This window comes from Astatotilapia calliptera, chromosome 8 (genome assembly GCF_900246225.1).
Source record: "Astatotilapia calliptera chromosome 8, fAstCal1.2, whole genome shotgun sequence".
Classification (NCBI taxonomy): Eukaryota; Metazoa; Chordata; class Actinopteri; order Cichliformes; family Cichlidae; genus Astatotilapia; species Astatotilapia calliptera.
The window spans coordinates 4,199,166-4,342,285 of NC_039309.1; the positions used below are offsets into that span (position 1 = coordinate 4,199,166).

At 40.9% G+C, this 143,120-nt stretch overlaps 7 protein-coding genes across 35 annotated transcripts in view; 4 read left to right on the forward strand and 3 right to left on the reverse strand.

Moving 5' to 3' along the window:
* The first annotated feature begins 6,895 nt into the window (after positions 1 to 6,895).
* LOC113028027 (KAT8 regulatory NSL complex subunit 1) lies at positions 6,896 to 50,160 on the forward strand. Of its 4 annotated transcripts, XM_026177960.1 has the most exons (16): positions 6,896 to 6,960; positions 8,627 to 8,706; positions 17,326 to 18,793; positions 37,833 to 37,974; positions 38,195 to 38,278; positions 39,987 to 40,096; positions 42,048 to 42,189; positions 43,941 to 44,106; positions 45,736 to 45,891; positions 46,548 to 46,769; positions 46,882 to 47,036; positions 48,560 to 48,684; positions 48,771 to 48,828; positions 49,162 to 49,274; positions 49,366 to 49,618; positions 49,710 to 50,160. In XM_026177960.1, exons 3-16 carry the CDS (start codon positions 17,394 to 17,396, stop codon positions 49,926 to 49,928), a joined length of 3,345 nt encoding a protein of 1,114 aa, XP_026033745.1. In that variant the 5' UTR covers positions 6,896 to 6,960; positions 8,627 to 8,706; positions 17,326 to 17,393; the 3' UTR covers positions 49,929 to 50,160. The 4 variants fall into 4 exon arrangements, with proteins under 4 accessions (XP_026033745.1, XP_026033744.1, XP_026033746.1 ...); XM_026177959.1 differs by lacking the exons at positions 6,896 to 6,960; positions 8,627 to 8,706 and adding an exon at positions 12,479 to 13,580; XM_026177961.1 differs by lacking the exons at positions 6,896 to 6,960; positions 8,627 to 8,706 and adding an exon at positions 12,479 to 13,580 and having other exon boundaries at positions 48,563 to 48,684.
* A 3,132-nt stretch (positions 50,161 to 53,292) lies between these two features.
* Positions 53,293 to 80,888, reverse strand: LOC113028029 (microtubule-associated protein tau-like). 24 transcript variants are annotated; one of them, XM_026177967.1, is made up of 16 exons: positions 80,816 to 80,888; positions 80,569 to 80,701; positions 77,807 to 77,962; positions 75,751 to 75,822; positions 73,913 to 73,933; positions 69,388 to 69,416; positions 68,371 to 68,511; positions 68,043 to 68,103; positions 66,492 to 66,530; positions 66,017 to 66,270; positions 62,414 to 62,506; positions 60,536 to 60,628; positions 59,305 to 59,386; positions 58,696 to 58,802; positions 57,301 to 57,451; positions 56,789 to 56,852 (listed from the first exon to the last, which is right to left on the reverse strand). In XM_026177967.1, exons 2-16 carry the CDS (start codon positions 80,681 to 80,683, stop codon positions 56,848 to 56,850), a joined length of 1,419 nt encoding a protein of 472 aa, XP_026033752.1. In that variant the 5' UTR covers positions 80,684 to 80,701; positions 80,816 to 80,888; the 3' UTR covers positions 56,789 to 56,847. The 24 variants fall into 24 exon arrangements, with proteins under 24 accessions (XP_026033755.1, XP_026033753.1, XP_026033750.1 ...); XM_026177970.1 differs by lacking the exons at positions 57,301 to 57,451; positions 77,807 to 77,962 and adding an exon at positions 76,422 to 76,514 and having other exon boundaries at positions 53,293 to 56,852; positions 75,751 to 75,819; XM_026177968.1 differs by lacking the exons at positions 57,301 to 57,451; positions 77,807 to 77,962 and adding an exon at positions 76,422 to 76,514 and having other exon boundaries at positions 53,293 to 56,852.
* Positions 80,889 to 100,805: 19,917 nt separating this feature from the next.
* Positions 100,806 to 105,577, forward strand: LOC113028367 (uncharacterized). The gene is given in 9 exon segments (XM_075410381.1): positions 100,806 to 100,900; positions 101,817 to 101,985; positions 102,322 to 103,614; positions 103,714 to 103,843; positions 103,978 to 104,192; positions 104,270 to 104,371; positions 104,457 to 104,647; positions 104,729 to 104,870; positions 104,955 to 105,577. Coding segments are annotated over 8 exon segments (2,865 nt in total). The 5' UTR covers positions 100,806 to 100,900.
* Positions 105,578 to 105,595: 18 nt separating this feature from the next.
* Positions 105,596 to 107,294, forward strand: LOC113028032 (uncharacterized). Its single transcript, XM_026177989.1, has 6 exons — positions 105,596 to 105,782; positions 105,991 to 106,154; positions 106,254 to 106,373; positions 106,449 to 106,496; positions 106,587 to 106,670; positions 106,779 to 107,294. The coding sequence occupies exons 1-6, from the start codon at positions 105,614 to 105,616 to the stop codon at positions 106,860 to 106,862; spliced, it is 669 nt and encodes a 222-aa protein (XP_026033774.1). The 5' UTR covers positions 105,596 to 105,613; the 3' UTR covers positions 106,863 to 107,294.
* A 9,042-nt stretch (positions 107,295 to 116,336) lies between these two features.
* Positions 116,337 to 119,062, reverse strand: LOC113027883 (serine/threonine-protein kinase pim-2-like). The gene is made up of 9 exons (XM_026177703.1): positions 118,897 to 119,062; positions 118,623 to 118,793; positions 118,363 to 118,521; positions 118,081 to 118,175; positions 117,937 to 117,984; positions 117,619 to 117,840; positions 117,346 to 117,532; positions 117,098 to 117,247; positions 116,337 to 116,951 (listed from the first exon to the last, which is right to left on the reverse strand). Exons 1-9 carry the CDS (start codon positions 118,958 to 118,960, stop codon positions 116,860 to 116,862), a joined length of 1,188 nt encoding a protein of 395 aa, XP_026033488.1. The 5' UTR covers positions 118,961 to 119,062; the 3' UTR covers positions 116,337 to 116,859.
* A 6,260-nt stretch (positions 119,063 to 125,322) lies between these two features.
* On the forward strand, positions 125,323 to 130,977 carry LOC113028033 (S-adenosylmethionine synthase-like). The gene is made up of 9 exons (XM_026177990.1): positions 125,323 to 125,524; positions 126,666 to 126,743; positions 127,246 to 127,368; positions 127,484 to 127,596; positions 127,700 to 127,843; positions 128,176 to 128,394; positions 128,606 to 128,788; positions 129,236 to 129,369; positions 129,467 to 130,977. Exons 1-9 carry the CDS (start codon positions 125,440 to 125,442, stop codon positions 129,567 to 129,569), a joined length of 1,182 nt encoding a protein of 393 aa, XP_026033775.1. The 5' UTR covers positions 125,323 to 125,439; the 3' UTR covers positions 129,570 to 130,977.
* A 68-nt stretch (positions 130,978 to 131,045) lies between these two features.
* Positions 131,046 to 143,120, reverse strand: part of LOC113028035 (transmembrane protein 150A-like) — a 28,039-nt gene continuing 15,964 nt past the window's right edge. For all 3 annotated transcript variants that reach the window (XM_026177992.1, XM_026177993.1, XM_026177991.1), the window contains 3 exons: positions 140,952 to 141,079; positions 133,605 to 133,782; positions 131,046 to 132,344 (listed from right to left, as the gene is read on the reverse strand). In XM_026177992.1, the coding sequence (XP_026033777.1) occupies positions 132,100 to 132,344; positions 133,605 to 133,782; positions 140,952 to 141,079 (551 nt within the window). In that variant the 3' untranslated portion in view covers positions 131,046 to 132,099. The remainder of the gene's footprint in view (positions 132,345 to 133,604; positions 133,783 to 140,951; positions 141,080 to 143,120) is intronic.

A 143,120-nucleotide genomic window follows, 5' to 3' on the forward strand; every position in this document is an offset into this window, starting at 1 on the left:
CCTAGTGGCAATTTGGATTATCCAATTAACCTATCCCCACAAGCTGCATGTCTTTGGACGGTGGGAGGAAGCCGGAGTACCTGGAGAGAACCCACGCAAACACGGGGAGAACATGCAAACTCCACACAGAAAGACCCCGGCCTGATGGTGGAATTGAACTCAGGACCTTCTTGCTGTGCAGCACCAGTGCTAACCACCGTGCCACCGTGCTGCCCTGAGATTAAAGTTGTTGTATCAAATTGTCTTGGGTAGATGAGGTGGTGAAATCGTACTTCAGAATCAGTAACAAGAAAGGAAATTATTTTTCCTTAAGCACATGAACACAGTGGTAAGTATGAGAACGCTGAAATAAAAACCCTCACAAACTTGAAACAGCTGCCTGGATTGATACAAAATGAAATGGCTGCCAGTGGACAGATGCAAGGATAGAGACGGTTGCACTCTTGTGCAATAAAGAGGGTGTATGTTGTATCACAAGACACGATAAGGCAGCTGATCAGTTTGCTTCACTAACTCATCTACACGGGACATTTTGTAGAGGCAGCCACGGCAGTTGATACACTTGAAACTTGAAGCCTCCTTAAATGTATCGTTCCACAATTTACCCCAAAATTCTTTTATTCTTGTTATTTTTTTCATTTCTCCTGAAACAAAACTATGATTTATACCTTTGCTTATTATAATCTCACATATTCAATTCCTACACTTTCAAATAAGCACAAGTGGGAATCTGTCTCAACCTTTCACAACAAAAGAACTGGAGGACAATCGATAACTCTGCATGTCTGCCACTTTCTGTATTTAAAACCGTGCCAATCACATTGTGGGTCAATAGGTAATTCTGTGCAGCCAGAAATCAATCAGACTTTGAGAAGTTTAATACCAATTGAAATGGAGTCTCGAAAGTCTCCATAGATGTTGGGATTTGTGTGAAATCATATCACATATGGCTCCAGTGAAAGGCTGGATAAATGATGTCAGACACTGTTTGCCGTATTGGAATGTGAAGAGTTTAGTCATCTTGCATCTTAAAGGAAAACAAAAGTGTACATTACCCAGATGACCCTGGGAGCTTTGTCCCATTAGAGCCAGCTGTCATGACAGCTGGCTCTCGGGGGTGCATTTATATGCATGAGAGGTAAGTTCATAACACAGTTAGGAAAAGCACCCGCAGTCCAGATGTAAACAATATAACTTTGTTAAGCTCATTTTCCAGTGAATGACTTCAGCTTAGACCAATATTAAAATGCTTCCTGTTGTGTTTAATCACCTTACTCCTGATGCTTTTGGACTTCGCCTGTTAATAAGTCAAAAATATGGACCACACTTACACCGATGTATAAGTTCATTTCTTTAACCCTCATGTGACCAAGTTGTTTTAGTGACTGAAATTACTGAAGGAGGTCATGTATGAGCTCATTATAATTTAATTAAGAATGGCTTTTGATTGGTTCTGTGTGTGCATTTAAAAACAACTCCAGTGTGATGTAAATTCAACCTTTGAGAGCCTATAAAACCTAAGCCAAGGTACAGGTGCCAAAAACTGCAGTTCCTCTAATGGCCTCTTGAGGCTTGCTATAAAAGTGAGTCAGTCCCCATAGACTCCTGTGTTAAAATGTCCAAATTTACAGCAGAAATAAACATGTTTACAGCCTTGTGCAAAAAGCATTTTTGGCCTCCATGGATAGTTTTCACCCTCATAAATACTTTATAGCTGTAAGGGTTTTTTGTTAACTCACCCACATGGATAATGGTAAGGCTTAAAGTTGGGAATGTGGTTGCTTTCATTAGCAGTTAGCTGTAGCTGATCTGTGCTTTCTAAGCCCAACCTACGCTAACTGTAGCCCCCAAACTGGAACTTTTGACTGTGCTTATGCTGTTGGTGACCATGGTGACCATATCTGAGCATTTTAATTGAATTATCTGATAAAATAATGGAGTCTGGTGTGTTGTAAACACTTCAGTTATTTTAAGTCAAGCAAGCTATCTCCATCTTTTATGTACAGTCGACACTAAACACTGAAGTTGTTCAGCAAACTCATAATTCATATTAAATAAAGTAAAAGAGACCCATCGTCATCAAATATAGTGTTGCATCTCCAAGTAAAGTTTTAGCATTTTTCCTACTCTTTTGTGACTTTTTTAGGAATGGATGTGTTATCGGTATTGAGATGAGCATTTGCATAATGTTCATCTTTGCACAGATGGAGCGGTCTGCTGTCTCATACCTGTATTACCTTCAGACTGAATCCACAGACTCTGACAAATCTAAAAATATCGTTGAGAATAAGAACAAGAAAAACTTTCATATCTTCCCCCAAAGGGAAACGTCTCTGTAACTGCTGGAAAAAATTGTGGAAGCTGTTCTAAAATTAAATTGAAAAGGATCTAATTACAATTTACAAATTAAAATTCAGCAGAAAAAAAGAGTACTGCTGATGAAATTGGACTTTCTGTGAGGAGTCTTTGACTGCTCTTCTGGGTGTGAGATGGATTTTAATGAGCATTTTTCTGTTCATTAGTATTATAGATGAAAATATCCTTTTAATGAAGAATATGCTGCAGAGCGGTCTGAGAAAAGTGATTATACAGAGTTAAATCTACCTAAAGAGGCGTTTAAGGGAGAAAAATGTGGGAATTTAATATATTTTAGCTCAATAAATACTTAGAAACAGATTTAAGTAAAGGATTATATCACACTGTTTTGTAGCTGAATGCACTTATAATTTTTCCTGTGGTTAACTGTAACTGCAAACTGCTGTAAGTAAATGTAGATGCAGTTTTAATGGCATAAAAAGGTAACAGAACTGAATTTCATCCCCCTACACATGTTTAAGACTTGCCATGCATGCAGTAGGGCATTATATGCTTGGATTATAAAAGCAAATTAAAAGTAGCACATTTGTGCATAGTGAATATCTGAGTGACCATTTTACAGGTTCTAGCTTCAGTCCGGTGATGTGTTATGTCTCAGCTCCATCTAGTGTTATTTCCATATAACTACATTTACATGTTGCTATCAGATGAACCACCGATGTTTAAAATGAGGTAAAGAAGGTGAACTTTCCAGAGGATTAAGTGAAACATCCTCCTCAGCATCAGAGCATTATGATGACAGTATCCTGAAGACTAATGGTGTTAATTCTCAGTTAACTCTCCCTAAGCTGGTGTTAAATGCAGATAGACAGAGCCCCAAACCATTTAAATGTCAAAACAAAAAGATTTTGTGACAGCCTCCTATTAGGTTTCCTGTTTCTATCACCGCATGAAGAAAAACTCGATTTCGTCAGCTGTTCTTACTTTGTTGAATTACTGTAACTTGCATTTTATGAAAATTAGGGGGTTTTTTTGGTGGGTGGCTGTAGCTCAGGACATAGAGCTCATGGTTTGATTCCTGTATCCCTGTACTGAAGTATCCTTGAATGTAATACTGATGCAAGTGAACCCCTGAGTGTGAATGTAAATGAGAAAAGCTTGTGTTAATGGGTGAATGTGGTCAGTTGTATAAATCACTTTGAGAACCCGAGTAGAAAATTGCTCTACAAGAACCAGCCCACTTACTAATGCATTATTTTGAGGAACATATTTTTATTAAACTGGTTTATTTATGTGACCCATTTAAATCAAACTGGACTTTATGCACTTGTATGTTTTATTACTTGCTATAGCACTCTGGTAGACCACCACTGTTCTCTGTATGCAGCTAAACGGTCATTCCTGTACGTCTATGTAAACCTTAGACTGATTTAGAATCAGTACAGCACTCACACATACGAGTTTATTTATTGATCTGATCATAAAGTTTCGCTGAAGTTTTTTTTATTTGTTTATCTGTTTTAACCCTGTTGAAATGATGTTAACACTGTATTTATCTGATTGTTTAAGTTTAGAGTTGTTACAATCTCTGCTGCCCTCTTGTTGGCATATCTTTAGAAAAATCTCCTGCACAAATAAAGGATGTGACAAATAATAATAAATAAAACATGAACTTCTTGTGCCACTGTACATAATCTAAATGTGTGTATGTGAGGCTGGGTGGAAGGATGAGCTGAAATGAAGGTGGAAAGGTTGCAGAAAAGACAAAGAAAAGGAAGAATTGAGAAAACTGAAAAGGTGAAAAAGACAAAAACAATGATAATGCAGCTGGAAAATGTGAGCATGTCATATGAATAATAAAGTGTTTCATAGTGCAGTGAAGTCCATGTAAGGTCCTGTTTAAAATTTGGTGGATGATTTCAAGAAATTTGACTGGCCAGTAATGTATCCAGGCTGTCACACATCCAACACGGTCTCAGAACAGGACCTCTTCTTCTTCTTCTTCTTCTTCTTCTTCTTCTTCTTCATCTTCTTCCAGGTACTTCCTTTAGGAATCACCACAGCAGATCCTCTGCTTACATCCCACCCTATCCCTACCATCGTTTTCTGTGACCTTTCTTCATGTCTTCCTTCACAACATCCATTAACTTCCCTTGAGGTCTTGCTCTTCTCCTCCTGCCTGGCAGCTCCATCTTCAACATCCTTTCTCCACTATATCCACTCTCCATCCTCTGCACATGTCCAGCCCTTCTCAGCCTTGGCTCTCTAACGTTGTCTCCAAACTGCTCGACCTGAATCTTGTCCATCCTACTCTCTCCCAAAGAAAATCTTAACATCTGCTCGGCCTCCAGTCTTTTTGCCAGTGCCACCGTCTCCAAACTACGGTATCCATCGCTGCCTGTCTCGCTACCGTGTTGTAAAAATTCCTGGTTAAAATGTCTACTGCCCTCTCTCCTAGACATCCCCATACCCACACAGTTATGTCATCTGGAACAGCCACCTTTCCACTCTTCATCCTTTTCATACCTGCCAAAATTGGACCACTGAATGGCTTTCCACTATTACTTAAGAGTCAAAATGTATGGAAAGTTTCTAGATGTAGAAAGGTTTTTTGAGTCATAAAGACATCAAGTACTGCTGTATTCATTCTAAAGTTTAATATATGTCTCCATGTGATGACAGCAAACTCAGTGAATGCTCAGCTGAAATTGCACCTTTTCATTTGTTACAAGAAGAGAAAAACGTAACAAGAAAAAGATGCCTGGTGATATTATGTCAAATTTTCAAGGGAGAAGGTTAAAGGAGGTCTTGCTCTCTGGCTCAGGATTCCAGCTTCTTTTTTTAAATTAAATTTGCAGGTGCATTTTTTTTATTAAAGGATTTTCTGGGCCAGGCCCATAGTTTTGGTCTTTAGGGAGTTAATTTTCACCCTCATGCAGTAGAAGTATTTGATTTCAGAATAACAGACGCATCTCATAGGTGTGTAGATAAGTGAAACATGTGTGTCCCTGAAGTTTTGACCACATGACCATCAACGAGCACACAATATTCCAAATATTTCTCTTTCACCAACAACAGTGAGGTTGACCACTGATGTTGGCTAAGGTCTGCCTCACATTCGGAGCCAGATTATTAATTTACTGGCTTGAATAGAAATTCATATTTAAATTCAGTGCCATGTAAGAGGCGTAGAAGATATATCAATTCAGCAGCTGAAGAATGAAAAGGCAATGCGAAAAATCTCAAATACCTCCTCAAAAGATGCATTTTTTTTACATGTAAATGGTGACATTTGAATAAAAAAAGAGGGGAAAGGAATGCTTACAAAGTTCATACAGTGCAGTGGTTAAACATGTGGCCCAAGAGCCAGAACCAGCTGCCAAATGATCCCACTGGTCCCACTCTGAATCCATTAACAACTGTAGTTTTTCAGTAAAATGTGGTGATGTTCGCCTGACTACACAGAAATGAAAATGCATGAAAAGGTAAGTTTTTCAAATTGTTTGAACCACAAATATCTAAAATACTGAAGCTGTATACTTACAAAAACTCCAGATGTGAAGGTTTTTTCCAAGGTGATTTGCAAACTGTAACGCACATGTAATTACACTGTACTCAATGACTGTGGAATAACTTGGATATATTTTTATTTTTGCATTTATTTTTTAAATATTACCTTTTGTGGTTGTTTTTAACAGAGTGGGGTATGGAGACCTGCTTAACTCTTATGGTTTCAGCTTTTTAAAATCTTGCGCACAGCCCAGGTGCCCAGCCCAAAATCTGCTTCTTCACACTTAAAGAAAGGGGAAATTTGTCAGTGGTTTTACTGGCCTGGCTCGCCTAAGATCAAACTGGGCTGCATGTGGCTGCTGGGCTAAAATGAGTTTGACACCCCTGCTCTAAATGTTGAAAAGGCTTCACCCTCGGCCAGGCCTCTACTCCTAAGTCATTTTCACTCCCCCTGCACGTACCTGAGAAAGGTCAGACTTAAGCTTTACTGACACAGCCCCACAGTTTGCCCCTCTGCGATGCTAACCGCTGGATATTCATGCAGCCAGCACAATGCTGCCTCACTGACTTATATATCCACCCATCCTGTCTCCGTTGCCTGTAAGTAAGCATCAGCAGCTTCAAGTGAATCTCCATTCTTGTAAGGGGTTTACCCGCTATTGTGCCTTTCACCGGTGAAATATCACCCCGCCAGCTCTTATCTGCTTAGAAATACGATGCAACAGAATATAGTAAACAAACTCACGCGCTGCCATTAGCTTTATGTTTGCGTTTTTTTTTATTGTGCAGTGAAAACCAGTGGCTCATTTCTAAGCAGTAGTGCCCAAAAGCAAAGCATCAAAATGGGAGACAGTGTAGTTACTTTGAGTGAGAACAGTCGCGTAATGGGGCAGTAAAAGGTGTGCTTCATAAATAACGGGTAAGTTGTGAAACATTTTCAAATAAAAACAATATATTTTGGGATAATGAAGTTTCATGCTATGAACTTTCGTCCACATTTCCGCTGTACGGGCATTTGCAAAGATTGACATCTGCAGCAGCCAATAGAAAGCCTCGAACTGGTCTCTCGACCAATAGCAGCGCAGGGGGGGCTGGTGTTATGGAGTCGTAAACGGTTAGTAACAGGACAAGCAGGTAAGTAAGATTTTGTCTTGTTATTTTCTTAAAATAAATGAACGCTCCGCTTGGCAGGAAAAAAACACGCATTACGTTAAGCCCCCGGTTGTTTGGCTTGAGCTGGCGGAGTTTTTAAGCGCACTTTTCTGCTAAACGTGCAGCAGTCATTGAGAAGTCAGAGTGGGATCGGGAAGCAAACAAGCTAGCGAGCGTTAGCATCTCTTGCTAGCTCAGCTGGCTGCTATCTGGCAGCCTGGGAGTTCCAAACATTAGCCTGTTAGCTCCGCAACTGGAGAAACTACTGTTTGATTATAGCATAAATCTCCAGTGGCGCATTCCTTCACACAGCGTTCAGTGAAGGAGCCGCTTTTTGTAAACTTACATTTTAATTTCTACACCGTGGTGCTGACATTAAGCGACATTTAAAACTTTTTCATTATAAAAATTTGCAACGATAACGTTAGTGGATGTTAGCTTTAGCTAGCGTTAGCGTGGCAGCAGGACATTCAGATGAATAAATAAATAATAAATAATAAATAAACAGCTGGGGAGACGATACTCAAGACTGAGTCCTAGAAAAAAATAGTGGGGCGGGCGAAGAGGGTATAATTCAGAAAAAACGCTCAAATTCCGAGATTAAAGTCGCGCATTAACGAGAAAAATAGGAGAAATAGTGTTTATTTGTAGCCAATGAGTGACTTTGCTTCACTTTTGAACATTAAGTTTGAAAGAAAATCAGAAATGTGAACTCCTTGTAATAAAAGACCAACAACACCTCTTTCCAAGTATGTTGTTAAGGCAGACAACAAGCGACAAACTCATTTTCACTACGCTGCAGCGCAGGTCTACGTGCAGCAAGCGGTGGGAGGAGTGCACGGACCCTCAACAGTGTACAGCACTGGAAAAACGTCATGTATACTGACGTCCCGCTTCGCTCTCATACAGTGCCAATTTTATATTTATTTATTTTTTACGTACACTGCGCCTCGTTTTTCATATAACCCTGGCATTGTTTTTATTTTTCAGTTTTGTTTGTTTGTTACATTTTTTAATTGTGCCAGATTTGCAATTAACCCTAATTTTGCGTTTTTTTCCACTTAAATTTGCTATAAATTTTATTTGTATATATTCCTTTTTTCCCTTCTTTAATTTGCATTCGTTTTCTCAGAAATTAGCCCCACGTTTGTCATGTAAATTAGCTGTTCTTTATGTTAAATTGCCCCTAAATTCAAGGGTTGTTCTTTCCATTTTCCACTGGGCAATTTTCCAAAGTTTGCTATTTTTTTCCTCAAAAATTTGCCCCCCCCCCTTTTTTTTTCTTGTAAATTTACAATTTTTTTAGTTAGTGTAATGTGCTGATATCGATTTACTCATGTAATTGTTTTTGCCCGTTCGAATTTTCTTTCTCTATAGCATCAGGATTGGCAATCAGCATAAGAACTGAAGTAAAATAAAAAGTAAAATCTGCCAAATCAACAACATGGTCCAACAAGGGAGCTGATAGTAGCTTATATATCTGTAACTTGCAACATGTACAAACAAAAAATTCCACAAGAGTTACAGGCTTGCGCATCACCTAACCCTCTATCTTTTCCTACTACGCCATCATAGTTAAATGTATTGTCTGAAAATTTTAAATATGATTCAAGTAATCGTATTTTTTATTTTATTTGTTTCATTTTAGGTGTCATATTTTCATGTGTGGAAACTGGGAAAATGATCCCATGGATTATTGATTGGAGTTCACCGACAATGGAGTTAAAGGTATAATTGTTATATGCATTTACCTTTATTTTAAAGCCAGGGGGTGCTGCAGCCACCCAATGGCCTTGGAGAAAAGATCACATCAGGGATATAAGTAGTCTGGATTTTGAGCACCCGTGTGAAGAGCAACTGATTAGCATACTCTGTGGACATGTCCCTGTGGATGTATTTTGGTCAAGTGGGATGGATTACATATCCTTGAAGTCTGAAGGGATCACCTAGGAGGAGCACAAGGAAGTTGAGACATCTTTGCATCAGCTGTAACCTGGAACAAGAGCAAATGGATGGATGGGTATTTGCCAGTTATAACAGTCACAAATCGGTTTGTTTTGTTTCTGTGATGTTTTTCGTTCACGTCCCATGAAGACCTGCGGGGGTCATTTTAGGTTAATACAAAGCAACAACAAAAGGAAAGAAGTAATATTAGGAGGTGAAAATCACACTTTTAAAAGTTACTGTGATAAATCAATAAGAAATGGCAATCAAATTTTCAAGAAAAAAAATGCAGAAATTCTCAGAAATGAAACTAGCGACAAGACTGGTTCACTGAAAAAGTTATGTTTGTAAAAAGTGTAATATTCTTATAATAACAACAAACATTTTTGAAAATGATAGTCTTTAATATAAAAGAAAAGAAAATCCAGAAATGATCAGAGATTGAAGCCAACAACGTTTTTTTCTCTTAAGAAATGACAAGGTATATTTCTTTATTTTATTAAAGTAATTTGCAAGAGTTAAATGGAAGTATACCCCTGCTTCACTGTACAAGAGTTGGGAGTGGCTCAAGAGTTGGGACTTTGCCTTGTAATCGGAAGGTTGCCGGTTCGAGCCCCGGCTTGGACAGTCTCGGTCGTTGTGTCCTTGGGCAAGACACTTCACCCGTTGCCTACTGGTGGTGGTGGTCAGAGGGCAGCTGTCCGGCAGCTGTCCGGCAGCCTCGCCTCTGTCAGTGCGCCCCAGGGTGGCTGTGGCTGCAATGTAGCTGCCATCACCAGTGTGTGGATGACAGGTTGTGTAAAGCGCTTTCTTCCTCCCTTTGATTTCCACACACACAGATAATGAAGTGTTTATAATGCATGTCCTTTCTGGTAGTCTGATTATGCTCAGAGGCCATGCAAGACCTGTTAGAATAGAATTTTTAATACTTAACAAGCATCAGGAGATCAGAGGTACTGAAACAATCTAAAATCACATATTTTTTTCCATTTTCATTTAATAGTGGGCTTAAATGGTAGTGAGACAAGAGAGGATATAATGTAACTTTGTAAACATCTCAGCTCGGGTTTGTACCCGTTTCTAGACGAAAACACTTCTCAGTAGAGAACTACGTTGAATTTCTCTTTTAGTGTGGGAAAATGGCTGTCAGTGTGCAACGAGTCGTTTATAGGATTATCTTCTAGTGCACAGGATGTTATTAAAAGTTGTTTATTTAAATGTCAAAGAAGATAAACCAGACAAGCAAGAGACACTGGAGTAACAGTATGATCATCTAGTGATGGGCGAGTAGCTGCAGAAAAGTAGCCTCCCTTAGCAAAAAATAAAAAATAAAACCCATAAATAGTGTTTGAAAGAGAAACTTGAATCTGATATTACTTTTTAAACAATTTCAACAAAACACAGGGCATATTTTTCAATTAAAGTTGTGCCTAATGTAACTTGAAGTCCATCCAAGAAAATTAGGTTAACATACTCACTGTGCTAGAGCCGTGCTTAAAATACCTTCATATGATAAACAAAAATTCAATTAATTTGAAGCTACATGATGTTCAGGTTTATCATTCAAAAATAGATAAATGATATCTCAGTGTGTAGCCTCAATACAATTTAGACACAATTAAGCCTGGGGAAAAAAATCAAAATGACAATGTAAATGTTTAGAAACAAGCTGTTCAGTGGCAAATATTAATTGTTTATTTTTCCATTGATGTGGATGTCAGTCAGCATCGCTGCAAATAGTAGCCAATAAGCTAGCCTTCAACCCAGCTGCTACTTCATCTCTTAAAAATAAAAATGAAAAGAAATTGTGCAATATGCAAAATTAGGTCAAGAAGAAGGAAGTACAATTTGTTAGATGAGATAAGATAAACTTTTAGTCCCACAGGTGGGGAAATTTGTTTACTTATTTGATCAGGTATATACCTGTTTAAATCTTACCTTAAATTGCAAAAGCTTTTGAAAGCAGAAAACAGTGGCCTGGGTTCGAGTCCAAACTGCTGACACGTCTTTCTTCACTATCCAATTTTTAAAAAAACAATTTTTAAAGGCAAAATAATAAAAAATAAAATACAATAAAAATACTATTTTAAAAAGGGGGGCTTGAGTATCACTAATTAAGGTAATGCAGAGGGTTTTTCCTAGTTCAGAAGGGGCCTCTGTTGGGTTTGACTACACCCGTAAGCATGACTGATGCACATTTAGCTAAGGGAAGTAGTCTTTGTTATGTTATGTATGGCCATTTAAGAAACAAGCTCGAGTTCATTAAACCTCTGCAAAAATCTTCTTTAAGAAACAGAAGCTCTTTGGTGGGTGTCAGTATTTTGTTATTTGTAGGAAAATTCCTACTAAATGTGGGCCAGTCATGCTTGCATGTGAGGTCGCCCTCCAAAGGCCAATTTTGAGGCCTAAAAAAGAACTCATAGCATTTGAACTTAAAGCATTGCATGGATACAAAACACTGATAAGACTGACTTTATCTTACAATAAGATGATAACTCTGTTAGTCCCCACTCCCCTTTACAACTTCCCAGCAACCACATCCCCCCTCATTACTGAGGTCAGGGATTTGCATTTTTCCTTTAATTTGTCACCCATCCACATGATGATCTTTTCATTAAAAATCAGTCAGATGTGAACATTTTTTTTGGTCTGATCCCCTCAGAATCGGTTTTCCATAATACAAAGTAATAAGAGGTTTGTCTATAATAACAAAGACTTCCTGTGATCCAGGCCCTCCCAAATGCTTCATCTGCATCTGGACATCAGTCAAAATAAAATGAAAACGTCACTTTTTATTAAAAACTTTTAATAAAAGGTCTCTTTTTTAAAATCTATTAGGCAACAATTGAAAAATTTCACAGAAACACAGGTAGGAGTCAGAGTATATTATAGCAACTTTTTTAGCCTTAAACATGCTTGTATATATTTTATCCTGCAGTTTTGTTTTGCGGCTAATAAAAAAAGATAGCAGTATAAATGCAACAAAAACATGAGACCGTTCTAAAGAAAATGCTGTAAGTAAGTGTTTTAAAACATGCCATAGAAAGTACGTTTTTATAATGTTGTCAGACTAATTGATACTTAACAGGCTGTGTCGCCTTCATTATAAGGATTAAATATGTATTGTGGCTCAGTACAGAACTTTCTGGTCATAAATTGCTCAAATTAGATGGTGAAAAATAAAATATCTGCCACTAGAATGCATTATAATAAATCATTATAATGCATAGTAATAATAATCTAATTAGCACTGTAGATATTTATAATAAATATATTAATAAATAATAAAATTATAATAAATAGGGTTAAAATACACAAACTTTTTAGAAACTTTATTTCTTGTTGACCTAACATTTTGCTAAGAATGACATATTCATTAACTGAGTTTTGTTTCATTTATGCCTGTTCGGACATAGTTGGCGCTGTTTTTTGCACAATATGAAGGTTCACACGCGGCTCTGTGGGGAAGATCTCCTTCATGCGGCCAGTAACACTTGACACTAAACATAAACATTTAAGACTGATGAGTTAAATTGATTCCCTTATAGTTTTAGCTTAGTTTGTTCTTGTTTGGAGGTAGTTGGCGCTATGTTTGGGCACAGCGTGAGGCTTTTATTATTTTATTACACGCAGCACTGTGGAGAAGAGCTCCTTCATGTGGCCGCTGGCTGCACCTCGTCATGAAGCTTGTTGTGTGTAGTGTAGTGTGGTGTTTGTGGGCGATCCTGTTCCTGTTAAAAAGTGACAAGAGGCGCAGGCTCTGTTTGCACAAATTCTTCCAAAAAATAGCTGCTTAGGGGAGCAGATCCCGGCTGTAGTCCTCGTTCCTGTTAGTTATTGTTGATTTTCCGCGTAAATATTTAGCGCACAGGTGGTCTTTGAAGCATAAGGGGTATTTTCTGTGTGTACCGTTGGAGTAGGAGCATAGATATGGCGTGTTTAACCAGAAACAGCAGCGGTCGCGGAACCAGTACAGCAAGAAAATAAAAGTGTGTGTCCGCTGGTATCTTTTTTGGAAGACAATGCCCTCCTGTGGGATCTTCTTTTGAGCTTTTATGTCGTTTCTTATCTGCCCTTTACTCTAGTGGTGACTATGAGAAACGTCTCCCGCCTACCAGCTCTAGCACATACGCACACACTCACGCGCGCGCGCAGCACTTCTATGTTTGTCAGAGTCAAATCCGAGGGAGAGGAGCTAGCCGCCATTTTCTAAGCGTCTCTCCCTAAAACGAGAGAAAACGGCTCGCGGCAAACTGCCGTCTGGATTACCTCTTCCTCACCGGGAATCGGACTTTTCGGTAAAGGATTGCCGTGAAATCGCCTACGTTTGAAGTAATTTGGAGTAGAAAGGACGGTTTCGCGGCCTTGCCCTTATATTCGGCGAGGCTAGCTGGCGAGTAAGGTGTAGCTCGTTGATTCGCCCATTGCTGTATCCGGAACGAACCCGAGCGGCTCTGCGCTGTGGACCCGGGCCCCTTTTCCTCCGCTCTCTGGTTGCATTTATTATTTTATGGATATTAATTGATGGCTGAGTGATCGAGTCAACGCGCCACATTTTGTGCGTGTGTGTGCGTGTTAGCACCCTTGGATTTTTTTCCACCAGAAACTGCAGGGGATTGTTGCCGAAATTCCCTCGGATAGTGCAACCTCGTCACGTGGTAGGTTCCTCCTTTTTCTTTGTTAGCGAGCTAGCTAGACTTGGCTGGGTCTACCCCCAACTTCTCCGCTTTTGACACATTTGAGCCCCATTTGTTTGGCGAACTGAATGAGGACCGCTGTAGATTTAAATGTAAAAACAACAGGGCTGCCTCGCATGTGTTCCTGTAGGTCTAATTACAATGCAAACCATGTCTGCACCCTGCATTTAGCTCCCAGCGCGTTTTAAAATAAGTTCTGGGGATGGCCAGATGCTAACAAGAGGCCAGGATTCATTCTCACGCTAATTCTCCGTTTCGTTATTTATGCTCTCATAATACATGTCAGTGCTGGGCGTTTATGCGCCTCAAACTATCAGCCCGGGCGGTGCGCACAGGTTACGCAGGCTGGAAATGTTTACGTGCCTAACTGGGTTAGCTCAAAGTTTACGGCCGAGATATTGAAGGGAGAGCTTCAAAATAAAAGATCTAATGTGTCGCGGATGGGCAGCTTTTCACTGCAGCTGGAGGCTAAGCTTGCGGGCAGGTTGTGTTTCTTGCATCAGCAGCGTTAATTTGCACACAGTGTGTCTGAAGTGACAGGCTCCACGGAGGAGATATTTATCTGCCGAGTTTCCCTGCTGCGTGATCTCCTGCTCGCGTGTATGTTTTCTTAAGATATTCAGCCACGTCTCGATGCTACAATCGCTCTGCTCTTCGGTGGCTTCAAGGCTATGAATAGACTATTATAGCCGTGTGCTCTCAAAACGCTTTTGTAAACATCAGGAAGACATTTTGGTGATTGCGTTATGCTTTGCTAAACGTTGGATGTGGATATTATTTTTGTCGCATCTCTACAGAGGCTCACTAATGGTGCAGTCGGTCCGTAGGGTTGGTTATTTAAATTACCCCCCGTTCTATGCTCAGCGTGTTGCATGAACTCGCTCAGTGTGTTTAAAGCGGAATGGGCGTTTTTTTGTTTTTTTTTTTTTTTTTTTAAGGTGGATGAATTGCATTGCATAATCTGCTTCGGAAATACCAACATGGCGTAGTGCGCGCTGACTAGAAACTGCGGTGAAAATACTGAGAGCCGCCTCCATTCATCTCGCCCTGCAGACGCTACAGCGTACATGCAGCTCGCTTTTTATCTGCTGAATTGTGAGAAGGGAGGCTTTTTATCTAAAAGTTTAACATAGATACAAGAGATACTTGGCACGTTTGACGTCCTTAAGGTTTTCTTTAAATTTGAATAATTTACTGACAGATTTAATTGGATAATAATTTAGGGAAAGGTGTAATAGCTGAAAATTAAACAAGAATCCAGTCAGGATGACATCATGTGCTTTGGGCTAATGCTGGGGCCTAAATCCACCTACTTACTGTAAGAAACCCTGCTGCATACTGACTTACCAGGGCACATGTAGGGCAGTGGGGTTTGGGGCAATTTGCATTGGCTTTTCCTGTTCCTCTCTCATAAAAAGATGTCTTCCAAAGCGTATTCTTTAAAGAGCAGCTTTGTTAAGTTAAAGACAATGAGGGCTTGTTCACACAGGCATGGGTGGAGTGGGAATAATAATTTATTAGCCTGGGATTTAGCTCAGTTGTCTGTTTATTCCATCTTTGTCTTTAGCATCACCAGCCCCAAGGTCAGTGTGTGCATTTTAATTTCTTTGTACTTACCAGATGTTGTGGGTCCCTCTGTTGACAAATTATTGTTGATTTCAGTGACAGCCAAAGAATGGTTCTGGAGTGAACGATTGTATTTTAAGAGACTGAAAACACTTTTGCCCGGGATTTTCTTACCCTTCAACTTTGCTTGTGTTTTATTCTTTAGCAGTTCACAGGTCAGCAGCATGTCAAAGAGTCAATGTCATGGAGTTTCCATTAGTATTAGTACATTTATATTGAACATATTTTAATAAACATTTAAGGCAAGAAACTTTCTTTTGGGGTGGTGGTAGTAATTTTCCACTCATTGTACAGTCTTACAGAACCTGTACAGCAAGTATTTCTGTTTAATGTTTTGTTGTATACAGGCACAGTCTGCATTCATGTTTTTCCCATCATGATATACAATTATTATGGAGAATATATTTTAAGTATATGGATGAAACATGGATTTTTCCTGGCTAACAGAGGGGCTGGGTGAGGGGGTGGGATACTACCAACATCAGCAAGATTAGTCGGTGTACAGTAAACACAAGGAGTTCCTGCTTTTTCCTGTTGCCTTGTTTGACAAAAAAACAAACAAATACAAATTCTCCCAGTATTTCTAACTATCTTGTGAAGAAAACCATTGTACATATTAGGGGTGGTTGATATAACCTCAGCATTAAATCTTGATAATCTTGAAAATACTGAATTCTTTATTCATGTTTGATTCTTGAAGCTTGTGGGTACACGTAAATGAAGGGCATGGCTCATCCTCCTTTTCTAATGAGCTAATATCATTGATGAGAAATTGCTAATTTGAAGTGTGAATCTATTGAAATAAAGTGTCAACAGCAGCAATAGTGTAGTAGTGACACAGCATTATATCCAGTGACACAGCAAAAGACAAATGTGGCCTTGTTTGCTTTTTCCCCAGGACATTTTAAGTATAAAATTGCTGTTTAACAATAGCTAAACCAACTTAACCCTGTAACAGTTCAGTAGCTGCACAATATTATCACATAATGAAACTGAAAAATATTTAATAACTTGTAACTTTGGTTGAGCTTTTTTAATCAGTTGCTGAAAGTCCTCCTTCACTACTATGTAACCGGATCAGTAATTTCCATCCACCCTTGTTTACATTTGGGAGCTACTAGTATCCCCTCCTCCATAGCCTTCTTTGTTTTTGTTTTTAAAGTTTATTTATTTTAATTATAATTTTTTCCTGAAGTGGTGACACACGTTTGTTTCCACCTTTAGAGTAGAACAATTTTCTTGTACGTTTTTTTTGTAAGGTACCGCACTTTATTGGAGATTGTTGAAATATTTCCCTTTTAGGCACCAAATCTTCATCACTCTCAGACATGCCTGGGCTTGTTGCACATAAAAGCATATTGTTTTACAGTAATGATATTGTGATGACATTATTATGTCACCATACAAATTTATGCTGGTATGATGATCCCTGGATATATGATGTATCATGGCTGATGTATGACACAGTTGTAGTAATTTTGTAATAAAAAAAAGAATACAAAAGTCTTAGTATTTAAAATATTACTGTTTGTCTTTTTCTCCCTCTTCTTCTTCTTACTGTTGTTTTTATTGTTATATTGTTGCAATAATAATATTATTGTATTCATATCATTATTATAACAATAATAATAATCATAATAGAAGAAGAAGTGTGGACAACAGAAATTTCACTGTGCAAGCAGTGGTTTGAATAAAGCATATTTTTGTGTATACTTGGTTGCTGAACACAGTCACTAAAATACTGCATTTATTGCATCAAATATGGTTTCTCATATTTCAAGAACAGGTCTTATGGTTCCCTCACCTGAGTAATTTTGAATGAATGAATATAAATGACACTTATGGAGCTGCTGGTTTCAGTTTTAAATGAACATAGGTAGTATCTGTATGTTTGTTTACACTTTGTTATGAGGCACATCCCTGTATAAGGTTACTAATGTTATCTCTTAAGCGCTGATGGGAAATTTACCACACAACTCCCTCATGTGAAATAGTATCAGAATTTGATGATGGGTGGTTTTTGGTCATAAGGTGAGTCTTAACTTTTATTTCTTTTCTGTGGTTTTTTTTGTCCCTGCAGGCTGTCCTCAGGTGGGGCAGTAAGCGGGTGGAGTGGAGCAGGCCGCGGTGCCCGTCCCTCTGCACTGCATGGCTGCGATGGCGCCCGCTCTCACCGACGCCCCAGCCGAAGCTCACCACATCCGCTTCAAACTGGCTGCCCCATCCTCGAGTCTCTCACCAGCCAGTGCAGAGAACAACGGTAACGCCAGCAACATCCTCATCCACAGCAGCGGCCCCGCCAAGTGCAAGGCCACCTCCGAAGAGTGTCCCCTCGACTATTGTGGCGGAGGCGGTAACCAGGAACAGCAGCAGCCACAGGCCCAATCTGACTCTGTGTCCCAGGCCTCTGCCCTGGGCAAACTCCAGCCACTTGTGGCTTCTTATCTTTACCCGGATGTGACACCTGTCCCTTCAACTAAGGAGTCAATTAAGCTGCAAGGAGTCCTCATTAAACAGTCTGTGCTGAAAAGCCACAGAATACTGCCCAACTCTCTGCTCAACGGCAGCGGAGACTTCCTCAGGAAGAGGCAGGCGATTGAACTGTCGGGCGGCCAGCTCAAAAGTCTCATGAGTGGCAGCACCAACGGAAGTGGCCAGCCCATGGCACCCGTCAACGGCCTGGCCAAGAAGCTGGCCACCATGTCCAGCTCTGGCTGTGTGGTCGCGGTGAATGGCGACAAGCCTCCCGCCGCCACCGACTCTCAGCCCCAGAACCTGCCCTTTGACTCTGAGACCTTGACGGCGACCTTAACAGGGCACATCCCTTTGAAAGGAGCTCTCAAACGGAGGCATTCCTCTGGGGTTTCTCAAAACACAGATAGACAAAATGTCGAACCACCAGTGCTTCAGTCAGCTGCACTTTCTCCCTTTACCAGCGGCAACCCTAACCCAGTTGAACAGGCGAATTTGGAGGAAGCAGATCCAGATACCCCTACGAGTCAGCCACAGGGTTCTGATGGAGAGCGGCCAGGCAGCAGTCAGCAGGGCTCACCGCCATGTACGCCTGCACCTCCCATACCCTGCAGTTCCTCCTCAGATAGCCTCGACGTTCATGTAAGAGAACGCACTCTCATCAATAGCAGCCGCCAGGCTGAGCTCGAGAGCCGACTGCGACGCCTGCACAAACGTCTTCAGGTGGTACAGGCAAAGCAGGTTGAGCGGCACATTCAGCAGCAGCTGGGTGGCTTCTTGGACACGGCCTTGAATCGGCTACTAGGCAGCAACCGGAAATCAGAGACTGCAACCCCCACAGCTTCATGGAGGACCGGGCGCCACTCGTCAAACAACCGGGACGGTCTGAGTCGTTTCCTGAAAAGTGGCTCGATGCCCTTGGAGCTGGAGAGGTTGTATTTGAGTGGCTCAGCCAACCTTCATTCAGCAGAAAGCGCCTTTGACTCTGATGTAACAGAGAGTAGCTCTGGAGGGGACTCTGACCTGGAGGAGGAGGAGCTGTCCCGAGTGGACATTGAGCAGCGGCATGTCAAAATGTAAGTCACCCTCTGAAACATCAGGCTATTAGGGAGTTTGTACACAAGCACACAGCTGGTTAGAGCCTTCAAAGACTGGAGGTGAACACTGAGGGAAAGAAGTCTTATGTTGGAAAAAGGTTTTATACAGAAGCTCCACAGAAGGATTCATTCAAAATTTGGCTGCACTGTTTGGTAACGCCACAGTACTCTGACATTTCATGGTGCTGGGAGTTGTTCAGTCCCTATATTTCCAGGGAAAGTTTCTTGCTGCAGTTTTTCTGTTATGCCATTCCAGGTGCTAGTGACAATTGTAACCACATAGCCTGCCTCAGTAGTTGTTGGGTAAAACCCCAGGAAGGGGTAAGAGGTACGATTCACCCAGAGAGAGAGCGTGTGTAGTTGTGTGGGTGCTATCCTGTGGAGAACGAACCGGCTCGAATGGACTTGCTGCCTCCTGAGAGGGCCTGAGCTGAAATCAAGCGTTGTATTTATTTGCAGGGCGAAAAAGTGAGCACCCACAGAGCACGTCACTGTTTTGGTTTAAAACTGAAACCTAGTAGGAACGTAGAACTGCAGGGGTGGTGGTGGTTTTTGCAGAAGGTGTGAGTTTTATATTTTAACATGCTGCCTGTTGTGACGTCAGGTTTCCCTCAGCCAGGAGGGTGGCCTGTGCATGTACTTCATGGGAAGTTCACATCAGAGAACGTGTTTCTGTGTCATTAGATTTGGGGAAAGTGTGTGTGTGGGGGGGGGGGTAGAGCAGGTGGTGTTAGCAGCATTAATGGAGTTACTGGCCTGTTGAAGATTGGGTAGATTATTAACAAAGCAGTTAAGATCACTGATTTTTATTATCCTTTCCAGTGTTGACTTTAGACCTTTGACCTAAATAACTCCATAACGTAACAAGAAACTTGTGTCCTTAGCATACATGACTGAGGGGTTCAGTTTTGGAGCAAATGGTTTTTGAATGTTTTCTGTGGAGCTCAATGGGGGCGAGAATATGTTGATTAAGTTATACTTTATACAATTTCTGTCTTGTTCAAACACGAAAAGAAGCAAACCAATTAAGAAAACTAAATAAATATGATACGCAAGATAAATAAAACATAAGTTAAAAAATTAAAGGGGAAAATAAATGTAAATAAAATAATTGATTCAACTATAGAGAGAATAACTAAAAATGTAGATCAAATAAAATAGAATGCCAGAGAAAATAAAACAAGACAAATAAAAGTGTTAAAAAAATAAGGTAGAAAATTGGGGAAAGTAACATTAAGCAAAATTGAAAATTAAATAAGATATGTTAAAACCCAGGATAAGAAGTTCTCTAATGCCTTTTAAAATGCCTGTATACAGTAGTAGTACTAGTAGTAGTCATTTAGGTAATAAGGGTGAATATGGCAGTTCAGAGTTGCATGTTTGTAATGAAAGTGAAAGCTGTCATGTCTGCAGGGGGTTCCCAAAGTTATGTTCTTAAAAATACTACGACAGGGTTTTGTTTTTTTGTTGTTGTTTTTTAATTCAGTCTCCTTTGTTTTCAGTAGTGGATACGGTTTGCCAGGAGGTCATCAGGGTCATGGTGATAGAAATGGGAAGTTGTGACATTTTAGATGGCTGTATTATTTGTGAACTCATAGCTGAGAGTTGCATCTTGTCAGTGAAAATGCCAGGCAGAGGAAACAGTATGGAAAGGTTGGTTTAATTAGAGGCCGTCAAGGCAAATTGGTGGATCAACTTAACCCTTTCTTTTAGCTCTAACTCAGCCCATTATAATGTAGGCATCTCTTGAATTTCCCCAAGTAATGATGATCAAAAGCACTTTTCACCAAGCACCTGAAGTACTTCGAGGTATTATTTGAGTTTACATGTTGGGCTCAGTTAGCTCTTTAGACATGATGTAAATGACTCATACTGAGCTCATTACATTCAGTGATTTCTTTCTCTAAAGGGGACCAATCATCATGTAATAATCAGCTGAAATTCCCAACAGTGGCTTCATCTTTTCTTCATCTGCTTCAGTTAATCTTCTGTTATAGCCAACATGATATGTCTTGTTGCTGCTTTACCATGAAAGCTTTCCAGCCACCAGCCATCACAAGGCTTTTATTGTGAAGCAGCAACGGCTTCTTGGAGCCTTAGTCACTCTTAACAAGCACTAACTCTTCAGTGAATTCAAGCACGTCTCTGTGGAAAACTGTACACGTATTTACAGGTTTTTTTTCCCTCCACTCTGTGAAACGCTGGATTTTAACCTGTATGGTAAATGACGCATCAGAACTTGTGAGTGTATGACCGTTTCTAAATGTTGTTTTGCTCAGAGAAGATCACTAATCAATCATTGGCTAACAATGTTAACCCTACTGAAGCAAGCTTAGGGCCTACAGGTCAGGAGATGTGTTAAGCAAACAAGTGTCGTTTTTCCACTCATGTATGTGACCTTAACCTGAGAGCAACTAGTTAAGCTTTGTGTTTGAGGGCAGCAGAGTGCTCTTAGCCTGAATTACTTGAAATTTTATCAAGTTTCAACTTAACAAAGAATTGGTTTCACCTTGGATTGATTATAGATAAACATTCAAATTTCAGTTCTTTTAGATAAATCATGATTATTTAACAGATTGTGGAAATATAAATAGATTAATTGAACTCAAGAAACGTTAACACCTGTGGTTCCCAAGTAGTGTGCTCTAGGTAAGTATGAGTGTGCTACAGGATTTGTGACAACCATATGTTGCTGTGATATACAACAATTAAGTATTAATTCATTTGTTGCATCAGTACATGAAAGCTACCTGTCTTGCGACTTTAGTGAGAGGGGATATCAACAGGGCTCAACTGACGTGTGGCATCTGTAGTGAGGTGTTGGTTAATGCCACCATGATGTCAAGCTAGCTGACGAGGCATTTAGAAACGAAATATCTGCCAGTTAAAGAGTGTTGAATTTGAACCAGAAGGCACAAGACAGTTGGGTTGGGTTAAAGTATCAGAAGCAGGGATGGAGTTGAGGTACAGGTTGGGCTGTCAGAAGCCGCATTACAATATCAAAAAAGAATGAACAGCAGATAAGAGTACAGGTGTGCCTTGAAGTTTTGGTTTTGCCATTTGTGCGTGCACAAACCAGTGGACTACATGACTAAGGGTTGCTGCTCTCACTATTCAAAATGCTAGTTGGTTAAACTATTTGTTTTAATTGATAGTAGTTAGCTTCTTCCCTGACAGACAGAAGTGCCTCTCTTGAATGCAGATGAGTGGCTGTAACTTCACAGTAAACAGGTGTTTAAATACTGTTATATATTTGTAGTCAGCAATGCACATAATAGTGGGTTTACACTGAATATTAGTGTTTTATTAATGTCCAACACCAGTTAGCTGCTGGCTCTAAGGTGCTATGCAGCCACCCACCATTAGCCAGACAGGCAAACAACCGAAGTAAGAGGAATTACACCCCCACAAAGTAGTGTGGGTCTGCACTAGTTTGGTGTAAAATGTGAGAGTAGACTGATATCACTTAGCTGGAGCAATCGTTAGGCCTAGTGTGGACTCTAAACATGCTTATGCTCACCGGCCAAAGACAAATTTTGATCTTGGAAAAGCCCCTAAAATATACAGCTGGTAATTTGAAGACATTACACATGACAAGTTTTTCATTTTCAAAGCAGAGGAAAATTCTGTATTTTTTTGTTCATGGTGATACCTGCTAAGAAAAAATGCAATATAAAACTTTTAATTTATCTGGCTCAAAATTGGCCTCTGGAGGGCGACTACAGGTGTATGCAATGTAATTGGTTTGCAGTAAGTCGGTGTTTTCCTAAGTCATCTGTGCATTTTCCTGTTTTTTGTTTTGTTTTGTTTTTTTGTCACATTGATTGTGAGTAAAATAAAACCACATAAAGTCAAACTTCTTTTTTAAAAAAAAAATATATATATATATATATATATATAACATGCCTGGTGATTTTCCTTGGGATAGAAGGCCAAAACCTCTTCTGTAATCAAGGAAGAACACGGACATTGTGTAGCTGTTCATTCAGTATATTTAAAAAATAAAAAACCCCAAAAAACTGGTTTCTTAGCTCCCAGCCCTGCGGCTCTGAAACCTTAGCTCCCTTTGTGAACATGTTCGTCTTCCTGGAAATAAGGTGTGTGTGTTTATGTACATATAACCATGAAGCCACATTTTCACAACTGGCACTTTGTCTCAGTTACCAATTACTGGCTTACAGCTTGGTACCACTCAACACTACACTCACAATGTAATGTTGTCTTCTTCAGGCCAGCAGCACCTCAATTATTTAATGTCAGCCGAGTTGACAGCGTTGTGTAAAATAACCTATTTGGATGCGTTGCATTACTTACAGCTAATCCCATCATCGCTGTCTTTACTGTAGACGTGGTTTCTCGTATCTCAGAGGATTGGGGGGCCAGCCAACTGGCCAGCATCTGGTGCAGGCTGTCAATGTGACGTCTGTCCATGCCGCTTTCCTTTATAAACTATTTGCAGAATCACTTGGATGCATTAGATTAGGCCTGTTACACTGCATTGAGAAATGAGTGGGTACTTTTTTTTTCTTTTAGTTTCTGAGGCAACAATAAACGCTCATCAGGAAATCTCAGATGTTACATAATGCCTCGTAGACAGAACAATGAAAACGTCTGCGTATTTGCACTCAGGTTTGGGGGCTTTGCATGTTTTAGTTGATCAAACTGTGCTTCAGTGATGGAGTACATGTTGCTCATATGATACTAATGCATCGGGACAGTTAAATGACTGTCTGCCCACCTTGCTTCTGCTTGTGAATCAGGGTGACTAGTTTGGCCGGGACCACAGCGTGCCCTTCATGCTTATGGCTCAGCATTACTCTGCAGTCTCAGCTGCTCAGCTACCTTGTCCCCATACTCATTCCTCCATGTCTGTGTATTTACGGATGTATGCGAGCCCCTGTGTACGTTCCTGTCCTGCTCTGACACATCTGGATGCGTTTAGCTCGAGCTGAGTTCCTGAACACGAACCCACAGTCGTTACATAACCCTCCTCTTTTATGTAATGACTTGCTGCTGCTGCTGCTGCAGCTCTCTGGTTGAATTTGCCCTCTCTAGTTTCTCCTGCCCCACACCCTGCCTCGGCCTGCCTTGTTCAGTTTTCTTCCTATGAAAAGATGAGCCTGACCAGCTGCTAGCTCACCCCTGGCACATCAATTATATCTGAAGAAAATAATGTCAATGTTAGGATAGTTTTCAGCTCTTTTTATTATTTAATGTGTTTGAAAACCCTTCGCACAGGAGGACAAAGAACTAAAATGACAGCTGCTAACTTTAATTTCTCTGTTCTTGTTACATAGTATGAATGATGGCTTGCTGGTTGTGAAGCATAATTGAAAAAAGCGATTCAGAGGTCACACTTCAAAGTATCAATATAAGTATGGTAGAGAGTGGAAGTTATGGGAGTTTTAGTAGTGTAGTTTGGTTGGTTGGATTCATTTTCCCTCATAGTTTGCATACTTACACAAATACTGCAAGTCTTAAAAATGCTAAGCGGTGAATAATTGGATTTTATGATTAAAACAAAATAATAATTCACCATCCCTTTAATTCCAAAGAGAGTTAAAAAGATTGAGTAGCAGAGTCTTAAATCTTTCCTGCTTTGAGCTGTAGGATGCCTGAACTGGTCTGTTCACATTTAGATGATAGCTAACCTAAACTGCATTTGACACAGGGCTGGTACTGCAGCTTTAACCACCTTGTATAGTCCTGCAGAGATGTTTTGGAGGGTCCAACCTAAATCTGAGCTTTTGAAGTACAAATGAAGCTTTGTACTGGCTTTCTTTGTAGTAGTTACCTGTCTTGACAAAACTAAAAACCCCAGTCCCCATGGGCATTGCGATGGTGGTTCGCAGCTTTCAGTGTTAACTTGGGGTTACTGCTTCAGGCTGTAAGTGCACGGTGTGTTTGATGTGTTGTTTCACTTCTGTTTCGCACAAAATAAATAATTTGACTTCCATCTACATCAGTTATTATCAGAGGAATGTGTGATAATGATCTAGAAAGGATATAAACAGAGAAATGTAATTGTGGAGTATTTCTGCAGGAAGGTATTTATTTTTGTGCTTTCACAAATTAAATATTAATTTATTTTACCTCTCAGCAATGTAGTTTATTTGTAATTTGTACATTAGAGCTCTGAAACTTGAAACATGTGTCATTTAAACTGTCTTTTTATTAAGAGTTTTTCCTTTATACATATAAACAAAAAGAGAAGAAAAGGATTACAGATTATCTGTACATTCGGGGTAATTAGCCTGTACACTTAAGGCTGTGAAATATAAAAGGAAAAGAAAGCTAAATAAAGAAATATAAACATAAGTATTATAATAGTAATATTTCCCCAGATAACATAATCCCTGCAAAATAATCCGATTCATTCCCACCCAGGTCACTGCCCTAGACCTGTACACTGTATTTCCACTCCTGACATGAGGGAGTTGCACATAGACAAAAGTGAATGTACCTGAAAATCTGTGTCATTTAAATAGTTCCTGTGTTCAGGACTGACTCTGTCCCTTAGATCAATGACAGATGTGGAAATCACTTACATTTGTGGATGGATCAAAGTGAAATGAATTTGACTGATTTAAACCTCTTGGTTTTAAATACTTATCAATTTTATAATCCCTGTTCTGTCAGCTGCAGTTCCTGCAGTGTAAAACATACTTGGCAACAGATGAGTCCCAGCGTGAAAACATATTCATGCAAATTCTTTTGACAGTGCAACTCGTACTTGTACTACACAGCTTCCTTCTGCATTGCTAGTTGGGTTGCATATATAAAATGTATTTCTTCAGACACTAGAGCACACTCACGTTAAAGAGTTTTTAGTGTTAAGCTCAGCCTTGCTCTACTTGAACATAGGTCACTAAAGTTAAAGTAATCTCACTTATCCAAAAATCTGTGTATTTTCCTGTCATTTTAGACTTTGGAAGTAAGTGTTTTACTTTTGCATAAATTAACCAGTGAATTCTATTTAAAGTTTAAAATAATCCTCTTAATTAAAAACAAATTTTTCTCTTTTTTTAATTATAACAAACTCTGACATTTCCAGTTATTAAGTACTTGTTTTTAATCAGTGGTGCCAAACAGTTTAACTGCAGTGAAGTTAGAGCTGGGCGATATGAGATTTTTTCATATCACGATATGTTTTTTTCATTTCAGGCGATAACGATATCTATCACGATATAAGCCAAATAACTATATTTGTAAGATTTAAATGTGCCGTTGCTCACAAGTAAAATGTGAAATAATCAGCAGCTTGTTTTTATTTAAATATTTATTTCCCATAATAAGTTCAACAGGGTAGATGTACTTAAGGAACATGAGACTTTTTCAGATAAATAAAGGCAAATATTGCAAACTACACAAAAGGCAGCCGCTAAAGCGTTTAAGTTTCAAAATAGAACAAACGAAACAGACTAAATTGTCAATTCCACTTAGAAACAAAATATTAATTCTAAAAATAAATCTTAGTTTGTTTTACAGAATAACAGACAAAACTGACTAACTTTTGTCAATATCAAATAAACTGAGAACTAAAAGGAAATTCTCAATCTCTCCTTGTTGTATAGCTGAGCTTTTCAAACAGTTTTAACAGTTACTTTAGTCTGACAAAAGCCGAATGACGAATTAGCGCTTCCAGTCAGAGACTGAGGCTACGTCCACACGTACACGGGTATTTTTGAAAACGGAGATTTTCAGTTTTCGTTTTAAAAAATAATCCCGTCCACACATAAAGGCAGAAATGAAGGAAAACGCTGCTATGAACATGCCAAAGCAGCAGGTGGCGCTAGATTCCTAACCGTGCAGAAATGTTGGCCAATCAGAAGTCTAGAAGCCTCGGTGGGAAAAAGTAAACAAAGCTGCGGCATAGAAGCAGAACCGAGTCGTATGTGTGGACGGACAGTAACTGTGTGTATATGTAAGCATTTAAACACTGCAGAGAGTAGAATTAACAGTAACAGTATTGTAGAAATTCATTTCACCGAAACAATAACGTGGCGCACAGTGTGACGCATGCACCAGTTTATTGTATTTCCAGACTTGCTTTCGGCACAATTTACAGTGCACGCTACTCTGTTTTTTGTCAGACTTGAAATAGCCGAAATACCTTCACACTACGGAACTTCTATGGCTCTTCCGTTCGACAATCTCTCCGGCATTGGAACCATCATCTGTTTTCTCTTCGGTCACGCTCGGTTGATTTTTCTAGTCGGCACACTCATTTCCTCCATTACCCGCTGGCTGCTTCCCAAACAAACACACGTGCGGCTTGGCACTTGTGCTGTACGTAACAAGTCACGCGACGTGACGCTGCGGCTGTGATTGGTTCGGCTCTGCGCTACTTAGTTTGGATTGGCTGACCTTTTTTTTATTTTTTTATTTTTATTTTAAGAGGACAAGAGCGGCGAGGTCTATCGCGATAGCTTAATTTCTCTATCGAGTAAAAGTTATATCGCGATACATATCGTTATCGTTCTATCGCCCAGCTCTAAGTGAAGTTAATAATTAGATTTTTAAAAATAAGGTTAGGTTAGGGATTTCAGTGTTACTCCACTGGATTTAGAAGTATATGGAAAGTTAAAAGTATTTGTACCTCCTACATAGATTCTTTCACACAAAGAAGTTACTATTATTGTTTAGTTACAACAACAATTACATGGGAAGTTTTTGTAACCTTTCAGCCTGATCTTTAGACTCAAGGAATGACAGAAATGTTTAAAATTGCACTTTCCTGTCATGCCTTCAGTTGCCTGGCACATTTTATTTTAATTTTTTAAGGAAGTGAATTGAGGCAGATCTTTCAGTTGGTCTTATGGACCTGGTAAATGTTCTCCATAATGTACTTATTTAATGATAGAGAAACATTTGCAGAGGTATTTTTTGGGTTAAGGTTAAATAATAGTGATCCAAGTATAACAGCAGTACATTTAATGAATTTTTTGACCCGCTGGGTCAGATTTGACACTCCTGACCTGAACTGGAAGAAGTCTTCTTCCAGTTCAGCTCTAACTTGCCCACTCTCTTTATTGCCAGCCTGAGTAAAATATGAACATTCAATGACTGCTCTTTGGATTTGTGGCACATCTGTTGAGTATCAAATGTGTGCATTTGCTGAAGACTGCTTGAGAGGAAGGTGGAGGTAAAAAACGAGCCATCACTGCAAGTTGGAATGGGTGTGGGTGCACATTTTTAAACTGTCTCTCTCCTGGAAGATATTGATAGTGCTACATTTAGCTGTTCGCATGAAAGAGAGAGAAAAGTACAATGACCCAGCTCCTCTCTGACCTCCACACACAGCTTGCCAATCAGGCTGCGAGCCAGGAGCACATGTCAGATCATAAGTTTACGGAAAGTTACAGATTATGGGAGGCGCTCTGTCAAGGGTGTGTGTGACGCTGATGCTGTTAAATAATATGGCAATATGCAGTTTGGACCCGGATCATAAATATGGGTTAAGAGGAGGGAGAAAGTTAAGATAAAACCTACACTTTTAAACTAGCACTCACTGTATTTGTGCATCAGTGCCACAGAAAGCAGCTGATCACAGGTGACGTGGGTGGACATGACTTTTATTTACATGCACAATAGTTCTGTCTGTGCTTTGGCTGTGCAGTTAATCAAATTTTATATTAAACAAGATGATTAAGATAATCATCTGCCTTTTTTCTTTACTAATAGTCCAAAATGACACTTAGCCAGGCTTGTGGCAGTTTTACTTCAGTTCATATTTCTTTATGTAATTCAATTATATTTAAAGTGCATGGAAATCCACTTAATTCTTCTAAGTTGAAGCTGCTGTTTTTCCTGCGTGTAATCATATTAATCTTGCTGTAATCACAAATCCCTAGTCTGTGTTAATGTCTGTCCTATACTAATTTTAAGTATTGTTGTGTAAGAGTGATAAAGTGAAAAAACAAACCTAACAATGCGTACTACAGTTGTATTAAGACTGTCGAGTTTCACTTATCCCCACAAAAAACAAACACAAATTGATATTTTCTATTAACTTTTCAAAGAAGTAAATGTGTTTCTAGTTTTGAAACCTCTCTATTTGTGTTCCCTTCAGCATGCTTCAGGTGGGATGACTGCTGTCAGTTTTCAGCTTAGCATAAATACAGACAGCTTTTATTTTTAAATGCTTGTGTAACTTTTAAAACATAGTGGTGATAAAAAGAAGCATAAGAAAGGACAATTTTCATCACCTTTTACATTTCCTGATCAGGTGCTTCTCGAAGTACAGCATGAATGACAGCAGCGTCATCTTCACTGCTTTTCTGTTTTCAACCTTTTTGAGGAAAAATGAGGCTATTTGGGATGAATCTTGTAAAACATTCATTCAGTACCCTCTCATACTGCTTTTAATTTGCTGTTATGCTTCACAGGTGAATTCATGGCTGTGGTTGGTGGAAACACATTTTTGCTGTCCTTTGTGGTACCTTTTTCCCCCCTGTGGGTTTAAAAAGAGAATTAATTAGTGAGCTTCATTTCTAAAAAAAAAAAAATGCCCAGCAGTCCAGTGTGATACAGTCGAAGCCCCTCTCATACTGCAGACATGCCTGTACACACTAGGGCTGCTCGATTATGGCAAAAATGATAATCACGATTATTTTCACTGAAATTGAGATCACGATTATTTGACGATATTTATTTAACCCTTTAAGACCTACTATAGAACCAAGTCCACCAGAGCTTTTTTTTTTTTTTTTTACATGCTGTAGTGCCATTTGTGGGAGCATTTCAAGTTGCTATACATCAATACAACTGTTATAGCCCATATTTTAATAATATGTATGCATTAAGTCCATAGTAATTACATAAATTGCAAAAAAGTGCAATAAACTACAAAAAAATTTGAAAATCGCTTTTGTTTTGTTTACATATATTTCTACTTGGAGAAATTTAAGAGGTTTATCCCTCAAAACTTTAAATACAATAAAGTTGCAAAAAATAGTTTCCCACCACAGGAAATTTATTTTGAGTGTCTTCATAGTTTTATTTTGGAGATACAGCAATTTTTATATACTGCAGGAAAAACAAAAACAATCCTATGATGCAAATTTGCAAAGAAAACAGCATGTGCATCATTTCACTGTGGGAAGTGTTACGAACAGCTGATAGGAACGGCAAAGCGTGTTTCTGGAATATTATGTTTTTGTTCCTGCAAGCGCTTTTTATGCAATTTTTGCAAAGCTATATTTGGAACGAAACCGTGACCGAGGACAAGCTGATGGCATAAGATGTAAGTACAACTCCTCCGGTTTCATATGCAAAACAAATTATTGCGCTAGCTTACACGGTTCAGGTTCTACAGGGATTTAAAAATAGTTACGCAAAACGGAGCGTGCTGCTCTGACCGGCTTTAAAGGGTTAACAATGACTTTAAAAAAATAATATAAAATAGTGTGCAACACCACTGAAGTTTTTTTTTTTTTTTAAACTCTCTTTTCAACCAACGGCAGTCACTCTCCAAATAACTTCTGCTTAGCTTTCCGAGCTTCCCTCGGGTCCTCTTAATCAGCGGTCTCCAACCTTTTTTGCGCCACGGACCGGTTTATGCCCGACAATATTTTCACGGACCGGCCTTTAAGGTGTCGCGGATAAATGAGGGAGGGGCTAATAATCGGCTCAGTCATTTTTAATGATCGTTGAAAGCCCAGATCGTAATCGTGATTAAAATTCGATTAATTGAGCAGCCCTAGTACACACTGTAATCAACATGTGCTTTTAATGACGAAATGCTAAACCAAAACATGGTGGCTCGGATTACATGTTATTAGAATTGCCAACTGTTACACAACCACATGCAGTTAATTCACCAAATTGTGTTTCTATTTGGAATGGAAGTAAACGGTCTCTGTGGCGCTAGTGGTCAGAAAGATGATTATAGTTGTTGAGGATGCACTCATATATATTTTTTAAACCTTTGGCTTCAGGTGTCTTCTGTTCTAATCCACCACCAGCGTTTCTGTATTCCTCACTGTGGGGTTATGGCACAAGTAACGGGTCAGTAGTGAGAGCATAAGAATTTTTTATTTTCCCTTAGTCACAATTATAAAAACAATCAGATGAACTGTGATTACCATCTTATTGAATAAACTAACAAAGTTAATGTGTATTGAACTAAACCCACCACAGCCTGGTGGGGAGTTTCTTGAGAGGCAAAAGTAAAGGACAAAAACAGAACACGCTTTTATCCTGATAATCGTGTTTTAAATGATTATGAAATCAGATTAACTGCAGAGCCCTATTCTGAGGAGGACACTGGGAATCATTACTTATACGTAAGACAATATTGAGTTCAGCTTAGGGCTGCTCGATTATGGCAAAAATGATAATCACGATTATTTTCACTGAAATTGAGATCACGATTATTTGACGATATTTATTTAACCCTTTAAGACCTACTATAGAACCAAGTCCACCAGAGCTTTTTTTTTTTTTTTTTTTTTACATGCTGTAGTGCCATTTGTGGGAGCATTTCAAGTTGCTATACATCAATACAACTGTTATAGCCCATATTTTAATAATATGTATGCATTAAGTCCATAGTAATTACATAAATTGCAAAAAAGTGCAATAAACTACAAAAAAATTTGAAAATCGCTTTTGTTTTGTTTACATATATTTCTACTTGGAGAAATTTAAGAGGCTTATCCCTCAAAACTTTAAATACAATAAAGTTGCAAAAAATAGTTTACAACAACAGGAAATTTATTTTGAGTGTCTTCATAGTTTTATTTTGGAGATACAGCAATTTTTATATACTGCAGGAAAAACAAAAAACAATCCTATGATGCAAATTTGCAAAGAAAACAGCATGTGCATCATTTCACTGTGGGAAGTGTTACGAACAGCTGATAGGAACGGCAAAGCGTGTTTCTGGAATATTATGTTTTTGTTCCTGCAAGCGCTTTTTATGCAATTTTTGCAAAGCTATATGTGGAACGCAACCGTGACCGAGGACAAGCTGATGGCATCAGATGTAAGTACAACTCCTCCGGTTTCATATGCAAAACAAATTATTGCGCTAGCTTACACGGTTCAGGTTCTACAGGGATTTAAAAATAGTTACGCAAAACGGAGCGTGCTGCTCTGACTGGCTTTAAAGGGTTAACAATGACTTTAAAAAAATAATATAAAATAGTGTGCAACACCACTGAAGTTTTTTTTTTTTTTTTTTTTTAAACTCTCTTTTCAACCAACGGCAGTCACTCTCCAAATAACTTCTGCTTAGCTTTCCGAGCTTCCCTCGGGTCCTCTTAATCAGCGGTCTCCAACCTTTTTTGCGCCACGGACCGGTTTATGCCCGACAATATTTTCACGGAACGGCCTTTAAGGTGTCGCGGATAAATTAGGGAGGGGCTAATAATCGGCTCAGTCATTTTTAATGATCGTTGAAAGCCCAGATCGTAATCGTGATTAAAATTCGATTAATTGAGCAGCCCTAGTTCAGCTTAAAGATTGCTTTACTTACTCTGCGCATAAAATGTAATTCATTATATTGGCATATTATTGCAATAATAGCTTCCCAGCAATTGCTCCACCAAATTGTCTTTCTACCTCCTGCCTTGTGTACAGGCCTGAAAGTAAACAAGTGAGCCGCAGACAAAAATGTCTCGCTCATAGTGTGAGATTTTCAGCAAAGAATTTGCTTCATTCTGCATCGCAAAAACCCTTCGCTGCTGTACAGGGAAAGCACTTCATGGCAGTATGTTGCATTAACTAGATTTCATCCATCAGTTGTACTCTTCCTCATCTGGTGGCTTTTGAGTGGTAGACTGTGTGATGCAGGACAAAAGTTTATTCATGTTCGGTGAGAACACATCATTATCTTTGGGTTACTTCATTTGTACGTCTGGGTAGATTTGGTCTGTAGCAGATGAGTCATCTGTGTTCTCACACACAAGGCTGTGCGATATGACCAAAATCTCATATCCCGATATTAAGACATCTATCGTCCGATAACGATATAAATCACAAAAATGTAACATTTTCTGTAAATTCTGTGAATCTCGGGCAGCTCGACTTGCGTGAAGTGTTTCCAGCTGGGCGTCATGGACCTAGAGTCGAGTGTTTTAACTGATGCATGAAACTATACATTTTTAGACAGGTTGTAACGGCCACCGTTTTCTTTGTGAGTATTTATTACACGGCGTGCTGCGGGGAAAAGCCTGTTCTAACGTTTGAGTCTAAGGTTTATTTTTTTAGCACCTGGCGGCTCTTTTTTGCTTCTTATCCGTAAATACTCTGCATCTTTCACGTGATTCAGTTTATTTTGAAAAGTCTCAACAGGATCTTGAGCTTTATTGTGAAAGGTTTATGTGGAAAATAAACTAGCGGAAACGTTGTGGTTTAACCGTCGTTGTTGCTAACAACAACGCATAAAAACAAGCGCTTGCCTGTCTGTAGTGTGGTTATATTAAATATAAGAGAAAGGGAGAACTTTAAGAAATTAATATAGCCACTACAGTGACCATCAAAACGATGAAAAAATATTGCTGTAAATAGTTTATTTTGCGACACCACGAAACAAACGATAGCGTAAAATGAAACAATAGACGTTTTTATATCGTTATTCGATATATATCGTTATATCGAACAGCCCTACACACACACACACACACACACACACACACACACTGAGCAGTTAAGCATAATGCAATATAGTCAAGAAATAAATTGGTGACTTAAGCAATTTATACCACATCATGTATGATAAGCATTTTTTTCCTCTCCCATTTGTTGGCATCCTCTATGCAACGCTTGTGCTAGCTGCTCTTACCTCATGATGAGATAAAAGTGCATTGTGGAAAGGAATTAAACAGATCAGCCATTAGGTCAGTATGTTGAGTTCACCAATATCTGATCAGGATACTAACATCTGATTAAGATATCAGGTTGGTTCATCCTTACTAGCAGGTGAGAAATCCCTATGCACTGCTCATCGTTTTGTTACCAAACTACTGCACACCAAATCTGAATATCAGGTCTAGCCTTTTTGAGTAAAGATTGGACCATTGTCTGGTCCACATGTCGGGTTGTTGCACCCCTGATTAACATCCATAGGAAAACTGGTTGTTTTCACATGAGGCAGCGTCATGTGTCCAGCGGATGGGATATCAGGACCTGCTGGTTTTTGAGAGAGAGCTTTACTGAGAGGCAGCGTTACTGAGCGATTATGGTGGTTTTTGAAGGGGTCACTATGTTATAGACGACATATGTGCTGCATCCAGAGAAGCACCACAATGGAGAATCTGCTGACAGCCAGAAAACGGCCACCGAACCGGCTGCTGCTGGCACTTTGTGTGTGTATGTGGGAGTTGAGGGGGGAGGAAAATTTGTCCTGATTAGAGAGGAGGGGAGGAGCTCCTCGTTGGGAGAAAGAATGGGTGATAGTAGTGGGTTCTTTCTAACTGACCCCTCCTCTTTCTCAACCTCCTCAGTCACCCTGGTGATTGAGGTCATTGGACTTGTAATGATCGCTCTGTTTGTGCTTTTGTAAACTGCAGCTGAAGCTCTTGCTGCTTCTCTTCTGTTATCTGATTTTAGGTTGTTCTGCACTTTCAGAGTGGATTATTTTAACTTACCTGGGATATTGTCTGTCAGTGCTGATGAGGTGTCCTAAGGACTGAAGCTCTTCATTCCCGTTCAGCCTTTCCTTATCATGTCTGTGATGTTTTGCTTCTGCTTTTAAGGAGCTGATGTATCCTCACTCGCCTTGGTGGTTTGGCTGTCTTTATGTGACTGCTGATCTTTGTATAATAACCATATTTAATGAACACATACCAAATTTTACTTTCATGCTATCAATATTTTCAAAGTTACAGACACTAGAAGAATAAAGGGTTGGATAAGTCACCCATCATTATTATTATTATTATTATTATTATTATTATATTTAACAGCGCTTGTGTGCCCTCTTGAATTCTTGAGTACAGAAAATATCTGGAGGAAATGTTCTTTTATTAGGGCTGTTTAAAAACTGTATGTGAGAGGCCTCTCTTTTACATACATTACGTATCAGGCTCATCTACTAGCTGTGATGTCCTTTGCTCAGAGCTTAAAAACAAGATTTTGACTTTAGATTGTCACAGTTGAAGAATGTTTAAAATTTATTTGGTTGCAGTTTCTAACAGATTTTTATGTTGTGTAATAGTTGCTGAACTTTCACGTGGCTCAGAAATACCGTAGGAAATGACGTGGCAGTTTGACACACCCCTCTTTACCTTAAGTGCATATAACTTGATGCTTGTGCTAAGTAAAGCAAGACAGACAAATTATTTTAATGATTATAAGAGGACCAATTGTACTTGCGTGCAAGACTCTCCAGAATGTCAGTCAGTACCTTTACTGCAGTTGGACATCAAGTAGGCTGAATTTGGACCCTTTGGTGAGCTGGCTTTAGGTCCTGGGTCTCATGTTTGATACTTCTAATTCAAAGGGACTAAATGGAACTGATCGTGTGTGTGTGTGTGTGTGTGTGTGTGTGTGTGTGTGTGTGTGTGTGTGTGTGTGTGTGTGTGTGTGTGTGTGTGTGTGTGTGTAACAGCAACAGGAAGTAGTGCCAGCAGGAAACACTGCAGCTGTATTTACAGCATTGTCCTCCATACTATGTCGTAGTGAACGGGGACATAAGACTAGCAGATGTGTCAAGGAAGAAATCGGAATGTCTCTGATTGCACTGATCGGCTCCGTGATGGACGTCATCTGCCAGAGGAGCTCTGTTTCTGCTCAGCACCTCAGTAAGGCGGGATTCTTGGTTGGATTATTGGTTATTCCAGCGTCTGCACCCAGCCCCACCCCCCTCCTGCACCCTGTGCCCTGTAGATTTGCTTTTAAGGCCTGTCTGTTCCTCTCCAGACTGCCAGAGCGACCCTTCCCATCTCCCTTGTCTTTCTCTCCCATCTACCTCTGCCCTGGTGGAGGCTCTGGAAATTGAAAACAGGTTAGGGTGTGTGGGGAAGAGAGGAAAAAGAGGGAGTGCAAGGTCTATCTTTGTCTGCTATCTGAGTCATTACCTTCATTGTTCATCCACAGCCTCTGCGGCCCTGTCTTTGGAAGAAATGGCGCCCTCTGTGGTTGCTTCCGCACTGTGCAGGAGCAGACATTTTCCTCTCATGTCTGCCTTTGAAATGGCCATTCTGTGTGTCATACTGGTAAAATGGAGTACCCTGCTCTCAGCTGGCACTCGTTCCTTTCTCACAGAGCATACCCCTGCAGTGGAAACCCCCAGTTCTTTTTTTCTTTAATTTTTAATTTCTCCACATATTTATAATGCATGCCTAATCATGTTATTTTTTGACTCTAATGCTTTTCCAGGCTGCCTGCAGCTGCCACTGCTGGGAGCTCTGCTATAACGCTGATTCACTGACCTCTGCAGTCTGACAGCGGAAATGCTCCAAATAATCAATTTTAGTGTTTAATAATAGTTCAGTAAAACACCGGAAAGTACTTATATAAACTGGGAACAGACTAATAACTGTAGTTGAAGACCAGTTGCATAAATAAGTGGAGCTTCACTAAAGTCCACACTGGGTCCCAGCGAGATGAGGGCTGATGCCGACTGGTCGTTTTTTCTTATGAAGGTTGCTGATTGAAATGACCTGGAGGTGTCTGTGTGGCAGACACAATAAAAGCTGTTTGAATTCCTTAAATGCTAAGGAAGGGTGCTTCAGTGCTTCCTTTATTACCTCCTTTAGTAGCAGAGTGTACACTGAAACATCCTTTATAAAAGAAAATAATACTGTCCCACAGTTTCAGTAAATTAGGTGTGTTTTCTTTTTCACACAATAGTCTGTTGATATGTTTTGAGCCTTCATCAGCTGGCTGTGTTAAAACCTACATGTGACCTATGAACATCAAACTGCAATAATAAAACATGCTGCTTATCAAGTTGTTTCCTGGTGTGAGGTTGGGGGATTTTTACATGAGAAAGCTCAATAAATAAAGATTATGTGAGTTTGAAGTTCACCACAATTCAGTTGAGTGGACAGGATGAGTAATTAATCTCAGTGAGATAAATATGTTGTTTCACTTCATAGGCTGTTTAGTCCTTTTTATTTAAAATTACAGCCTTGGATATAAAGTTGTTTTTCATTGGTGTTTCTATTTAATTTGACCTTTGTGAAAAGAAATTAGTTTGTTTTTGTCCCCCACCCCAGTCCAACCTAAGGACAATTGAACAAGATAAGACCATGAAAGCAACTCGCTTGTTTCACAAGCCTGAATTAGACCTTGCAATCAAAGCACAATGATTAATCTTTAACTTTGATCTTGCACATATGTTTGTAAGGCTTAACAAGGTGTGTAGAAAGTTTCATTAAAAACAAAGTACTTAAAAAAAACAAAAAAAAAACTACTTGTACATTGCAGCCTTTTGAAACCCCCCTCAGCTCCTCCGTACTTTGATTTGACTCTTTTCAGTGCATCAGCTTCGAGACTCTTCCTTGCTATTGGTTGTTCCTTATCTTTGTGCATATGTGTGAATTTAAACACCAAAATAACAGCACATTTAAGACACATGGCTAACACAGGGCATTTACTCGCAGTAAAGATGTAGTAGTAAATAAGAACTTTATTTATATGATAGAGTCCTAAAAGGGAGATGAAAAAATGGTGAGAGATACAGCATCACATAAAAGGAAGCTTATAAGAACGTGGTTTTAGATTTCACTGGGGTTTTTTTTTGCCTGGCTCATCTCCTCAGACTGGTGGATCGAAATCCATCAGAGGTCCTGATGCCTCAGTTCAGATTGTCTGCCTGCAGCATAAACCTTCCTTTTTGTTGTATTCTGTATTAGCCCGTTGGCTTTTTTTTTTTTAGGTGTGCCTGTCTGTCTAGTTCAATGTGTCTGTGGAATTCAAACCATTGCTACAGCTGGTTTGGCTCAAATAAATAGAACCTAAAGTAGTGAAGAGTAGATTTGATCTGGACACACGTGACATAAATCACTATCACCCAGAGTATCTTCTGTTGACCATAACTTAAACACTCGTGTCATCCCCCCTGCAGATGGAAGCGAGCAGAGAGCCGCTACACCGTGGAGAGAGCTGCCATCATCAGCCACTGGAACTGGCTCCAGGCCCACATCTCGGACTTGGAGTACCGCATCCGACAGCAGACGGACATTTACAGACAGATCCGCGCCAGCAAGGTCAGTCCTTCCATTTATTAGACACGTCTGTGCATTTTAGGTTTTTTTTCTCTGATGTGCAGAAAAATCTTCCATCAAGTGTAATAAAATCAGAAAAGAGTCCTTTTATGTGTATTTCCACTGACACTGTAGGATGAAGAAGCTCTGTGATGCATTTTAACTTGTATTAATTTCTTTATCTTTGAATTGAAAGTATAACTCTCATCTCTCGATTTCTCAGGGCTCAGTAGAGCTGGGAGGTGTTTCGCCAAGTGGGGTGCTTGCAGGTGGGACAGAAGTAAAAGCAGAGCCTGTAAACACTCAGGTAAACAGATTTGTTTCTTTAAAAATTGTCTTTTTAATAGAACAGTAGCTGCTAGTGGCTTAAAACCATTGTTTTTATTCTTTTTGTTGACCTTTTTATTGTTTTTACATAATTTCTGTCACATGTATTATTGCATTTGTACATGGTCACATGAAATAGGACAAACATTTAAAAAAATGAGGTCACTGTATGCACGAGTAATCCCTGTGAGTCAGTCGATAAAGCAGTAAACAGTTCAAGACAGAGGTTGTCTTTAATCAACCCAGCCGCTATCTTGGATAGATTAGACAGACTGTTTTCAGTTAAAATGGCAATTTTTACTATTTTTATATTCTTTTGATTTAGAAAAACATTTTGCCTGCATTAAAATACAACCGCTGACACGGTTTTCATAGCCCCCCTTTTCTTACTTAGCAAGGCTGATCCCATCATCTCAGGTACACAGCTCTGGCTGCAAGTTGCACAAGCTCCACCCACCAACTGTCCAAACCTTATTTTTGAGATGCACAACTAATCAGAATAAGTTGAAACTGTTTAAGACGGAGGATGAACCGAGATGAACTGAAAGCTTAACAAAGGGATTATTTTTGAATGAAGATGAGTTTAAAGATTTATGTAAGAGGCGAGCCTCAGATCAGTTTTTGTGAATACAAAGGGAAGAATACAAAAACAAAATTAGACAGCAGTAAGGTTACAAAATTTTCTTCTTGTTCTTCCAACAAATAGAAAATGGTGCAAGATAAAATCTTTAGCCTTCATCAATTCTTATAAATAACCCCATTCATTCTTGGCTCAAGTGTATAATGTAAAGATAAATAAATATTAATGAATGAATATTAGTTGTAGCCTTTATTCAGCACTTTGATCTTCGGATGCTGTGTTAGTGGGTAAATATAAGCAGCTCTGCTTTAGTCTATCCCTGAGAATGACTGAAATATTGAGCTTGTTTGTTTTCACACAGGTGGAAATGAAATGGTAAGTGTTCACGGGAAATTGTGTTCTTATCTGTTCCTCAGGTCTGACCGAATCAAAGCAGTTTAGAAAGGAAAAAAAGCTCCCTAACCCTCAGATCCAAATAATTTCTCTTGATGAGTCGGCCTGTCTGGGTGTTTAAATTGTTTGTCTGTTCAGCTGCAGCTGTGCAGCCTCCCATTGCAGCGGTGTACATTTGCTCTACTGCATGTTGAACCTCATTAAATTAAATGTTTTTCTGTCTTTAAGGTAATCCGATTTGATAGCAAAGCTGCTATATAAATGGCAGTTGTTTATAGTAGCACGTTTCATTATACTTGACATATTTAACACAAGCTTTTAAAAAACTGTTTAAAATAAAAATATCAAAATGTTGCAAAGACGTAAAGTACAAATAACACACGCTCAGCTATTGAGTTGAAATGATAGAGAAATGTGGAGCAGATGTTTGTGAAATGAGACAAGGTTGACTGGAATCATGAAACTGTTCACTTGTGTAAAAGCTTGCGGAAAAAGTGCTTCAGGTTTTTTATCTTGATGGTTTAAGCCTTGGGAGAGTGAAGGCCTTAGCCCAAATCTGGACTGAATAATTCAAGGCCACAGGACCAAGATGATTTAGTTTGTCTCTAATGCAGTTTCCTGAAATACCGCCGGCTGCCTGAGTGTTCAGCGTGGTCAGCCTGCCAGTTAACACGAGGTGTAGTCTAACTGGTTTTGGTCTTATCTGTCGATGCAGGACGCCGGTTCAGAACGTCTGGAGCACACGGGCACCGCCCATATCAGCAGCACAGAGCCGGGCCCTTGGAAAGGTCAAAACGGGCAGCCAGTCAACGGCGTCCTCAGCAGGTACAGCTGCTAATGATTACCTCATTTTGAGTTCTCGGAAAGGCTCGCTGCCTTTCCAGGAAACGCGAGAGGGGAGTCCTTCGTTTGGATTTGCAGTTAGAGAGATGCTGATTTTAGCTGGAGTGATTAGTAGAAAAGTAATTAACCTTTTTCACAGCAGACATTTCAGCTGGAAAAACATCCACGTTAGTCATCTTTGCATAGTGGTGTTTTGCTGTGGTAATAAATGGACCCAACTATAATATTTGTCTCATGTGCTTTTCACGCAATCACAATATCCACTATGGACAAAGCTTTGTCTGTGACTTTTGTTTTTTGTAGTCTTAATACTGCATTTTTTATAAAAAAAACTGGCACATCTTCTAAACATCAGCTTCCCTGAACTCATTTTTTTCTTAGCAAATGTGAAAGTGTAGCTGCTAGATGCCGCCTGATGAGACATGAACATGAAACATGAAACTTTAACCTCCAGCTCAATAGTGCAAAGTTTGTTGAACTGCACCCGTGTTTGAATCAGGGATTTTTATTTAGTTTATTTTTGTTTCTGTTGTGTTTAGTTTTCAGGATGATTTTCTCCGTTTCGGTTTTGTTTTGATTATTAGTTTCAGTTATTTTTTTTCATTTCACGCAGTCAGTGGACACAGTCCTGTAGATATGTGTCAGTGAACTTCTGTACAAAAATCTACATAACATTTGTTTTTGTAAGTGTGCATAGGTTGTTTTTCACCTGGTTTTGGTTTTAGTTTCATTTTAATTAACTGTAATGACCTCTGTGAGAATGAAGTAAGTAATAATCGTGTGAGCTCAGCCTCCTACACGCTGTGCTCAGGCAGCTTCCTCATTGCTGATGAAGGTTTCTAAAGCAGGCCATCTCCTGTTGTTAGTGCCATATGAGAATAAGTCATTCTTTTTAAAATTACGGTAACCAAATAGGAAGCCACCTGACAGAATCGGCTTTACTTTCAGTAATGACTTCAGTGGATTTTAATGAAGCAGTACAGAATTTTACCTTCATGCTGTGAATAATTTGCTAAATACAGGCTCTTTAAACGTCGATGGGTGAATCGGAGTTTCCTCTTTTTCAAGTAAATGTGATATTTACAAGAAATTGTCAGCCCTGAAAATTACATTTAAGCTCTGTTAACACAAAAGAAATCTCCTATCACATACTGACCTGTGAAAAGTGTATTTTGGATAAAGTTTTCTGTAGCGAACGCTTGTTTATGTGCCTCTACATCATAGACATTAAAATTGGTGCAGTTTTGCTCCTGAACCTGTGGGTTAGAGTCACTTGGAGTGGGTGTAGAATTGATTTGCTCTGAAAATGCACCAAATTTCAACCCACTCGTATGGTGCTACAACCGCATCCCAAGGTAAATTTTTATTGTGTAGGTTCATGCTAAGGTTTCTGAAGGGGCACCAGTTGACTTTAATTAATTATAATAAAAAGGTGTCATAGGACAATGTATTGAATTGTGTGTCCAATGTTTGTGTGTGGAAACTGTTGAAGTTACATCCTGAAATATTCAGACTCTATAATACATTCGATTAAGTATTGTTCCAAACACAAGAAAGAGTGTGAAAATGTCCTCACAGATGGTTATTTGTAATCCTGTCACATAGGGTCAGCTCACATGTCTTGTTATTATCTTGAAGCCTGAATCCAGAGTTTAGGATGCTTGATGTGCTCAGTGATTTCGATTTTTTTTTAAAAATTTTTTTCAGTAATTTTTTTTTTAAAATATTTGCAGTTTTTTGTTTTGCAAAGTTTATAATACTTTGGGCACTGTATCATACAGACTGTACAGCTGCTAGTACAGTCTGCTATCTCTGAGGTGTAGCACATCTGGCAGCTAAAGTCACATTGATGAGTTTTAAGCTAATGAGATGCACTCACAGCTACGAGCACGCCAGCTTTTAACAGGTGCTAAATCTTCTCTCCGTGTTGTAGGATGGCAGAGAGCACAGACGCCAAGCATCAGCAGCCGTCGGCCTACGACAGCACATGCGTGGCTGCACGTACGCGGCCGCTAATCAGCTGCCGCCGGCGGCGACTCATTCAGCCCAACACTGTGCCCAACCTTAACGGCAAGGTGAGTTTTCTGCTCTGTGTGATTATTCTTGAGTTTCACTTGAAAGAAGCTGCAAGGGCACACGCGTGTGAAGGAGTCTTTGTGGAAACGGCGCGAACATGCTGAATGTTCAGTTTCGCACATTTAAGAGCAGTGAAAGGGCTTTTTGTTAGACAGCGCCTAGTGTTTTAGGCTTCACTCTTCGGCTGGTGCGTGACCTAATAACTGAGTAAACGAGAGATGGGGAAAGTAGGGCATCTTTATTCAGAGTCGAACAACAAAGGGTAGTAATGGCCCCATGTGACGACTCACAAGTTTTAGTTGAGGGGGGAATAGAAACGTTTCTCTAATTGTTTACACCCCTTCCCACTCTCTGGGAGACTGAGTGTGACTTTAAGTCTCTAAATGTGTTGAGGCTTTTAACTTAAAAAATTCTACTACTACTACAATTATGCAGTCATATTTCTCCTGCTTGTTTTTATAAACAATATTTTTAAAAAGGAAAAAAAACAGACTTTCAAAGAAACAACAAAAAGGTCCTTCAAATCAAAGCATGGTGAACCACATGATTCAGAAAGAGAGAAAATCCTATCAGTTCAGCAGGACATAAGAAGCTTAATGCATCTTTTACATTAAACAACTATTTACATTATAAAATCCAAATCGTTCACAGCTGTCGTTTTAAAATGCTGTGCCTCTAAAACAGCTTCTCTTTTTTAACATGTTTTTATGATGTAGTGAAAAATAATCTTAATCATTTCATGATTAGTTATAAATAACCCCACTTTTATGTTTACAGAGTGTCAGTATTTACAGTGTTGACCTGATTGGTTTATGTTCCCTCCTTATCGAAGCCCCAGGTTGATCACTTTGTGGACTCATCGTCTTCCACTGATTCAGGATAGTTTGGTGATGATCTGTTCATCATGGAGCACATCACAAGGCAAAAGTGAAACCAAGTGGCTCAGAGACCACCTGATTTTACACCAGGAAACTCCCTAAATCATAGCATAGAAACTTGAGGCACTACCACAGCTTCTTTAAAGAGTGTGCTGAAAGAGATTTAAATGTACTATATTAGTGTGTAATAATATGGTTGGTTTCAGTAGTGAGGAGGAAACACTGATTATTTCTGTGGGACGAAGTACAGCGAACTAAACCGGTGTCAGATACGTCCACGCGCGTTCATCTAGCAAAACATAATCAAAATAGGAGCTGATATCTCAGATGAGATGGAGGACATTTTCTGCAGAGGAACTTTTGAACACCAGTGATTTACAAATTCTAATAGGTATTGTCTGATTATATGGGGGGGGGTTCTAGTAGGAGGACCAAACTCATTAAACACAACATGGCTTAAATAGAGTGGAACACAAACTGAAATGGCTCAGTATGAAAAAAAAATGGCACAGCTAAATAGGAAAAAAATAGAATAAAATACAAAAGGTCAATGGAAAAGAAGAAAATCTAGATAAAATTCAACAAGGAGCTTAAGGAGCGGGTGCAGTCTGTTCTGTTTTTGTATCTATTAAAAGAGAAAGTTTCAGTAAAGTACCAGCAGAACTAATAATAGAGTAATTTTAAAAATGGGGGGAATAGACATAAAGCAGGCACACGGAGCATGACGTCAGCGGCTCTAAAGAGCAGAACATTTTCTGGCATGACTCACTCAATAAGTGTTTAACGGCCGTGTCAGTGAAGCCGCTGAATTATTAATAATCACAGCTTGGCTGTGAATGATTTGCAACCGCTCTCGTTTGTCCTCCTGGCAGGCCCCGAGGAGCAGCTGCATCCAGTGTAACTGCAGGGTTAACCCCACCTGTGTGATGTGCGGTGGCTGGCCCACCCCCAGAGAGGACCCTCAGTACGAGCTGCCCACCCTGGAGCGCCTGTCAAGGCTGGATCTTGGCGTCCACCCCATCCTCTCCTTCCCCGACGGTCAGTGCTGGTCTCAGAGCGGAGCTTGAGTTTACGCAGCCATTTCCTCCTTTACATTCAGAGGGGAAGACAAACAAGGCGTGGCTGTGAGCTCAGCAGGAAGTTCTGCTGAACATATTTAGTCATTTAGAGTCTTCTCTCTCTCTGCGCAGCAAGGAACTCACATAAATGAAGACAGGAATTTCTGACTTTACTGCAAATCAAAACATGAACAGTTTTACACGACACGGACAAATGAAGCAGTAGGTTTGGCTGAAGCTCACAGAATAGATTATCTAAGGTTGCAGTGTAAAGCACACAGCCTGGTGCCAGATTCAGCCTATCAGGACGTCTGATTTGCTCCCAGAGGGAGGGCAAAACTTTTCAGGCAGTTTAGTGTTCTATTTTTGCTCTTAACGATAAATAAAATGTGTAACCAACAAACCAATAAATGACAGGAAATAAGTTTTATTTTTTAATTATACAGGGGGGAAAAGTGTAATTGTCTTAAGTCTGGGTTGTGGGCTGCTCGTCTGTTTTCCTGTAATTTAACTGGGTTATTTCTGAAACTCTGAGCCCAGAGGAGATGTGATGTCGTGTTTTCTTTTCACTGTTTAATCATTTTGTTTTTTCTTAAGCTATTTCAGGGTGTCTCATGGATGTAATTTTCACTGGGCACCTAAATTTGTTTACACTAAAACAAAGGGGGAACATTTTGGAGGTGACTTTAAAGGTTATTAGTGAACATTTGGACCGCTGCTCTGAGGCTTGTTTCATGTGAATCACTAAACTGCAGAAAACTCTTCAAGAGTTTATAGCACTAATTTTAGGAATATGTCTTTTGTATTCTTGGACTTGGCATGATTCATATTAAGGATGATAATTTCACCCACCCTCCACCCCAGACTACTTGAAATGCTAGATTTGTGGCAGATATTTGTGTTTTTTCTCCTGCGAGTACAGCAGCATGCAATGTCACAGCTCCATACAGACCTTACCAGTCTGATCCCTGGTAGCTACAGCGCTTTCTTCTCCTGTTCTTGTTGCTTAATGGTGTCTGGCAGCCTGTATGTGCGTTACTGCTGCGTTCTTGTTCTAGTAGTAGTGCTTCAGTAGTGGATATTCCCTCTGGGGTTAAAAAAACAAACAAAAAAAACCCTGAGGGAATATATTTATTAGCTGAAGTTGGGCTGCACTGTGATGTAATATCAGTTTATGCTACTATCTGCTCATCTGAACCTCAATTTGCCTAAAAACGCTCAACACTTAACCCTCATTACATTTGAGTTTTAACACATCCACGGAAAACTTTGCCCCCTGGTGGGGGTAATGTGAGTGTAGTTACAGAAGTGCCCTCAGTTTGTCCTCCTGTGTGAAAAAAGTAAGCTCCTGATTGGCTGCCCCTTGGAAACATCTGGAAGGTCGAGATGTGTGCCTGAGAAGAGCCAAGTGTAGAAAAAAACTGCCCGAGACTGAGTCAGCATTTATCTCATATGCTGACCTCGTTAATTTGAAAGTTTCACCGTGTTTAACGTGAACCTCCGTCACCATAACAAGAACGTATTTGACAGAATATGAGGGAAAGCATAAAATTTTCTTCAGGAAGTTGATTTTTCTGAGTCTCGTTTCCTCTGCCGCTGTCTTCCTCAGACGTTTGTATAGGTCTGCGCCTGCAGCAGGTGATGAAGAGCCAGTGGCAGACCAAGTCACTGGAGAGGAGCAAACCACTGAAGAAGCTCTCCCTCAAACACAAGCTCTCCTCATCCAAAGAGAAGCACAAGTTCACCAACTCGCTCATGGCAGTCAGTAAGTATGGGAGCTGTCCGAGCGGCAGCTTTCTGCCATTTGACGGCAGCACACGAGCACAGCGACGCCTCTGAGATCACATCACCCAGACTTAAATACGACCTCTCACATTCAAAATAAATATAAGACGTGAAGAAACAGACAAATGTGTACAAATGTACGATGTTACGAAATGTCATTTTTAAAGTCAGCACATTATTGGGACACAGTGTGATTGTTGTTCAGGTCAGGTTTCTGCTTAATTCCAGCTGTGTAGGTTTCACAGTTCACTCTGTCCTAGTAGCTGCCGTATTTCCTAATTTCACGCAATGAGACGCTTCTCAGAAAAGAATCTGCCTTCTGAGAAGGCCCGATCTCGATGTCATATCCACTCAGCTGAGAACAGAGCAGCTGTTGATTGGTTGTTATCCTAGAGGAGAAAATACGCATTTACTAATTCCACCATCTCACACGTGAAGATTTAATATCTGACATATGAACATAAGCCAACTAAAAACTTCAGGCAGTGGATTTTTAAACTCAACAAAAGTCTTGGAGTAAATTTTTATTATCTGAACATGTTTGTTTTAATGTGTAATGTAAACGTCCATGACTGTGGAAGCGCCGTCAGTTGTCCTAACCTGTGACATATATGACAGTAACCTGATGTACTCCTGGTGTTGCAGGATTGAGCCACAAGAGAAGCGCTGAGAAGTCGAGGACAGTTGACAGCAGCGTTGGCGGCGGCGGCAGCAGCGGCGTGATGAACGCGGCCAGGCTGGAGGGCCAGGCTGTGTGCAAGACAGAGCGGCTGCAGGCCATCTCGACCCCGTTAGGGCCGTACGACAAGAACTACAGCCGCAAGAGAATAAGGGAGCACTCGCTGGAGAGAGCGGACTGTGAGTTACACGTCTGCAGCAGGGACTGCTTTAATCTGAGGTCCCATCAGTGAACCCGCCTGACTTTTCCTTTGTTTCTTTGTTTGTTTCTTTCTTTCTTTCTTTCTTCCAGCCTCCCCCAAGCTCTTCATGGACTCGAGCACCCCCTGCACGACTCTAGCCAACATGCACTCGTCCCTGCACAGCCCCCTAACACGCCAGCTGTCCACATCTTCAGAGAACTCTGTGCCGCTGGGCCTGAGCAGCCAGAGTGTCCCGAGCACGCCTGTAAGGACGCCACCCCAGATCTCACACCTTATTTGGATGATTCAAATCATCAGTCCGGGGTTTTTAAAAATGCTTGCTGTGTTTTTTTTAAAGCAGGCTTTACTGCAGTCATATATTTTATTAATGACATTCATTTATTTCAGTAGCTGCGTGGAAATCTGATGGTTTCACATGACACAAGATGACAAGCACAGCATTAAAAAAATGTGTTCCAGGGAAAGTCTTAGACGGGGTGTGTGTGGGAAAGCTGTGCTGTAGTGAGGAAGACGGGAAACAAACAGACTTCTGCGGCGGCAGCATGCAAACAAGCTGCGAGCGTCACTGTCTGATGCGTTTTTGGCGCCATTAATGCGAACAAAAGTAAAAGTTGAGGCTCGGTGTGAGAAGAACACTCCCTCGATAAACACTCATCACACAGTGTTTGTCGCTGGGCGGAGGTTCAGACGTTAAACTCGAGCTGAAACTTTTTTGTGGTTGCTGGAGCAGAAAAAGCAGCAGGAAACAAAAACACTCGGCAGACTCGTTGCGCCAGCTGCTGCTGTATCCGCTCTGTAACTCGTGATCTGTGACCCCGTTCGTGGTCGGAGCGCTTTAACGTGCTGCGCTGTCTGGGCTTGTTTTTGTTTTTGCTTTTTTCTCTCATTTTCATCATTATTATTTTAATAATTTTACTTTATTTTAATTCATTATTTTCACACTTCAGAATCAGGCTGTCTGTGTGGATGCTTAGCTTAGCTTCAGGACTTCTTAGCGAGTAATCTGAAACCATGAAGCAGCATTTTACTGATTAACCTGCTGCTGTGGATGGGCTCACTCCAGAGGTTCTCACGGCTGAAGTTCAGTCTGCTTTCAGCGTCTTCTTCCTGCCGTGTGAACTTTTGGAAGCAATTTAACTCGTCCTACGTCTTTTTTGTGCTTGTATTGAATTGCATGTACTCATCTTCACAAACTTGTTACAAGTCAATGATGTTTTGTCTTCATTTACATCCAAAGTTGAGTCTCTAAACCTCGTAAAGCCTCTTTTTCACGGATATTAAAGTTCATCTGGTGATTTTCTTGGAGCTGGATAAATCTGGAGCGCTCGGTTTTGCCTCGGTTTGTTTTTCGGGAGCTGAAGGAGTATTTGGACCTAGAAATGGTTAAATGCTGCAGACTCGACCAACTGATTGTGACCTGCAGGGCATCTTCAGCTCATTTGCACACTCACCCTAAAACATGAGCGTGTAATTGTTGCCTGCTGGTCTTTTACACCAACATGGACAACATTTATTAAACAAAGTCTCCTTGGATTAAGGAGGAAACCTGTAAATTGTAAATATCCAAATGTGTTTGTGAAGTGAGCTCATGATGACCTCAGTTTCTATTAACCTTCATCTTTTGGATTAACATGATGACACGTGTCATCCTCCCTGCAGGCTGTGAGAGCGTTTGAGCTGAAAGTGTGTCGGAGCCGGTCGAGTCGTTATTGTTTGCAGACTTCTGTGTAAAGTCTCGCTTGTTTACACTCCTCCTTTGTTCTCCAGCAGCAGCCAATCAAGAGGAGGCGAGGTGAAAGCTCCTTCGACATCAACAACATAGTAATCCCCATGTCTGTGGCTGCCACCACCCGCGTGGAGAAGCTTCAGTACAAAGAGATTCTCACGCCCAGGTAAACCGATACCTGCATGGAAAAATACCACTCTGCTGTGGCTGCTGGTTCCCTGCACTCACACGTTTTTGTCTTGTTTTCTAAAGCTGGCGGTGTGTGGACGCCTTCTCGCAGCCCATAACCGAGGAGGAGAACGAACGCGAGGTGAGAGAACCACCTCATCTGTGGTATTTATCAGATTTCACGTGTTAAGCTGGGATGTTAGGATCCGTTCAGGAGATCCTGAGCTGCTGAGCGAACAGTGACACCTGGTGGTCAGATCTGACTCGTACATTTTAACCTGTGAAGCAATCATGAAGGCTTTGAAAACCTAAAAACTCTTCTTTCAAATTCTTAGCGTGACATTAAAAGTTATAAAAACATCTCAGCGTCGTTGTTCGAGCTCAGATGGTCAAACTGCTTTCTCTCAGAGTGTTTGATGATTAAACTGAAGCAAACGAGTTTTGGGGGTCCTGATGACATGCGATGTTTCTGCAGGTGGAGGACCTGTCAGACGCAGCTTTCATTCAGCTCCATCAGGCCTATGAGGACCAGGAGCGCACTCGCTGGACTTGGAGGGCCCTGGCTCCTGCTAAGAGGCGGGGCAGCAGGTAAGAGCAGCATCATACGCCTCAGTAAGCGCCTCGCGATTGTTGTCACGCGGCAGCCGTGACATTGACAACTCCTCCGTTTCTTCCTCAGGTCGTACAAGTCCGTGGACGGGCGCACCACACCTCTGCTGTGCGGGACCAACCCGCCCACCCCTCAGCCCGCGTCCCCCGACCCGGGCCACTGCCCAATGCTGCATGACTACAGCTACGTGCCGTCGCCCATGAGTCCCGCCAGCCCCGACACCGCCTCCAACCCCCACACGCCCTGCTCGAGGGACTCCCACCGGCTCCTGTCCAGTGAGGACACGCGGTGCTCCACGCCAGACTTCACCTTCGAAGAGCGGGTACGTAGCTCCACCCCTGAGGATCAGTCAGCCTGTGAAGCGTCTGAAACTTTCATTCGTTTTTAACACCCGCATTTTTTTCCCCCCCCAGACGGTGGCGCCGTGGGAACGCCGGTGCTTCCCCCTGCCCGAAGACCCGACCCCAGAGCCCGAGTCTGAGAGTGACCACCAAGTCAGGCCCAGGATGCGCAGCATCTCAGGTTGCCGAGCGATGGCCTACGGACGCCTCGATTCGGATGACGCAGAGCCGCCCCTTGACGACGAGAACAGTGGCGCCGCCCTAAAACACAAGTCCTCCACCCACCGATGAATGAGGGCCCCCCCCACACACCCACACACACACAGCTCCTCTCTGGCATTAACAAGCAGAACCTCAGCGCAGAATAACATTAAATGGGTTCCTGTTGTTTGATATTCAAACATCAGTCTAATACTTTCACAGTTTTTAGTGAACATTACGGAGATAGAAGCCTTTCCCGACACTTGTTTTTTGTCACACGAAAGAAAAAAGAAAAAAAGATAAATGTTTAAAAAAAAAAAAAGTATAAAAACAACACGTTACAAAAAAATTTCTGTAGTAGGCTAAACAATGTACATGGGGGCTTAGTGGTGTTTCATACGTCGCGTGTACACTCGTAGCGCACTATGTAGCGGACTCCTCAAAAATATGGCCAAAGGGTTTTTTTTGTTTTTGTTTTTATTGACTAGTTTGCTTGTAATTCCCATGTACATTTTTAGTGGAGTGACAAATAAAACAATAAAAAAAAGGAGAAAAAAAATCAGCCCTTCCTCTTCCTCCGCCCCCTCAGACCTTCCTCATCCAAATAAAACTGAAACATTTGAGATGTGGTGCCCCCTCCTTCCACTAGAGGTCGCCTGAACTCACCAGAGCACTTCTTTAAACTGCCAAGTCTGGTTTGCTTCATTATGTTTGTTTTTTCATTCCTGACGTGTTTTTTGTTAGTTTTTCTCTCGTTCTGTTCTGACTCATCCTCTTCTTTTTTGTGCGTTCCTTTTAATAGTAAATCATTCCTTTTTTGATCTCCCGCCGCTGCCTCTGTTTTCAGTTCAGCTTCACAGAGGGCAGCACAAACAGACGCGGCGTTAAGTTTGTTTTTTTATTAGTGTTTTTTTTCTTTTTCTTTTTAAAGCACTTACCCCTCAAAGCGCCGCCGCTGCATGTCAGCAAACACGCTTGCGTCCGATCCCGACGGCACAAAGGCGTCCACTTAATTTAAAAAAAGAAAAGAGGAAATGGAAACGTCAAATCGCAGCGCGGCAAACAAACCCCGCCCTCCCTCCTCTCACATTTCACATGTAGCAGCTCTCAGCTGAAGCCGCCCTGAGCTCAGGTTCTCCAAGGGAAAAAATCTTCTGCTGCCCCCTCCGACCGATCGATCGATCGAACGTCACACTCAGACCGGATTTTATTTTCACCACATCCTCCATATAACCTCACACACTCCTCCTCCCTCCACCTTAAAGTAACTAATTGCTATGCAAAAAAAATCTATGGTTTTTCATTTTACACCTTTTTATCCCGCAGCCATTCAGTCACTGTTTGTTTTTTTTCTTTTTTTGTAGTTAAGCGAGATGTCGATGTACCTGTTTGATTGTTGCAGCAGTTATAACCTAATCAAAAAGCTGAATTGTTTTTTCTTTTTTTGTAAATAGTACCATTAAAACATTTATGTTTAACTTGGTGCCGTGGTCCTGCTCTCAGCTCATTTTAACCTGTGTGATGTCACCGCTCGCCTCTCGCAGGTGTAGCGCTGCGTTTGTCCTCTGGCTCCGGGTGTTTGAATGCAGACTTTTCATAGGTGGTCCTGAACGAGCCAGAAATCTACATTTTTACTGTCAGATTTGATGAAGTGAAACAACTGTGATCAGCGTCCTGATTACACCACCACCTCCACCTGCTGCGTCTGGAAGTGTCATCCTCACTGAAGTGTCCTGTTTTAAATCCATAACCGACCAATCAGAACGCAGTAAAATGAATGGTTTATGTAGAAAGTAAGATTTTCTTACTATGAAGCGAGGAGTTTTAATTCTGACTTACTTTGTCAGAGGTGTGAAAGGTTCACAGCTGGGGTTGAACGTACGCCCGGGCTCACGGGCACCCAGGCAGTGATTAAATGGGGAGTTGAGGCATCTGCTGGAAAAATCAGCAGCACTTTGAGCAGGTTAACAGGAAATGGAGCGACTCTTCTTTCAGGGTGTGAAACTCTAGATTAAACAGCTGAAAGGAGTTTCAATGCCACAACTTCTTTCAGTGGAGAGGTGACTGGTTTAAACAGTTTACTGGTTAATGTGTCTGCCTCACCAGAGAAAGCTCCAGTTGACTCCCAGAAGAAGACCCAGTTATCCTCTGGGATTATGTCAGGAAGAGAATAAAACATGACTGACCTGCTGTCAGCAGCCTGAGGAGAAAGCTGCTGCTTTAAAAGTACAACTAGAAGTCTTGTTTGTACACACACCTACAATCTGCAGTTAGACCTGGATTGTGGGACGAAACTGAAACGCCACCTGGCGGCTCTGAGACGAGAGCGACCTTCCTGTTGTGACCGCTGCACCAATCCTCAGACTGCCGGCTCAGAAAGCTTCATCTCAGCTGAATGATGTCCATAAGTGTGCTAACCTGGCACTAAGTAACATTGTTTTGACATGGGTGACCTTTGACCTGTTACTACAGTTTAAAACTGAGTGTGAAAACTTTTTGGTTGGCTAAAACATTTATAAAATTATTTTGGGCTTTAAAAACAAAACCTTACTTGATGAAATTGTTAACAGAACTTGTGGCTGTTTATTCAAACTTGGCTGTTTTTATGATGCCTGCTGTGAACTTTGAACTGAAAGAAATTAAAAATAAAGCGAACACTAAAGAAAAAAGCATAAACCTATAGCTATAGCACTGCTATTTTCTTATCGCTGACAACTTAAAGGTGCTTTTTGTTTCAACGTGTGAATGAAAACATTCACCACCAGAGGGCAGCATTTCACCAGTAGGTGCATTTTAATGTTTCCAGATGTTTGCTGCTGCTCGCGTCCTCTAAAGTCTAATCGTTCACCAGGCTGACATTTTAAAGTAGATCACTTACCTTATTTAAAAAAACGTAAGCCTGCAATTTTAAAAACAATTAATCATAATTTAAAAAAAAAACCTCCACCTTCTAGAGCCTGAGAAAGTTCACACACAGTGCTCCATCTTGTGGTGCAAAGTGGTATTACATCAAAGTATACAGCTGCTTCAGAAATAAAATCAAAGCAGGTTTTACCTTTATTCACTGTTTAAGTGCCAGTGTTGGCCTCCAGTGACTGCTGAGGGCTCCCTGCTGCTTTGCTGATAATATTAAAGAACAGAATAATTTGGACAGATTGTGACTTTTACGTTTATTAGTGAATATCGATATAATTGTTGTCTGCAGGTCCCAGGGTTGATTGTTGTGCAGCTGCACTAAGAGGACGACCTCATACTGAACTCTGGATAAAATAAGACTGAAACAGGCCTTTTAAAAGTAATTTCTAAATTATTAGCTTAATCATTTTTATTCTTTAAATTAAAAGTGATTTTTTTTTTTTATTACAGTGACCGTTTCAGCTTTTACACACTAATAAATTTTCCCCCTCTTTTTCACAGCTGTTGCATTTTGCTCGTATAAATAAAAAGGAAAAAGTTTCTCTTATGTTTTATATTTCATAAATGCAGTAAAACACATCGTTACTGTAAAGAAAATGTAAAACACCAAATAACATAAATATTTGAATTCCGCTGGAAACAGATGAATGAGTCCCGTCTGATCTGGGAGTGATTTTTTTGCACTCCTTCACCACCACGGTGACTTCATAGCATTTATTTTCAAATACACATATACAGCAACAAGAATCATCATAAACCAGTTATTGAGAAAATGCACAATAACGAGAACAATCACATTTCCACAACTGTACAGCGTCAGAAGTAACCCCGAAGAGAGGAAAACAAAAACGAAAGAAGGTGACGAGTTTTGTTACTGTGGAAACCTCTCGGAGATCGGCTCCCGTCCCTGGGTGCTCGCGTCCGTCCTGCACGCAGAGACGAGCGTGGAACTGGAACTAAAGAGGGTTTAGCATGCAGATAATGTTGCAAGCTTTTCGTGTGCTTGCTCGTTTAGGAAACCTTACAGCAAAGTCGGTGACCTTTTGACCCTTAATTGCACATTTTTTTATACAAAAAAAAAAAGAATTGGTACATCCGTCCAGTTCCAGAGCAAATATAAACAGGATATACAGAGAGATCGCTTTGTGAAAGGGGGGCAACAAGCAGACGGCTGTCTCTTACATGAGCTGCATGCAAGAAGCTGTTTCACTCATTTTAATGCGAGTAATGAATCAGCGGGGGGGCCACATCGGGACGTCTCTGAGCACATGAACTGGGTTTGTTTGCAGGGGAACGTCTTAACCTGGCTCCAGCTGGAGAACACAACAAAAACGTGACCACATATGCACCGCGTGGACAAAAGTAAGTGGACGCACCTGTCTGGCTCAACCATTTAAAAGGGATCATATTTTAATCTGATACTCGGGCACTTTTGCTGCTTAAAGGAAGGTCTATCTATCCTTTAACTTTGACGGGTTTTTTCCCAGTGCCAAAAACTGCAGTTCCTCTGATGGCCACTTGAGGCTGCCTCCATGTTCAAACAACAACCTCACAGTGGAAATAAGTGTTGGTTGTTAGGGCCAAATGATGCACCTGTGGCTAAAGCACCATGAAGGCAGTGAAATAATCACCTCCTCTAAATATTCCTGTTCTGGCCTTTGGTCAGAATTTACTGAGAATTTAGACACATTTTCTAAAAGTTAATTAAACACTGAGTCATAGTTAAATGTAACGGCTCATCAAATGAATCCGAGAAAGTACCAAAACCCAAATGGCAAGTAATATCCGGCCCAAGTGTGAGGTTTCTTTTTGTTATCTGGGACCACTGTGTGCTGTGGCGTTCAGGTCTCCTCTGGCCCACCAAACACTTCCTGTGACGCTCATCAAGCCTCACTCGTGACTTTTGGACTACTGCTAAAAATCTGCAGCAGATAAGCTCTCATGCGTCCACAAACTTTTGCCACGAAGTGCACTTTTACTACTTTGCAGGGAGCGAGAAACACGGCCATCTGATCAGTCCTGTGTTTCAGGTGCATGTGTGTTGGATACAGACTGCCTAAGGAGGTCTTCACCGTCCGCCTGCCGTGCAACACTCACAATCTTCTCCGTGCAAACGATCCATTAACAGTAAAACAGCCGTTTTCAGTGTTTGTGTCACCGCTGTGAAAACTTTAGTCTACCTACCTGTAAGTGCATAAATACTGTTCTCAGCCTCCTCCTCGCAGTTTAGCTATGAAAATGTCACTTTAAGGTTAATTTTCCCTCCTCAAGCTGTAGCGCATTTACACAAAGCAGTAAAAAAAAAGAACACTGACAGTAGCAGGCACGATACAAATGTTTCTTCATATCAAATACATGTCATATATCCACAGAGTACGATTATAAAACTGTGCCCAACACAAAGTCTCTACTCTAGCTCTTCACTTCGTCTTTTTTCTGTATTTTTTAAATCCAGGTAACGCTCCCCTGCCCCTCCCTCACCTACGACGCAGGGAGAGCGTCAGAAATGAGACCGCGGAGAGGCAGCAGCCCCTCGCTTCGTCACCGAGCTCAGATAATTGATCATTCTGAGCCGAACGACTCACACAGAGAACAGGAAACAGCGGGGAACAAAAACCAGCTTAAATAAGTCAAATAAAACCGAAGAAGAAATGTTGACATTTTGTTTTTTAAATTTTTCCTTATTTAGCTTTAGTGTTCTTACAACACGTGACCGGGCCCTTTAACTTCCATATTTAAGGTGAAATATTCCCCCAGCGTGCTGCTCACGTCTGCAGTGGAAGTTTGAACCCGTGAAAGTGCCACCAGGCTGTAACGAGGTCTCAGCAGCTGCGGGTCGCAGCAGACAGCACAGCTTTACCGTATCGTCGCCACAACAACGAGCCAGCTACTTTATAAGAAACTACAAAATCCTGATGCTTCAGTGTATTTATCGGTTAACAAATGTTTCAATGGCCGTTAGAACAAGATCACCCTCACTCGGCCATGTTTCTCCTATTAAGCAGGGAAGAGTTAAACAGCACAGCTGCCGTTGGTAAAGGCCTCTCTCAACCCTCCGTTAAGTGTAATTTCTCTCTTTCTTCTCGATCTCGCGGCTCTGAACGAACATCTGAGCTCGGCGCGTCCCGTAAAAAGTCGCGTGAAGGCGACGCGATCAGTCGCTGTTGTCTCTGCGGTCTCACTTCTGCCCCCTCCCACCCCGCAGTCTCCTGCAGTAGCTCGAGGTGCAGCACATGTCAGGACTACACAAAGCAAAGACAGCAGTGAGGTCTGAAAGCTTTTTCTTTTCTGCCTTGACGAGAAATATTTGCTACTTTTTCCTTCTAACTGTTCCTCCGCCCACTTCACCGGACCCTGTATCTGATCCCTCTGCTTTAGCGCAAACGGACCCCCACCCCCGTCCCACAAACAGTCTGCATTAACCTCCATCTTCAAGGTTCTGTTTTTTTTATCAAAAAATAAATAAATAAAAAAAAGAATCAGGGGACACCCGTCAAAGGTGACGCTGATAAGATACACTTCTAAAAGGGTTCACAGTCAATGTGACGGGAAACCGAGTCTTAGACGATTTAGCGGGATATGTACGGAGATCCTCAGAGGGAGGATTTCGCTCTGCTGGGGTGCTTTAACTCTTAAAGGGACACTTACAAAAGGTTCAAATTAAGTGTAGAGATCAAAGACCACAGAGAGATATTCAATACATGTTGGCCTACTGGTTAATCTGTTTTCTTTTTTAAGACCTCTAATAGCAACGCCTCGACGAGATTCAAAGGTTAGTGGAGGATAAACAGTGACGGGCAGCTAAAAAAATCAAATAAAAGTCCTGTGAAAGTAACGAGGAAGGCATCACAACTCCTCTACGTGGTCGTGCGGTCGAGGCGGGGAGTGCGGCGAGCGCGTTCACAAGCCTTGTTTGGCCAGGGAGGCGGACACCTGGTCAGCCAGCGTGGAGAGCTGTGGAGAGTCGGTCATGTTGATGCTGCCAGAGGAGGACACGGTGCTGAGCTGGTGAGGGGAGTCTTCCAAGGAGACGATCTCGGCGCCGTGGTCAGTGCGGGCCTTGGCTGTCTCGCGGAAGTTCAGTTTGTGGCTCTCAATCTGTGGCGAGATCGGAGGTGAAGGTCAGACATCAGATCAGCCATGGCCTGGATTTTTCTGATTTTTAAGGACTAATGATAGTCCTGCACTACGTAATCTTTTAATTTCCTGCGTTATGATTCGCCCTCAGCTGTTTACTCAAAAGTGTGTGCACATGAGGTACTGTTTGCATGCATGCAACAGAAATAAAGACGTTTACAGCTTCCATGTGCATAACATTTCTTTAAATGTTAAAGGAAACCGGTCAGCAACCAGCGAGCCACCTCCGGTTGATGGTTGCAGAGCGGTTGCAGGAGGTTTCTGGCTGTGTGAATGACCTCTTGGCCTGACTGATATGTTAGGTTAGCTTCACAGCACAGGCCTCAGATCCTGAAAACTCATAATCAGCACTATCCACGTCATGTCTCATGTCTGAGAGTCTGAGATGAAGCAGCTTGTAGGTACTTACAAGAGTCCTCAATCTTTATGAGAGGGTTCGTCAGGATGGGTGTGATGGGTGCTGAAGGGACAGTCGGAGGTGACTGAGGGGGGGTGACAGCGGGGGAGAGGACCGAGGGGCTGTCTGAGGTGCTCCCCTCTCCGTCTTTCCCCTTCTCCCTCTACAGAGGAGCCCCAGCAAGGAAATAAAAAGGCATGCAACAAAAATACACGTGATGGTTTCAACAGAAATGAAAAATAAATAAAATAAAGCAAAACAATTGATGAGAAAATGCAGCACAGCGTCTCAGGGCCGCTGAAGGTAAAAAAAAAAAATACAAATAAAAAAATGTGAGGAGCTTGGGGGAGGAGTCAAATTCAGAGAATATAATCAGAATTTTAAAGTTTGAAGAATTTAAAATTATTTTACAAGGAAAAGACAAAATTTCTGAGATTAAAAAAGACATTTTAAAGGAGAAAATTGGTAAAATTAGAAAAACTGAAATTTATTAGAAAAATCTGATGAATATATGAGAAAATTGTGATAAAATTACAAGAAAGAAACAAACAAATTTATTATTATTAAATTATTCACTGTTTTTCTCATACATTGCCAGTTTTTTCACATAAATTTTGCTAACTTTATCTCTTTAAATTGCCTTTTTTCCCCTGTAAACTTTTAGTTCCAGTGACCCCGAAACGCTGTCACAACAGTGAAATTTGACAAGAACGACAGTGAAAACTTTAAAATGAAGGGAAAATCAGCAGGATGAAGTAAATGGAAGCTTGAACAAAGGAGGGAAAAAGCAGAAAAACCAAGAAAAAAAAAGCTCTAAAAGCTGCTGTGTGTGTGACACCCTCACGAACGTCAGCGTGGCTGTTAGAGATCAGCTGAAATGTTCTCGCTGGTTTTAGTTTTGCTATTTCTGTGTTGCTGAGTGTGTTTCACCCACAGAGACGCAGAAGAGCTGAAAGCTGGTTTTCCGAAGAAGAGAGCCGAGCACTGAAACATGCTTGAGGCCAAATGGTGCCAAACTTTAGTTAATTTAAATTGAATTTTAATTATATGTGTATATTGTCTATGTACTTTCAGTTCTAGAATTTTTATTTATTTATTTTTTCATTAGTAAATATGATGCTTTTGAAGTTTTTAGCTGCAAATTTTGTCTCGTTTTTTTTTTTTATCTTACTCTTAAACTGCATTAGCAGTAAACAAATAAATACAAAAAATCTGATGTTTAACTTTTAAGAGGAATAAGAGGAAAAGCTTGTAGAAATTTGAATGTAGTGAAGATCAAAATGTTTGTTTTCCGATTTTTTTCTTGGCACGGATTGGTCTCCATACAGAACTGTGACGAAGCGCCACGGTGCCCTGAGCGTTTTGCTTTTAGCCTGCAGAGAGCGCGTCGGTGGATTTTTACTTCACCTTCTTCTGCCCGCCTCCAGGAATGTGGCTGATGTTGCCCAGAGAGCCCACTTTGGACTGAACTTTAAACTCCAGCTTCTCGTTTTTGATCTCAATGTTTCCACCACCTAAAAAAAAAATTATAATCTGAGTGCAGCACCATTATTACAGAAGTGGAAGAACTTGTACTGGTACTTAGTGTAAGAACCAGCATCAGTACATTTCCTGCTTTTAAAATCAAACAATCAGAGCTACACAAGTTTAACCAGTTTTTGTTAATATTAAGAAAACCATCATTAAAAAATGTTTTACTGAAATAATCACAGCTGCCTGAGACCTTCAAGCAGGGACCAGCTGACTGTTCCCACCCATCCGAAAATAAAAAAGGCAGACTGAGTGTTTGCCGTTCGGCTCTCCAAGCCGCTTTGCAACCCACCTCCACCCCAGCTTCTTAGGTTAATGCTTTTCATGGTATTCAGAGCAGAGGCATGGACATAAATTACTACGTGTGGTATTGCATTTACACTGAAGGTGGAGGAGACTTCTGCTACTAATTATATTGTCGTTATGTACTCTGTTCACAAAAGCTCGTCACCTAAAATTAAGCAGAAAGTTGGAATAATGTTTTACCCGGCTTGTGACGAATGTTGTCCTTCGAGCCACACTTAGATGTAACGTTGCTCAGATCGATCTTTTTGTGCACGATTTGAATCTGAGAGGAAAAAAACAGCACAAACAGAGTTTGAATGCAGACCAGCAGAGTCAGCAGCTCTGAAGTCGCCCTGCATGCAGCCACAGAGGAACTGATCCTATAAAACCGGCCTGTTAGTGAAACTGTTCCTGAAAGCAGGTTTAACGGTCTCTGAGTCGTACTTTAAAGTCGCGTTGGAGCTGTCTCTAAACGTGGGAGCTTTTAGTGAATCAACACCTTTGTTTTTAGATAAGAGCGACTCAGTCAGTCAATGAAATCAGATGATGATTTATGGGGGATTGTGTGGAGTCTTTAAATTTAAGGTTTCACTTGTTGCACGATGACCAATCATTTTTTAAATATGTATTAATAATAAATCTGTGATTTCCATCTTTCTCCTTACATTTACGACAGACTTGACTATAAAAACCTGCTTTCTGGAACCGGGTTATGGAAGGAAACACAGATTAACAGCACCGACTAACACACTGGATTAACACTTAAAGTTTTAATCTGAGCGGTGCGACCTTACCCCAGTGCAGAAAAACAAGTGACCATCTTCTGCACTAACTGATAAAAGCCAGATTTCAGCAGCCATGCATCACCATGCATGGATAGATGATGTCACTCTTGGCTGTTTGTCTGCAAACACAGAGCGCTCAGTCTCTCTGCGAGCTGAAGTCACCTCAGCGTGGATGACAACAGGCACTGTTTGGTGGAGAAGCCGAGGACAGCGGGGCTCTTTGTTACCCGATCGGGACACTTTGAGGGGACAATTAGTTCACTTCACATCAAGGTTTTAGGAAATAAAAATGTCCACAAACAGGATTCATGCGTGTGGCTTCAGGGACAGATTTGAGGGCAAAGACTCAACAGAGTTATCGGGCTTACGTGAGACGCAGAGCATTGCATAACACGGTAGATCCACTAAACTAAGAAGACTCTGATTTAGAAACTACAGAACATCTAAACCAGTGAAAGAAAAGCACTGGGAGGGCGGTTTAGTGCTGTTCTAGTATGAAATGCTCAGATCTGTTCACGAGTTCAGTAAAACTGTTAATGGGAGAAGTTGACAGGTCAGCGTTTGGGAGGTCAGAAGGGCTGGACACAGACGGGAGGATCTGTGCTCCTTTCTGAGGATGCGGTCAGTGGAAGCACACCTCTACTCACATTGCCACCACCAGGTACATGTTTTATATTATCTTTGGAGCCACACCGGGACTGCACACTGCTCAAGTCCAACTTCTTATCGAGAATTTGCACCTGGAAAGTTGATACATGGGGGTGAAAAAACACAGTTATGGCGGCGAAAGCAAAGAGCTGCGAATGAAGACGATTACTGGAGAGGAAGATTAGATGTTGGAGGGACGAGTTTGAGGCTCGGGGGAGTGAGAGCTGACCGAAACACTCGTGAGGAGATGTCCCCACATCGCCGCACTGGTGCTTTGAAGCCATTACAATCAGGTGAAGCATTTCAGAGGTTTTCAAACTGTACAGGGGCAACCATCAAGTTAGACCTCTGAGGGCCAAGTCATCATCGGAGATGACTCCAACTCTAACCTGCAGTAAAACTGGTTTTAATTTTATTTTCACTTAACTGTTTTCCACATTTTTGACAATCGGGGAAAAAATGAAACAATCAGAAAAAAGTTGAAGGTAATCCTGTGATGACTTTGACCGTACAGGGTTGAGACTTTTCATTAGAGATCGATAAATACACAGAGAGATGACAGCACCAGTTATAAATGCAAGAATATGACATTAAACACTCATCAGATACTTTTTTAGATAAATCTTCTTCAACTGCTCCTCACTGCAGGTATCCGTCATGGTTTGATGCTGAGTGGCAGGCTCGGTTAGAACCAAACGACTCTCAGACGGAAAACCGGACTCAAAGCAGCAGCTTTATTTTCTGGGAAAAATAATCCATAAAATAAATGGAAAACAAACTCAAACTTGAAGATAGAAACTGGAAACTAAGACATCAACATTGGGAGGCTAGAAAACCAGGAGCACGGAGGAAACACACAGCAAAGAGAGGACAACACAGGGCTTAAATACACAAGGGAGTAACAAGGGAATGGGAAACAGGAGGGAAACACAGCTGGGACTAATCCGACATAACGAGACAGGGAGGAAGTAAAACCAATCACATGACAGCAACCTGATGCATTGAGGCATGTAGACATGGTGAAAGACCCGCTAAAGGCCATCAGACTGGGGGGAATAAAGGTGATTTAAGGGACTTTGAACATGGTGTGGTTGTTGGTGCTAGCGGAGTATTTGAGAATCTGTTCATCTTTTCCCCACACATCCATCTGTGGGTTCACAGAGAACTCTAAATGCACAACACGTCGAACCTTGAGGCAGATGCACAGTAATTAGACAAGAGAAGACCGAAGTCTCTGCTGCGACATTCAGATGGTGGGGTCAGAATGTGGCATAAACCCCACGAAAGCACGGATCCATCCTGCCTCTCATGAACGGTTGAGGATGGACGAGGTGGTGTAACGCTGTGGAGGATGTTGCTCACCATCTCTGGCATCATAATCACAGGTACTTTGGAAAAGATCGAGATTATTTACCACGACAGCTCTTTTTACAGAATTTGTAAAAATGGATTCAACATTTCCTCTTTTTATTGAGAGGATGTGCTTGAATTTGAACTTGAACTGATAAAGTTGTAGATTTAGTCACGTCAGACTCTGAAAACCTCTGAAATCCTTCAGTCTGGATGGAGAAGTGCACAGGTGAGGGGGAGACTGTTAACCCTTTGAGTCACAGAGCAGCGAGGCTGCAGGGGGAGCCTGGCGTATTTGGGTCCATGTGACATTTTCAGTGCATAATCAGTTGATTCTGATGAGGTCAGGTGTGAGGTACCTGCTGATTTTCATAGAATGGCGCTACTGTAATGACAGGAAGTTGCTTTTTTTTTTAAAACAAGCTGAACTGCACTTGTAAATGATGCAACAGGCTTTGTGAATAATCCCTTTGCTTGTGCCTTTGTGGAATTAGTGGGACTTCTTTTAAAGCTACAGTCTCTCTCACCTTGCCTCCACCAGGCGTGTGCTTTAGGTTGTCTTTAGAACCGCAGCGAGATTGGACGTTACTTAAGTCCAGCTTCTTCTCGAGGATTTTGACCTGCAACAAGACAGAAAACAAGTAAATTCTTCAGGAAATAAAAGGAGAACAGCTGGGGGGAGAGAATCAGCCCGAAAGGAGGAAGTGAGATGGTGAAAGAGATCTCGGCGTTAAAGCTGCCATCTGTAACTCTGCATAATTGTCACGTTTCGAGGAAGTCGTCAGTTTTCTGACGACTTTAGTGGAGCAGATTGCAAAAATAGCAATGTTTTAATGCAGCTGCAGAGTTTCAAACAGATGTTTTAGCAAGGATATTAAAGTTAATTAAAACTTAATTAAGTGTAAAAAAAAATCTCTTTAGAAACAGAAACATGAATAAAAAACAAAAAGCAACTAAGGAAATACGCTGCACTCACAAAATTACTTAAATGAAAAAGAAATACTAAAAATTGTATTAATTTTTTTTTTTTAAATTGCTCAAATTTGTCAACATAACCAACTCGAGGAGGCTGTGTTAATGTTAACTGGGACAGACAGAGCTATTTGTTAAATATCAGAACTATATAACAGTGTTTTTTTTTCTGTGTTAAAAGCAAATCAATAATCAGTTTAATGTTAAAGATGCCAGCTTTAGCTCAGTACATCACCAGTTTTCAGTGAAAGAATTAAAATCATATAAAAACTTCAGTCTTATGTGCATAGACTGCATATAAATGATGGACGTAGCTTCTGGGTCTGAACAGTGAGCTGAATTAAACCTGCATTCTTTCTGTGTCCAGCAGAGGGCGACTCCTGTAGTAGCCAAAAGCAGTTTTTGTTAGGTACACCTGTCCTTCTGCTCATAATGCAATAACTAATTAGCCAATCACGTGGTAGCAACTCAATTCTTACGACTGAATGGACTCAACAGCTATTTTTCGTTTTTTGTTTTTTTTATTTATTTGTTTTCTTAGATTTGAGCTTATTTTGCCATAAAGCATCGTCAGTCTGCTAATACAGTCTGATTGGTCTGTTAGGTCTGTCTTACAGGCGTAGAGACTAGTTGGCAACCACCCGGCAACCACCTGGTTGTTACAGAAAACTGTGTATTCACCAACTGGTTCCTGGCTGATGCAAAAAAGGTTCTGCACCCACAACCTCCTTGTTATTGCTTTAGTTGCTAGCAGACCGCCGTAGTCACCCACAGTTTGCACAGTAGAAGCCGACTTGTCTGTTTGTGGAGCCGTCGCTAAACTTGAAAAATTGCATCACAAACCGTTTCAAAATAAAAGTTGTGCCTTTTGAAACACGCTGGTTGCAGCAGCAGGACAACTTTTACTCTGAAGGTAAAACATTTCTGGTTGGTGCAGACAAGTTGCCGTCTTTCGTGCTAACTATGGGTGACAATCTGTTAATGGCCGAAGCAATAAAAAGGTGGTTTCCAGTGCAGCACCATATACCTCTGGGACTGTCAACCAAGTCCAGTAGCGGTTACTGGAAGAGAAAGCTCGTGATTATACTGGTGGCTACGTCTAGGGCTGTCCTTCCCTGTGATCTGGAAGACGCTGCTGCGTTGCATACCTCAGTTTCTCAGCCAAAACTAAGGCGTCAAAGACCAAAACAAACAGCTGGAAGCTGTTAAACGGGACTCAGCCTACCAGGGTGAGTGATGCCACAGTGGCTACATCCATCTTTTATATGCAGTCCATGCCAATTACGGATTATTGAGCAGATTGTGTTTCCACATCCAGTCCACCTTCTGATCGGATCATTAGAGGAGAGCACTTTGCTTTTACCAGGAGTTAGTTTCTGATGGTCATAACTGCAGAGATACTCAAGAGTCTGGAGTTGAGTTCATCCCCCAGTTACTCACATTGCCGCCACCGGGTACATGTTTGATATTGTCTTTGGAGCCACACTTAGACAGCACATTACTAAAGTCCAACTTCTGATCAAGGATTTGTACCTGGAAAAGTGAAAATGTCAGCTTTTAGATTTAGAGTTTAGACGATGGCTTGATTTGATTAAAGAAGTGGGAAGAAACTCGTGCGGGAGTGTGACCGCATGCGGGGTTGGTGAGAGTCGATAATTCAAAGTGTGCATTGGTCTTCACTTCTTCTCATTTCTTTACTTGTCCAACACTGGCAGGAACCAAAGACTGATTTTTCAGCTCTTCTATCATCTACCAGAATAAAAACTTTCTAGTTTGAACTCTGAATGGAGCTGAATTATTTATTTTGGTCCATAAATATCACAACACGTGATACTTTTGAGTTTCATCAGTAAAACATCGGACACGTGACTGCACCCTGAATAAAATTAGACCAACGACCTGCATGGCTTTAGCTAAAATAAACCTCTAGCGTCTCACACACACACACACACACACACCGACATCACACTGCAGACTACACTCGACACACTGAGCTGCAGACTGGAGTTTTACTTCCACAAACATTTCTTAGAGACACGGCTGCCCCGGGAAGATTAGAGCTAAATAATATTGAAATAAAAAAATAACAATAATAATAAAATATCTTTTTTTTAAAAAAGTTACATTGTGTCCTTATCAAAACTAACTTGATTAAAATAATCTTTAGTGTATTTGTCTGTTGAGACCTGAGGTGTGCAGATTATTGTGAGTCAGCTGCCTGACTTGTGTTTGTATAGTAACACCTGAACTTCTGAAATCTCACCCTGACAAATCGTCATCATCTAGTCTTCTTCTTTCGGTTCCTCTTTTTAGGGTCACCACACATCCCAGCATCCTCTTTTCCCACTTACCTTCACTACATCCTCCTTACATCTTCACTGTTACACCTGTCTCCCTCACCTGTCTGTGCTCTTCTCTTCAAGTTAAACTAACTAGTTAATCTGTGTGCTCTTCATTCTCTTCATAGCTGCTGGCCCCTGAAATAATGCCCTATATGTAATAATAAAAGTAACAATGGAGCAAGTAAAAAACTAAATGAGCAAATCCACTCTGGAAACAGACATGACAGGGAAATGGTAGGTGGAAGGAACAACAAAGGGTTCAGGGCCTTCTGTGTTGGTATTAAAACTCAAGCATGTAAAATGACCGAGTGGGGTCATCAGATTTTACACAAAACTGATTTGCAGTTTTTAAGAGGTGCTTCTCAGACCTGAAACCTGGACAAAACCTGAACTTCCTGCCTGGTCTCATCACGTTATTGTGCAGAAATATCAGCTGATTCTGAGGAACTTTGTCTCAGATTTGATCGTTTTTATAACTGGAACGACTCTCGAGGCTCTCGGTCTGTTAGCCACGGTTCACTGCAAAACATCACGTTTAATCACAATGCAGCGATTAAAAGAGGAAGAAATGATGTTAAAAACAGCTTTGAGGCTATCCATGATACACCAATAGGCCAAAATGAAACGCTGCAGAAACAGAGGGACACATTTGTGGCAGGAAAAGGTTTTATGATTAAAAACCCACAATGGCACATAGAAATATACGCCTGGATCATAGACGACTCCACTCGGTCACGTGAATGTTAAAACTCTGATCTGCAAACTCAGTGGGCAGTGTTCTGTGAGGGGGTGTATTCAGAGTATTTCCTGGGTTACCTTTCCCCCTCCGGGCTGATGCTTGATGTTTTCTGTGGAGCCGATCTTGGACCTCACGTTCTTCAGGTCTGGCAGCGGCGCCGCGGCAGCCAGAGGAGCCGGTGGACGGCTCTTCAGCGAGCCCGGGGATTTGGGGGTGGAGCGAACCACAGCCACCTTCTTCACTTTGTTGGCATCGGCCCCTGACTTTGCAGAATTTGATTGGCTACCGGGGGATTTGGGAGTGCCGGGGCTGCTCTGTCCACTCCTGGCATCTAGAGGATCCAGAGAAATTATAAGTTAGGAGGAGTGTGATGAGTCATGCATGTAGAAGAAATCATTAAAAAATAATAAAAAATAAAGCATACTAGGAGCTCTACTGGCTAAAAGCTGACCGAGTTTGATCCAGAAACAGCAGATCAGACCGTGTTATTGTGGCCATGCAAGGCTGGAAGCGATTTCTAATCATTTCCTTTATTTGATTTGATTTTTTTACCTTTTTCATTTTTTGGAGTGAGGGATTTGTTGGCACGAGCTAGATCACAGAAAATATAACACATCATTACCGCGTACTCCAAAAATACTTAAGCCTATATTAAAAATAATAATAGATTGGATTTATATAGCGCTTTTCAAGGCACCCAAAGCGCTTTACAATGCCACTATTCATTCACTCTCACATTCATACACTGGTGGAGGCAGCTACGGTTGTAGCCACAGCTGCCCTGGGGCAGACTGACAGAAGCGAGGCTGCCATATCGCGCCATCGGCCCCTCTGGCCAACACCAGTAGGCGGTATGGAAAAGTGTCTTGCCCAAGGACACAACGACAAGGACAGAGAGCACGGGAATCGAACCGGCGACCTTCCAGTTACAGATACGCTTCCCAACCCCCTGAGCCACGATCGAGCTTTAAGAGCAGATTAAATAATTATTTTACCCGTTAGGTGCCATTTTTTCTTTGAAGAGTTTCTCTGCACAGCTGTTTAGCCACCGACACAATTTCTGTTTTTCATTCACTTTGTTGCTTTTGGATTTTGGGGGGAGATTATTTCATGCCTGTTTCTGTGATTTAGTAAAGAATAATGACATTTCTACTGGTACATAAATCACATTTATGCAAAGAGTCCACTGATTCTTGGTTAGATGTGGGCAGTTTCCTAACCACAGATCCAGTCACACAGAGACTGGTCAGCGACCTCTACCAGCTGGTTTGCATGTGGTTGCTGGAGGTTGCAGGGAGTTGTGAGGTACTTACAACCTGCTTGTACCTTCTTTTTTTTTTTTTTTTTCTCCGCCTGTCCCATTTGGTTCTTTAGCCATCAGAATTGTTGTCTGAAGACCAACAAGGATACCCAATGGATTTACTTTGCCAAATGGATCATCGTGGCATTGCCGTATTGGTCCATTTGGTCGATCTTTGTTTTTATTATTTATTATATTTTATTTTCAGATGTTACAGACGGGACAGACATGAGTGAGAGATAGGAAAGGGAGAAAGAAAGAGGAAGGAAAGGAAAAACAGAAGGGGAGAGGGACAGTGAGAAAGGGGGGGAGAAAAAAAATTGCTTGTACCTTCTGAGATGGTGAGGCACAAGCACTACAGCACGGCCTGCGTTGCAGACAGCTCGGTGTCTATCAGGGACTACAAGTGACTGCAGCAACCTGCAAGCAACCAAAGCAACTACCACTAGGAACCTCTAACAACCACTCCCAGCCGGCGAACACATATTTTCCAGATGGATGGATCTCGATCAATCAGGATTTGGCCCAGAAGCTGATATCCAGCAGAGAATTACAGAAGGTGTGAATAAGAAGGGTCAACACTGTGAATATTGACTCTCTGCATAAAGAAATTACCGAAATATTTAACTGAAAAGGGCAATCACAGTCTGCAAACTAAAAGTAAATTTACAGCAAAACCCATTTGCTGTAAAAATGAGCGTGTTTCAGGTTTAAATGATATGGCTAATACAGTCCGCTTTAGGCTTCCATACTAAAATCAGTAAAATAAAAGTTGAGTTTAGCACAAAGTCCTCGGCTCGTACCTGGTTGAGCTGCAGTTCTGGCAGAAGTTTTGGCCCCTGGAGTCTGAGACTTTGCACCGCTCTGAAAGTCACCACAACACTATTTTAGTTTCCAGCAAAGAGACGTCTTGGAGATGGTTGAATGCAGTAACATTGCACACTAATCAGTGGGGAATTGATGAGTTGTTTCTTCATATAATGTTTGGTGATAATAGAGGGAGGAATCAGGTTCCAGTCCATGTTTTTCTTTGACCGTTTCAAACAAGATTCAGTCAGCGAGTGTGAAGAAAACTGAGCGAGTCAGTCGGCTCACGTCTGAGCTCTAAGCTGCATTCAGACCTGTACTTACTCCAGGCTGCCTGGGCCCTGTGCTGCTGACTTTAATGGGGATCGAGCTGTGGCCATTTCGGGAGGATGCAGGTGATTTGGCGCCCTTGGCGGTTATGGACGGTCTTTGAGGGGAAGAGGTCGGTGTGGTGGCAGTTTGAGTCTTTTTCATGAAGAGGAAGAAATGAATGAAAAACAAAAGGTCCAATGACAATGACCACAAAACAAAAGAATGATTAAAAATAACTGAAAGATGATAAAAATAAAGGATTTTTTTATGACATGAATAAAATGTTCTGGTTTATTATAACTTGGATCTTGTTTTTACACAAACAAATGTAGTGCCAAGAGAGGGGATAGTCCTAATATGGTCATCTCAGGCACAGAAGCCCCACCTCCCTGCTGTTTAGATAGGGCGTCCAATCCAATTTATTCTTATTATTATACTTGGAAGTTCAAGGGGGTGTGCTATTGGGCAAATCAGGCAGGTGCATGAACCAGCTTTTATAGAGTCGTTGGTTCAAGTCGAGAGGCATCATCCTGGGAAATGAGGCCAGTGCCTAAAAACTGCAATTCCTCCTGTGGCCACTTGAGACTTGCTCCAAATGTGAGTGAATCTCCGTAGACTTGCATGTTAAAATGTCCAACACAGGCAGGTGTAGCTGCTAGCTGCTTATTATGAATCACCTCCACTAATTGGAGTCCAGCAGGTTTTTGATATTGGTGCTTTTGCAGCATTTTGATGGGATTATATAATATATAAATATTATAGTTTGCAGTGTTTGTGCTCCAGTTTGAGCTAAACTGCAGTATTTTCTTAGTCTGATAATAAAACAGTAATTACTGAGAGCTCAACACTGTCGCTGGAAGGAGTTCAGTTAAATGTTGAATATATGTGATAGACATGGGTAATAATACGTCGTGTTTGTTAACTAAAGAAAATAAAACCAAAGGTTTTAATAAACCAGAATATTTCACAACAACTAAAAGGCATAAAGAAATGAGCGACTGAACCTAAAAAATGCCGTTGGTGACGTACCTTATCTCCGTTATCCATCACTCCTTGAGCTATAGAAAAGAAATAGAAGCAAACTTTAGCTTTTGGCACCTTTTTTTAAAAGCTTAATATCTATATTATTTTTTCATATCCACCCAAGTGCAATAAGTTAAGACTTTTGCTTCCATGAGCGTGCGAGAATGCATTCTCATGGAAAGTGAAATGAGTGATGTTGGGTATGCAGCATGCAAGAAAACACATAAAACAAAAAGGTGGCTTTTTTTAGGGCTGCATAACCAGCAAAGTGAGCAGAGATGGAGAGATGAAAGAAAAAAGCTAAAGTGGGGGGAGGGAGGACGACAAGCTTCTCCTCGGGTCAAAGTTAACGTCCATAGAAACACTTCGGAGGGAGAGTGCTGCATAACACAGAGCAGAAGCTGCGTTGGAAATCAAAGGAGTGGAAGGAGTGAACTGAAGAGGACTGGTTCTGAACTGGTGAACATGACAGCACACAGACCTTTGAAAACAGCGACCGGCACCAAAGACTTTCTGGCTCGGGTGCTTTGGGGGGGCGTTTTCTGGAGCTCGGCGGTGCCGGTGGTCTGAGCCACACCGCTCCTCATCTCTGAGTCATTAGAAATGTCAGGCTTTGAATAGCTGGCTGTATGTAACGATGAGTCACCGCTGTTTTCAGCTGCCATGTCAGATGGCAATTTGTTAAAAAGGCGCTGCTTCTTGGAAAGGTCTTCACAATGAGAATCGGAGCTAGACTGGAGCGCACTTTGCGTATGAGGAGCCCGGGGTGTTTCTGACGTGATATTTTTGCTTCCGGAGTCACCGAGGGGCTTCGGAGCTGCTCCTTCAGCAGTCAGTCCATCGTTTGTTTCTTCAGAAATGAGCTCCTCACCCTGAGGAACACACAAGTTTCTGTCCCCAATGGATGTCAAGTCCTCCAAAGCCGTGCTGCGGACTAAAGACATTCCAGAGAGGTTGCTCATTTCACTGAGGCACTCGGAGGCGTCGAGACTGATGGCCCTCTGAGGATCTGCAGCTCCTGCCCACTCAGGGCTCCCCCTGCTGGCCTGCATGTCCCGTTTAATCTCTGCCCCGCAGCTGAGGTCTTCAGAGACCCACGAAGACTCACTTAGCCTCTTCCCACACTCTCCCACTGCTTTGCTTCCTGGGTCCAGAGAGCAGGAAGCTCCCATGAAGTCAACGCCCTTCCCAGCGTCTCCGTGCAGATCGGACTCTGCAAATCCAAACTCACCACGGACTCCAGAACCAGGCCTCGCTAATTTGTTTGGAAAGCAGATTAATGGTGACATTCACAGCAGCACTTGTTATCCATCTCCCCAATGAAACAAAAAAAAAAAAAGAAAGTGGAGAAGTGATGAAGGAAAATAAAAGACCGTTTGATTACCCAGAACAAACACCAGACACTCAGAGAGCTGTGAGCGGTGATGATGCAACACAACAAACCCAGAAGTGATTAAAGGTGGAAAAGTGTGAGTTCACATGAAAACAAAATAAAAAATAATGCATCACAGTTGGGTGTCAGACGGAGAGATGATGCATTCCAGTGAACACAACACACAGACCAGTGATTTATGCTGTTACAGAATACGTGATTAAAATGTGATGTAAAGCCTTTCTGAGCCGACTCTAGCAGTGCAAAAATAACGTATCCCACCCCACAACGGACCTCTAAGTACACACACGAGTCTGGAGTGTTTCACAAGAATGAATTTGGACATTAATATCGTACAGTTATGCAAAAACGAATAATTAAATGATCACACAAAGAAGCAAATTTCCACATTCTGACATTAAATGATAAAAACCTTAAACAGTTATGTAGTTAAATACATGTATTATTAATCAATAAATTTATTTTTCCTTAAACATATAGAATTATCCATTAACTTATTTGATTTGTATTTAATTGTTATTTTAAGTAGTAGTATGAGCCACTGGATTCAGGGATGCCAGGTCATGATGCAGAGCGGACCACAGAGTCTTTATTATCAGGGACCGTTGTTAAAGCAGGTTTAGCCCAGTGCAGAGCTGTTTCTATTCAGTTTCATTTACAGGATCATGTTTAAGTTGAAGATTTGTCATTTTTCTTTTTCCAGTTTGATTTTTCTTTAGTTGGCTGCACTGCATCCAACACACTGAGCCACGGTTGTGAAGAAAGGAATAAATATTTATTTCTGCCTCCACCAGTCGGTCAACCTTCACAGTGACCTTGAGCCCGAGGACAGTTTGAGGGAAGACGCACTAGGCGATCACTGTGTGCAAGTTTCGTGATGAATACTCTGAGCCTAGAAGAAACATTTGCAAATTTGGACACCTTGCCGTGGCACGAGGTCATCAGTTCTTCAGCTGAATTAGCCAAAAACGTCATAAATTCCTTCGACTTTGATACAATACGGAGGCTATCCATGTACACCGACGTGTCAGGACTACGTTTACAGTATCTGGTCAAACGGTCAATATCAGAAAAACTATTCATTATAACACATTTTCCCTTTAAACTGAAAATAATGTTCAATTCCAGGAATCTCGAATTGAAAACTGCAGATGCTCAAATCTAAAAAAAAAACAAAATAGAAAATATAAAAAAATGTAAAGACTGAATAATAATTATAAAAAAGTGCTTTATTGTTTCTTATTGTTACCGTAATGGGTGAGGGTTAGTGCCGTTTTAAAACTATAGAAATACTCTAAAAATAAAATAATGAAAAAATAATAACTTGTGCTAAATTATTATATTTACATATTGCGCAAGTTTGTTGTTTTGAACTTTTAAATGATGCTTGGTGTAATGTTTAGATGGAGGCGGATGATCTGCCGACCCTTACAGGAATCAGCCGAGAGGAGAAGGTGGTGTTTTTAACCTTTAATCCATAAACGCATCATTAAAGGAAACTGATGCAGAAATTTTAAAGATGTGCGTGTTTTACCATTTAAATAAACTGAAGTGACTGATTACATCTGAATTCAGGTGGAACACTCCAGACTCTTTAATATAGTAGCAGGAAAATCAGAAACTGTGGTCAGAGGTTTACATATGCAGACATGGATGCTGTGGTGATTTCAGCCTTATAATTATTTCCTTGAACTGTTTTTTTTCCAGAGGTGGAATGATTGTACAACATACATGTTTAAGGACTTGGGTAACACGAGTTTGAATATATTAAAAATATGAAATTGTAGACACAGGCTCAGATATATACATACATCCACTTAAATCTTTGAATTAATGGTGTTGAAGGTTCTAACTTGACAAAGCAGAGGTCTATTAACTTCTCATTAGTGACTGTGATTGATTAGAGCTGGTAGTTCTTCTTTGCAGCATTTGGAAGTTAGAAAGGTTCTTGGAGCCATTTCTAAAAAAACTGCAGTTTTAAGATCAGCAGTTTGAACAACTGCATGAAAGTAAAAGTTATTCTGTCACTGCTTTGCTGAGGAAGACCCAAACTGTCATCGTCAGATGAGAGTAAACTGGTTAGGATGTTCAGGAACAACCACCAAGGCTCAAGCCTAGCATGAAACTGCCTGAACACCAGCATGGCTGATCACAGTGAAGCAAGGTTTACATCTTCAGGGATTGAGAAGATGCCAAAACAAGAAAGCCCTCCAAAAATCCAAAATCCAATGCTCCAACACCAACACCTTCAAGCTTGACTGAAATTTGAGACTTCCCCTTTACGGACAAGCCAAATGCCTTCTGGAGAAAAGCCTGATTGTTTGGTCACCATGATGTTTGGAGCACAGGTGAGTGATGTGGGTCAGGTCTGTCATGGTGGTGGTGCCATCAAACAAAGTGGATGGAATAATGAAGAAGAAGGACTATTCAATTCAATTGTATTTATATAGCACCAAATCACAAACAAGGCTGTCTCAAGGTGATTTATACTGTAAGGTAAAAACCCTACAATAAAGACTATACATGTATAAACTAATGGCCTCCCCAAAGCACCGACCTCTACGCTTTGATTTGAAAATTTGTGGATTACGATTAAAAGTCGAGTATGTGCCAGGAAACCAACCACTTTAAATTAATTCCACTGATTCTGCCATGAACAGCGGGCAAATGTCCAGACAGAATTATGCCAACAGGCTTGTTGATGGATACAAAAAACATCCGGCCGAGTTGCAACTTGCTAAGGGACATTTAAACTGATATTAGTGGGAGTGAACCTATCATTTTGACCATGTGTGGCTTAGAGAAAATCAAAAAAACTTTATTTGTTTTTGTTTTTTAAAGTCAACAAAGATGTATGTTGCACAATCATTGAACCCTGGAGAAAAAACAGTTTGAAGAAATCATTAAAAGCCCAAAATTACCACAATATTCATGCGTGTCTGTAAACTTCTGACAACAACTGTAGAGAATAGAGGATCCATTTAATTTAACACTATATGGAACATACTAAAACACAACAGAGTGATCAGCTGCTTCCTCTCTGAGGTTGCTTTCATTGCACCTAGGCTCATTCATATCTATCTCCTGCAGTAAATAAATACTGCCTACGTGCAATCAATAAAACATACAACAGCCTACCTGTTGAAGACGCTCCTGCTGCTGATGGAACATAATGAGACAGATGGAAAAGATAGAGAGCTCAGTCAGTAATGGCTCTCTGTCACTCGTGTGTGATTAATACACCCACCCGGTGCAAACGAATCAATAAAAGCTTGCATACAGCATGTCTTCAGTCAAAGCAGAAAGCCCACAGCAAATACAGGTTAGATAAAGACATCATTCAAAATCATAAAGATGGATAAGCAGGCTTTTATTTTCTTGCCTCGTGCAGCAGTACCACACTGAACGCTGCTCTGTGTGGTACTTGAGCTGTTTTAAACATTACCCTGGCTTTCCCCGCAACCGTGCATCTGTTTAACAGATCACAGGACTCTTAAATCTGCCTGTGGTCTGGACGTTCCTTTCATTCTGAAATAGCCAGGATGTAACCATCTTTTTGTTTAAAAAAAGGGGGACATGTTTGCCTCTCGAGCCTTCTTACGATCATGTTGCAGTTCTGGAAGGGGCCGCATATATAACCGTCTGAAAGTAAGCATTGGAAGAAAAAAGCAAAGCCAAAACAGAAACCCAGAAACTCTGTTTTCCAGTGAAGATACTGAAAGAAACGCACAAACATACAGAGCAGCAGCAGGAAGCTTTGGTCACTTTGAAAAATACACTTATCAACTTTCTTCTGTGAGAGTTATCTAAGAATAAGAAGTCATAAAGGTTCCTCTGGCATCAGTGACGACTCACCATCAGCTTTTATGTCATTTTACAGCGTGCAAGGTTGAGCAGGGCGACTTTTAACCAAAATCATTACCCTTCTCTAAACCTCACCAAGTAGTTTTTGTGCCTAAAACTAACCAACTAACCAAACAATGTGTGAAAGCGAAAGAAAATGGATATGAACAACAAAATCCACAGAAAAAAGTGAAGCTTGCAACAATCTTAACAACATTGGAGGAATTTCTGAGAATAACCAGAGTGTTTAATGGTCTGGGAAGAACGTGCTGAAACACTAACACTGTTCTCACGTCTGTACATGCAAAATAAAGACAATATTAGCTACAGTCAACCAGCTTAGCATATAATGAGCTATGTTATAATGGGTAACAGAGACAACTAGCTGACATGATAGTTATAGGTGCAAAATCATATAATTTTAACTTTGCTTTACTGCCGTGTCTCTTAATGCATATCTGTGGAGACAGAAGGTCAGTCCACTAATAAATTCATTAGAACTCCCCGAATTTTCAATTTGGTATCTATTTCCGATGGAATTTTCCTTTTTCTTCCTCTTCCCAAAATGGGATACCAACTTTGGTCTCCTGCATGCACTCAACCTCAAATTTTGTGAGCATTTCAAATGTGAATGAAGTCGACCTCTTCTGTAGTCTCAACCGGCAGATGGCCCCACCCCTCCCTGAGCCTGGTTCAGCCGGAGGTTTCTTCCTGTTAAAAGGGAGTTTTTCCTTCCCACTGTCACCAAAGTGCTTGTCATAGGGGGTCTCTGTATGTATTATTTTTAGGGTCTACCTTACAATATAAAGCACCTTGAGGCAACTGTTGTTGTGATTTGGTGCTATATAAATAAAACTGAATTGAATTGTAGTTCACATGAGAAAACCTTCTTTTAATAAATAACTGAGTGTTACAGGACTTGTCAGGGGGCCTCCTGCTTCCACTACATACATAACCCACGTAAACAAGTGGAGTCTCATGCTAAGCTAAGCTAAACTAACAGCTGTAGCTGCACATCTCATCGAGTAAGTGTATTTCTCAAAATGTCCTGCTATTCTTTTAACGATGCTGGGGAAACAAAAGGAAGCACGAGCAGCAGAAAAGAGGCAGCAGCTCAGCGTCTGGAGGCGTACCGAGTTGCCCCTCGTCTTTGCTCACGGTGCTCTCTGTATCTTCAGCTCCTGCTTTCTCTGCAGGCGCCTCTGCTGTTGGATAAATGGATCTCAGTCAAACATCAACAGGAATTGTTAAAGTCTAATCTGACACTTCATCAGGTTCACACAGCTCAGGCTAATGTTGTGTTTACTACCACACGTCAGCAGCTTCAGAAGCTGTTAAAGAGATCAAGGAGGTTTTTCAGCCCGATGACTTCCCACCTCGCTTCGCTTTGAAAAAGCTGTCAGTCTCAGTATTTATGATCAAAGCCTGCTCGACCCGGGCTGGAGTGACGCTACTGTGGCCACATCGTACAGGCACAGAGGGGCATTGTTTTCCATGTTAGTCACTGATCTGTTCATGTTCGCTGGCTCTTATTGCACTCTGTGTGGTAACAACACAACTCGCTGTAGAATCAGGCAAATCAAAAGGTTTTAGCAAGAAAACTCAAACTTGAATCATAAAAGTTTAGAGTTAGGGAGCAAAAGAAAACCAGCAAACCAAGACGAGCGTTTCTCTCAATAGAGCTCTAAATGAAGAAGATAAATCAAGTGATGATTTGCACACAAACTGAACCATGCTAAATAAGAGCTAAAACACGGGTTAAGCTGCAGCTCAGGCTTCATGTCAGAAGTGCAGGCGGGCGTACCGGGCTGCGCCTCGTCATCACAGTGGCTGCTGTCTGGCTGAGAGAGCTCAGACACAGAATTCACCCCATTCTCACTGAGTGCTGCTTCATCCTCTGCAAATCAAAGGTAAACTGGAGGTCAAAGCCGAGGTAATCGTGACAGAAACTTGGAAAAAACCAACCACACACGCTGCTTAGAGGTCAACTGTGAAGCAGAATTCAAAATGGTTAAAAGGCATCAGTGGCAGTCTGACATTTAAACCCAGAACCATGAAAAGTCTTCAGTCGGCTCTGTTTAAGGAGGTAACACATTTATTCACAGTCTACTCACCTTAAAACAATAAATACTGAACTACAGCAGAGCTACTGCCTCGATTTTCCAAAAAGGAAGACTATTTCTGGAACGATGCATTCAGACAGCATCGCCAGCCTCAGCTTGACTGAGGGCTACATGGCAGATTTGGATTATGTTAAGGTCCGGTTTAGAAAACTAGACATATATTTCCTGGATTATACTGTTGTGTGTTCATCAGGTCATCCTCACATACAATCTGCTTCATGTAAAGACTTCAGCAAATCACCAAAAATCCAGACAGCCTAGACGTTTACCCCATTTTGTTAGTCACAAGTATCAGCAGTGTTGGGAGAGTAGATAAAAACAATAGCCTAAAATGTTTGTGTTTTATTAATGAATTATTTATAATAAATAAAAGTCTGGCAGTCAGTTTAGGTCGTATTTGGTGCCCTTGTTTTGCTGTACACCACTTACAGGATATCAGACTATCTTAAATTAATTAGATAATTTAATTAGATAATTATGTTTTTCAGATTTTGACACTAACAAATTTTAACGGGAAGGTTGTTTCATGTCTGCAGCATCCAGACACAGTGGGGATGTGTCACCAAGGCAACCAAAAAACGCCTGGAGGCGTACCACGTCTTTGATGACACCGCCAAAATGTTAAAATCTGTCCCGTTATGGACTCGGACGGTGTAATTCTGTAATTCTGTAATAAATCAACATTATGGGATTAATTATGAAACTCTGTTTATAATCTCTTAATTATCTAATTTTAGAATTGTTATTACAATAATATTTATGAGGCATTAGATCAGGAAAGTCTCTAACTCTCTTAATTATGACATTTTAAACCCATAACTATGAGATTACAGTTGAAAACAAAATTAAAACACTAAATTATCTCTTGTTTGTATCGCACTTCCTTGCAGATCAATAGATACAGTTTTGAAAGCTCCAATTTTGTATGCATCACTCCAAAGAACTAAGCAAAGCACCTCTAAAGCATCAGATGGCTAAAAGCTCTAAATATCCTAAACGAACTAATCTCACTTTACAAATACGTCACTTTCCACACACCACATCTGCTGCTTAAAGGGATACTCACTTTGTGTTTCACTGCTGATACATGTGTTGTTTACCCCTGCAGATGGACCTGACTCTGTGCGCTGCTTCCTGTTAGCACATAAGATGATGGGAAATGGAAACGGGGAGAACGAATGCACTAGTGAGGGCTGTAAACTGGGGAAAGCTAGGCTACGTACTAATTAGCCATGTGGTTGATTTGGGTAGATTAGAAAAAAAGGGGAGAACACATTGCTGAGAGGTCTGACACTGATTATTCGCTCTGTGACGAATAAATCTGTCCAAACACAGTGAAGCAAACACGATGCATCTTTAGCCATTTATCTGCTCTTCGTTTACGTTTCAGGCATCAAATGGAGCTTTCTGAAAATGCTTTCTGTGCTGCGTTAAAGGCCCGATTGTTTATGGACTGAATTGCGAGCGAACAGTGGAGCTGGATGGAGACGGGGCTCTTTCTCAGGGGTCTGACCCAGATGCCCGGATTACAGAGCACAGTGCAGCTGCAGTCGAGCATGTCTTCTATCCATTATGTAAGAGATTAAAACAAAGCTCTGTAGAAACTCAGGAGCTCGGCCTCCACCCAGACGACAGTGAAATTTGGTTTAACTCTACTTTTAAATTCTTCTCTTTGACATTCTTTGATGTCTATTCTAGGATTAAAGCTTTAATTAGAAACCCTTTACCTGTGAGCCCCACACACAGCTAATACATGCATTTCATACGTTGTTAAAACACATTAAATTGTAGTTTAATGTAATAATTAATATAAAGCATTTAAATCCTCTAATGAAGACAAACTGGATTTTACAATTTGGCAACTGTGTTTAATTAAGATGTCATAATCTGTTTACATAACAGCCTCTTTCCATCAGTGCTACAAAGGAAAACGACAAATCATTTACTCCAGGCTTTTATATGCTTATAAATGCTAAATAGGTAAGAAACTTAATAATAAAAGTGTTTATTGCACAAAAGAGCAAAGCTGTTTATTCTTTAGCACAAAGTTTCATTTATATTTAAATATTAAAACATTTTACATAACTTCCACTCAAACATGCTGTAATTTCAGAGACATTTTTACAGTTCGCTATAATTAGCAGCTAGCTCAGTCTATGTGATGTGATCATAGAGTTTGATTACAGCCTGCTAACGGCTCTCCTCCTATTTATCCACATGTAACATTTAGCCTCAGTGTTAGCAGTGACGCAGTGATCAATCAGTCAGTTTTATTACCGGGTGGGATCATGGTGGCTACGTCCATCGTTGATCCCTTTTCAGGAAGCTGTTATTAACACAAGGAAGATAATACCTCAGAGGTTTTATTGTTGTGGGCACCTCACAAACCTTTAGAGCTTAACTGCAGATGAAGAGCGGTTGACAACAAGTACGAATTTAGCATTTTTCACATTTCATAATCAGACGGATTTTTGTTGCTGGTGTACAAAATGAGTTTGTACTTCTGTAGGTCAGTTTTCATCAGACTAATAATATATAAGTCTTCGGGTATATTCAGAGACAACACGTTCTCACTCCAAAAGCGTAACATTTTACGCTAGGTGACAAATCGTCAACATATTACGTTTTCGGCTACCCACCACGTTCCTAAATATGAGAACCGTATGGACTCAATCTACACATGTTCGCTCTTTTTCTTCAAATCGCTTAGAAACACGCTATTTAACATCATTAAAGTTCTGGTTAAGGTCAGGAAAAAGGTTAGGTTTAGGGCTGGAATACAGGGCTGGAACGTCTATTACTGTGGGAGCGTCATTGCACTGGATTTCGGCCATAACCTGCCGCGTACCATAAGAACGCCGAAGGTCAAAACGTCGTGACAAAACGTCGGCATGTTACGCCTCGGGAGTGAGAACGGGCTGTCAGAGAACGTGTGGTACACACCAGCACTGGACACTCGACTGTGAGCCTCAGTGTAGGTGGACAACGGAGGGAAAATATGGAATGATATTAAAATGATTCATATTACACTGATTTTTACTTAAAGTTCAACTTAGCTAAGTTTTTACAGTTAATTATTTGTGGTAATAAAAGTAAGTGATAAAAAGGAGGTGATAGATCATCGATAGGCCTCTCCTGTTCCTACAGTCTGAGCTGAACATATAAAGCCCTCACACGAGCTGATCCCGGATATTAAACCAAAACCAACGCGATGGCTCACTTGCAGTTTTTCCTCATACTACAAAAACCACATTTATACAAAAAAGTTGCCGTTGTCTCAATTTTTTCCTTAAAAATAATATTTTCCAAGAGTTTCCAGAGGTGTTGTATCACGTTGGATCCCCCTGATTGCATAAACCCACTCTATGCTTTTATACTGATGAAGAGTGGGGTCATGTAATTTCCTGTCTTCCCTCTACTAGAGGGGCGGCTAGCTACGATCAATGAGAAGCGTGGAATTGACAGATTCTTTGGACGTGCACCATCAGATAATCTTTTGTATCCTTGGAAACTGAACATGCGTAGGTCTAACAGCACAAAAATAGCATCATCTCTACTCGTGCTGTGAGAAATAATGGTTTGCAGACAGAAGAAAAGAAAGCTGCTCATTGTTTAATCCAAATCATCTGCCAACCAAAGTGCAGCAACATCTCACAGCTCTCTGTCATCAGACTGATTTCAGACCCACCAGTGGAGCTCAGAGGATTCACAAGTTGAGCTGAAGCTGGAAAAAGATCTCATTAAAGACACTTTCTTGTCATTTTTAGTGAGTTTGCATTTGTGTGTTGGGTCCTATTTTGCTTCCAGACTGTATTTCTAATGTCTGACCTTTCATTTTGACTCCGTTCTCCTGGTGGTGCTGATCCTTGATGGTCATGTTGGCTAAGGAGCTGCTCATGGTGTCTCCAGAACTGTAGCTGTTCGCGTTGTTCACGTACTCCATTGCCAGTCGCGGGTCGGGCTGCAGGAAGAAAAAAGCAAATTAATGAAGTACTGAAGGTCCAGGGTGTGTCACGTTACACATGTCAGCTGAAAGTAGCTGACAAGCAAGAAAATGGCTGTAATGATGGCGCACTTAACAGACACTTTGTCTTCCGGCCTGCAGAACAAGCCCGTCACCACAGAATGTAAACAGACACTGTGCCTGTGAAAACCTTGTTATTTATACATCCTGACGTGGGGTCAGCGCTTCAGGTTACAGCCTCACAGACAAAAATAGTGCCCTCTGCCCATGTGCACGCTGTCCTCGCTGTGACAGGGCTGCACTTCCTAAACACCCACTGACTAACTGCAACAACAAGTGCAGCCACGTCTCAGCCGTGGCAGGCAGGTCATCAGGATGCAAACGCTCCCCACTGTACAACACAACACTGACGCTCCTTCAACCGCCGAGATGTGAATTGCGTCCAATCTCATAAAAAGAGGATTACATGTCAGATTAAACCCGAGCCTCTGGTTACATCAGCGCTTTTCAGCTTGAATCATATTTTTTCCCTCTCCTCTGACACAAACACACACACGCGGACAGTGTGGACAGCTTATGCCGTAATCAGTCTGTGCATCCAAACTGCATGCCCCGAGTTTGTTTGGTGATGCAGATTTGGCAGCTTCTGGCCTTCGGTTTCGCCCTCATGTCTACTTTGGCACATAAACATGACACTTTAATCTCTGAGATGTACAATACAGCTTAAAGCGGCTATTATAGTAGCACATAAAATTGTCAAAGTAGTCACGGAAATAAAACAGCAAGTGCAAAAACTGCTTGCTTCTAACTCAGCGAGGGAAAGTGGATTTCCTCAAGAATGAAAGTGAAAGTTTGGCCCATTTAATGCTTTATCCTTCTGGGCTTTTCTCTGTTACTGCATTTATTCAGCCGATACAGTTACTCGTTACTTTACAGATTAAGATTTATACATGAAAATACTATGAGCAGCTTATAAAATCGTAATAACCTCATGAACGCTTATTAAAAAAGAAAAACCTGCTCCATCTTCTGCTGCCCTTACTTTAGCTCGATGCTACCGAAATGTCCAGACCTCGCTCACACTAACCACCTCCCCCACTTCTTTCTGGGAGGTTCTGAGACCAAACTGGATTTTACAATTTGGCAACTGTGTTTAATTAAGATGTCATAATCTGTTTACATAACAGCCTCTTTCCATCAGTGCTACAAAGGAAAACGACAAATCATTTACTCCAGGCTTTTATATGCTTATAAATGCTAAATAGGTAAAAACTTAATATAAAAAGTGTTTATTGCACAAAAGAGCAAAGCTGTTTATTCTTTAGCACAAAGTTTCATTTATATTTAAATATTAAAACATTTTACATAACTTCCACTCAACATGCTGTAATTTCAGAGACATTTTTACAGTTCGCTAAATTAGCAGCTAGCTCAGTCTATGTGATGTGATCATAGAGTTTGATTACAGCCTGCTAACGGCTCTCCTCCTATTTATCCACATGTAACATTTAGCCTCAGTGTTAGCAGTGACGCAGTGATCAATCAGTCAGTTTATTACCGGGTGGGATCATGGTGGCTACGTCCATCGTTGATCCCTTTTCAGGAAGCTGTTATTAACACAAGGAAGATAATACCTCAGAGGTTTTATTGTTGTGGGCACCTCACAAACCTTTAGAGCTTAACTGCAGATGAAGAGCGTTGACAACAAGTACGAATTTAGCATTTTTCACATTTCATAATCAGACGGATTTTTGTTGCTGGTGTACAAAATGAGTTTGTACTTCTGTAGGTCAGTTTTCATCAGACTAATAATATATAAGTCTTCGGGTATATTCAGAGACAACACGTTCTCATCCAAAAGCGCTTAACATCGTACAGGCACAGAGGGGCATTGTTTTCCATGTTAGTCACTGATCTGTTCATGTTCGCTGGCTCTTATTGCACTCTGTGTGGTAACAACACAACTCGCTGTAGAATCAGGCAAATCAAAAGGTTTTAGCAAGAAAACTCAAACTTGAATCATAAAAGTTTAGAGTTAGGGAGCAAAAGAAAACCAGCAAACCAAGACGAGCGTTTCTCTCAATAGAGCTCTAAATGAAGAAGATAAATCAAGTGATGATTTGCACACAAACTGAACCATGCTAAATAAGAGCTAAAACACGGGTTAAGCTGCAGCTCAGGCTTCATGTCAGAAGTGCAGGCGGGCGTACCGGGCTGCGCCTCGTCATCACAGTGGCTGCTGTCTGGCTGAGAGAGCTCAGACACAGAATTCACCCCATTCTCACTGAGTGCTGCTTCATCCTCTGCAAATCAAAGGTAAACTGGAGGTCAAAGCCGAGGTAATCGTGACAGAAACTTGGAAAAAACCAACCACACACGCTGCTTAGAGGTCAACTGTGAAGCAGAATTCAAAATGGTTAAAAGGCATCAGCGGCAGTCTGACATTTAAACCCAGAACCATGAAAAGTCTTCAGTCGGCTCTGTTTAAGGAGGTAACACATTTATTCACAGTCTACTCACCTTAAAACAATAAATACTGAACTACAGCAGAGCTACTGCCTCGATTTTCCAAAAAGGAAGACTATTTCTGGAACGATGCATTCAGACAGCATCGCCAGCCTCAGCTTGACTGAGGGCTACATGGCAGATTTGGATTATGTTAAGGTCCGGTTTAGAAAACTAGACATATATTTCCTGGATTATACTGTTGTGTGTTCATCAGGTCATCCTCACATACAATCTGCTTCATGTAAAGACTTCAGCAAATCACCAAAAATCCAGACAGCCTAGACGTTTACCCCATTTTGTTAGTCACAAGTATCAGCAGTGTTGGGAGAGTAGATAAAAACAATAGCCTAAAATGTTTGTGTTTTATTAATGAATTATTATAATAAATAAAAGTCTGGCAGTCAGTTTAGGTCGTATTTGGTGCCCTTGTTTTGCTGTACACCACTTACAGGATATCAGACTATCTTAAATTAATTAGATAATTTAATTAGATAATTATGTTTTTCAGATTTTGACACTAACAAATTTTAACGGGAAGGTTGTTTCATGTCTGCAGCATCCAGACACAGTGGGGATGTGTCACCAAGGCAACCAAAAAACGCCTGGAGGCGTACCACGTCTTTGATGACACCGCCAAAATGTTAAAATCTGTCCCGTTATGGACTCGGACGGTGTAATTCTGTAATTCTGTAATAAATCAACATTATGGGATTAATTATGAAACTCTGTTTATAATCTCTTAATTATCTAATTTTAGAATTGTTATTACAATAATATTTATGAGGCATTAGATCAGGAAAGTCTCTAACTCTCTTAATTATGACATTTTAAACCCATAACTATGAGATTACAGTTGAAAACAAAATTAAAACACTAAATTATCTCTTGTTTGTATCGCACTTCCTTGCAGATCAATAGATACAGTTTTGAAAGCTCCAATTTTGTATGCATCACTCCAAAGAACTAAGCAAAGCACCTCTAAAGCATCAGATGGCTAAAAGCTCTAAATATCCTAAACGAACTAATCTCACTTTACAAATACGTCACTTTCCACACACCACATCTGCTGCTTAAAGGGATACTCACTTTGTGTTTCACTGCTGATACATGTGTTGTTTACCCCTGCAGATGGACCTGACTCTGTGCGCTGCTTCCTGTTAGCACATAAGATGATGGGAAATGGAAACGGGGAGAACGAATGCACTAGTGAGGGCTGTAAACTGGGGAAAGCTAGGCTACGTACTAATTAGCCATGTGGTTGATTTGGGTAGATTAGAAAAAAAGGGGAGAACACATTGCTGAGAGGTCTGACACTGATTATTCGCTCTGTGACGAATAAATCTGTCCAAACACAGTGAAGCAAACACGATGCATCTTTAGCCATTTATCTGCTCTTCGTTTACGTTTCAGGCATCAAATGGAGCTTTCTGAAAATGCTTTCTGTGCTGCGTTAAAGGCCCGATTGTTTATGGACTGAATTGCGAGCGAACAGTGGAGCTGGATGGAGACGGGGCTCTTTCTCAGGGGTCTGACCCAGATGCCCGGATTACAGAGCACAGTGCAGCTGCAGTCGAGCATGTCTTCTATCCATTATGTAAGAGATTAAAACAAAGCTCTGTAGAAACTCAGGAGCTCGGCCTCCACCCAGACGACAGTGAAATTTGGTTTAACTCTACTTTTAAATTCTTCTCTTTGACATTCTTTGATGTCTATTCTAGGATTAAAGCTTTAATTAGAAACCCTTTACCTGTGAGCCCCACACACAGCTAATACATGCATTTCATACGTTGTTAAAACACATTAAATTGTAGTTTAATGTAATAATTAATATAAAGCATTTAAATCCTCTAATGAAGACAAACTGGATTTTACAATTTGGCAACTGTGTTTAATTAAGATGTCATAATCTGTTTACATAACAGCCTCTTTCCATCAGTGCTACAAAGGAAAACGACAAATCATTTACTCCAGGCTTTTATATGCTTATAAATGCTAAATAGGTAAGAAACTTAATAATAAAAGTGTTTATTGCACAAAAGAGCAAAGCTGTTTATTCTTTAGCACAAAGTTTCATTTATATTTAAATATTAAAACATTTTACATAACTTCCACTCAAACATGCTGTAATTTCAGAGACATTTTTACAGTTCGCTATAATTAGCAGCTAGCTCAGTCTATGTGATGTGATCATAGAGTTTGATTACAGCCTGCTAACGGCTCTCCTCCTATTTATCCACATGTAACATTTAGCCTCAGTGTTAGCAGTGACGCAGTGATCAATCAGTCAGTTTTATTACCGGGTGGGATCATGGTGGCTACGTCCATCGTTGATCCCTTTTCAGGAAGCTGTTATTAACACAAGGAAGATAATACCTCAGAGGTTTTATTGTTGTGGGCACCTCACAAACCTTTAGAGCTTAACTGCAGATGAAGAGCGGTTGACAACAAGTACGAATTTAGCATTTTTCACATTTCATAATCAGACGGATTTTTGTTGCTGGTGTACAAAATGAGTTTGTACTTCTGTAGGTCAGTTTTCATCAGACTAATAATATATAAGTCTTCGGGTATATTCAGAGACAACACGTTCTCACTCCAAAAGCGTAACATTTTACGCTAGGTGACAAATCGTCAACATATTACGTTTTCGGCTACCCACCACGTTCCTAAATATGAGAACCGTATGGACTCAATCTACACATGTTCGCTCTTTTTCTTCAAATCGCTTAGAAACACGCTATTTAACATCATTAAAGTTCTGGTTAAGGTCAGGAAAAAGGTTAGGTTTAGGGCTGGAATACAGGGCTGGAACGTCTATTACTGTGGGAGCGTCATTGCACTGGATTTCGGCCATAACCTGCCGCGTACCATAAGAACGCCGAAGGTCAAAACGTCGTGACAAAACGTCGGCATGTTACGCCTCGGGAGTGAGAACGGGCTGTCAGAGAACGTGTGGTACACACCAGCACTGGACACTCGACTGTGAGCCTCAGTGTAGGTGGACAACGGAGGGAAAATATGGAATGATATTAAAATGATTCATATTACACTGATTTTTACTTAAAGTTCAACTTAGCTAAGTTTTTACAGTTAATTATTTGTGGTAATAAAAGTAAGTGATAAAAAGGAGGTGATAGATCATCGATAGGCCTCTCCTGTTCCTACAGTCTGAGCTGAACATATAAAGCCCTCACACGAGCTGATCCCGGATATTAAACCAAAACCAACGCGATGGCTCACTTGCACAGTTTTTCCTCATACTACAAAAACCACATTTATACAAAAAAGTTGCCGTTGTCTCAATTTTTTCCTTAAAAATAATATTTTTCCAAGAGTTTCCAGAGGTGTTGTATCACGTTGGATCCCCCTGATTGCATAAACCCACTCTATGCTTTTATACTGATGAAGAGTGGGGTCATGTAATTTCCTGTCTTCCCTCTACTAGAGGGGCGGCTAGCTACGATCAATGAGAAGCGTGGAATTGACAGATTCTTTGGACGTGCACCATCAGATAATCTTTTGTATCCTTGGAAACTGAACATGCGTAGGTCTAACAGCACAAAAATAGCATCATCTCTACTCGTGCTGTGAGAAATAATGGTTTGCAGACAGAAGAAAAGAAAGCTGCTCATTGTTTAATCCAAATCATCTGCCAACCAAAGTGCAGCAACATCTCACAGCTCTCTGTCATCAGACTGATTTCAGACCCACCAGTGGAGCTCAGAGGATTCACAAGTTGAGCTGAAGCTGGAAAAAGATCTCATTAAAGACACTTTCTTGTCATTTTTAGTGAGTTTGCATTTGTGTGTTGGGTCCTATTTTGCTTCCAGACTGTATTTCTAATGTCTGACCTTTCATTTTGACTCCGTTCTCCTGGTGGTGCTGATCCTTGATGGTCATGTTGGCTAAGGAGCTGCTCATGGTGTCTCCAGAACTGTAGCTGTTCGCGTTGTTCACGTACTCCATTGCCAGTCGCGGGTCGGGCTGCAGGAAGAAAAAAGCAAATTAATGAAGTACTGAAGGTCCAGGGTGTGTCACGTTACACATGTCAGCTGAAAGTAGCTGACAAGCAAGAAAATGGCTGTAATGATGGCGCACTTAACAGACACTTTGTCTTCCGGCCTGCAGAACAAGCCCGTCACCACAGAATGTAAACAGACACTGTGCCTGTGAAAACCTTGTTATTTATACATCCTGACGTGGGGTCAGCGCTTCAGGTTACAGCCTCACAGACAAAAATAGTGCCCTCTGCCCATGTGCACGCTGTCCTCGCTGTGACAGGGCTGCACTTCCTAAACACCCACTGACTAACTGCAACAACAAGTGCAGCCACGTCTCAGCCGTGGCAGGCAGGTCATCAGGATGCAAACGCTCCCCACTGTACAACACAACACTGACGCTCCTTCAACCGCCGAGATGTGAATTGCGTCCAATCTCATAAAAAGAGGATTACATGTCAGATTAAACCCGAGCCTCTGGTTACATCAGCGCTTTTCAGCTTGAATCATATTTTTTCCCTCTCCTCTGACACAAACACACACACGCGGACAGTGTGGACAGCTTATGCCGTAATCAGTCTGTGCATCCAAACTGCATGCCCCGAGTTTGTTTGGTGATGCAGATTTGGCAGCTTCTGGCCTTCGGTTTCGCCCTCATGTCTACTTTGGCACATAAACATGACACTTTAATCTCTGAGATGTACAATACAGCTTAAAGCGGCTATTATAGTAGCACATAAAATTGTCAAAGTAGTCACGGAAATAAAACAGCAAGTGCAAAAACTGCTGCTTCTAACTCAGCGAGGGAAAGTGGATTTCCTCAAGAATGAAAGTGAAAGTTTGGCCCATTTAATGCTTTATCCTTCTGGGCTTTTCTCTGTTACTGCATTTATTCAGCCGATACAGTTACTCGTTACTTTACAGATTAAGATTTATACATGAAAATACTATGAGCAGCTTATAAAATCGTAATAACCTCATGAACGCTTATTAAAAAAGAAAAACCTGCTCCATCTTCTGCTGCCCTTACTTTAGCTCGATGCTACCGAAATGTCCAGACCTCGCTCACACTAACCACCTCCCCCACTTCTTTCTGGGAGGTTCTGCCCACAGATGTAAGTTAGCTGAGAGACAGAGTGTCTCTATGTCCTGGATCTGCTGCTGGGCCTCCTCCTCATCTAAACACATCACCCAAGAGTTGTTCAGGAGCATGCCAGCCGCATACGGAAACACCTGAACTCTCTGCTTTTACTGAAAACAAATCTCACGAATTCCTGTGACGCCACCTGATGCAAACGTCGTCTTAAGAGCAGCAGCGCCTGAACTGTTGCTATAGTTACCCACCCTATAAAACCCACCCTAAAGGCACGCTCAGCCCAGCTATGCGACCTTCCCTCTGTGTACCTTCATGTCTCCTGACCTTGGGTGTTTAAACAGCGCTCCACATTCAGCACAGATGACAGAAAAGGGACAAGGTGGAAACAAGATCAGGCTTAAGCACCACAGAGAGCCTCGTTTTCACAAAGAAGCTCGATTCTCCTCATAGTTCAATTACACAGAGAATTCATCCAATCACCTGCTGTGAGTTCGTCAAAGCCTGATAGATATTGTCTGTAAAGGTTCTCAGTCATCCAGGTCATCGTAGTTACTTGTGAATAGTGAGTATTTCCAGCAGAAGAAGTGAGGCAAAATAAAGTGTGGCACTCACTTCTATAGAGGAATAAGATCTATCAGGTCTAAGGAGCTTGGAAAGAAAAGCATCTGAACTTCTTTAAGTTTCTTGTAGACGTTTCACCTCTCAACCGGGAAGCTTCTTCAATTCTAAGAGTCCCCAATTTTAAGCCCAAGGTGTAAAAACAGGCACGGGTCACAATTTACTGAGGTCAATCCTGGGCCATTTGACCTTAGTAAATCACATGATAGAGTGGGGCTAGGTTTCACACAGGTTCACCCACACCAGTTTTCACTCCTTGGCTCATGTGATTAGACAGAGGATCAATACGGGGTCCATGACCCTCTTGGGGACACTCCCATAGGGCTTAAAATCTGGGACTCTCCACATTTGCTCTTAGAACTGAAGAAGCTTGGGCTTTCTTTAAGTTATTAAAAACTCGGCCATGTGGAGCTGAGATACCCAGATAAGTCATTTATACACCCACGACGTAGCTGTTATGTTCATTACCGAATGACTAGGATAAACCTTGTTATAGGACAAAAACAGGAGAGATGGTTCAACAAAAAGAGTCACTAATGTGTGTGATGTACACACAGTATGCTTGGTGTTTACAGTTTAACAGTGAAGGGCTACTTAAACTGTTGTAGCTCACTGCCAGGAGCGAGAAAAGGTGGATGTCAGCTGGAGCCATCCAAAGGCCCAATCCAAAGAGGGCAAACTCTAATGGGCCAATCACAGGACTCCACCTGTCTCAGCATTAAACACAGACTCGCACACTGTCTGGAGAAGCACACCTTAATTTTTCATGTCAACATTAGCCAAGTTGTTGCCATTTCACTCAGCTGTACAGTGGATAAGCTGGTTTCTCAGCTACAGCTACTTTGAGTAGTCAAATTGAATAGAAAAGCGCCAGCCTGTTTATTTGTACTTTAATGATAACAACAACTACATGGATTAAACAACAACTACATGGATTAAAAGCAGTTTTATTCTGACAAAAAAACTCATTAACATAGGAGGAGGTCCTAATACATTATATAAGTGTGTATCCCATAGGAGCTCTAATGAATAGTGCACTCTCCCGGTCCTCACACACAGTTCCCCAACAAAACCCTTCATTGTAGCGTTACACATGACAGAATCCAAACAACAAGGAGAAGGCAGCACTCGTGCCAGCAAAGACAATCCCTCCGAGAGGTCGTTCACTCTGCATCCGGGAACTCAGACGGTTGGAGAGCAAACAAACTCGAGTCTGATAAGGAGCAGATCCTTCAGATAATCATGTGTACACGAGCACTGTACGTTAGTGTGAATCATATCCTCTGCCTGAGACAGTAAGGCCAAAATAAAGAATCTATAGCTCAAATACATAACAGATTCACCACATCTAATTTTAAAAATAGAGGCGATCTTAAACCCGTTATCAGAAATGCTCGGGCGGAAGCAGTCCTGTAAACTCTCCTTCCCAAGAGCATTTCACTAATTTCGGTCCTCTGCAAACTTTACAACAGAAACACTTTAGACGGGACCAGCACCTCCTTAATGATTTGAACTGGGACAAAAACACACACACACATTTCACCTGCTGCAGAAAGGGAACGTGACAGCAGTCTTTGTCGCAGCTTCATGAGGGGGAAAAGCCTCAGAGGGCTGCTGATGCAGCTTGTTCCTCTCAGGGGCGTGTGAAAATGTGATCTTGGCACAGACCGTGCCTCTGCAAGGAGCTCGGTCAACAGGGATGTTGACACAGCTCCAAGAGCTCTGAGCACTCAGTGAGACAAGCAGTCTGAAATTAGGTGTGTGTGTGTGTGTGTGTGTGTGTGTGTGTGTGTGTGTGTGTGTGTGTGTGTGTGTGTGTGTGTGTGTGTGTGTGTGTGTGTGTGTGTGCATTTAGCTCAAATTTAGAGCAAGATGCACTTTATTTCCTGTGTTTCTGCTGTTTCCCCTAGTGCGACAATTAAGATAAGTTTGAATCCCTGCAGAATTCCTGATATGTTGCTCATAAAGATTAACCATAAATTGTATATAAAGCTGCAGCCGCACTTTGGCCACTGTCATGTTGGCTTTTAGGGCCAAGAAGGGACCATATTTAAATGTTAATGGAGTGCTAAGTCAGCAGCTAGCAGTAGACACAGGTATCTGTTAAGTGCTTCCAACTAACCAAACAGTAAAACTGAAGAATTTCATTAATCAAAAGTGAAACACAAACTACTTAGATGTGCTGTGCCATGTATTATTTCCCATTAAACACTTTAGCAGCACCAACAGCTTAAACACAATCGAGTGGTGAGGACACCTGCCAATCAAAGAAACCACGCCCATAACTGCAGAATCCAGAGAGACGAGTTATAAAAAGGTTACCCTGTCAGCTGTTATATCTGTAACAGGCTGCAAATGTTTATTTCTGATATAAAGTTGGCTACTAGAAGAACTCCAAACCTGCAAGTCATAATGATCCAGAGTTAAGTGGACTCAGATTTGACTTTACAAACAGTTTGTGCAGCTTCCTTTATAATCTGAACATGTAGAATTACAAATATGCAGCAATCTGGGGACACTTGAATAATGAAAATTATGAAATTGCATTATTCTTAAAGCCGGCCCAAAAAACAAAAAAATATAAAAGGTTTTAGTTGCTAATTATCCTTTATTGACAAATAATAATGAGGGTTACTGTCTGTATAAGTGGATGAGTGCCAGCACGGGTCCTTAGCTGCCCGTTACGGATCATCTCTGCTAATTTGAGTAACTGAGCTGTGCCTCTTAACTGTGTTTGTGCTTTCTGGAGCATTTTAGTGCAGCGGTCCCCAACCTTTTTTGCGCCACGGACCGGTTTATGCCCGACAATATTTTCACAGACCGGCCTTTAAGGTGTCGCGGATAAATACAACAAAATAAAACTAGTACCGGTACCGAAAAAAAGAAGATTTATTCATAACACACGTGAAAAGACCCAGGAAAACCGAGTAAACGATAAAAACGATGACAAAATAACGCTGAAAACCGATAAAAACCCTGAAATCCATACATTTCACACCTGAGCCTCAACTCTCGCGGCCCGGTACCAAACGACTCACGGACCGGGACCGGTCCGAGGCCCGGGGGTTGGGGACCACTGTTTTAGTGGACTTATCAGAAGTCTTTGCTCCAGTTTTAATGACTTTCTTCTCTTTTTGTATGTTACTTTGCACTAATTAACACTATCTCTTTCAGTATGATGCACAGATACAGCTTTTGAGCAGCGTTTGCCAGCGTTAGCTTTTATATTAGCACTCCATCTTCTTGTCCAAATATGGTCTTCATAACAGAACTTCACAAACCAGGCTATGTCCATCTTTTATATACAGTCTAAGGCTTATTTTGAAACCATAATAAGACAAATCCAGTTCAGTCCTTAGCATTTTTACAGATTAATTAAGTTTTATCTACGGATTGATCGAGTCATGGTCTCAGCTGCTATGTATTACAGAAGAAACCTGGGCAGATTTTCTGTTTTTAGTGTGCAAAAACAAAGATATTTCATTTACACTGACATAAAAGTAAAAACAAGCAGCAACTTCACATCTGAGAAGCTGAAACCAGATTATATTTAGCATTTATACTCGACAAATCCCAACAACTCTCAACCAATCTAATGTTATTGACCAATTCATTGAGTGTGTGACAGTTTTAGAGGTAAAATGGCTCACACTGAGAAACAAAGGCATTCGTCTGATGCCGTGTACGGGCCTGCCGCCTCACCAGCCCTGCGTGTAGCTCAGCTGAGAGACGAGGATGCTGCTCTCATGCTTGATTGCCTCTGTATCTCTGACCTACTTTGCTCACCACTCGCTCTCTCCCTCTCTCTGTGCTCTGGCCCAGCCTCCGGCAGCCAGCACACTCTGACTCTACCTTCCTAATGTGGGCCCGGCCCTGCAGCGGAGAAGCTGAAGGTGGAGCCCGTTTCCATTTTCCCCTCCATCTAAGCGCTGGAGGGGAAACATCTTGCAGGGCCGGTCTGCACACGGCACCACCCCGACGTCCCGCATCTACAAGCAGCTAATGTTTGCAATATTTCACCTTCAGGATTTCAGCCACGCCCTGCTCTGCTATCTTCACACGCATCCTCCTTTCAGTTCACATTCAAATAACTGGCACATAATCAATGCCAGACTTGTACTTCTAGGTTCCAAAGAAGTAAAAGACAAACCGCGACATTTCTGAGGCCACAATGTTGCATTATGGAATTCAAGATATGAGGAATTCTTCTCATGTTTGCACGGCGCAGACTGTTAAATAATCAGGGACTCCAGCTGCTGCTGTATGTTCACAATGAACACACACACACAGGTTTCCCAATGCAATGAGCCAGTCCTCAGTCAGCATGGTGCCAATTAAGTGTGTACAAGAATGCAGCTGAAATCCCGCTGTGGCATTTCTTCTTCTATTTAATGAGGCAACGCATCCAGAAAAAGGCTTGTTTTGTGAAACTGTGAGGTTTATCTTGTCCTTTATGTGTTCAGTAAACTAGAATCAATGCATAAAGTGATATCAAAAAGATATCTTTTAAATCAAGAGTGGTATATAAATGTGGGTTACAACTTTCAAACTCTCTTGATGACATGCTCAAACTTCTTGCAATGTTCAAATAATTTAAAACAGGGAAAGAGCAGCACACGGACATTTTTGAGGAGTTTGAGCCTTTTTAAAAATAATAAAGTAACTTAAAAGAATATTTCCTTAAATCAGTAGCTCAGCTGCCTGTTTGAGCTCTGAAGCCAAATAAATCTGAGTAACTTTTAGAAAAGCTCCACTCTGGAGACTTAATTGCTGTGGTGCTGTTTATTCTGCCAGCCTAAGCTCTGCAGGCGGGTCCGTCCAAACTGAAGCCGGCCGGCTGGATGCGGTCGCCTTTGGACTCGAGCCGACAGGGGCCAACAGGCTGTCAGTCTTTGCTAAATGGAGCACTTCAGTGCGGACTCATTTCATAATGCCCGACGCTTGAGGCCATGATGGAGTCAGCAGTCACATTAAGGAGAGTGATTGATTTATTTCAAAAGAGCTGCACTGCTCACATCAGCCTGCATCTTTAACTACATTACACACGTCTGCGTTTTCAGTTCTTTAGGTTTTCTTTCAGCTTCGTCGCCAGTTCTTTTGGATTTGCTCCGTTTGTACAGCATACACACCCGCATACCAGAACAAGTGTCGTGTGTAGAAGGAAAAGGCTTTAAAAGTAAACGTGCCATCATAAAGTTCTGGACTCAAACCGCATTTAGCCAATCTCCCCTTCGGGATCTTCTCCTTATGCACTGCTGCTACTGTTTTAGGTGGACATCCAATTCTGACTTGACAGTTCAGGCTTGATGTTTTCTAGCCAAGTGATGACGTGTCTAATGCTTGGGACTGTAATAATCCTGTACGACCTCATTCTTTGTTAAATGATAGGACTGCTCCTAGCTACACTCCTGACCTGATGCATCGCTTTCAGGCTTAGACGCTGTTTGGTCTCATCGCCGCTGATGATTCCCAAAAAGGAGGTTGGGTCAGTTTGAGACCTTTGGCTTTTTAACCACACCTTTTTTCACTTATAAACTGCTAATAGAGCAATGTAAAAATACATCATAACAGGTAAAAATACAGTCAAAATCAGAATGTAAAGGATCACAGAATAAGTCTCAGGGGTGGTCGGATGATTGATGAGTGAGTGCTTCTGAACAAATCTGCATATAGTTCCCTGTCTTTCGAAGCCTCGGATGATTTTACTTCTTTGTTCCTCAAACAGCTACTTAAATGAAAACATCTGAGTGGTCTGGAGCAGAAATGTCTCTTTGGTGAAAACAAGAAACCACAACTATGGTGAGACACAGGCTGGGCAAGCTGGTCTTTTTTGTGGAAAAATGTCAGAGTAATACATGTTCCAGAGTAAAAAGCTTGACATGTTAAGCGACTAAAAGTAGGGATGTCTCGACTTCTTCTATGTTGATTTTGATGCTCACAAACTTTGTGTGCTGTGCTCCAGAAACCCAAAATACAGCCAGTGTACATGCGTCAGTATGTAAAAATAACCTTCCCAAAAATATATCATGTAGAATTATCAAGCTTATAATCACATATCTCAAAGCTAAAATCTGGACCCAACATATTTCTGGTCCCTGACAAACCAGGTGGCAACTTAACTGATATCAAACATTATTTCATCTACATGCATAAAAGCAATCGTACCAAATATGCTGCACAGTGATTTTTCAAATATAACAACACACTGACAATGTCTTTTAAGTTCTGCTATAATGGAAATATGAAACTTTCCTATTTTTATTGACAGTTTTCAACAACTCTGCACCGTCGTCTGGCTTGTCTGCAGTTGAAATTGTGCTTCATATTGCCAGCATTCAATTAATTATGCATACAGTAAGAAGTGGACCTGGGACCCCTGGCTGGAGATGTGTGCACTCAGTTGCCAGCTTTGTTGTGCTGCTAATCCAACTAGACAGGTTTGGATGCCCAAATCGAAAGCAGAGAATCAGCTACAGTCTAAAGGTTTTAGAGGATAGATGCCTCAAGGCTGATCTGAACATGTCCAGCAGTGTTTTTTGGGGGGAGGAGCCCCTCTCAGACCTCCCTGTGCACATACCAGCGTGTCTCTCCAGTCGTGCCCAAGTGCTGCAGAAACTTGCAGAAGGATGTCTGAGTTTATCAAAAAAACAAAAAGATGGCACTGAGATGTGTTTCACTGCTTTCTGCGCATCAGTTGGAATGGCTCCCAGCTGCGGTTACTGACTACAACATGCCCGCTCCTCTTCACTGTAATTGTTACAGAAATCGATGCAATGAGTGAGAACCAGTGAGGGTGGGAGAGAGGTGTGTCCGTGGAATGAGACGAGAGATTCTCACTCCAACATCCCTCCACCAAACCAAAGAGGAAAAAATGACATATTGTTCATGTGGCGGGCATAAAGGGTTCGCGTTAAAAGGCTTTCATGCACCTACTGTGGGTCAGATCGCGTCCGCTGACCCTGGGAGGATTACCCAAGAGCCCATATGTGTCAGATAAGCAGCCTGGTTCACTGCACTGGCCGTGTGACAGCACACGGAGACATGGGCGCTCTCCTCTGTTTATAATATGAAAAAAAGGCGAAAAAAAATGGGCTTGGCATTTGCGCACAAGCACTGCTTCATCCCGATTTCCAACACTATCCGCTCTCGAAACAATACAGAGACGCAGGGAAATCAATTAAATACACCAGGGGCTCCTCGTTTTTGCGTCTATTTACATGTCAGAATCTCACATATTAAAATCAAAGGAGCTGGTTTGTGAGGCAGCTGGTCTGGAAAGCATTTAGGCCTCAGATGCAAGAAAGAAGCGAAAGATCCAGAATAACGGGAGGGGAGGGGGGTGCATACAGCCATAAATTCACACTCAAAGCCGACGACACAAAGAACACAAGTGTTATTAAATTACAGTAAATCTTAGAGAAATAACACCGCTTTGTTGCCCCCATGGGATTCTTTATTAATGAGATTATAAATACTCTGGAGGATTAGTCTCGTTACTGCGCGCCAGCAGCAGAGTGGCAGTAACGAAAACAGGACCTGCTCCGGAGGATGATGGAGACATTTTTTTTCCTCTTGAGGAGGAAGAAAAACGCTGAATGTATCGTGTTTGTAGGGAGGTGACTGCACCTCTAGGGCTGGTGCGATGATGGCTGCAACAAAAACACGTTTCTCTGTTTATTGTAGGTCGATGGAGGAGCAGATCGCGCACAATGAAAAGCGTGAGCCCCGAAAACACGCAAAATGAAGCTGCTGCAGGAGAATCTGTGCTGTCATGAGATATAAGAGAAAAAAATACGCCTCGTGTTCAAGTGCACGAAATTTCTATACGTAAAACGCGCACAGGCCCAACCTCTCCCACCTCATGCAAATAAAATATCAAGTGACAGGCCGAATGCCGACGCAGAATTACGACGCGGGGTTTGAGCCGCACGTCGCCCGCTCTCCTGATGTTTCGGTGTGATTGCAGCCACACCGGATCGGTTAAATAAAACAAATATGTCTGGGTTTTCTTACCTGAGTGCAGACAGCGGTCTCGTCTCTTCAGCGGCAGTCGCTCACCGGGCGCGCACGGCTTCTCGTCGCAGTGCAGGCGCATGCCGGAGCGGGGCGCTGTGGAGCGGCGATGACTGCATGTCATGAAATGCAACCTGTCTGCGCGCAGCAGCCTCCAGCCCATTTGCTTTCATCTAGGGTGTAAACAAAGAGGTGCAAAGACGGATGTTTTGCTCTCAGTTCTTCTGTTTATGCAGAAACAGCCCTGCACAGTTATATAGACAGCTATCTACACACACAAATAAGGACATTTTAAAAGGAATTTGAAGGTTTTAAAATGTCTCAGTCAAACTAACTGACTGGTAAATAGTAACTGTAACTGCAAAAAAAATCATAGGATCCTTTTTTTTTAATCTTTGGCAATTCAACTGTCAAACAGTTGCCTCAAGGTGCTTTATATTTTAACCTCCTAAGACCCGAACTCTTCCACGGCATGCATTTTTAATTCCTCTTTGATATTTGGACATATTGGGGCCCGATGAATGTAAAAACAAAGAATTACCAGATTTTATTTTATTTTTTTACCTTATTTTTGTTTTTAAGAAACATGAGAGCCACATATGAGCATATTTGTTTAAAATTTTGAACAGTAGCAGTAGCCTATAATGTCCTCGTAAGTGGATATCAGGCCCTTGTAGAGCAAAATTGAGTATTTTGGTGTAAATAACCCAAAATGTGATGTCCACATATGTGGACACCAGGTCCTAGGAGGTTAAGGTAATGATCCTACAATAATACAGAAAAACTCCAACAATCAAAAAACTCCCTTTCATCAAGCATGGAGGACCAGGCTCGTGGAAGGGCAGTTGCCAGTTGTGCGTCCACGTGTGACCACTTCCAGGCCAGTAACATCTGCACAGTATCCAATCACTACTGAGGACATCATTTGATCTTTTGCAGCCTCATAGAAAGAAGGTCCTGAGTTTGAATCTACCAGCTGGGGTCTTTCTGTCTTTCTTCCCCCCACAGTCCAAAGACAAGAATTGGTGATTCTAAACTCACCCTATTAATGCGAGCCTAGATAAACCACCTCCTGTGTGTTAGCCATGACAGATGGATAGACCCCATGGATATGACCCCAAACTGGATAAGCAGTTTAAAAAATTATAGATATTTTCAAGACAATTTCAGAAAAAAGAAGAATTTTAAACACCATCTGACATACCCCTGGACCTTACTGTTGTTAAATCAGAGCAAATAGTCGCAGGAGGTTCAACACCTGTTAAAAAGGCTGAAACCAGAAAAACAGAAGCTGTTACACAAATATCTCTTTAAATCCTCAACTAAGAAATTTTAAAAAGCCATTTTTAAGATGAAGATTTTACTGAACCATCTGACAAATGTGCTTAAAAAAATAATTGCATTACATTTCATATTTGCTACATCTGGGATAAAAAAAAAATGCTTAAAAATGTATTGTGTAATATATTTCGATTTTTTCAGGAGTCAAAAAAACACACAGATGATGTTGAAGGCTCAAAAACTCCAAAAAACCTCATGTATCACATATGGTACACTAGGCGTTGAAGGGATATGGGCAAAATGCTTAGCTGTCCACATACTTGTGGACATATGTTATGACATATGATACATGTTATGTTAGTACAATACTATATTATTAGTATATTTGCCGAAATATCAAATATATCGAGTCAGTCTGTAACATTAAACATTATTATTTTCCATATTATCAACAGCAGCATACTTTTGTTCATATAAGTTCAAATGTGCGTGGATCATTGTTTTCTTTGTAAGCCTTTGTACAGTTTTCAGTATAACCTCCCTAAATACTTTGTTATTCTGTGAATATGTTATTTTTACAATATATAGTTGTTTAAATTAGGATTTATGCATTTGTGTATTTTACGTGTATAAAAAGGTCTTTGATCATTTTATTAACATAGATCAGTTTTGTGTGAATTGATTAGGTCCTTTAAGAAGCAGCAGGCTGATATACGGACTGTGGGTCATGGGGACAGGTCAAATTAGAACTTGAAGTTGTTTTAAATGGCTTAAAGTTAATTAAATTACCCTCTGCCAATCAGGCTCAGACAGTCAATAGTCTTTACAGTCACTATATCTAGCTTTGTTGTAGATGTTTTGCCAATATTATATAAAGGAGTGAGCACATATACGTTAGTTAAGTCAAATATTTCTAAAAATCCTCCCCTTTCACTGCTTTTTATTTTGCTTACATATTTCAAACTCAATTAAATTCTGAAGAATCAATAATTTTCTATGAGTTGTAAAAATAAAAAATATATTTCAATCCAAATATAGTTACAATAAATTCTCATCTGATGCTCTTTAAATAACCTTTCTCCATTCATTTTTAGCACTTTTTATATCAGCCTCCTAATAAAAGTGAGATGCAGGAGCGGCAAGATCTTCAGTAACACATCAGTAACTGTGAACTTGTATTCAAGCTACACCACTCAGTCCAGAACAACGTGCTACTGGTATCTTACACAAAGCAAACAGGCTCCTGATAGCACTGCTGCACTTAACTCCATTATCATTCTCTGGATTTTCATTTTCATTGGAAGTTGCAGTAGAGCTTAAGCATGCGTTTCGTAACTGGATATATCTGGATAACAACTGTGGTCAGAGTAAATTAAGTAAAAAAAACTTGACAGAATAGCGCAGCAATAAGGACACATTTTCAGGTTTGAATATGTTACTGACTGTAACTATAATAAAGTTTTAATGAAGGTAGAAAGGTGGAATTTTACGAGTCTACAAAAGGAAAGTTATAAATTGATTTTTTTGTTTTTATCCATTTGTGAGAGGGGCTTCCAGACTGGACAGTAGCTACAGTAACAGATGGATGCGGTGGGCTCACAAAGGTCGAGTGTTGGCTCATAAAGCAGCTGAGACCTGCCAGACTAAACAGTGCACCCTTGTGTCACTCCTCTTTCACTGCCCTCCCTGTGGCCCCTCGGTATCACACACTGAGTGCCAACTTTTACACTGAGTCGAAAAACCAGCAGTGGAATTATTGACGTTCGAATTCATGCTGGGGCCATGATGTGTTGGCAAGACAAGTGCTTTCTTTCTTTTTCCTCTCCGCCTCTCTGTTTTGCCTTTCTGGAATTGTGCCCAGTGCAACAGCTGGCACTAGCTGTGTGGGTTAAGATGATTTGGTTATTATCCTGTGGTAGGAGTTCTCTGTGAGCCAGGTGCTGCCACAAGACCCTTCCCTACCATGTGGGCACCGGCCTGAAGGAGCTGCTTCACAGGCTCAGGGACTTTCCCTTTTCTTTCCAAGCATTCCAAATAAATACAGTTCAAATAAAGAAATGGTGTAAGACAAATATTTGAAGTTACAGGTTTTTATCTCAGATAAAAGATGATTTTAATATTAAGCTGGGGGATAACTTTTACTGATTGGCCGTATAATCATTCTTTCCATACTTTAAAAAACATGATGCTAACTTCAGGCATCCAGATTAATCAGGTATTCCGACTAAAGCTTATAACTTTCTCCGGTACTCTGGGAAAAAAAGTAAGATTTCTCCTTTTGCATCAACTTACTAGCAACAATCATCAGTAAGCTAGCAGCTCTTAATAACTAGCATCCCTGGAGTATTTACAAGCGTTCCTATGAAAGGGATTCATTATCCTCAGCTGGGAACTAGCATTAATTAGTTAATATGTTAACAAGTTAATATAATCGTTTCTAGCATTAGCATTAACTAGCATACCCAGCCTACAAACTTGCCTTCCTAGGCTAGCAACTAGCATTCCTAAGATAGCGAGAAGGGTCTGGCTGCAGCCACTGTGGAGCTCCACAGTAACCGGATACACGTGACCTCCACACTAACCGGAAACACGTGACCTACACAGTAGCCGGAAACACGTGACCTCCACAGTAGCCGTAAACACGCATGGAAACCGTGGAAGTTTTGCAAGTTGATCGCAAAGGTTGGTTAAGTCTTTCTTAAATAAGTTTGCCGTTAGTGATTTCATAATTCTAGGAATCGTCTAGTTTTCTTACAATGATCATGTTGCCACTTTTTTTGCGTTACAACAACATTCCTCCTTATTTTAATGTTTTTTCATCGTGCTCCATGGCAGAGAAACGCACAGATATGCTTTTTCCTGGGCCTGGTTTCAGTAAGAGAGCTGGATTAACTTCTTCTGTGGGCGAGAAGAAGCAAAAACCACATTTTGCATTAGAGTATGATTTATTGTTGGCGTCAGAGATGCGAAATAATGAATACTTCAATACTGTACTTAAGTAGAATTTTCTGGTATCTTTACTTTACTGCTGTACTTTTTTGTGCCTACTGTATACTTCTTTATACTTCTACTTCTCACATTTTAGCACGCGTATCTGTACTTTGTAATGCGTACATTTGTAAATCAGCCCCCTGCACGCGTGCTTTGGACGCAAGATTACTTCAAAATTTTGTACATAAATTATATTTTAGACCCTGTACTTCTTACTTCGACTTAACTAAAAAGTTGAGTCAGTGCTTTTTAAACAGAGGTATCTAAACTGTAGTAAGGAACGTGTGTACTTGTGACACCTTTGGTTAGCGTCAACACTGTAAATTTCGTTACAAACAGATTTATATATTTATCAATACTTCTATTTGTCATTCTTTTCTGTACAGCTTTTTTATTGGCCAGATTTTAGTTAGCCCCTGTTCAATTGACTGTTACATGTCAATAGAAACATGTCTCACAAGTTAAAGTGTCTTGTAATATATTTGTGGGGTTTTTTTCAAGGATTTTCTTCCCAAATCTATTACATGCCAACTGTAAATTGTTATTTCTGCTAAAACCTTAACTTAAATGTGTATATGGTGTTTATCTGTTTCTCTCTCTGTTTTAGATGCACTTATCAATCTGGAATTCGGGCTTGAAGCCGGAATTGCAGGAATGCAACACGTGTTGCAGAGGACTTTTTCACTGCCCTCTGTGCCCCACTTTCAGCCCTGCTGTCAGGGCAAAGATTGAGGAGCATCTCAGTGTGCATATAAAAAATGCTTTGCCTTTCAAAGGTATGTTTGTATTAAATATACTTTATAGTTATAAATATGCACTTTTTTAAGCACTTCTGCAGTATCTTTGTTGACTTAAAAGTTGCTGTTGATATTGTACAGTTCAGTGCATTCATCTGCAACAAAAATAGTGTTTTTATAAAATATATTTTTATTTACTTTTCACCACTTTTCTTGACATAACATTTGTGATCCATACCATTTAACTTTCATTATTGAGGTTGGCTTGGATGTTTTTGTTAACATGTACAATCTGATTGTTAGACAAATTGATTGCATTCTATACAACTACATTTAAATTACATCTGTTTGTTTGTTTGTTTTTTTCTCTTACAGATAAAATGATATGCCGGTGCAGGCTGCCTTGTAGGACAACAGGACACTTTCACTGCCCTGTCTGTAATCTTACAATCATACGGCGTGGGGATATGGCAAGGCATTTATTGTCTTGTCAGCATTCTTCAATACCAAGTCAGCCACCACTATCAGGACTGCTCCCCGCTGAACTCTCCGAGGAGCCCCGTATTCCTCCGGCAGTACTCTTCGAGGAGCCCCGTCTCCCCCCCAAGGTTTTGTCTTTGGGATCGGAACCATTTTCTGACTCTTTGTTAGAACATTCATATGCTCTACCCTCTGCGTTCAATAAAACTGCAGCTGATGGAAAGTCCATGAATTTGACATGCCCTCACTGTGGCCTTACTCTTCGTACCAAAAACTACAAGGCTCACATGATGAGGAAGCACTCCAACCAATCAATAGATGTTTGCCTGGCCAGTCATCTGCAGTGTGTTTGTGTAGATGAAACTACAGGGTTATTTGCTGTGCAGAGAACTGGCCATGGGTTTTCTGTGCCAGTTCACGTTCAGAGGAAAACATGGGGGGTGTCTCACAATATCAGATGTGAGCTGGAGGAATGTCAGCAATACCAGTTGCTGGCCCAGCGGAGCGGACTAGGCTTCAGTTTATGTGAGCACCTTCGCTCACTAGATTACTGCCGAGAAACTGTAAAGGAGGTTTTTCTTCAAGAGCACATCGTGATGGAAATGGTGGACCTTAAATTTTTTGGAGAGGCCAAAGCTGCTACATGCATAAAGAGACAGAAAGCTGCCCAGATGGCACATGCTCCACTTTGTGTGAGGGTGGATTTTGGTGGATCCTCAACACAGATCTGTTTGTCTGTATTTGAGCCGGAAATACACAGTTTCTGCCGTCTTGGCAGAATATTTGTGACTTACAATGCTCTGAGGAACACCTGGCATTGTGCTTGTGCAAAGCCTCGAATATCATGTCCTCATAAAAACATAGCTAAATGGCATCTCTTCCAGACACAGAGAGACATCTTCAAATCAACTGTACCACTATCATCAGGCACCCCATCACAGATGACTCAGGAGAGTTCTTCCTTTGAGGACAATGCTGCCGTCGAAAGGAGTATACGCTATATTTTTAAAGAGAAAAAAATACCTGGATCTCTTCCAGAAAATGTCATCTCACAGAAAATGGATCATCAGAAACAGCTCTTTCCATGTGAAACGTTGTGCCAGGTGTGCCCAGAGCACCCAAAACTTGATGAGGCTGTTCTAGTTACCAATAAAGCGAGGATTGTCAGCATGATGGGAGTGATTGAGAGTAAGTTTTAATGAATAAGATTAAACATCAGTGTGAAATAATTAGTTATAATTGTTCCTATACTAATGTTTTGACATTAATGTGATTTGTCTTTAACAGATGTTTCAACACACCATAGATCGTGTCCTCGGTGCCACATGGTCTACAGGTACCAGGAGTGGACAGATGGGCTTCACAACTTTGACAACCATGTTGTTTTGTCTCTTGAACTTTGCCTTTTTTGAGAGAAAATCTGCAGGTGAGGATCACAAAAATAAAATATACTCATCTGAAGATTGCTTTAAAAATGTGTTTGTGTCATTATGATATTTTGGTGACCAAATTTAAATATCTGTGTAATCATAGTCTTCTTCACCCTTTTGTCATATTACAGAACCATGTATCTGCTTCAAGGGTCATTGACTCATTGGAGGGCTTAAGAAGAGTGAAGTTTCCTTCTCGGGATACCATTTTTCATGCTTATTGCCATTTTGAGGCTTTGACTGACGCAGAATACATGTACTCCTGCATAAACTGTGGGTTTCACCCCCCTGTGGTAGTTATGGACTTACACAGAAAAGGGGTGTTCAAGTTAGCAGGTAAGTTTAATGTACATTTGTGTATATATTTCATTGTGTACATTATGTGCATGTTTTCATGAGTCAATTTATTATAGTGAGTGACCTCAAAGCCCCGGAAGACTTCAATGGTGAACATGACATTGAAGGTTTTTGGAACTCTATTCACCTGGAAATGATAAGCCGTGGTTTTTTTCCAAGTGAGTGATGGCAAAAACTTTTTGAAAGTCATTCAGTGTTTTAAAGTAATTTAGATTGTAATTAAAAACATGCCATTTTCTGTAGGCGGTGTGAAGAATCCATTTTCCGTTCCACCAAGTTACACGCACTGGGCACCATGGATCGGGAGTGAAACTCGAACAAGTGACATTGTGCTTAACACAGAGTTTAAAAAAGTAGGAACAAGCTCTTCACATGAAGCAAAGCTTAGCAGTGTCACAGAAGACCGTCTGTTGGATGAACTTGCCAAACAAAAGGTAACATTGCTTTGAAGTTTTCAGAATATGACATAAAGTTCTGGGGTTGTTCCATTTACAGTTTTCCCTAATTGCTGTCAGGTTGGAGTGGTAAGAAAATTGTGTAAAGCATGCAACATCGACTCCAAAGGCTCCCGCTTTGATCTCATCACCAGACTGAGGGAGAAGATGAAGAGCAGGCAGACATATGATAAGGTCTTTCAAAGCATATGGGGTGCCTCTGGTAAGCATCACTTAGCGATTATTAGAAGTAGCATTAAAAAATGTAATTACAATTACAAACAACTTTTTAAATCTTTGCTTGCAGGAGGATGGTCTGTAATACTATGTCCACATGGCATTGTATACAGTGTTAAATTTAATCTTCGTGCTGAAAGTCCCCGGGATTTTGCTGACCTTCTCCTGTCCTGGAAGCACATGCCAAACGTCTGTGTTTACGATTTTGCGAGGGGTTTGGCAGCACACACCAATTTGCGGGTTCCTGATAAACTGCCATTTCATCCACATGAAGGTCGACTTGCTGAGCCCACTGAGGAAAATGTCAAGGCTGCACAGGATGGAAGCCTGAAAGTGAATCTTCCATGGCTACATGAAAGGATGGATAGTGTAAATGAAAATCCTCATCCTGTCACTGGATCATCTGACCATTATGTCCTGTATGACAGATTTCATGAGGGAAATACAAAAGATCCCAAGGACATATTACGCAGAATTCAACTTGTCCCGGAGCTGAAAGGCTGGCTGAACAGTCAAGATGTTGAACAGTTCTTTGCAAACATGAGGAAAAGCAATTACTTTTTAAGTAATATGAGTCCATCCACACATGTGTTTCTGATGAGAAATATAAATCATCATTATAACACTGTCACCAACAAGAAACTTCTGGAGAGGCAGCTAAGACATGGTCGACTTGGAAAGATCAATATCTAATTGTCGGCACTGGGTCAAGCTGTCGTAGGTAAGTACATGCATTGTGTCATGACCAGAACGCTACCATTGTTTACATGTTATATTTGTTCCTATCTGTGTGTGTATATTCTTTTCTTTGTGTACCTAGCCCCACAGGTGTGCAATAAACCCAGAGAAATCCCAGAAACGGTGTTGAACCCAGCACCTTCAACGTCTGGTGACACTGGTAAAATTTCTTATTTTGAATAGTGATTGACATATGTACGTGAAATAATAATCTTGCATTCATTATCTTGTTGTAGTTGATGGCTCATAAAAGAATTTCTTACATGCTGTTTCAAATGAATTTCCTTCTATAGATAGTGCTTATTTTTCTTGCATTTAATATGCATTCTATGTAGTGTTTTGTCTGAAACCTGTTAAAATCCCTATAGAACCTCAGAAAAGAGTTGACAACAAGAAAGCCAATCGAAGGTCAACAGATGCAACTTTTCCTGACCCGTGTGGACCACCGTGCGAAGCTCTGACAAAGCCTGAGAACATTTTGGCCAGCCGTTCATCATGGTGTTTTGTACCGCACCCTGGCCAACAACAGCTTGTATGTTAAAGTTTTCAGATGTCGCAAAGTGCAACTTTTAGTGCTTATCTGATTTTGTCATCCACAGTCTATGACACCTATCTGTTTGTTTTTTTTTAGCTCAACTATGTTCTGGACATCAGCAGACCCAAAGATGAGCTGATTGTTGAAACGTCTTCTGGATGCCTCACGCGGTCAGATTTTTGGACACTGGGTTTAAACAAAGAAATGGAATCGACTGTAAGTATTTTTTTTCTACGAATATGAAAAAATAAAGTGTACATTCATTGTTATCATGATTTTTTTCTGTTTCAGATTGGAAATGGCTGTTTTGAGCTTATCACTAAAATTGTTCAGTCAAAGGTACTGTATGTTGTATATGATGATTGTCAAGCTTTAATTTAAAGAGCTGTTGTTTTAAATGTTTTTTTGTTTTTTTTTTTTACATTCTAGGGGATAAGCATTTACATCGAAAATCTGTATGTCACCCGGACTTGGCTTGCACCCTATGGCTGTGATCCATTGCGGTCCTTTCCTGTAAGTGTACCGTCCTTTAAAGAAACAAGCAAGTAATCCAAATGATTTTTTTTATAACTTTGGTGCGAGTTCATATACAGGATACTTAAAAATACAATTCTGTTTCAGACTGATGCTCAGAGGATGGACATCATAGTTCTCCCTCTCTGGACACCTGGTCATTTCCAGTTGTGTGTAAGTCTTGTTTTTTGACACGTACAAACTGTTAGAATTTTGCTATGTGTCTGAGATGTATTCAAGCTTTTATGACGCAGTTTCAAAAGTCTTTGACTGTGATCGCTTGCAATGACATTGTTTTCAGGTTTGAAGTCATGGCTAACTGTCTTTTAGGTACTGAAGCCACCTAAAAGAGAAATCCTCTTTCTTGACCCATTATACACCAAGGCAGGATTTGGTGGCCAACAATATGTTTCACTTTTGAGGTCACATTTTTATAAGCATTTTTGGTTTGTTCCGGAGTTTTCAGGAACCTGTTCAGTGTTCCAGGTTAAGTGCATCCCAGATCATGTTCTGCTGATCTTGAGTGTTCACACATACAGTACACTCACATGCTTTTTCTATAAACTATATCAGCAAGTTTCTGTGTGGAGTTTGCATGTTCTCCCCATGTTTGCGTGAGTTCCCTCCGGGTACTCCGGCTTCCTCCCACCGTCTAAAGACATGCAGCTTGTGGGGATAGGTTAATTGGATAATCCAAATTGCCACTAGGTGTGAATGTGGGAGTGAATGTGAGTGTGAATGGTTGTCTGTCCCTGTGTGTTAGCCCTGCGACAGACTGGCGACCTGTCCAGTCTGTCGCCCTATGACAGCTGGGATAGGCTCCAGCGCCCCCCGTGACCCTGAAAAGGATAAGCGGAAGCGAATGGATGGATGGATGGATGGATGGATGGATATATCAGCATGATGCTTCAACATTTTATTCTCATCTTCAAATTATGATCAAGTCAGTGATACTGTCTGTAGATGAGTTTCAGACATAAATTGGGTCTTCCAGTGTTCTATTTTAACATAAAACACCATTAAAAATTATTTTATAAAATATGCCAACATTAACTTAAAGCTGTAAATGCTTTATTTTGACCAACTGTGAGCATGTGACTGTACTTTTTCATTTTGTTATGCTGTTTTTTTGAGGTCGTGTTCCTAAGGCCTGTAGTTACAGTTGGTGCTATTAGCAATAAACATTTCACACCCATCATGATCATCATCTGTTAACTTGTGAATGTAACTGTTTTTTTTAAAAAAAAAAGGAATCTTGCAGTGAAGATCATTCCCGGGCAGTGGTCAGAAAAAAAGAGCTGTGACTTGAAGGTATGTGCTAGTTTAAGTGTATGGTGAATAATATGAATTACACTAGTCTTCTTTTAAGGGATTTTATTAAAGAGCCTTTATTTTCAATGTAATACAGGGTTTTCCAAGCCAAGACTATGGAGTTGACTGTGGGATCTTCATGCTGATGGTAATTTGTCTCTTCTCTTCTTGAGATTCATACAGAAGCTAATTTAAGCTTCTAAAGAAAAATGACATTTTTATTTTTTCTTACAAATAGTCTGCTCTGTACGTGGCACTGGATGCTTCATTTGACTATACTATAGTAAGTATTCTATTTACTTTCACAGCAATGGAGTCTTGAATCTTTTGAAAGTTGTTAAATATGTTTCATATTAATATTTTACAGTCAGACATGCCCTACTTGCGTAAATGGTGGTGCTTGCTGTTGATGGAGAACTTTGATCTCAGGAGGTATTTATACTTTGACTTCTGTTCTATGTTGTGTCAAAGTTTACACACCTTAACAATATCAACATTTTCTGTTAAGCTCTGGCAAGCTATTTGCACACTGGAGAGAGGAAGCCAAAGCTGTGCTTGAAGGACAACACGTGCCCATTTTCAGAGTGAAAAAGCGCAAGTTACAGGAAGTCAGTCAGGTCAGTAATCACTTTAAACAGTAGTGTAATTACATGTTTAGTGACATTTGAATAACTGTTAAAAAACTGTTCTGCAGCAGAGAAATAACTATGTTTTTATCCCCATTTGCCTGACACAGGAGCCAGCAGTTGTTGCAGATCTGCGTCCTGCTGTGCAGTGGGTTGTCCAAAATAAGGCACTTTTCCGTGGACACGTAACAATGCCCAAATATGTGTCCTTAAATCAAGGAGACCAGCAGAGGGTCTTAAGAGACATGTCAGAGGAAGAAGACACTGGAGCAAGGGACTTGTTCCTCTTTGTTTTTCAGTTTGCAGAGGACATGGAGCTCTTTTTGAATGCATGTGCTGATGAGCAGGGGCTAAGGGTCAGTGCTATGTTTGACATGTGATGGACAAATGAAGGCACTGGCTGTGTTTGTTTGTTTGTTTAATATGTTGTTGTTGTTGTTGTTTTTGCGTAGTACAAAATTCCTATTAAACTTATTTCAAAATGTTGTTCACTTGATTCTGTGTCCATACTTATAATAAAGGATTACAGTGTAACAGCATTAAATGTAAAAGCATTTTTTTTAAACTTGTAATTTCAAAATAAAAAGCTTATTGTTGATATTAACAGTAAATAATTGTAAACAATAATATTTTCATACATTTTAAAAATTAACACTCTGGGCTCTATCCTGGCCATTTGTGGACACTTCACTTATTCTTTTTTTTGACTACTGCACTGCAGTGGAATGACACGGGTTTGATCTTAAGGATCTAATAGTTGTGTGTGTTGTGCATGACATTGCCACACAAATATCTATTTGCAAGATAGAGTAGAATAAATTATGACGCATGAAATATTACATAGGCTGCAGTGAATTTCTGTTGATACAGACTATTGAGCTTTGAGTTTCCCAGTCAAACTTAGCTTTGAAGCACCTGCTAACAACACTTTTACTCTTTTACATTTCATAACAAGACACCATAGCCAAAATATTAACAAAATATATATTATTAAAAAATTCAAAGCTGCAGCACATACAGCAACAAACATCGTTAGTAAATGTGTCCTGGAGTTTATGCAGGTGCAGAAAGTGCTGCTGCTGTAAGTCAGCCTAACAGCTTCCAGATCACTTATTTTTCTGGAAAGATGGTAGGAAGGGCATCACTGCTCATTTCTACAGAATCACAGATCTTGGAATGCAATCCCTTTGTACCATGAAACCACTTCGCAGTACTAGGAGTCCACTAAAACCTATAACGAGAGTGATCCTGGAAGAAATGGGGCACACACTAGTGACCTCAACAATTGCAAGACAGCCTTTTCCCCGATGCTCAGATGGGGAAAAAAAGGAAGTTTCATGAAAACATTAGGACTTTATCACCGTTTTATCTGAAAAGTTAATGGTAATATATAACCTAACTGGCTATAAAGAGTAAAAAATTTAGATACAATTTTGATTTTGATGAAAAGGACTGGTGCTATTTTAAAGAGTCACGTCGGTAAAAGTAGATAAATGTTTTAAGAAATCTACATTTTATAGCATTTTGTGAACATACACAAAAAGTGGCCATTTTTGGCAACAAACAAGCTGAAAGAGTTTTATATTTTTGGTTCTCCTTGAACAAAAATAATAGTGAATAATAATCAATGTTGATATTAATCAATTAGATGTCCCAGACTCTACTATTAATAATACAGCAGCCCCTCGTTTATCGCTGGTGTTACGTTCTAAAAATAACCCGCGGTAGGTGAAATCCATAGCCAAATTTATTTTTTACAATTATTACAGATGTTAAGACTGTAAAACCACTCACTACATGCTTTATACACTTTTCTCAGACAGGCATGAACATTTTCACACTTTTCTCTTTTGTTTAAACACTGTTAGAGTTCAAACCTTCGTAGAAACACAAGTCCAGTATTATGGAATGAAAACAAAAGGTGCATTTGAGGGTGCAAAACGTTTCGTCGGCATTGTTGTGTTTGTTTGGGAGAAAACTTCCAAACATACAGTACAGCACTTCAGAGTTACACTGCTAGCGATCGAAGATTTATGTAAATTCGACAAGCTAAACGCATTCTGTACTGTACAGCAGGAGTCCCCAACCTTTTTGCACCACAGACCACTTTAATGTCAGACAATATTTTCAGGGAACGACCTTTAAGGTGTCGCGGAGAAATACAACAAAAGAATTAAAAAAAGAAACTGTGGTATTTTGTAAATATAATGATAAACGTGACTTGAGCTGTGCGCCAACAACAATGACAGAGACATCCTCCTCTCTGCTTCTTAGCGCTCTCTGGTCGCTATGGTAACGCGTAAATAGTTCTTTCAAAATAAGACACACAACTACAACCATACATTTCACACCGGAGGATCAACTCTCGCGGAACGGTACCAAAAGACTCACGGACCTGGACCGGTCCGTGGGCCTATTAGGGACCGCTCCTGTACAGGAGACACTGGACTAGATTGATTGACAATGGTCTACAGCAATCAGAACGCACAACGCGATGTACTGTAAAAAAAATAAATAAATCAGCGAAACAGCAAGTGTCACTTTTGGCCACGAACAATTTAGGGGATGGTGAATTTTTTTGAACAAACCCAGAGTGTTAAAACCCCCCACTTAAAACCATTTTTATTTCTCAGCAGCATCAATAGTGACAAAAACGCAATTTAGTTTTCGCTGTCAAAGTAGATTTAACCGAAGTTACGTGTTTACGGCTAGTGTGGAGGTCACGTGTTTCCGGTTAATGTGGAGGTCACGTGTTTCCGGTTAGTGTGGAGGTCACGTGTTTCCGGTTAGTGTGGAGGTCACGTGTTTCCGGTTACTGTGGAGCTCCACAGTGGCTGCAGCCAGGTGCTCTTGAAGATAGCTACTATTAACAACCAACCTACACTACTGACTAGAATTTCTAGGCCAGCAACTAGCATGTTTAAGCTAGTAATTATTATTACCTCACATCCTTATAATACTGACTAACATTCCTAGAATGATAAATAGGATCCCTAAGTTGGTGACTATTATTAACTAGCATCCCTGCACTAGTAACTAGCATTGCTAGGTTACTACCTAGCATCACTAAGTTATCATCCCTTAAGCTCCCAATTAACACTCCTAGGCAAATGAGTGACAATATTAAACTAAAAGCGAGCATTAATTAATAGAACCAGGCCTATATTTCTAAGCGAGTATGTCTAAGCTAGAAACTAGCAGAACTAAGATAAGCTGCCCATAGGGTTTTCAACTTTTTAACTATAAAATAAGGGGCACTCTGGTGTACCAGAAGCGCAGTGCACAGCCAGCTGGGCATAGTGTAATAAGAAAAAAAATATTCAAATAAAATACTGTAAATAGGGACTTCAATCACCCAGTTTATTATGCTACACAGACAAAACATCACCTTATTTTTACAAATCACGTATTACTCTTCACATCTAATGTGCATAATGGGCCGTCACTGAATGTTGTGACTGGGCAGAAACAATCATCTGATACAACTGCAGTCAAATCAGATTTAAGTGGCATTACAGGTAATGGTCAATATATACAGGACATCTGAGGTAGAATAAGAGACGAACCATTTTTGCTCATTATACAGGATGTCCCAGCTAAAACGGGCAGTTGGCAACCCTACCTACACAACAATGGTCAAAGAGAAGTACAAGTTCTCTTTAATTAAGAAATATTTCCATAATAAATTAAGATAATTCCAAGAAACCTTGGAATTATATTTTCTGTATTTTCTATACAGAAAATACACAATTTCCAATTTTTTTCTTCCAAAACACTTTGATTTACATCAGTTTCACAAGTTGCTTATCCGCCAATAATAAGGTATAGATTTTTGTCAGCATGCAAAGCTTAAAAAGGAAGTAAAAGCACATTTTTACACATATATTCTGTAGATAAAAGTAATGTGGAAAGACACTATGAATTTGATTCTGTAAAAATAGTAGAGGTATACAGTTTCTTGCATATTACACTAATTTCTTTATGTTTCAGTTCTGGGACTCCACAGTAGCTTTGCATGACCTTTTGTATATTTATCTTATACGATCCATTTTTGTAGTCTTTTAGCTCATCATCCTTCTTAAACCAGACCTTTCAGCTCTTGTCTCTTTAAGACCCCCCTCTTAAAAGTCCTCTGTTTTATGATTAGCAGACTTCTGGAAGTTTACTGAGGGGCAGCACTGAGCGTTTTTGAACTGTACTGATCATTCAGAAAAGTAAATATTAGACCATTGTGAAGCCTGAACATTTGGTCCACATATGTTCATTTTAATATATGTAACAAAAAATAAGAAAAAAGGTAACATCCATATGACGAGTAGAACTGAAAACAGAAAGAATGTTTGTTTGTTTTTTCTAGATAGAAATTAAATTTTAAAATAAAATAAAGACAATGATTAAGAAAAATAACACTGCGCTTAATGCTTTGCCTAAATATGAAAAATGACGTATGTGGTCCTTAAATCAACTATAGCTGCAGCCACTATTTTCCAGCCACTGTCCTCACTTTCTATACGTGAAGTGAACACATGTTATTCACCACATTATTTGTAACTGACTGGCGTATTTACTGGCCTGTTTTGGCATCACAATTGAATTTTGTCAGAGTTCCTCCATATTTGTTTATGTTTAGACTCTTGCAGGAAAACATTTTGTACCTTATGTAATCACGTCTTTGACCATGGCAGTCACAGCAGACGCCAACAGAGGCTGTGGTCTGCTTTTCAAAGCAGAGGAAAAATAATGGAACAACATTAGATTGCTGAAATATTTCAGCGCTGACTGTGTCAGTGCATTTAGACCAGAGTTTACCCTTCAAAGAGTGTTTGGGTTGTCCTCAGGACTGTCTGGAAAAATCTTAAATCCATGAAGACCATCTGCCTCCATCACTCTGAGGGAAAAAGGTTGTGTAACGGGTTTACCCAAATCAGACCCGCAAGCTGTGATAATTCCTTTAGATTACTTTCCAGTAACTTACATTACCCATTCAGTCAGCCATGTAATTCACTACAACTAACTAGAAGGTGTTATAGCTGCATGAAGAGAAATGTGTCTCAATACTCAAAAGTGTTTCAAATGCATACAATATGATCCAAAAGCGTAAACTAAGATTTAGAAACGTGTACATTTACTTGTGCGTCATTTTTGAGGACTCACAAAAGCATGGTCCAATCCACACAAACACAAAGCAGTCTGACCACATGTAAAACTATTTAACAAATAGGTATATCCAAACCCAAAAAACTATAGACCCCCTATGCTAAGCAAGCCTACCGCAGACATGAGCGAGACAGATAAATATGAAGGCATGCCGGTGTTGTGCCAAAAAGTGATTGTCTGCCAAAAACTGATTTCCGGTATTTGCCAAAAACTGATTGCTCGTATTTAAACTGCTATAAGTAACTTGTTGGGCTATAATATGTGAAACATATGTCAAATGCATCCCTCATGGATGACATAAAGTCATCTTGAGCCACAAACAACATTCGTGTAACAAGGTAGAAGCCGCAATCAGTTTTTGGCAGTGACTTTTATATAACCTTTATTTATGCAGTTAAAAAAATCTCATTAACATTAAAAATGTCTTTTGTAAGAGGTAAGTTGGCCAAGAGGACAGCAGACATGGCAGCAAATATTACAATATTTCTGTAAAAATATTTTAAGTGGGGATAAAGGACCGGATTGGTTATACTGTAAGTACAATAGCAGAGAGTTGTAAAGATACTTGAAAAACAGATATTGTTTTAATTCTCTATATAACCCCTTTGTAAACCCTGTTCACCGAAGTCTATTTACAAACATACGTAAAGATATTACACATAAAAAATACACAGAAACATTGGAAATCAGTTTTTGGCAGACAATCACTTTTTGGCACAACACCGACTCGGTCAACAAGGTCCGCATCAGGTGTTGAGGAACCAGGGCACCCTGACGAGAAGTGGGCTACTGGAACAAGAAGGCATCGGTGGGCAAGAGACGAAAACAGGGCGTTGTTGGAATGCTACTACGCAAGTAACCCTGGCGGAAGGGGCTACATGAATAGGATGAGAGACCTATGGATTCTTCGATATCCAACATCCACAATGACGGCGAAACAACTAGTAGCTCAGTGTTCCAACATTTTTCATCTGCAGTCTGGAGGTATTATAAAGTTGATGATAACAACATTGCCATAGCAAACTGTGAGATATGTAAACTTGGGAAAGCGACCCACTTCAGTACTGGAAAGAACATGCTAACCAGTTTCCCTCTATGGCTGCAACCCAATATCTCAGTGCCCCCTGTAGCTCTGTGGACAGTGAGAGACTTTAGTGCCGTTGCAAACGTCCTTGATGAGAACAGAAACAGGCTCAAACCTGACAAGGTAGAGATGTTAGTTTTCATTAAGAGAAAACACACATTTCCTTCTGTGAAACTTACTGCTATGATGACAGTAAGAGTTAGGAGTGCAGTTTCTAAAACCACATTACTAGCTTTGCAAACACTGTGGCACTTTTATTTTTTTATTTGTTTACATGCCTGCCGGATATTTAAGTTGAGGTGCTATTTGTTGTTATATTAGTCTTTTTTTATATTTACTGTTGCACTAAAGTCCATAAGTGAAGAATTTATGTTATTTATTACTTGATTGTTCAAGCTACCTCACAAAAGTGCTTTGTTTGTTAACAGAGTTGTTGAACGTTAAAATAAAGTGAATTAAATAAAAAAATGAGGAACATCCAGGATCTGTTTCTTCGTTCTGCTTCATTCTTTTTTTATGTATTATTGAAGTATTGGATCGGGACTCGGTATCGGTAGATACTCAAAATCAAATGACTCAGACTCGAGGGCAAAAAAACATGATCAGCACATCCCTAATTGACACCTTGCTCGGACACTGAGTGGCAAATAGCAAAGATTGCAGATGAGTGCATTTAATGTTTTTGTCTTGTGTAGCCATTCTAAAGCTAAACAAAGGACAGGCTTTGTGTATAACCTGTGGTATGTAGCATACACATGTAATATAATAGAATTTTACACATCAGCTGAAACAAAACCTTCTTGGATGGTCTCGTCGATTAAACATAAATCCATTTCATTTGTTAGATAATTGCACTAAAATGCTGTAAAGAGCAAAAAACGCACAAACATTGTCAAGTGAACCAGTTCGCAGACTTCAGAAGGCACTCACAGCAGTTGTTGCTGTCACGATTGAACTTGAGCTAATGCAGTAAAATGAGACACTCCAAGACCTGATGGTAGAGAGATGAACCAGAGCATGACCTTCAATGCAGACTGCAGAGTTCACAAGTTGCTTAGCGGTCACATTAGGGTCAACTTTTGAGATAAGGACGGTGAGGTACGTTGTCCTCCCATCATGGTGAATTGTATGTGTGGATTACATAGATTTATGTTTTATAAGACATTAAACCTGCAGTGTTCCGGTCAGAAACAGCACTGGACCATTTTTGTGTTTGGGCGTTTCGTCCAAGTGAAGCAATGAAAACTCACAACTGCATTTCTTAGCATGACAGGACAGGATGATCACACTGACGTGTTTAAGACGGGAAATTCACACACTTTAACTTTCAAAGAAATTGTGATGCATTAGTACAAACAAATAATTATTATAATTATAACAAATTAAATCAATTTCAGTGAAAGGTTTATGTGATATAAGCAGACAGGCGATGCAGGATGAATTATTCAGATTTATTTATTAATTAACTGATAAATTTAGATTGTCCAATTACTGTTGCTGCTAATTCCCTGATTAATACATTTCTTTAGATTTGTCAAATTTTTTGGTTAAATTGATTCATGAATAATTAATTGATCACTGATCAATTAATTATTGATCAGTGCAGCAATACAGGTTGCTACTATGCACCTGTATTTATAACTCAGGTTCATAGTAGCAACTCTTTTTAACCCAGCACAAGCTCTCTAAGAAGACGAGGAAAAACTCCTCAAAAACTTGAGAAGAAACCTCGGGAAAGGCAATTCAAAGAGAGATCCCCTTTCCACGGATTGCTGGGGGTGGGTGGGGTATTTTCCATTTATGGACAGAAACCATGTATGGAAAAGACAATACATGGAAGTTCCACTTCGATCTCGTGGTTTTTGTGGGGTGCCTCTACAGGGGCAGGACTGTAAAAATGACATAATTGTTAAAAACATACACAGATATGTGACATGGCTTCAGAATTTGACCAAATACTTCTCTGTTAGAGCTTATGCTCTGTAACCCTGTTGTGCTTGGAGTCGATAAGTCATTTGAACCAGGGATGATTTCGAAGTTCCTCTAGGGTGAGGCGGTCTTCATTTTTGGCTGCCAGGCAACCTAACAGAAAACTCTCGCAGTCTGTTTGGAAATATAATAGAGGGTGGGGTTCACGTTTGTCATACAAAAATCGATATGTGCGTTACCGATACAGATAACACATTAAACAGAATTTTCTGTTTTGTAACGCAAATCACGACAGGTTAACGAATTAACATCTGGCTTACTTTCTGAAATATCAGTACGCTTCGAATACATGTTCTTGGAAGAGGTGATGTTGTGTAACAGCCTATCCATCACTCTGCCCAGCTGCAAAACTGTGATGCAATCGGCTTTGGTGGCGTTAAACAGCAAGTTTAGAGCCGGTGATTTTCTCCCTAAAATCCAAAGAGAAATTATTAATGGTAAGAAATGAATGTGGACACAAGGCGTGTGGGCAGGCAAGAACATGTAAACAATGAGGCTGATGACCTACCATTTCTTCGAGTGACTGCTTCTGGTGTAAAAAAGACTCCACAGCCAAAATCAATGTATTTGACACGCGGACGTGCTAAACGTTCAGCTGAGTTTTCAATTATAATATTGTCTGTCTTAATGTCTTGATGGAAAACACCCTTGGAGTGCATTTCAGTGGCTGCATCTACCAACTGTCTCATTATGACCTGACAGACAAACGAAAGATACATTAAAACCATAAGATCTAAATTATTCATAAAAGACAAATATTTTATTCTTGCTACTCACTGACCTTAATGTCGCTCTCACAAATCCTTTCTCTTCTGTTTGACAGGTAAACGTCCAAGTCTATGTTGTTTTTGCCCCCTTCAAAGACCATAATAAGTTCTTTTTCTAAGTCATACCAGTCGAGTAAAACTGGGGTCACATTGCTGCTTGTAGCCTCTGGTCCTGCCCCCACTTTTATCAGCAATGCCACCTCCAGAGGAATCTTGGTCATTCTACCATTAAGAAGCTTTAGAAACAGAACATCCGGGTCAGTTGTCAAACATTAGGCTGTTTGAGGTACATGCTGCCCGAAAAACAACCGAAAAAGACAAACATCTCATACCATTGGCTGGCGGTAGAGCGACTTCTGAGGAACATGTTTTATTACCACCTGCATTAAAGAGAAAATGTGTTTGAGAAAAAGCACGTAGAGAACAGGATGAACTACAAGAAAACATGCGTAAAGTGCACACATAAGAAGCCATACTGGGAAGTTGTCTTCTCTACGTTTTCCAAAGAACACTTCCCCATACTGTCCTTCACCCAGCATATCCTGCTCGTCATATTTTTCTTCAAAGTCCTCTACAGAGAGACAAAACAAACACGGGGTTGTGATTAGTTGCATGTAGGAAAGCTGACATCGTCTCATTTTACACATTCGTACAGGCTCTGTTGGAAGCTTCCTAGTGATTACCAGATGGATGCCAGCTAAATTCTGAGAGCTTGGGAAGGGGCTCTCGTTTAAGGTGTGATTTGAACTTTTTCTTACCTGTAGTGTGACCGTTGTATGTGCTAGGTAAAGGATCATCTGTCTCATAGATGGAGTTGTTAGACTCCTCCTGTGAGCTTGATGTCCTCCTCTTTTTACTGCGTGGTTCTTTTGTTCCATCGCTGCTCTTTTGTTTGCTGCTCTTCTTTCTGGAAGCAGCTGCATAAACAAAAATCAATTAGACCTCTGAACTCCACACAGGCCTACAGATGATCAGAAACTATAAAACAAAAAATAATCTCTGTGAATGTCTCACTTACACTTCTCAAAGAAAACATGGCTGGGGCCTGGGGTTGGACTTTCGCTGTCCTTTCGTGTTTTGGAAGCTTTTTCCAATCTCTCTGTGGAACCATCTTTTCTTTTGGAGCTCTTGATTCGCCCATCTGACGTCCTGTCCTCTATCCTGAAGGACCAGGGCTCAGTGTGGCGTTCTGCAGTTTGTAAAAAAATCTGTTTGTTACTGCTGAATCAAAGCACCTGAAGTAAAAGCCTGTAATTTAAGATGAATTGACAGGTAAAGGAGACTTCACTCACCTAGATATTTACTTACACCCACAGCACGTGGCGTAGCAAAGGTCGGCCAAGATTTTGACGACATATCGGAAACTGGTTCAAAATTGTTCTCCCTGGACTAAACTCACTTTTAACTATTTGATTTTGTATGTAGTTGGAACTTTGAAAGGTCCCTTTTTAAAACTGTTTTGATGACATCACGGAACTTAACATTCTAATATATGCAAACTGTCTCTGCGTGGCTACACAACATCAAATTAAATCACAACAAAGGAGTAACAAGCAGGAGCAGTCTTACAGTATAGGTCACATGTTTGTCAGCATACAGAAGTGAAGTGAGCTATTCTGTTCATTTAGAAAAATTAACGCCTGCTTTATTAAAAGAAAACCAATAAATATAAAAATAAAAGAATGCAGGAATAGAGACAAAGCCCAGATGTCCAAGTTTTGCAATGGGACATGAAAGCAGCTCAGGGAAGTTGACAGTGAGAAATTTGTCTCAAAAGCTCACCATGCTATCTGTGTGTATGAGGTGAAGCACATACATGTAAGGTTCTTCAAACCAGCGAGAGAGATGTTACATGAAGTTTTAGACATTTCTACGCACAGAAAGGTTTTTGAACGAGAAGCTTATCCAATTCGTGGAGCTGAGCTTAATAAATAGTGATTATTTATGCACAATTTATTTAGGTTTGGATATATGCATTTGTAAAATTGTTATACATGTGGTTAAATTGCTTCGTATTTGTGCGTGGACTGAAGCACGCGTTTTTGGGTCCTCCAAGATTACACACAAATCACTGCACACATTTTTAAATTTGGTCATTCAGTGTCCCACTTGTCATTCTGGATAGCCCTGACCAACACCCAACGCACAATAATGTCACGAAAGCATATTTTTGGTGATTAGTATCCCATAGCTACTAACTGTTATCCTTAAGCTAGTAATTAGCATTAACTAACGTCCCGATGCTAGTAACAATCATCCTTTTTGTGCCAATCACCAATAATTAGCATTTCTAGGGTAAACCTTTTCCCAAACTATTAAAACTACCCATATGGCAAAGAAATAGAAAAAACTTCTAAAAGACTTGCGTCAGCTTTAGCTTGCTAGTGAATCATATAAGGCTTAATATGATTTACTCATGGGGCAGCACGGTGGCATGGTGGTTAGCACTGTTGCCGCACAGCAAGAAGGTCCTGAGTTCAATTCCAACATCAGGCCGGGGTCTTTCTGTGTGGAGTTTGCATGTTCTCCCCGTGTTTGCGTGGGTTCTCTCCGGGTACTCTGGCTTCCTCCCACCGTCCAAAGACATGCAGCTTGTGGGGATAGGTTAATTGGATAACCCAAATTGTCACTAGGTATGAATGTGAGTGCGAATGGTTGTTTGTCCCTGTGTGTTAGCCTTGCGACAGACTGGCGACCTGTCCAGGGTGTACCCCGCCTCTTGCCCCATGACAGCTGGGCTAGGCTCCAGCGCCCCCCGCGACCCTGAAAAGGATAAGCGGAAGTGAATGGATGGATGATTTACTCATGAAAGTGGCCACTTTCTCATTACTTTCATATATTGTTTTAGTAAGTATCCAAAACATACAAGTTTCATTTATATAAATGTTCAAGGGATCTTACATCTGTTTTCACTCTTGTATGCTTTTCATACAAGTTTCACACAAGACAGATACAAACCTTAGAAGATTTATATATATCTTTTCCATACTGACTGCATTTTTTTTTAATCCTGCCACCAGGGGAATGTTGGTCATTTTTCCCATTAAGAACATTCTGGTCAGTGTTCAAACATTACATGTACATGTTACAGGAAAAACAACAGGAAAAGACAAATCTCATCATTGGTAGGCAGTCGACTGCTGAGTAACATGTTTAACAACCTCCTGCATTATAGAGAAAATGTATTTTAGAAAAATCATGTACAAAATCGATGAACTAGAAGAACTGTAAAGTGAACAAATAAGAAGCCATACTTGCGTTTTCTAAAGATAGGCCAAAACCTTGCTGCATCCACCCCTTCATATTTTTATTCAAAGTCTTCTGCAGAGAGACAAAACAAACACGGGGTCGTGATTAGTAAAGCTGACATTGTCTTAGCTTAGAAGGGGCTCTCTCGTTGCAGATTTTAACAATCTCTTACCAATCCTGTGATAAAATGGAAAAATCCACGCCGGGCATCGGTCTCATAGATGGAGTTGTTGGAGTCCTCCTGTGAGCTTGATGCCCTGCTCTTTTTATTGTGTAGTTCTTGTGTTCCATCACTGCTTGATTTTTATTTACTGGTCTTCTTTCTGAAAGCAGCTGCAAAAAAAAATATACATGTCTACAGATGATTATTTACTATAAATCAAAAAATAGTCACTTCAGTGTTGTCTGTCTGCCTTACCACTACATATTTCAAATACAACAAGGGTTTCTAGACAAAAACATGGCTGTGCCATGGGCTCCCCGGTGTCACCTATTGTAGCCAACCTTTACATGGAAGAAGTGGAAAGGAAGGCTCTTGGCTAAAGGGAGAGTACCCAGCCACTGGTACAGATATGTAGACGACATCTGGGTCAAAATCAAAACACAAGAAGTGGAATCCTTCACTGCGCACATTAACGCTGTGGATAAAAACATCAAGTTCACCAGGGAAGACACAAAGGACGACTGCTTGCCTTTCCTGGACTGCGCTGTGCACATTGAAGAGAACGGCAACCTCAACATTGAAGTTTACCGGAAGCCCACACACACGGACTAGTACCTCCTCTTTGACTCCCATCATCCTCTGGAACACAAACTTGGAGTCATTAGGACCCTACACCACCGGGCAGAACATGTTTCCTCTAAGCCTGAAGGGAAAAAGAAGGAACACACACGTGTAAAGGAAGCACTAAAAACATGTGGTTATCCTAACTGGGCGTTTATAAAGTCAGCAAAGATGCACAGAAAAGAAGACCAGACACCAGCGAGGGAGGATAAGAAGGACAGACGCAACAACATTGTCATCCCCTATGTAGCCGGTGTATCAGAAAAACTCAGGAGAGTTTTCTCCAAGCATGACATCCCGGTGCATTTCAGACCCAGCAACACGCTCAGACAGAAACTGGTTCACCCGAAAGACAAAACTCCTAAACACAAACTTAACAATGTGGTGTATGCTGTACAGTACAGCGAGGAATGCTCAGACCTCTACATTGGAGAGACCAAACAGCCACTTCACAAGCGCATGGCACAACACAGAAGAGCCACCTCCACAGGACAAGACTCAGAAGTCCATCTGCATCTTAAGGATAAAGGACACTCTTTGAGGATGCCAGTGTTCACATTTTGGACAGAGAGGACAGATGGTTTGAAAGAGGAGTGAAAGAAGCATCTATGTGCACTGTGAGCGACCATCTTTGAACAGAGGCAGTGGTTTACGACACCAACTCTCTGCCATCTATAATCCAGTTCTGAGATCCTGTCACTACCCGATCTGTACCGGAAACCCGATCGGTACCCTGCATGCGCTAAAAGGTGTCTACTTCTGGTCGAAGCGTTTTACGATAGAACAGAGTATCTGTTAAGATGTTAAGAATAATAAGTATCTCGTAAAATGTTTCCAATAATGAAACATTTCAATATAATGTAGACAAAAACTAAAACTAAAAAGATAGTTACGGATCAGGACTCCCTGATCCTTACTGCGCATGTGAAAATTCTGACCATACAAATCAGGTCTACCCGATCCTTGCCACCTCCAGAGGAATCTTGGTCATTTCACCATTAACCCTAGAATACTATCGCTAAAAGTAGTAACACCATCACTAATGCCAGGTGATTTTATACCCAACAAAAAGTACTTCTCATCAAAATATGACAACACATGACAAATTAGAGTGGTCTTCTTTTTTTCTTCAACTGTGCCATGTCTAACAAAATGATGAGAATAAAAGAAAGAAAAATCTGTGTTGCTCTGGACTCCTCTGCAGAGCTGCAGTTTAAAAACTTTAAGCTGTGTTTAAAGTGTTTAAAAAACACTTTCTCCATAGCTTTCATCACTGGTAGATCTACAGTCTGAGGCTGGAGCCAAACAAACCTGCAATATTACAAAACCTGTTTTGATCAAGCTCACGAGCAGGATGAAGATTTGGGGAAGGAGGTACGGCTGCATGCAGGTTTACTGTAGCGGCTCAGTTCCATCAAAGGGTTTCCACTAATTTAAATATATTTAGCCAGCAGGGAGAAGCAGACTTACTTCTTTGTGCCTGCGTGTGATAAATCTTTCATGCCTTGCTCCAGAAAAACTACTTTGATACTCTGAGGTTGATGTGGAGTGTTGGATATGGAGCATCTCTTACTGCTCTCCTCATTGCTGTTGTGGTTTTCTGCTGTTTCAGGTTGGTTTTGACACCAGAAACCTTTTCATTAAAGGCTGAAAACGACCACATTGAAATGTCAGAATAAAACATTAAATATGCTTGTGAGAGTTTCCATGTTAGTGTAATTGTAATATATATATATTTACTTTATTTCTGCTGTAAATTTGGAGTTTTAAACAGAGCTGTATGAGAATTGACTCACTTTTGGAGGCAGCTTCAAGTGGCAACTAGAGGAACTGCAGTTTTTTGGCATTTGCGTTAGCTATTAAAAAACAAACAAACAAAAACACTTAAGCTAATGCTTGTTGATAATTGACTTTGGTTAATTGACTCATGTTGTTTGGATGAGCAGAGGTTCATAATAATAATAATAATAATGGATACTTTATTGATCCCCATGGGGAAATTACTTGTTTTTCTCTGCATTTGACCCATTCACTCAGTGAAGCAGTGGGCAGCCCACTAAGCAGGCGCCCGGGGAGCAGTGTGTAGGGACGGTACCTTGCTCAGGGGTACCTCAGGGTAGCCGTTAAGTGGATTTGAACCGCCGACCTTCCGATCATGGGGCGACCACTTTACCTACTGAGCTATCCCTGCCCATAGCAAAGGCTGCAACCCACATCCTGCTCATTATGGGCAAAAATAGTCTGAGCATGCTCAAAATGTGCCCTTATAGCGGCCCTCTTCTCAAAACAATAACGTTATAGCTGTCTATAAAATCCTTCCTGGGTTACACTGTCTCCCAGGTGTTTCAGCTGCAGTACAAAGCAGCAGTGACCTGCTTCACTTCTTCACTTCTGTTGTCTAACTTTTCCTGGTTGCTGGTGAGGGGCCTGTATCTGCACACTGTGCTGCTCTTCAACTTCATTCAAACCAGGAAGCTGCTGTGGATGTTGGCTGGGGTCATTTTGGTCATTTTAAATAATTTCTTTGTCAGACACAAGATTAAAGAGTAAACAACCACAAATATTATTAATCATACTATGATCAGCATTAAAGCATTAAAGTGCTGATTATGTTCAAGCTTAAAATGAAGTTCCTGAATCTCGTGACCAAAATCACGAGTGTTCAGATTATCTTTCTTTTGTTTTATGGACCACAGATAAACTTTGTGATCTTCCTGAACATCAGCAGCATCAGTTTTCAGAAGATGAAGAGCACCCACGTGAACCAAAGTGAGATATGTGTGTACATGTTACATGGGGTTATTGATTATCTTAACATCTGTTTTGTAGCCCCCCCCCCAACATGAGTGTTTTATATCTGTCTCCTGCTGATCTGCTGCCCTCTGTAGGAGACTCGTCCACTCTACTCGCCTCCTTATCCCTGTTTGGCTTCACCATGTTGTGTTCAGCACGTCGCCATGGGTCCTTGACTCTACCTGGAGTTAGTTTTAAGCTCCTTCCAGGTAACGACCCAAAAAGTCCTAAAATATGTTGTCAGCTATTTACATTTTTCATGTTGTCTCAGGGTTTTACTGGAGTGTTGTACTGATTTCTACATTGAGAGGTAACTTTGTTTTTTGCAAAAATGCATCTTCACAACATCAAGATTTGTCAAATGATCAGCAATAAAAAACATGACACTCTATTGATTGCATAAACGCAAAGAAAGACTAATGAGTATCGTGTGTTTTATAGCAACTTTGTATATTTTTATTCTTGGGGGGGCTAGCAGTCTAGTTCATTCATATTTTCATTCTTTTCATCATCTCTGTTTGTCTGAACTCGGAGTCGGCGAAGTGAAAAGGTCTCATTAGCAACTGCTTCATGTGTACACAGGCACGGACGCCCCATCAGAGACCTCAGGGGCCCCCAGGTACAAAGAAACAAAGGGCAGGCATGAATGGATAGGTGGAGGAGCCACACAGTAACCCTCTGATGAAATGAATTCCTCCTCTGCTCTCTGAGCCCGAGTTTGATGAGTGTGATAAAGTGAGACCATTCAGCACAGGGAGGGTTTTAAAAAAGGTCTCCATGTTGAAAAAAGCATTCCCACCCTCCCCGTCTTCCTGTCTGAATGGCCTAACCCACATGGTTCACAGAGTGCCCTCCCCCCATGTGTATGTTGTCTTTTCCTATTATAGCGCAGAGTTATCCGGCTGCACGGCCGTAGGACTCTGGTGTTGGATGGCACCCGGCCTGTGCGTGTTTCTGGAACAGCTTTCATCAGAAAGACTTCACTCCTTCAGTCTGCACAGCCCTCAGAATGAATTCCACAGTGAATGTGAGCGATGAGCATACTGCTCATGACTTCATGTTTACGTCCGAATCTGTGGGAGAGGGACATCCTGGTGAGTAGAGGAGTGCTGCTCATCATGTGAGAAACTGCTTTGAGTGCTTCAGTGATCATTGATGGTTTTGAGGAATGCGCAGAAGCCTGATCGGTGCTGCATAAAGTCTACTTTCGTGGAGCCACACGGTGCTGATTTGCAGAGGAGGAATCCTGGACTGAGAAAACTTCCACTTTAGTTCCAATATAAGCAGAACTTGTGTTTTAAGCTGAACATCTGATGAGTCACTTTTTTGTCATGAATAATTTTTACATCTGCAGCTGCTGCTGGAGCCATTTTTGTGGTGCAGACATGTGACGTATGTTCTGTTAGGAAAAATGTGTCTTCGGCATAATATAAATTATGTCATTTATAAAGTAAATAGTGCAGCTTTGCATCTTTTCTTTAATTTTCTAACAAGTGCATGTTTAATGCACTGCAGATGTTTAGCTTAATCCCACCAGGAAGTGGTTGAAGAGCAGATTTAACCTCATCACACTTTGCATTTTTACAATTCTGCAGAACGCAACATGTGAGCATCATGTAAAATAATCAGGATAACAGCTAGATTTTATAACATCTTTGCTGATGTGTAAAAATGGTGCTGGTTCACAGATAATCCCTTATATCAGGTGAGTTTTGAAGACGTGTGCAGCGAAAGTGTCAGCAAATATAATTCATTTAAAATTACACATAAACATGTGCTTTAAATGTAAATGTGTAGTTAAAACAGCAGCAAACCAAACTTTACAGATGGGGAAAATCCATGTTTGTAATTTAAAAAAAACAAACAAACATGAAAGTTTCACCAACAATAAGCCGATAATATAATATTTCTACATTTTTAAGGGTGGTGTAAAAAATGTTCATCATAAAGCAGGAGAGTAAATTGAAGTTACAGAAGCTTCAGTGCCGTAGTGCTGATACAGTTTGGGAGTGCTTTGATGATGGAGTTAGAGTGTACCGTGTCACGCTGGCGTGTATTCACCAAATCAAGGCTATTCATAGTCCTGTAACTGCCAGAGGGAACGGGGTGATATTTTCAGGCTCTGCCCAGATCAGGAATCTGGCATGTGCAGTAAAACGATCGCACGACAGACCGAACCAGCACACATGCAGATATTTATGCCTTTTAGACTTCTCCTTATTCTATTTTTTCCAGATAAGATATGTGACCAGATCAGTGATGCTGTGCTGGACGCTCACCTGAGGCAAGACCCTGATGCTAAGGTGGCTTGTGGTGAGTTTGAGTTTTTGTCCACCAGAGGGAAGCAACACACAGGGAAGAGGGACATTTAAGATGGATGCAAATGGTAATAGTGTCCATGACATTGGTTAAGTGAGACATTAAAAAAGGAGGGTGGGTTGCAAACAGGCTTGCATTTTCTTTTGACTGTAGTGGGAAAAAAATCGCCCATCAGAATATGTCATGTAATAAATGCAGGTGTGATAAGATAAAGCTTCCCACACCTCAGCATCTTTTGTTTGTATTTCTTTAAATTATATGTCTATTTTTAGTTTATGGAATGAAAAAGACGATGTCGCTGGTTCTGCTGCAGGAAAACTCCGTGAAATATTCATTAACAGCAGTGATCCTGACAAAAGAACATCACTTCCCAAGCAATTCAATTCACTTTAATCCAGGACACCAGCAGTATTACATCAATAGTCAGGAAGGACATTCACATCTGATGGCATGAATACACATATGCAGTGTGATGTCCTGTGTGTGGATGAAACAGAGACGGTGTGTAAGACGGGCATGGTGCTGCTCTGTGGGGAGATCACGTCTCGAGCCAACGTGGACTACCAGAGAGTGGTGAGAGAAGTCATCCAGCATATTGGTTACGATGACTCGCAGAAAGGTGAGTGAAGTTTTTAACGTTTTGGCTGTAACTTCATCTACACTGGGATTCCAGGGAGGAGAAATGCTTTCAAACGAAAACATCCCTTTACTTCTTTTTCCTCTGTTTTTCCAAGGATTTGACTATAAGACCTGTAACGTGCTGGTAGCCCTGGAGCAGCAGTCACCTGACATCGCTCAGGGAGTTCATATCGATCGCACGGAGAGCGAAATCGGAGCTGGAGACCAGGTCATCTGAGCGCTTACATTTCAATTCTGGACTGAAACACCAGTTTTTTCTTCTTCAGAATTTAAAGTGCTGCTCTTTGACTGTACTCGTGCTGCGTGGACAGGGTCTGATGTTTGGATACGCCACAGATGAGACAGAGGAGTGCATGCCCCTCACCATAGTCCTCGCCCACAAACTCAACGCTAAGATGGCCGAGCTGAGACGAAATGGGACGGTCCCCTGGCTCCGCCCAGACTCAAAGACACAGGTGAGGTCAGAGTAGAAAACTGTGTAGACATGCCTGAACCTGCAGTGTGAGGCAGCCAGGGTGGCATACTTAATGGCATGTTTGTTGTTGAGAAGAAAGCTGAAGATGCTTCCATGAATCCCCACGAATGAGGTCCAGCAGCCTTCATTCAACTCTTCATGTCAGCTTTGTTGGGCTCTGCTTTAACAGTGTTATTTGTGAAGTAGATTCAGTAGAAGTAGCTCCCTCGTGTGACACACCCGAGTCTCGTTAAATCAAAGTAAAAGGACTAAAAGTGGCAATGCATATTGTTTTGCTACAATAACATTAACATAATGTTCACCTTTCCGTAGGTAACAGTTCATTACGCCCAGGAAAATGGCGCTGTGATCCCCAAAAGAGTGCACACTGTGGTGATCTCCGTGCAGCACGATGATAACGTGTGTGTGGAGGAGCAGAAGAAGGTGCTGAAGGAAAAGGTCATCAAAGCCGTGGTGCCTTCACGCTACCTGGACGAGGACACCATCTATCACCTGCAGCCCAGCGGACGCTTTGTGATTGGAGGGCCGCAGGTAAAGAGCCGAGAACATTCGAAGTCCCCGAATACTGTTTACGTTGATGTCACGCAGCATGAGGATGCTGGCAGTGGCTTTTAGTGCACAGCTCAAATATGATGGGGTTCAAATCTAATTTCATAGTTTCAAAGTTTAAAAACAAATAATGTAGTGAAGATCTTGCTTGCTTGTGTGCTGTGTGGATATAAATCTTTGTGATTTCTCTCAGGGTGATGCAGGAGTGACGGGCAGGAAAGTCATTGTGGACACGTACGGTGGTTGGGGGGCCCACGGGGGCGGAGCTTTCTCTGGAAAGGACTACACCAAGGTGGACCGCTCGGCCGCCTACGCTGCACGCTGGGTGGCAAAATCTCTGGTGAAGGCCCAGCTGTGCAGGCGGGTACTGGTGCAGGTGAGACCTCGTTCCAGTTTAATCTTCTCCAAAAGGTTTCTGAGCTGTGTGCAGGATGAAAAGGCTCAGAAGTCTGTTTTCTGAGTCCTTTTATGTAAATCATTCTTTTGGATTTTTGTGGGACTCATTTTTCTACATATTTAAGGTGGAAGCTGTTATGCTTGTCATTACTTTGCGGTTCAAACCTTCTGCTTGTGAGGGGAAACAATCAAAAGGCTTAAATAGAGCGGGATGGTGGTGCATCAAGGTCCAATTAAAAGTAAATTAGAATGGTTTTAAACTGTGAATCAAGGAGTTAGTTTCTCCTTTTTTTGGACTTTATAAATAAATAATAATAAAATAATTGTGGAAAACCCAGCAGTACGTGGCACTATCACCAGTGGTATCACCATCATCACGGTGGTGATAAAACAACATGTTCATTAATCACATGCTGTGTTTTTCCAGGTGGCATATGCGATTGGAGTGGCCCACCCGCTCTCCATCTCCCTGTTCACCTACGGCTCCTCTCCAAAGAGCGAGAAGGAGCTTCTGCAGATCGTCAATAAAAACTTTGACCTCAGACCTGGAGTCATAGTCAGGTCAGGGTTGCACCCACACCACCGCCTCAGTGTTTTATAATCTCTGTCCAAATCTGTTAGACTGTACTGAATCTATCTCGACTGCTTGCTGCTGCAGAGACCTGGACCTAAAGAGACCAATCTACCAGAAGACTGCATGCTACGGACACTTTGGCAGGAAGGAGTTTCCCTGGGAGGTCCCGAAGAACCTCAACTTCTAGTGTGTGTGTGTGTGTGTGTGTGTGTGTGTGTGTGTGTGTGTGTGTGTGTGTGTGTGTGTGTGTGTGTGTGTGGTGGAGTCCATATGGCCTTTGTTCATTGGTCTGAGTCTGAGGTGTGGGTGGGTCAGAGGTGTTCCAGCTGTAGGTGACAAAGTCCCTAAATGACAACTCTGAAGCATGAGAGATATTTACACTTTAAATCTAAACTGTTAAAGAAAAAAATAAACTGAGTGGATGACCAAATTTTAAAGGAGAAAAACCGTGCATGGGTCATGTCTTAAGTGTTTCAGTGAGTTTTTGAAGAGCCTGTGGGGATTCTGCACATGTTTGAGGTTTTCTCGCGCTCGTTTATGACTATTTCAGTGACAAACTCTGACAGTCAGCTAAACCTCTTTGAATAATTTTTATCACAAGCGTCTCAGTTTTGCCTGGATAAAAATGAACTTCCATCCACCCAATTAAGGGTCACTGGGGGGCTGGAGCCTTTTCCAGCTACTATAGGGCGAGAAGCACGGACAACACATTGAACTCACATTCACATCTATAGACAATTTAGAGTCACCACGTAACCCAACTCTACTACCTGCATGTCTTTGGACTGTGGGAGAACGCCGCAGTATGCAGAGAGAACCCACGCAGACACAGGGAGAACGTGAAACAGCCAGATGGTGGATTTAACTCAAGACATTCGGGCTGTGAGGCCACCGTGCTCCCCTGTAAAGGAATTTATTTAACATGAACAACAACACACGTCTACCAAAGACGGATGACGTCAGAGGACATGGAAGTAGACAGTCTGAACTGCATCAGCTGATGACACCCTCACATCAGCTGATTTTTGTTTTTAAAAGACAACTTTAGAAGTCAAAATGACTCCGAAGCGTCTTTAAACCATACATAAAAACAATTTTTTTTAATCAACTTGCTATCAGGGGTGGGAAGGTGTACTAGTATCTGCTGCTCTTGGCACTTCCCAAGGTTTAGCCAACTTTCCCCTACATGGCTTGGATGTGGCATCCTGCTCCTGTTACATTGCATGGAAAACACCAAAATGATTTTGATGAGAGTTTGAGGTTAAAAGAACAGAAGCTGAATAATCTTAAAACTTTTCTGCAGGTGTATAAACTTTTCCTCAGGCTTCATGCAGTTTAGTACAATAACGTGAGGTTTTTAATGAGATGCAGACGACCAAAGATGAAATCCAAATGTCCCAGAGAGGCTTCATAGGTTAGCATTTATTAAAGTTTAAAGTTAAGATTTTTCTTCCTGCATGCTTACCAGAATATATATTTTTTACTATCAGTGTAGAATTTTTTTGTTCGTTTGTTTTTCTGTTAGATACAGATGGGTACAAATTAGGGAAAAGAAACAAAACACTAAGTTACTTTGGCCACCGTGTGGCGCCAAAGGAGCTCCGATGCGCGTTGGTTTTGCTTCAGAACTCTGCAGGAGGGATGGAACAGTTCTTCTAAATGCCAGTCATCATTTTGGTCTTTTAATATGCGTTGATACAAAATTTCACAATTTCTGGTATTCATCTCATCAAACCAATATGTCTTCTGCATGGGAGCCTTTTCAGTTTCATCAGGATGGAAATGTTTATTCAATCAGAACAACTTTGTACTGATTTGCAGTGAAGCTTTCCTCTAAACAGACCTCGAGGATCTTTACAGTTTAAAGCTCAATAAACCTGAGTCAGTGGATTCCTGTATATCTAAAGCTAACCACAACCCGTTATGTGTGCACACACTGCATCATTTCATATTAACTGTTTTATTGTTTTACTTTCAGTGTACATTCTAAGAAATACAATTTGAATAAAGTATTTCCGCGTATGATGAAATTAAAGATGTTAAACATATCAATGTTTCACCTTCATAGTTTGGTCCCATTAAAGAGAAATTATACAGCATTTTTTTGGGCAATGAGCTGAAATGAGAAACAACAAAAGACAAAACAAAACTGAGCTTATCTGGGAAATATGAGAGAGCTACATGGGCAATGTTGCCTTAAACAGTTGCACCAAGTGTTGAAATTCAGCTTAGAATAACATTTACATCTTTAAGCTACTTTGATAGGAGAGGCTAGTTGTCGCACATGAAGCCCACCTGCTGTCTGATGTTTGTGGAAACCCTCATCTTGCGGCGGAGGTATGGAGAGAAACCTGATTGTGTAACAAAACTTCCTGAGTAGAAACAATGCAAGGCTCCAGGACTGACGGCGCGCAGCGAGGAGCGACATCTGAGGCACTTTCAGAGACCGATTGTTACTCTGAGACAATTAAACCAAACATTAAGGACTGTGGGTGTGCTCGTGTGTGTTTCTTTGTTGGTGTTTGTGTTCGCACAGGCATTGTTGGTTTTGTGCAACGCTTTGCAGGACAGAAGTCTGTCAGTCTTTGGTCACTGCTGAGGAGAGCAGCTTTGGCACTTTGTAGTAGTGAGTGTGGTGATATGCAGGGTGCAGCATCCAGGCTCTAGACTCTGTTACTCTTTCACCTCCAGTTTTTCTCAAACACACCATAGTTAAGTCACAGGATCGATAAGCTCTCTGGCTGGTGGTGGCCGGCTCCGCCGACCTCTGTCTTGTGGTCAGAGGTGGAAAAGCTCTGCATCGCCCCGCCTTTGGAGAGCACCATCAGGGTGTTCCCCGACATGCCCCCAAACTCAAAGGCAAAAGTCCCGTAGAAGAACATGATGATCGAGCAGTAGATCCACTCAAAGATGGCGGAGGCGTGCTGCAGGGCATAGCTCTCCTGGCAGAAAAAAACCCCACCTGGTGATCAGAGGGTTAAGGCGAGCAACGGCTGCACAGTGGTTCAGTTTGACATTGTTTTTATTGCTCACGTACTGAGATGTACTGGTCGCTACTTTGAATTCGGTCCTGTGCTGTTAATATTAAGATGGCTTCACCATCACATTGACCTGTGGTCAAACCTGACCCTCTAACACAAAGGCCCACCTTAAAAAAAGTGATGGTTTACCTTTACCATTAACAGCCAGTAAAAGGTTTCCTGTGTCTGAATGCAAGCCTCACATAGACTCCAATCAATACCATCCATACATTGATGACCTGCCTTTTAAAGGTGCATTGCAGATGTTTTATCCCTAAATGTTTCCTTACAGACTTGACAGCAATAAACTCATCAGACACATAATCTTCATGACCAAAAACTCCAAGTGAGCATTTGGTTTCAGTCATGTTTGTAAGGCTGTGTGCTCTCCAGCAGGGGGCAATGCAACATACCATACATTATAAATGTGCTGGATTTTAAACACTATAAAGAGCGACAGTCACGTGTGCAGACAGACAAGAAATTAGTTTTATACTAATGTGCTGATTTATTGCAAAAAGCTGAGTTTCTCTGGATTTATGCACAAACAAAGCCAGTTATTGTGAAGCAAAATGACCCTTTTCTCCCTAATATATCCCTGCAACCCATTCATGCTGTTTTAAAGGTTTGATTAGCTACAAATGCATCTTTTAGTAAATTTAGGGGAACAAACTGTGTTATGTATAATGGATCATAAAGTAACTACTAAAGTGCTACCACACTTACAATTATGTCATTAAATATGTTAAAAAAAAGGTCTTAAATTCTCTTCTTAATGCAAAAGTCATGTAATCAGTACTGTAACAAGTCACTTTCATTACTTTTAAGAAAAGTAACAAATAATGTGCAGTAATACATAACCTTTTTTTGGCTCATTTAACCATCATGAAAGAGAAAGAAAAACTATAGTTATTAAATCTTATATTGACCCATCCATTCACCCTGAGCTCCTTGTTCCTGTCTCTGTGGCTCCATAAATCTACAACTTACGCTGCCATAGGTCCTACAGCCACTAGAGGGTGCCATGTCTCGAAATAAATCTTTCTCATCCAGCTCTGACACAACCCTGCAGGGTATCTATGCCACTGAATGTGGTTTTAAACAAGCAAATAAATAAATGCAAGCAACCTATGTGTTAGGGAACTGTTTCACTAAAAATGTACTGTAGTGCTGGAAGAAACACAGATAAGCTTCAAGGATACTGAGCACCAGGGCGATGAGGGCCAGCAGGGCCATCCCCACTCGTATGTGACCTATCCAGTATTCCTCCTGGGTCTTGGCCAGTCTGTAGGTCAGAGCCGACTGAAGGCACACAAACAGCATGCTGGAGGGGAAGGCGACCCCAGCTCCCACGTAGTGAAGGACTTTAGCAAAATCCACCTGAAAAAAAAGAAAACAAAACAGGCGGATAAACAAAAACTGTTACACTGAGGATCTGGAAGTAGAAACACGGCACGGAAGAGAAAGACATAGTCGGTCTTTCTCATCCACTATGAGAACTATGAGAGCACGGCGCTAACACGTTAACAAGCAACCCACGCTAACGCGCTGACGCCGTCCAGCCCCACGCACGGGGCGATCCACGCTAACTCGCTAACTGTGATTTGCAGCATTAATGCGGTTATGGCGTTAACGTCATTTTAACGAGATTAACGCTGACAGCACTATTTTAAATGCAACTAAAATCCTCCTCTTTTGTGTTTAGGACAAAATAAATTCATGTGATATCACCAACTGTCTTTCATAATGCTCAACATCATCATATAGCAGCCACTGTTTGACTGATGTGAGCTCAGCACCAGGCTTTATTAGATTTTCTGCACTGAAAATCACGTTAACCGGAGGATGAACACTGCCACCCTGTTGACTGGGTGAGGTTTAAATTTGTTGTGTAAACCAAAATATCTTAACAACTCTGGGAAATTTGTGTTATATTAACAAATGTAACATAAATCAATTACTGGATGTATTTCTCTCAAATACGCCTTCAGGCTTTAGTACAAATCTGGAGATGGAAGTTTAAACAAGTCCTTTACTCAGCAGAATATCATTTACACCTCACAGTCTTCTTGTGGGAACATCAGGACAAAACAAAGCTGATAGAAATGCAAACAGAGGTCATTGTGACCCAGCACTGTTACCAAATCATCTGTCACAGGAAGCTGTAATGATACTAATTTACAAAGGAAGCTGGATCATCACCATTATCATCTCTGGCACTGGAGGAGGCGACACGGTGTCAGCTCGAACTCCACACATAACAAGCCGGAAGATTACCCGTCACTGCCATGAGCTCATCTCGTTTCAGCATCACAGACGGAGGAAGTTCATTTTTAATATTTTCTCCTGCAGTCTGTGAGAGCACGTTTTCAAATACAGCAGCTGATTTTATGACGACACATCTCCTGAGCCTGGACTTGTGGTTTATTATGGAGAAAAAGCAGCGGTTTAAGCCGTCTGACCACAGGGAAGAGACCCAGAGAACAAACAAATACTCATTCAGCTTGAGTTATAATTGTGCTTACACCAAGCATCTGAAAGTTTTTTGTTCATGAGCTACTTTTATGTGGGTCGTATCCTCTCATATTCATCTCAGCATTAATTATAAAACTGATTCAAAAGAGAAGGGCGAGCAGGAAGATAGATAAATCTTCACATACGAACAGAGGAAGAGGAGTCAAATGCAGGACAGTTGACAGGTAAGCTGAGGCTGTGTAAAATCCTAAAAACAAGCCATGTTCATATACCAAAGGGCAGTCAGGGAGGCCAAACAATCCAGGCAACAGGTCACACAGAAGGAAATAACTACAAACACAAGGAAAAATACTGAGAACACGAGGAATTGTGCGGCAGGAGGTTTATGTCCTGAGGACACTTATTAGAAACAAACAATTACCAAGAAGGGGTCACGAAGAAAGACAAGAAGTAAAACTGACAACAGTGTAAAGAGAACAGTCCAAAAAAGGACCGCCTACCTGCTTTTCCTAACCACTTTTCCTCGACCTCGACGGAAAACATCACGAGGCGAAGGAAAGGAGCGAAGGAGAAATGATGAGTACTGTGCACAGGGATTATTGTCTGCCGTACAGAAACTACAACACCCAGAACATGGACTACAAAATGTGTTTAACACAGCTTTATCTTTATTTTGTGAATTATGGTGCGTTATTATTCCCACGTGTTTTTGCACTACTGTATCGGCCTGCAGGGTTCTCGGGTTTCTCAGTCAGATCCACACTTTGCTCAGGTCATCTGCTCAGCTTCATGCTGCAGAAGCAAGTATCAGCAAACATTTCGATGGTGTTTCCTACGTCCATCTTTATTCAGTGTCTATGTGTGATTTAAACCTTATTGTTGGTGCTAACTTTTTGGGTTTTTCTGGTGATTGTGACGACTGGAATAAAGGTCATAAAACTCTTCTGACTAATAATAAAGAGCCTTCAAAGCTAAAATAACTCCCTGGAGGTCTTGAAATGATCTTGAAAATGTATATATGAATTACTGTGTCAGGCACTGTGGAATAAGACCTGGGACATGGGATGATAAAGGTTTAAAAATGCAGACATACCACCGATGAATGAGACCACAATAAGCTCTTTGTGGAACGATGCATGATGCAGAACAATGCTGCAGAAATTTTCCTTTTCCACACAGACTCTTGGCCGCATCATTCGTGATTTCCTGAAACTCCAGTTCAGCATTCACCCTTCTTTCTCTGAGACATAAACAGACTGGATGAAGCTGTTTATCATTGTGTCAGAGCCATGCGTGCTTCTACAGTATATGAGCCCATATCACTCAAGACGTCTGCCATGTTTACACTGTGGGAAACACTGCGATTCATTATATAAGACTGAGCATAGAGGGGGAGGGAGGAGGGCGCCACGGCCAATCGGCGAGCAGGGGAGGGTCGCCCTTAATCGATGGTGGGCGAATGGATGAAAAGAACTGAGGCTGCACTGTGCAGTGACTCTGAGATGTATTTGAGGGGGCCCACATGTGCAGAGACAGGGCAGCAGTAACCTGAGACCCCAGCCTCCCTGCATTACTGTGACCTCTGGCAGCGTGCACACGTGCCTGAATATTATCACTTCTATGTCAAAACAGCTCAGACGGCCGCCACATGCACACGCACAGTAGAAGCTGAAGTACTCCGATCTTTTTAATCAGCCCACAGTTTGTCTACTTTATTCTATTGGGACTTTATTTGCACAAATGTTGCTGGATCTGTACTTTATTTAGTCTCAAAATCAGTGCAGACGTTGTGTTTACGTACAACCAGTACAAGATGACACACACTCACATTGCCCTGTGAGTTCATTATGCTATCACTAGTTGTGCAGCTATAGTCCCAGATCAGCTGATCATCAAACCACAGCTCATCCAACTGGTGAATCTTTGGCCTGCTATATTAGCCGGCCCACAGCTGCTGTGTCTCTGCAAGCCACTTTGCAACCCTCCTCCACCTGATCTGTTCATGATGTGTCTGACTGCTTCACCTCCTACCTGAACTAACGATATGCTCAATTTTGTGCATCATGTTAGCGCGTTTCAACAAAGATGATGCAGTTTTGTTTCCACTGCAAAGTGGCCACTTAAATATGTAAAACTGTTATATGGTGGTTGTAAAAACCGTCAGTTAAATCCCTGTTTGTTATTTTAAAAACAAATATTTTAAAAACAAAGGGGTGAATATGATGTTAAAATCAGGCTACATCAGTGCAGTTTACATGTAGTGCAGTGGAGCATTTAGCAGCTAATGGGCCTGATATATATATATATATATATATATATATATATATATATATATATATATATATATATATATATATATATATATATATATATATATATATATATTTAAATCAGCAATCACACAGCAAGAATCAGCTGGTTCTGAGCTCAAGGACAACAAACCTTCAAAGAACAAAATGGACCAGAGCACACTGATCACATTAGAGCCTTTACATTTGCAAACATTACTTTTGTCTCCCCTAAAGTATCTGAATCAGTGATTACAGGTTTAAATTAAAGTTAATGTAATGCACCTGTGTTTGCCTGCAGTGACAAGTCATAATATGTGATAAGAAGATTAGGAAAGGCAAAGAATGCAGAAATTATAAGGAAAATCTTTCATGTAATTTGTGTCTTTGAAGTGCTGTGAAGTAATATTAAACAATCCTCACATGTATTGCATATTAAATTGAGTGTAGGATACATCTAGAGCTGTAAAATAAATGTATTGGATTAAAAAGTCCAACATGTCTCAGTGACATGTTCTGCAGTAAAAATCAAGAAATCAAGTGACACAGTTGACTGCACGTAGTTTTCTTTTGCTTCCTATGCGTTTCTTTCCTCTGATCTGCAAACTAAAAACATTCATTATTATCGCGGTGACATTCAGACGCTGCACCGGTGCTGCATTCCTGGCAAAACCAAATCAGCACAGGTTTAACAGAAGATTTCGTGCAAGTCAGAACTTGAAGCACCAAGAAATAAAGGAGCTTGCGCTGTGACCCTAATGTACGCATGTGTGTCCTGAGCATCTGCTGTAAAAACCTACACGTTGGTGCATGTGTTGCAGCTCTTCTCTCTAATGAAGCCATCTTCTATGAATCAGAAGAAAAGGTGAGCCAAAGATTGAGCTTTTTTCTGAAAAATGAACGGGCGCTTTGTCGTGAGAGCGCGCCCTTACATTACACCACGCTCGAGTGTACCGAGGGAAGAAACACAGACGCACAACACGCAGCCAAAATTTTGTTTTTATGATCACAATACCACAGCGAGACAATTTCCAGACAAAACAAACAGAACATCAAAAGGAAATGTGCTTGGAAGCTCTACAAAGAGCTGCGAGTCTGCAGGAGCGAGGATCATCAGAGGCTCTGCAACCGCAACTCAGCAGAAACCCCGTATACGCCAATCCAACATTCACAGCGGTGTGAAAGGACATAATCCAGCTCGTAAGGTCGTAACTCGATTTTTCGAAGACTCGATTGAAATGGGAACGAGAGACAGAGTTGCAGTGCGTGCACGTAGCCACGTTTGCTGAACAATGGGCTGCACCGCAGGCTGAGGTGCACACTGGGTCATTGTGTAACTTCATGTCTTTGATGCTTGACGAGGCTGTGTGAAGCTGGAGAAGGGCTTGGTAACAGGTTTGTGAAAATAGTTATGAAAGTTAATGTTGCTGTAGGAAAGAGGTGTCAAACATAAGGCCCAGGGGCCAAAATCGGACCAGCAGACTCTCCAATCCACTGCACAGCATTCAAAAATGTGAAGGAACAGTAAAAGGACCGCAGCACGCCTCATTCACCGACTTATTCGCCTACAAGAACTTTTTCTACACCCAAGTCCTTTCAATCTAACACACAATTATTCTCTGCTCAAACAGCAGCTTCAGTCTCTTGTCCAAGATACTTGGATACCAGGGATTGAACCATCGGATGACCTGCTCTATGTCCTCAGCCACAACCAGCCCAAAGGTGTCAATTTTGGACTTTTAACTGTATTTTTATAAAGTTTTATAGCTTTACGTTTACTGATAAAGGCTGCACACATGAGTATCCATGTTACAAAAAGGTAGGTAATGGATGTAAGATTATAGATTAATAGATTAAAGAAAAAATGAAATAATGGAAAAGTTCCTGGTTTCTTAACATCTACTAAGGATTTTCTGTTTTTTATAGACAGATACACAGCGATGTACACATGGATACATTTTTACTAATCTTGACTATGAAAACCAACCTTTTTAAGGACTTTTAAGGACCCAAAATGATTTATTTGAAGCCAGGAAATCTGCCCTGAGCTTTATATAGAAGCTGACACGGCTGTTAAATATAAATTACATCACAACGATGTGATCGTGTCAGCTGCACTGATGTTCTTGGAACATTAACTGTATAAACAACGCGTGAAAATTACACACAGCTCTGAGTTTTTAACACTCGCTCCTGTTTGCTCCCCTCGCTGCCTCCTCTCCCCACTCTGGCCTTTCACAGCTGCCTTCAATCCACATTGGAGCCCATGGATGTATAAACACACCATAATCCCACCACCCAGGTATTAGTCAGTCCTTGGGAATATGCATTGGAGCCTCTACTGTAGGTTTTCTCTATTTACATGAGAGCCTTTAGTTGATACATGGCAGATCTTGCAGAGGAGAAACTGTTTAATAAAGGTTACTGCTAACTCAGTGTTTGCACAGACACAATTAATGAGATATGAGCTTTAACATCAACTTTATGAATGAAAAAATGAAAGAAGAGTCTCAGTCAACTTCAGGTGCAACATAAGGGGAGGAGTTAGAGAAAAAATGCATACAGGTTAGGTCTTTTATCCTGGTAACTCTGTTTTTCTCACGTCAGGATAAAAAATCTGTCCTGAAAAGAGCGTTTGATTCCAAACAAATACGGTCCCTCATATCATAGTTTGGTTTACAGTGGACTTAAATGAACAAAGTGGTGATCCTGAATGGTATCTCAAAGTCTGGATGCAGGTGAAAGTTGTTTCATTCAACAGACTGGTATGTGCTTCCCTCTTCCCTCAGAGATTAGCTGCCCATTAGCTGAGTTTCTGTTCTGGCTGAGGGGAGGCAGGTCAGTCTGACCTTCTTCATGGTCATCACTTAAATTACCTCCATGCTGTTTGTTACATTCAGGCCTTCTGCTTTCAACTGACCCATAAATCATGAAGTCTTATCTCTGCTGTGTGGCCTGAACACGGCATCAAGCCCGTTCTACCTCCTACTTCACTGCAGTAAATGTGGAAAAGCACAAAGTTACCCAGGTGTTAATACATTTTCTAAAACCAGCAAATGTTGTGTTGCAGGAAAAAAAAAAAAACAGTGCACCCAGATTAGTTTGTTTTTAGGCTACACATGGATTACAAGCTTCCACCTCAGTTTCAAAGAAAGCAGCTGCACAATAGCCGGAGGTGCCGTGAATCACACACAGTGAGATTTCCATCTCTGATTATGTAACTTACTTTTTGCAGCTTTTTTTGCAGGATTTTTGCTTTTGTATCTTTCACGTATAAATATCACCCCTCAATTGATGTTGTTGAACGATTGCATAAGAATGATTTGGGGCCTGTCAGGCCCACTATCCCAGTTTCTCTCCCCTGTAATGTCTGTAAAGTCGATCAGATGGAAAATTGGCAGGATTCTGAATGAAACTGGGACAGAGTTCATAAAATTTGAGTTAATTTAACTGTGAGGATAAACATTAAGTCGTTTAGGAATAATTGCAGGATCCTATCCTCTGAACAGAGTCTGCCTAAAACCACGTGCGACTCTTTTTTACAGGGATCTCTCCTAAAAGAGAGGAGTTAAAGTTTGCAGAAGAATAAAAAACTTCCACTATTATCACCCTTGATTTACATGAAGTGAATGATTACACAGGCAGGGATGAGAGCTGTGGGCGAAGGTCAGCGTGAACAGATATTTACTGTCACTGCTGCTCGTGTGCTGTGAGTCTATGAAAAACTGGGCTGACAAACATTATCCAGACTTTTTTGATCTCATTGACTCTGACTGGATTAATTACCTGGAAGTTTCCCACCATGATGAGCCCCGCGGCGCAGAGCCACCCGGCGGAGAGGCCGGCGGTGTTGAGGATGCAGTTCTGGTGCTTCTCGATCACGTGAGCGTAGCGCAGCAGGCCGATCAGCATCACTGGAGGAAGTGAGGAAAAAAGGAAATGACAAATCGGGAAGAAAGGACCGTTTTTGTTGGTCAAAAAGTTATGTAACCACATTTTTTTCTCTTCCAGGAAGAGAAGCTCACACTACAAACTCTACCTGAGGTGTTTATGATTACTCCAGCGGGATGAGCTCCATCTCTACAGAGCAGAAAAATAACCTCAGGGCAACAAGCATGAAGCTTAGTCCTCTCTGAAACTGATTTGCTTAGGCTGCTTGGAGGCAGCAGACAGAAGGCTTGCATCATTTGTACTAAAAGGGTGATGCTGCTGGTCCATTCAATTCACTACAGAGTCAGATTAACAGCACAGATAGTCTTACAAAATTCTAGCATCACTGGATTACAGTTTATAACAAAGTACATGTCCTCAAGTTCTTCACTGAAGTACTAGTTCAGTATACTTGCAGCTTATTTAAGTATTTCCATGTTATGCTACTTTTTGCCTCGATTCTACTACGTTAAAGATGCAAATGTTGCGTTTTGTACTCCACACTGTTTATTTTAAAACATTAATTCCTTCTTATTTTACTGACAGGCAGTGTACGGACAAAGGTTTTAGCCCACACCTCTTAATCTTTTAATTCAGGTGTTTTCAGTGCCATTGTCACCAGTGTATAAACTGAAGAACTTAGCCATTCGGTCTGCCTTGACAAACATTTGTGATGTAAAGGGTTAATCTGAGGGTTAAAGGGTTATCCTCCATGTAAAGTTACAGAGCGGGGACACAGAGTGCTGAAGCATCTAGAAAAATCCCCAGTGCTCTGCTGAATCAGTAAATGCAGAGCTCCAAACCTCCTCTGGCAGTAACATCAGCACAACAGCTGTGCACCAGGAGCTTCATGGCATGGCTTTCCAGGGCCAAGTAGCTGCTGAAGGTGTGATGTGCAGGGGAATCAGTACTAGTATCCTTACAGTATGATTATAGATAAAGCTACTATCTCCACCTGCAACATTGAAATGATCACCAGTTAATTTAACATGCATATCTTTGGGACTGTGGGAGGAAACTGGAGTACCAAGAGAAACGCCATGCAAGCACAGGAAGAACATGCAAAGGCAAATCAAATTTCAAGGTGTGTACCAACTCAGGTCCCTGCTTTAGCCACACCATCATTTTTGCAACTATAAGACTTCCAATGCCCAAACTGCACAGAATAAACCTTTAGTCGTGCTCAAAGCTAAAGCTTGATGATTCTGCACATCCCTGTGTGAGCAGATTCCTGATGTCTGTTTATGAAACGTCGCCTTCAAAGCTTCGCAGCAGTTTCACACGGCTCTCCCACCCTCCTGTCTGATGATCATGCCGTTCACATCTGGCACTCATCTCCCTGCAAACTGCAGAGAGCGACTGTTTTGATGTTCCCGTGGGTTGTCCAGCAGCGAGCACAGTGGTCCGTTTGTGGCGATCGAGTGCACGCCACGATAAGACTCCGTGTTTTGGGTTCTGGGTTAGGCGTGCGTTTCTTGGGCTGCTGCACAGCAAGAGTTTGACATTTACCATTCTTCTAACCTCACACTACACCTTTGAATTAAACAAACTCCCCCACCAATATAAACTGAGCATTGTTTATGAAAGGGGAATAAAAAAAGAAGGAAAGCTTTTGATGTGGGAGAAATGAGCTCGCTCACAAACCCTAATTTTTGCAGACTTCACCGAAATCATCCATAAAAATGGTAATTACAGGAACGAACTTGTTTTTCCTGTTTTCCTGCAAAGAGAACAAGAGGTCCTTCCTTTAAGTATTTATCTATTATCCTTCAAGTCAAATTAAGATGTTGTCATTCCTTGACTTGGAAAGAGCACTGCTCAGCCCGGGGTCGGGACACCACGGACCAGGACCGCAAAGTTACACACCAGGGCACAAATGTTTGATGCGCTTTTGCCAATTTAAGACAGATTTTGAGAGCTACGTATCAGGCATCTGTGGTCTAATGAAATAGAAAGTGACAAAAGCAAGAGAGCGAAAAACAAGAGAAGTAAAGTTTTCTATTAAGCTCTAAAGCTTATTTTTCT

Excerpts from the sequence above, each read along its gene's own strand:
- LOC113028027 (XM_026177960.1), top strand. The coding sequence starts at position 17,394 with ATGGCTGCGATGGCGCCCGCTCTCACCGACGCCCCAGCCGAAGCTCAC. Across the intron at positions 18,794-37,832 it reads GAGCAGCGGCATGTCAAAAT|ATGGAAGCGAGCAGAGAGCC; the intron begins GTAAGTCACCCT and ends TCCCCCCTGCAG. Across the intron at positions 37,975-38,194 it reads GACAGATCCGCGCCAGCAAG|GGCTCAGTAGAGCTGGGAGG; the intron begins GTCAGTCCTTCC and ends TCGATTTCTCAG.
- LOC113028029 (XM_026177963.1), bottom strand. The coding sequence starts at position 80,683 with ATGGAGTACGTGAACAACGCGAACAGCTACAGTTCTGGAGACACCATG. Across the intron at positions 73,934-75,750 it reads CAAAGACGAGGGGCAACTCG|CAGCAGGAGCGTCTTCAACA; the intron begins GTACGCCTCCAG and ends ATGTTCCATCAG. Across the intron at positions 59,387-60,535 it reads ATGTACCTGGTGGTGGCAAT|ATTCAAATCGTGCACAAAAA; the intron begins GTGAGTAGAGGT and ends TTTTCCTCTCAG.
- LOC113028032 (XM_026177989.1), top strand. The coding sequence starts at position 105,614 with ATGCATTGTGTCATGACCAGAACGCTACCATTGTTTACATGTTATATT. Across the intron at positions 105,783-105,990 it reads TTCAACGTCTGGTGACACTG|AACCTCAGAAAAGAGTTGAC; the intron begins GTAAAATTTCTT and ends AAATCCCTATAG. Across the intron at positions 106,497-106,586 it reads CTAAAATTGTTCAGTCAAAG|GGGATAAGCATTTACATCGA; the intron begins GTACTGTATGTT and ends TTTACATTCTAG.
- LOC113027883 (XM_026177703.1), bottom strand. The coding sequence starts at position 118,960 with ATGTCGTCAAAATCTTGGCCGACCTTTGCTACGCCACGTGCTGTGGGT. Across the intron at positions 118,176-118,362 it reads ATACAACGGTCACACTACAG|AGGACTTTGAAGAAAAATAT; the intron begins GTAAGAAAAAGT and ends GTCTCTCTGTAG. Across the intron at positions 117,533-117,618 it reads TTTGTGAGAGCGACATTAAG|GTCATAATGAGACAGTTGGT; the intron begins GTCAGTGAGTAG and ends TTTGTCTGTCAG.
- LOC113028033 (XM_026177990.1), top strand. The coding sequence starts at position 125,440 with ATGAATTCCACAGTGAATGTGAGCGATGAGCATACTGCTCATGACTTC. Across the intron at positions 126,744-127,245 it reads TGATGCTAAGGTGGCTTGTG|AGACGGTGTGTAAGACGGGC; the intron begins GTGAGTTTGAGT and ends TGGATGAAACAG. Across the intron at positions 128,395-128,605 it reads TTGTGATTGGAGGGCCGCAG|GGTGATGCAGGAGTGACGGG; the intron begins GTAAAGAGCCGA and ends GATTTCTCTCAG.